The 144,179-nt window shown below is 40.7% G+C and overlaps 5 protein-coding genes and 2 long non-coding RNA genes across 17 annotated transcripts; 4 read left to right on the top strand and 3 right to left on the bottom strand.

Moving 5' to 3' along the window:
• The first annotated feature begins 165 nt into the window (after positions 1-165).
• Positions 166-4,470, top strand: olig3 (oligodendrocyte transcription factor 3). The gene is given in 5 exon segments (XM_044136885.1): positions 166-334; positions 414-625; positions 627-746; positions 748-853; positions 4,376-4,470. Coding segments are annotated over 5 exon segments (702 nt in total).
• Positions 4,471-13,242: 8,772 nt separating this feature from the next.
• On the bottom strand, positions 13,243-34,570 carry LOC122842092. 2 transcript variants are annotated; one of them, XR_006372480.1, is made up of 5 exons: positions 34,485-34,570; positions 25,458-25,843; positions 22,442-22,600; positions 16,260-16,416; positions 13,243-13,743 (listed from the first exon to the last, which is right to left on the bottom strand). It is a non-coding gene; the product is annotated as an uncharacterized LOC122842092 (long non-coding RNA). The 2 variants fall into 2 exon arrangements; XR_006372481.1 differs by lacking the exon at positions 13,243-13,743 and adding an exon at positions 14,889-15,709.
• Positions 34,571-42,367: 7,797 nt separating this feature from the next.
• On the top strand, positions 42,368-46,578 carry LOC122842091. Of its 2 annotated transcripts, XR_006372479.1 has the most exons (5): positions 42,368-42,562; positions 43,618-44,197; positions 44,305-44,460; positions 44,676-44,769; positions 44,962-46,578. It is a non-coding gene; the product is annotated as an uncharacterized LOC122842091 (long non-coding RNA). The 2 variants fall into 2 exon arrangements; XR_006372478.1 differs by lacking the exon at positions 42,368-42,562 and having other exon boundaries at positions 43,295-44,197.
• A 3,576-nt stretch (positions 46,579-50,154) lies between these two features.
• Positions 50,155-72,562, top strand: LOC122842090 (atlastin-2-like). 5 transcript variants are annotated; one of them, XM_044135635.1, is made up of 17 exons: positions 50,155-50,239; positions 50,363-50,593; positions 61,953-62,113; positions 62,384-62,587; positions 64,015-64,032; positions 64,437-64,571; positions 64,688-64,792; positions 64,905-64,955; positions 65,037-65,093; positions 66,176-66,268; positions 66,419-66,557; positions 66,653-66,780; positions 67,034-67,090; positions 67,498-67,569; positions 68,724-69,155; positions 70,218-70,232; positions 70,460-70,760. In XM_044135635.1, exons 3-17 carry the CDS (start codon positions 61,964-61,966, stop codon positions 70,595-70,597), a joined length of 1,794 nt encoding a protein of 597 aa, XP_043991570.1. In that variant the 5' UTR covers positions 50,155-50,239; positions 50,363-50,593; positions 61,953-61,963; the 3' UTR covers positions 70,598-70,760. The 5 variants fall into 5 exon arrangements, with proteins under 5 accessions (XP_043991570.1, XP_043991566.1, XP_043991568.1 ...); XM_044135632.1 differs by lacking the exons at positions 50,155-50,239; positions 50,363-50,593 and adding an exon at positions 56,721-56,807; XM_044135631.1 differs by lacking the exons at positions 50,155-50,239; positions 50,363-50,593; positions 64,015-64,032 and adding an exon at positions 56,683-56,807.
• A 1,280-nt stretch (positions 72,563-73,842) lies between these two features.
• Positions 73,843-108,767, bottom strand: LOC122842089 (equilibrative nucleoside transporter 1-like). Of its 4 annotated transcripts, none has more exons than XM_044135627.1 (13): positions 108,464-108,767; positions 84,614-84,697; positions 84,375-84,456; positions 83,020-83,174; positions 82,422-82,561; positions 81,084-81,218; positions 80,331-80,428; positions 80,167-80,248; positions 79,340-79,425; positions 78,969-79,077; positions 77,820-77,905; positions 75,444-75,643; positions 73,843-74,533 (listed from the first exon to the last, which is right to left on the bottom strand). In XM_044135627.1, the coding sequence occupies exons 2-13, from the start codon at positions 84,640-84,642 to the stop codon at positions 74,422-74,424; spliced, it is 1,314 nt and encodes a 437-aa protein (XP_043991562.1). In that variant the 5' UTR covers positions 84,643-84,697; positions 108,464-108,767; the 3' UTR covers positions 73,843-74,421. The 4 variants fall into 4 exon arrangements, with proteins under 4 accessions (XP_043991562.1, XP_043991561.1, XP_043991565.1 ...); XM_044135626.1 differs by lacking the exon at positions 108,464-108,767 and adding an exon at positions 92,749-92,873; XM_044135630.1 differs by lacking the exon at positions 108,464-108,767 and adding an exon at positions 91,394-91,412.
• A 3,650-nt stretch (positions 108,768-112,417) lies between these two features.
• LOC122842088 (zinc finger protein 16-like) lies at positions 112,418-116,038 on the bottom strand. The gene is made up of 2 exons (XM_044135625.1): positions 115,733-116,038; positions 112,418-114,329 (listed from the first exon to the last, which is right to left on the bottom strand). The coding sequence occupies exons 1-2, from the start codon at positions 116,031-116,033 to the stop codon at positions 113,416-113,418; spliced, it is 1,215 nt and encodes a 404-aa protein (XP_043991560.1). The 5' UTR covers positions 116,034-116,038; the 3' UTR covers positions 112,418-113,415.
• Positions 116,039-118,913: 2,875 nt separating this feature from the next.
• adss2 (adenylosuccinate synthase 2) lies at positions 118,914-141,716 on the top strand. Of its 2 annotated transcripts, XM_044135623.1 has the most exons (13): positions 118,914-119,252; positions 127,623-127,725; positions 129,553-129,621; positions 129,736-129,786; positions 129,946-130,012; positions 134,454-134,561; positions 135,374-135,455; positions 135,558-135,684; positions 137,217-137,371; positions 137,950-138,074; positions 138,192-138,289; positions 138,791-138,940; positions 140,758-141,716. In XM_044135623.1, the coding sequence occupies exons 1-13, from the start codon at positions 119,067-119,069 to the stop codon at positions 140,808-140,810; spliced, it is 1,374 nt and encodes a 457-aa protein (XP_043991558.1). In that variant the 5' UTR covers positions 118,914-119,066; the 3' UTR covers positions 140,811-141,716. The 2 variants fall into 2 exon arrangements, with proteins under 2 accessions (XP_043991558.1, XP_043991559.1); XM_044135624.1 differs by lacking the exons at positions 118,914-119,252; positions 127,623-127,725 and adding an exon at positions 129,407-129,440.
• Positions 141,717-144,179: the final 2,463 nt, after the last annotated feature.

Raw genomic sequence — 144,179 nt, 5'->3', positions numbered from 1 at the left:
TCGGGCCCCTGGCAGCGTCCTAACAATGCCAGTGGATCGCCGCGCTGCGCGGTCAGTGGGACAGTCAAAGCACGCCGCCCCTTTCACGCCGGCACGTCACTCTCTTAACCAGGCGTTATGAATGGGAAAGCCGCTTTTGTCTGTCCCAGCGTATAAATACGCGCCATGACTGTCCTCTTCGTGCGCACACGGAAAGAGAGAAAGTCGGCAGCCACCGAAGCAAAGCGGCTACTGCAGAGCGGCATGTTTCTTCGAGACCACCATCCACACCACCACCACCACCACCACCTCCACCAGCACGTCGGCTCGTCCGTCACCTCCTCCACGCAGAGCGGCGAGCAGCAGAGCCAAAAGATAACCGAGCACCTGCGCGCAGTGGACGCAAAGTCCGAATGAACATCGCTTGTTTCAAGCAAGCAGCAGTAGACGGACAGCAAAATGCAAACTGAAGAAGCAGGTCACCGAGGAGGAAATGTACCAGCTGAGACTCAAGATCAACGGCCGGGAGCGGAAGCGCATGCACGACCTCAACCTGGCCATGGACGGGCTGCGCGAGGTGATGCCGCACGGCACATGGGTGTTGCGGAAGCCTCTCTCATCTCCGCTGCTGCTGGCCAGAATGTCCTGATGTGCAGATTACAAGTTACGAGATGAAGCGGCTGGTGGGAGAAATTTACGGCGGGCAGCACTCTGCTTTCCACTGCGGGACCGTGGCGCACGCGGCAGGCGCGAGCGGACACTCGACGGTCCCGGCCGCGGCCGCCCCTCCACCCTCTCGCCGCATCCTCCACGTCCTCCACGCTGTCCAGCGCGCTTCCCGGACTCACGTCCATGAGGGCGCCCCACGCGCTGCCTGAAATGATGTCCGACACCCAGCAGAGACTGAAAGATGATCTGACGTCTTGTACATAAAGAAATCAGGGCATGGGATGCATGTTGTCGTTTAGTTTGTTTTCTTGATAAACGTATATAAGAGAAAAATAAATTTAACCTCCTTGTAACAAGGACATATAAAGACTGACTTGATTTTTCACCCCCTCGCAGGTGAAAAGGCGCAACAGGACGCCACGCTCCTCCGGTGTTTGGGTGAACTTAGTTTCACGGCACCTTGTGACGAGTGGCGGAGGCTGCTTGAACGTTTTGTTTTTGGTTTCGTATCAGGTGTCATTTTGTGAAAAAACGAAGAAAGCTTTCCGTGCCTTGTACCAAGGAGTTTATACACTTACACGAGAGTTAAGAGATTCATGGGGATTTGGCTGAAATGAGTTGGAGTGAAACTGTTTAAGATCCATTTCAGCAGTGTGGCATATAAAGGTTGTTTCTTTTTCTTGCATGTTTGTGTAATGATCTCGGCAATACTGTTTTTTGCGGAAAAGACTTTGCCCAGAGACTCTGTGTGTTTATTTTTGTACATTGTTGATGATTAATTCAAACAAATATTTATTATCACCCAACGTTCCTGAAGTTTCAATAAAACTGAAATTATGGATCATAAACGCTGTCTTTTTTTCTTCCATAGTTTAAACATTATTATTATTATTATTATTATTATTATTATTATTATTATTATTATTATTATTAGTGAATGTGCTACGAATTCGTTTACGTGTTTCCACCATATTGTACATCTAAAGTTTTACTCTAAGAAATTCAGAAGAAGGGATTTAGCCACACAAACCCCCACCCCCCCAAAAAAACAAAAAACAAAACAAAAACATTTCAAATATGTTTATGAAGATATTTTCAACCAGATTCTTTTCTCAGTAATTTCTACGCTACACACTAACATTTGTAGAAGTATTTAAAAAATATTCAAGGATAACCCAGTAAAGTATTAGTCAAACGGTTTGCAAATCCTAATAAAAAAAAATATATATAAACTTTTAGTTTTAAAGAGAAATTAAGTGAGTTTACTTCTAGCCTTTCCTTCTAACCTTTAATAAAATAATAATAATAATAATAATAATAATAATAATAAAATAATAATAATAATAATATGCCCAAAGTACAAGCTTTTTTTCCCATCATCTTGTTTTCAATAATCCCTATAAAAAGCATTTTGTTCTCAGAACAATTCGTTCTTTCTTTTTCCTCATTTTTAAAACTTTATTTTCTTTTTTCTCAGAGGCCTCACGTCGCACAATGATCTTGAATGAACATCGCTTGTTTCAATGCGCTGAGAAAGGAGAGACGGACATGAAATGACGGAGCAGCAGCACCACCACCACCACCAGCAGCAGCAGCAGCTCCATCAGACGGGACGCGCCGCGCCTGGGGAAGCGCAGAGCGGTTTGTCCGCCGGCTCCCATGGGTGTTCCCTCCCGTCTCATCTCCGCAGCCGACAGAATGTGTGTTTGTGCAGATTACAAGTTAATTGTTCATGAGGGACCGAGAGGAGCAAAATCACATCAGAGAAATGCGTCGGGATTACAGGCTGCTAAATGTAGAAGATTATACATTCACACCAACCCCCTCTCCACCTCCCCTCTCCCCCCCCTCCTCTGCCTCGCCGCATGCAAATGCCTGTGTGGATTAAGTACCGGAGGGTGGGGGTGGGGGGAGGGGAGTGCGAAAAATAATAATAAAAAAAAGACTGAATAAAAGTGAGTTAAGACGGCCTTTTGTAATTTACTCGGCCGGGAGAAAACACAAGTTGAGAAAGAGTGAAAGAGTTGGTTTTCTGCGCCTTGTTTTTGTCTTTAGGAATGAGCGCGGCCCGGCCGTCCCCTCCGCAGGCCGCCAGATGGGATGTAAATAGCTGGAAAGCCGCAATGGCCTTTTAACCGCGCAACACCGAGGAGGATGTTGTCAAGGGAAGCTGGCGGTTTGCGAGTTAATAGTCATGAGTTGGGGTAATTACTTAAGGTTTATTATGCTCGGGGTTTCAAAGGAAATGGACTCTTCAATGGGCCGAGAAATACTTCTTAATTCTGGCTAATTAGGAGCCTGAGTAAAGCGGACACAACTGCTGCCGCCGCGGCGGCGATCAGCGGCCCTTTGTGAGTAAACAGAAATAACGCAGTCATGCACGTGCAAATTGCAGGCAAAATACACATGCAAATCAGGTATTAGAAAGGAAACGGAGCAAATGCCAGATTACAGATTATCCTGGGTTTTTTTCCCTTCTCCTTAAGAGTTTGCAACAAGCATTCTCATTAATCTTTTGTTTTTAAAATCTTGCTGGTGTTTAGATCCACCTCTACTGAAGCAGACGGACCAATCAAATATTATGAAAAATTGGATATTAGGACAAATTAAATAAATGTGGCAAAAAAGGAGTAAAAGTCCAACTTTTTTGTGAGTTTAAATATTTCCCAGTTGTTTTTTAAAAAATATATATATATTATTATTATTTTATTTTTTAAACTTTGGCGGGACTTTTGATGCGTCTACTTTTATTTCTAAAATAAATACAATGCACACGTTGCATGAAAACGTACAAATTCCGGTCATCACGTTAAGAAATGCTGAAATAGGAGAAATGGAAAAAGCAGGAAAAAGGCGTTTGGGGAAAAAAAACAAGATTCTACAATTCTTACGATTGAAAACAGAAGAAACCACAACAATATGACAAAATGAAACCACAAACAAATAAATAAAGCGTCTGGGTGAAGCTGAGTGACAGAGAAGCCGCTGAGAGTCTTTTGTCGCTGGTTACTGGAGGGACTTGTGAGCATCAGCTCCTCTTTTCACAAGGCTTGACAAACGACTGGCCCTCCAAAGAGCACACACCTGTTACTGCGAGCTACTCGAGGTTTATCACTTACAGCAACACTGCTTGGTCCACGCTCTCCTCGAGCGCACACGCAGACACACGCACGCACGCGCACACACATTTGGACAAGGATGCTAACAAGGCGAGAAATGCTGTCCGACTCTTTCCCTGCACTCAAACCTCCAAACTGAAACTCTGAAAAGTTTGTTTTAATTAAGCTGTAACTGCCAGCTCATTTACAGAGACGAATTTTATTTTATTTTACTTTATTTATTTTATTTTTTTTACGGAAAGCTTTCGTGTGACGGACATATATCTTTTACCGCTGCTGTGTTCATGGCTGCGGGGTCGACGCGGTTTCAGTGTGAAGTGCTCTACTTCCGCTGGTTTGTTTGTTCACTCGGGCGGCGAACCGGAGCGGGGCCAGGGCCCGAGGGCAGCAATTGAAAATAAATTTCATCTTGAATAAGAGGCGAGACGCCGCATCAGTGGAGCGGCTGTAGAACAAAAGCAGTTGAGGGGATAAGTTATTGGAGGGGCTGACAGGCTGAACGAGGTTGATTATAACCGCCTGGTCCTGCTCTCTCTCTCTCTCGGTGTGTGTGTGTGTTAAAGTGAAGCAGGTGCAAAGGCCATTCCCTCCATGATTCTACCCCGGTGTGTCCGCCCCCTCCTCAAACCCTGCCCTCCGGGGTTGGGTGGGTCCTTGGGGTCCTTCCCCCTGTCCTCAGCTGATTCCATCGACTAATGTTTAAGCCATACTGCCAAAAACAGAAAGCATATTTCCATCATAAGAAGCGCTCTGCCGTCGCCATCAGCGGATGGACTCATTTGCATGTTAATTGCGTGGATGGAGAAGGGGTGTTGACACCTTCTTTTGTCCACGCGGGGTCGCGGGAAGTGAAAGGACGGGCCTGCAGGAGGACGTACATGTGTGTTGCTGTTTCAGGTCGCCTGTGTCATCTGTTAGCGTGGGGCGTTCAAACAAAAATAATAAAAAAAAATGTTCACGCTGATTTATTATTGGGGTGTTTATAAATCATTGAGAACAAACTGAACACTTCACTCAAGCACTTTCAATGCGCTCACTTTCTACTTTTTTGTTGTTTTTGTTTGCTGTATTTGAATTAAAGCGTCCCTTAATTCTTGTTTTCACAAAGTGTATATCTTAATCTAAACTTTAAGCAGTGAGTCTTGTTGAACTCCTTCGATTTATCTCCGATAGTTGATAAAATATCAGTCGAGTCAAGTGTATTTTTCAATATTGTGTTTTTTTAATAATTTCACTCATATTTCTAAATTGTCCCAGTGTGTAATGGGTTTAAACTCTTACAATCAAGATAATTACTGATTTACGTAAAATGGAGCTCTACTGTAAAGATAACAGTTCAGAGAGTCTATGGAAGTGTTTTAAACACGAAATAAATTACACAAAATAACTTTATTGTTGTAAATAAATGACTTTTTCAAGGGCAGGAAAACTTACAGATGAAAATAGAAACTTTGGTTTTGCAGCTCTTTGGATTACAACGTACTGGATTTGATGGAAATTTAAATTACTGGTTATAGGTGTTCCACAGGGTGCAATGTTGGGTTCAATCCTTTTCTAAATTGGAATTTTTTTATTTATTATTACATAAACAAATCTGTCACTCTCGTTACATCAGTACTGTTAAGTCTCTTATCGGCAAAACTCAATATGATGCTGACAGCGGAATCCTTCATCTACATCCTGAGGTTGTGACGAATGTGCGAGTTAAAAACCCAACGCAGTTAAGACGTACTGTGCGCTACCACCACCCACCCGCTGGCACAGCAGTTTGTTGCCATGGTGATTGAATGCAGGCTGGTGGGTAGACATTGCTGAACAAGGAGTCAAATAAATTTCCTAGCAGAGAAACATGGAGCATGAGACATGCTCATAAAGCTTCCTGAGGTCTTTTAGTCAACTTCCTGTTGTGTCGAAGAGAACTTTTGACGCTGCACATTAAGTAGCAATAGACCTGGAAAAGAATTAGCTCAGTTGTCCAAAATGATCCAAAATGATCTGAAGCATTTAAGTGTGAGCAAAAGGTAAAAACAGAAAGATAGAAAGCAATTCTGTGAGCAGAAGATTGTTTTCTTTCCACACTTCCATTTATGTGAAGATGCAATAAATTAAGGGTTAATTGTTAGCGTTCCAACTCTTGAGAATAAGAATGACAAGAGTTTTCAGTTCAATTTTGTAAATGTTGCACCATTCCTTCAAATTCTCCCGTAATGTTTTTCTACTAAACTCAGAAAAACATGTTGAAAATTAGACGTATGGACCCTAATCCAAAACTCAGCCCATGATATTTATAATAATGCTTGGTAGCACTGATCAGTCTTAACAATGTTCTTTTTTTATTTCTCTCTTTTAAAAAAAAAAAAAAAATCACCGTTTAGTGAACAACTTTTCTGTTTTAAATAAAAATAAGTGACAGTGACATGTTGCGGTTTTGTATACACACACACACTTGTTCACACACAGGCCTGTTAAAGAGTCAGTTTTGTGTATTAAATACAGATCCAGTCAAACAGAAAGCCCCTGCATGTGTGCGTACGCGTGTGCAGCATGGGTGTGTGTGTGTGTGTGTGCTAGCATTAATATCCTCCTACAGTGACTGACAGATGGCGTTCAGTGTTTGGCCGTAAATGTGCTCTCTGAGTGTTTGTCTGTGTGCCAGTCGCCTGTAGTTTGGAGACTCCCTGTGAGAGTCTAACTGTCCTGACACTGCTCAAAACCAACTGTCCTTGATTGTCGACCATGTACGGACCGCAGCGTAAGTGTGTGTGTGTGTGTGTGTGTGGGTGCGCGCGCGCGAACGCGAGGGTGTTTATAATGCGGTGTGTACCAGCAGCCTCCTGGAAAGAGGAGCAGAGCAGGCCGAGGGAGCAGCTGTTAATGGGAGAGATATATCTATCTGAATCTCTGGCCGCCACATGCTTTGAATCTGCCCAGAGGAACGACTCTTGCAGCATGATGACAAGAGGAAAGCTGAGCAGAAGGAGTAGTTTTTATTTTTATTTTTCTGCAATATTGACGATGGAGCGACGTGTGTGCGTGTGTGTGCGTGCGCGCGTGTCAGTGTGTGCCAGCTTCAGGCCTGGCACAGTGCTGGGTGACAGTCCCCTCACAGCGGGGGGGCAGCCGGGCGACAAAGTGAAACATGATCGCGAGGAGAGCGAGCCACGACTGAAGCCAAGAACAGACAACACAAATAGAGAGATCAGAACACGTCTTTGTGGGCTCCGGTCCGAAATGGAATTAAAAAATGTGTTTGAAAATGTCTCTCTTATTGGAGGAAAGGGACAAAAACTTTTAAAATGAAAGAATTTGGATTGTCCACCAAGTTTGCTTCTTTCTTTTAGAGAGTTTGAAACCCACACAACTTCTTCCTGTAATGGGAAGATGAAGTTTTACTTTTTTTAAGCTTTAAACTATTTTTTTAACAGAAACTGTGTTCAGAAAGCATTTCTCCTTCCAATGAAGTAAGACAAGCATTATTCAGCATCAGTACGGAGCCCAAATCCGTTGAAACGTTTTATGATAGTTTCTCCTCACAGTTTGACTTTGCTTCTGTGTCATACCTTAACTGTGGTAATAAATCTCAAAGGTGGATCACAGCTGGGTTTTCTGTGACTGAAGACACCGGGGACAGATCGCTGACATGAAAACAAATGCGACAGGTGAATAAAAATATTAAAAAAATAAAATATTAATGAGTCGGTCCGTATTGAACATGACCCAATGCGGACACTTTGGCCAGTTTTAAGTTTCACTAAAGAAAGACCCCTAAATGCACAACAGAAAAGAAATGGTAGGTAAAATGGATTATTATACGTAGATGTTTGTTGAAGGAGAAAATCTCAAATCAAAATGAAATTCATAGAGTTCTTTCACAGCCATTCGTAGTTTTAAGGGGAAAGGTCTGTCACTCATCCACACGTTGCATATAGATCATTAAGTTTAGATCTGGCCTGAACTGAAAGCATGGATATCCTTTCTTCTAACCATCCCACACTCTAAATACATCAGTATTTGTAGTTGTGATGCAACAAAATGTGAAAAAACAACAACAACCCATAAGTCTCTTCTTCAAGGTGGTTCTAGTTAGAAATAACTGCAGGAAAACGCTACAGTACAAAGTCAAAAGCAACACTTTGTCGCCATCTCACAGTTTATGATCCTTTATTAGGATGTGAACAGTTGTTATGCACTCTGAAGTGAGGCTGAGCAGGAAGAGACCTTTGTTTCAGCTTTGCGTTTATCTTTCAACTGAACTCAAAGAAGACAAGCTCCAACATCCCAGAGGGAATTGATCTAACATCTCTGTTGGCAGCTTCATGAAGACAGACATAACAACCTCCAACTGGAGGTACGTGGCTTGGCATCGGCCCACGTTTTGCCCCCTCCTTCCCCACTGTCCGTCTAACCTTCCCATCATCCGTCAGCTGGCAGAAGAAGAAACCCACTTTACACCTCTCCTCTCTCACTCTCTCTCTCTCTGAGACCAGGTGTTGTGAACATTTAAAGAAGAGGGCTCCACCTCTGAGGTTGTTAAAGCTTTTTATGACGCTAGCTCTGTGATCCAAAGGCTCTGCTACGCCAGCCGCTAGCCTGCTACCTAGCCCTCCCTATTAACTGGGGCTGATGTTAAGGCAGACGTTGTTCTCGAGCCTTTGGCCTGGATTCAGCTGGCGCAGTCAGGCCTCAGTGTCGGCGCTGCCAGGCCGACTCCCGTCACAGTTGTTGGTTTTGATCAATGTCAACATTATCAACACCCAGACAGCTTGTTGGAGAACAAACAAACAAGCAAATGATGCATCAGCACCTCATGACGATCTGGATCAGGAACGTGTCGGTCAGGAGCGCAAAGACAGACACAAAGACGGCTGCGCAGAACTTTGCAGATGTTCGTCATCAGCATGTATAAACTTTTTTGGTTTATTTCAATTGCTCCTTTGTCACAGTGGAAGGATGGAATAGTATAAACGTGTTCTATTTGGTTTATTGTGTAAAGTTGACCTTTTTTTGCACTTTTCATCCTGTCACAATGTTATTCTCCCATGAAAAACAGCTGATTCTTTCATGCATGTTTGATAAATCCTTTACTCTCCCATGGCAACCATTCTGGGGCGCCTTTTCCACAAGGCTCCTCCGAGGAGCTTCAGTCTCTAGCCACACAGAGCAACCCTCGCTCTGCGCTCCTTCAGACTAGTGGCAGCAATTAGCAAACACCCGCTGGAACTCAGCCGATTATACAAAGTGAAATGCAGTTGACTTAATAGGGAGACTTTGTTGCAATGACCTGCTGAAGGCAGAGTGCCGAAAAAAGCAGGAGCTTCTTAAAGAGACAGTAGCCATTTTCAAGGTGTCAAATTACAAAGTCAAATTTCTTTTAGGTAATGTTTGATATATACGTTGTTATTACAATAATTGAAGGCAATATAAATATTTGATTGGGCTATAAACTGATACTATGTGCCTCAAAAGTACATTAACCACCCTCTTTACTGCAGCACTGTCACGAGGAGTTAAACCCCAACCCTGATTCTACTATCACCATGCTTGACCACTGGGGCCATGCCGTTAAGATTTAAAATCTTTAACGTTATTGCTAAAAAGATTTGTATTGTCACACTGGACAATGCAAAACCTGCAGGCCATTTTTGTCCTCATATCACTATACTATTTTTTTTTCTTCACTCAGAAGCCCTGAGGTATGGATGCATTGCCGGGTGGGGAAGAGTGAAAACGCACAGGGAAGGAACAGCTCTAATAACAGACACGCATTACCATGGGCGTGAAACCATAAGTAACAGCACCGTTGGGCAGCCTTTAAAACACACACACACACATGCACACACACACAATCAGTGGATGTATAGGCCAGAGTAATCATATGGACAAATCACAACTGTTCTGGCTCAGTAATGTCTGGCAGATGTTAACGCTTTGGACTTAATGACTCCCCTGAGAGCTCACCCAATCAGACAGGACACAGTCATACGCCGGGGGAAGTGTGTCCACTGTGTGTGTGTGTGTGTGTGTGCGTGTGTGTGTGGGTGTGTGTGGGGGGGTGCACATGCATGTGCAGCAGAGATCTGAAAATTGACACACATCATTACATGCTGTTCATCTGTAAAATTTCTCGGCTTAATCAAGTTCAAGTAAGTAGTTTGAATTATTTTTGCGTGTCACACCGTTCAGCTCCTCCAGTTAAAATATGCCAACACATTTTATCACAGTGTGTGATGATGATCTACTGTACAGTGATAACAATGGAGTTATGTTTACAAAATTTACCCTTCATATTTTTTCTAAAAATGTACTTTATTTGTTTTACAACAGGGTGAAATGTTGTCGCATTTTGGAATGTGGCATTATTTTGGGCCTGATAATAATGAAAAGTTTGATGAGTCTTATTAATGTCTTACCTGCTAAATATGACATATTAGCAGAAGCTCTCTGTTCCTGTGGAGTCCAAATACAGTGAGCAAAAAATTGAGAGAGCAAAGCTCTTGTTTCAGCATTCACCCTAAACTAGAAAGCTTGACTTTATAAAATCTAATTTGGAAAATTAAATAAAAAGTCTAAAAGTTAGAGGTGCAAGAGCCTCCCTGTGTTTGTCATTCAGTATGGTCTCCCACATATATTAACCGTTGTCAAAACTGCAGAAACAGTTTATATTTACTTTGGAGGGTTTGCACTGCATTAAGCTAGAGGCAGGTACATTAAAGTACAACCTCTAATTCATTATCCTGAAATTGTTGTCATTGTTTCTGGTTTATTTTTCCTGATGGCTGTTAGCTTGATCACTGACAGCAATACACAAATAGTTTCTTGAAAGCACCAAACCGGGATGTGACATCATTCTCAGATTTAACTTCTTCCTAAAGCTAAAAAGAAAAAGAGTGCAACTAGATTGCAAGTCTCAACTGATTGACCTGGTGACGAACATTAGCCAAGACGTCCTTGGTAACTCTGGAGGATCCACAGCTCAGGTTGGAGAAAATATAAATCAGACAACTGTAAGTCAAGCGGGCTGTACAGTGGCGCAGTTGGTAGAGTTGTTGCCTTGCAGCAAGAAGGTCCTGGGTTCGATTCCCGGCCCGGGGTCTTTCTGCATGGAGTTTGCATGTTCTCCCTGTGCATGGTGGGTTCTCTCCGGGTTCTCCGGCTTCCTCCCACAGTCCAAAAACATGACTGTCAGGTTAATTGGTTTCTCTAAATTCTCCCTAGGTGTGAGTGTGCGTGTGCATGGTTGTTTGTCTTGTATGTCTTTGTGTTGCCCTGCGACAGACTGGCGACCTGTCCAGGGTGAACTCGCCCGGGACGCAGCTGGAGATAGGCACCAGCAACCCTCCCGACCCCATTAGGGAAGAAGGGTGTTCAGATAATGGATGGATGGATGTAAGTCAAGCAAGGTAAATAAACTGTAAACTTCCTCAGGTTGCCATCGGCCATATTGGAGACACATCATGCATGTGGAAGAAAGTGCTCCACTCAGATGAGGACAAAAAGAAACGTTTGGATCTATATGAATACACTTGGTGGAAAACGAACATCGGACTACAAAAAGGAACGAGCAAAAATCTCTTACTAATGTCTAAACATGGTAAAGACATCCCGAGAAGATTTGGTTAATTGTACAAAAAAAAATTAGCAAGTTGGAAACAATTACCAAGTTGCTCCTTCAGTATTTTCCCACCATGTTTTTCCCAAATACGTTATTACAAACAATATCCAGTTCCCTTCCCGAGAAGTCCCACCAAATTCAGTTTGTTTGATCAGAAAAAATGTTTTATCTTTGGAGCAAAAATGTACAAAAAAGGACCACTGACCTCTGTTCATCCCAGAAAAAAGTATCATTTAACACAGATGTACAGCGGATCTTTTGTTTTTGAAAAAACATTTTGAAATATATGCGTTCTTCACAATCATGCGGTCCTTGTGCAGGTCTGTCGCGCAAAATGCCAGTAAAACTTACTTAAGTCTTTGGTTGCATCAGGAGCAAACAGAAACCCCAGCTGAGACACAAAGTCCCAGTTCATAAACACGCCGTTCTCCAGAGCACAGTCACTTTCTGACACCTCACCAGAGCTGTCACTCATCCCCGTTGTCTGTCGAACAGGAAGAGCGCCCTCCTTCCCCAGTCCCTCCATCTGTTATCATCTCCCTTTCTCAATGAATCCTGGGGGCCGGCAGGGGCCGAGCGCAGGCCGGTCATCCCGTTAGAGGCCTATTAACGGCCCCCTGCTCTCTGCTGGGGCCGACCAGAGAGAAATCCATATCAATACCTGCCTATTTTGCCTCCAGCTGCTAGACACAGTCGAGCCGCCAGCCTGGCAGAGGCAGCACTACATGGGGCTCCTGTGGAAACACGCAGGGAAAAGGGTTTCAGTGGGAGCCTCCTCTCGGTCCTCCTGTTGCACCGACGGACAATGCAGAGTTTGAAAAGGCACACTTCCTAGTCCTGTCGGTTCCTTTAATAGTGGTGGTTGTGTCTTTCAATCACATCTGGCCAGCAGAGCTTAAAGTGCGCCACTTCCTCTAACGAGACAACAGACAGGACAGTGAAGGCGAGAAGAATGGACAGGAAAGAGTTAGCGGAGTAACCATCCTCAATTCTTTGGGTCCGTCTTATTTTCTGCTGCACTCATAACAGGTGAAACTAGAAGTTTACGTACAACAAGTAAAGGGTTTTCGTTTTTCAACAAGCTTCCCCCAGTAGTTTGCTGGATGTCCGACCTGTTCTCCCTAACAGAGCTCATTTGCACATGGCTTTTTTGATTTACCCCAAACTTCTCCAGAGGTCTGAGATCAGGGGTTTATGATGACCATGCTATAAGATGAACTTTACTGTCCTGAAGTAACTGCTTTGCTCTGGGTCATTGGAAGACCAACCTGCACCTGAGCTTTATCTGTCTGTCGGATTTCTTTAGTTGTTCCTCCAGCTTTTCTAAGTAAGGTTCTTTATTTAAGGTGCCATCTATTTGGCGACAATTGTATTGTATTTTCCTCCTACAACAATGCAGCCCCACACCATGATGCTGCCGCCGCCACACCTCACCGTTGGGATGGTACAAGCATTCCCGTTATTTCTCCAAACGTAAGAGTGGTCAGTGCGGCCGATCCAAACTGACCTAAAGCGACAGAAGAGGTCCGATTTGACTGCAGAGTGGGGAAATAAAAGGTATGTGTCAGTTTATTTGTTAACAAATGTCTGGTTTCAACTGGACATATACTGGTTGCATGCTGTCCCACTAAGCCTCCTCCATTTTAACAATGAAATTAATTTCTGTTTCTTTCGTAAATTATGGTATTGACTGGATGGCATTTCAAAGCAGTCAGCAGTTTTCTTGGGTTTTTTTTAAACCAGATTTTAGTCTAGCGCTGTCTATGAATCATAATAATGTTTGTCAAGCTCTTTTTATTCTACGACTGTGCAGTGACTTGGGTTAGAGTTACGTTACAGCTGCTATAATAATCTTCCATGAGTACAATTTAAATAAAACTCAACCTTCTGTCTTTGATTTTCTGACCGTCTACGACCAATCACATGCCTTTTAACGTTCCGACCAGCACCAACCAGGTACTTTCTCCTTCTCATCCATCACAGCAGTAAGGAGTTTAAAACAAACACGCCTTGAGCATCCATCTGTCTTGATGTTAGCAGAGCACAGAGGTCTATTTCCTCATTAGCAGCCTATTAACAGCCCCGGCTCAGCAGAGAGCACTTTCCCTGGAGGGCTGGAGCCCCAGGAAGATGGGTGGGCATCCGAACGGCAGAGAGAGAGTGGTGCTTTGTTCCTGGACCAGCCCCCCATCCGGAACCAGCCCCCCGTCCGGGCCAGCCCAGGGGACGCTGTGTTATGCATGTAAGTGACGAAGGGGAGCCAGAGGAGAGGGACGGACAGAGGAGGAGAAGGAAGGATGGAGCTGACGGAGGGATAGTCGACCTGAGGTCATCCGTCACACTCGCTGTCAATTTCCCCACCTCCTGTCGAGACGCAGAAAGAGAGAGTTTAAATCTTGCCGCCTCCAAAACAAACTGATGAATCACAAAATGTCAGCGACTTTACCGAGGCAACAACTCGCACTGTGATGTCTCTGTGTTCAAAGCGGGACATCACGATTCTCATCTTTGACATCAGCTTAGCACGCTGTCATGTTTCACTTTGAATGAGTGCTGTGGTCTGTATGAAGAAGCATGAGGGCTGCGAGGAGAGTTAGTGACTGAGTGATGGTGCTAAAAGAGTGGAGAATAACGTGATGCCGTGTGTAAAATGTGAATGCAATAGATTTAGCAGACAGCTTTTTGGTATTCATCGTACTTTTCCCACATGTGGCACATGTTTGTGCTGAGAAAGGGAGAGCTAGGTAAAGGACGGAAGGCCGTTCTGTTTTTGCACCGCCACAATAAAACTGGTGAGGGAGAAATGTCTGATGTTTGCGTTACACTACTGATCCGTTGGTATTAGTCAGAGAGGTTTTTATTTGATTGTTTTTGAGAGATTTATTATTTATAAGTGCTAAGCACCAGGTCACTTTTAATCACGTGGTATTCAAGATTATTGTGTGTTTATGTCAAACTTTCTGTTTGGGGCTACTTTGATAATCAGAAAAGGGTGGCAGATGTACTGTTTATGAGAGATATTGTGGTAATATAATTTGCAGATATGGTAAGTTGTGAAACTGTCCTGGTTGCTATTTATGGGGGTGATGCCATCCCCCCTTATTAACCCGCCACCCCAGTGCTCCCAGTGGGCCATAATGGGGCCATTAGAATATGGAAATCCCCGACTCTGTTCTGCATGTTTTACTGCAGAGAGGTCTGTGCAGGCGTAAAGAAAAAAAATATAAAAAAATACGTTCAGTTTGCAAAAAGCTCTATACTCATTCAAAGACAAAAAAAAAAACAGATTTGGATTTCAAACAAACAAACAAAATCAAATATTCAAACGGGACAGATGTTTAAACTTGCCCTGGGCTTTCACCCTACAGCACCTTTACAAATAACATATTTATTCCTAATTATGTCAAATAAGACGAGCAATGAACTGAATTAAGCTTGCAAAAGTTGTTGTTTCTTGTACCTTTTCCCACATCTAACAGTTCATATTTAAAGCTCTTTGCTTTCGGCTTGTGTGTTCTCCTACAGGAAACTGGGAATGTTTGTTTCGGTTTTTACTTGTTGAATGCAGCTTTGCCGTCTTAACAAGAAAGCGAAGGACATATCGGAGCTGCTGTCTGTCTCCCGATTTGAAAAACACATCTGTTCACTGGGCGCTTGTGCCAGCACAGACATGTGTTGACCCCCGACCAAAGCTGGGCCGCGCAGCCCTCGAGATATCCGCCAGGTTTGTGCCGCCAATCAGGGCCGCCGAGTTCAGGTCTCTGCTGATCAGCGACCATCTGTCCAGCCGCTGATATGTATACTCTACATGTAAGAGGACCGGCGGATGCAATCGGTGTGATTGCAGACACACACACACGCAAGCAGGCACGCAGGAGCGCACATGCTCACACACACCAGCACATTCAAGCTTAGCAACAGACATGGGCGTCGTCCCAAAGCACACGCGTTTTAACAAGGAAAACACCATATTCCACTAGTTAACCGTCTAATTATACAGTTATCCTCGTATTTACAGTACTGTAGGAGGCAAAGGCAGATGACACAAGCTGGCAGTTCCTCGCTGTGCTTTACTGGACTCTGCAAGGCAGCTGGTTAGCAGAGGGTCTGAGTAGGAGGAGGGAGCTGGCAACAGCTGCTGGAACGAATGCGAGCAGTTAAACACAAGTTCTCCAGAGGCTCCGAGCTTGGAAGGATCACCTGAAGCTTTTTATATCCCCACCATCGACGGAGGATGGAAGATGGAAACTCACATTGTGGGCGGGCGGGGAGGGACGGAGGGAGACTGGACTGTTGGGTGTTAAAAGTAGCAAATTGTTGGAGATGAAACCTAAAAAAGAAAAAAAAAAAAGAAAAAGATGGATGGTTGGAATTTAAGTAACAAAATTGCCTCAACGCAAAATCAAAACATCAGATATTTCTGAAAAATAAAAAAAAAAGTTTTATGAAAGGCAAAGTTTTAATATTTTGAAGCTCTTTGTGATCCCCCCGCCGCCTGCCCTCTCCTCCTCTCCTTACCCAGCCTGCCTTGCGGTCCCGGAGGCGCCAGCCGCACCCTGTCCCGTGCAGCCTCCCGCCAGCCCACTGAAGACCGTGAAATCGGCATGATTAATAATTATAATTATTGGCAAACGTGCCAGCTGCTCGGTGGCGATGGGCACCTCTGATTTATGGTTCTGTAAACGCAAACAGTCATTGTCCACATTCAGGCAGAGAAAGGCGGGAGGGGAGACCGAGGCAGACTGGGAGTGCTGGACGCCCGCCCTCAGAATATGATGCTATCTTTGGAAGTCGGAAGCCATGTCCTGCGGTCTTTGTCCCCGCGTCCCGCCCTTCTCGCTTCCCAACCATTCGTCTCTTATTCTGCTCATACTCCTCACCTAGTCTGGGATTCATTGAGTGTCGCTTTTTGATCTCAGTGGGCTTCAAAGGGGCCCGGGGCCTCGGGGTTTCCAGCATTGTGCCTGCAGGCTGCCGCTTTATGCAGAGCCTGGTAGCGTTAGCGGCGTCAGCGCGGAGGTGTCCATTCTGCTCACACTGCAAACAACACAAAATCTCACTAAGTCTTTTGGGTTAGTTTATTGTGCAAATATCTTAGTACACTTGAAATAAGACAAAACTAGCTTACATGTAACTTTTTATTAAGATATAGGAGCTTGTTTTTGAGTTAATACTTGATCAATATTGACTGAAAAGCACTTGCTCCACTGGCAGAAAAATTCACTTATAACAAGACATTATTCTTATGCTGTAAGTGAAATAATCTCCCAGTGGATCTAATGCTTTGTCATCAATCTTAAGGAATTGATTGATGACAAGCTGCAATATCTTGCTAAAAATCTACTTGTAAGTTCTATCTGTCTTATTTAAAGTGTGCTGTTTGCAATAGAAAGTAGATCAAAGATACTTGGCACGATGTCGCATTTTCGCAGTGATTCTGAAAGTATTGCATGATTACTAATTTGTAAGAAAATCGTACATCTTGAAAGCAAAAACAATCTTAAAAGCACACCTTTACTCTCATCTCTAACTAAAACTGATTTCCAAACCAATTGCCCTGAGATGTTATTTGAGACACAATCGAACGAAACCATGGATACCAAGAAACGCATCAGACAGGCCAAGGAAGAGGAAGAGCGTTAACCAGAGAAGCAGCCTGGCGGCCCATGTTGACTTTGGAAGAGCTGCAGAGATCCACAGCTCTGGAGGGGGGAAAACCCGTCGCCATGGCAACCGTTAGCTATGCACCACAAATCTGACCTTCATAGAAGAGCGGAAAGCGAATGTTGCAAGCAGTACGATGCAACATGTAGGTGGCACAGAAAACAAGCGGAGGGATGGGCTCTGACTGAGACCCCACTGGATCTTTTGACCCTCGTGCCAAATGCCATTAATGGTGGGAAACACGGTGAAAACGCCGCAGTGAAACATGGGGTGGCGGTAGTGTTGTGCCACAGCTTGGTGGCACCATCATGCTGTGGGGAAGCTTTCATTTCAGCAGGCTTTCTACCATGCTCTGCAATAAATCAAATAGTTGACTTTTCCAAAGAATCCTGTTGAGAATCAGTGGGAAGATTTGAAAGTTGATGTTTGCAGACATATGTAAACATCAAATTTCACCTGCAGGGCCAAATTACACCCATGTGAAAAATTGCTAGATGTTGCTTAATCTTAAGTAGTGGAAATTAACGTTTCAACAGTTTGTTAATAGGTGGTTTTACTTTTGTATTTTGCCACAATCGGCCCTTCAAAGACATTCGTGATCTTTAAAAATGCGACTGATGAGATTGACACTCCTGCACTTAGGCTACCCTACTCTACTTTTTTTCTTTTTCGTTTTCTGTTGCAGTTCTTGAAAAGCTGGCTTGAACATTTCCAACATGTTTATTTCTAGCCAGATCCGCCCTGACGGCCCCGCACACTCGGAGTGCCGCTGAAGCTCGTCCTTCTGTACAAACATAACGACACTTTGGCAAATAAAGAAGATGAATGTGTACAAATCTGAAGGCAAACAGCCGAGATTGTCAGCACCGCCGGTGCGCGATCGGGGCCAAGTGAATGATGATGTCGCTTAAAGCTCGTTGACAGATGACTTAGTGGGCTCGACGAAGCTTCTTTCAGATACTCGTCTACTCCTCGCCTCGCTCTCCCTTCCTCTCCAGGGACGGAGCACTTCGTCCGGAGCCATTTTTCAGCCAATTTATTTCTTGATGTGGCCTAACCTGGGGCATCTCCCGCTGGGAGGGCTTTATGTGGTGATTAATGACGGGCATTTAGCGCAGGTACCTGGGGGAAAACCGGAGCCCATCTGTACACACACTGACAGGTACAACGCTGCGCTCCAGGATGGGGCAGGACTGCGGCCGACCGGAGAGTGGCAGATGGGTGTGCGCTGAGTGTCATCGTGACACCACCAACCACGCTACTTCTCCTTCGGACTTTTTCTTCTCCTCTTTGTTGTTACAGCTTCCAAATTTCTCGTCCAAACCATTAAAGCGACGGAAGCCGCGCGATTTAGACATCCATTATACGCTTGAACGGCTTGTCTTCTTCACTCCATCACGGAGCATCTCTCAGCAGGGCAGACCCAGATGCCGGGACCCTAATGAGATTAGGCCGCGGGCAGGTTGGTGGCCAGTTACCTGTCACAACCGCTCTGTCCGCGTGTGGAGAGATTTATGAGTGTGCGCGTTTGCGCGGAGGCATACTTTGCGAGCTCTCTCGGCGCTATAGCGTGTCTGGTGCGAGTCTGCTGCCATGTTGATGGTGATTAATGAGCGAGGTAATCCATAGTCTCGTTCTGTCAGTGATAGACACATCAGCGGACCCCAGAGCCCGATGGGCAGGCGGACCCACACGCAGGTACCGCAAAGCAGGCGGAAAAGTCGCTGCTGACAGATTCTTGATTGTTTTCCAGTTTGTTATTGTCTCGGAGGCTTTCGGACATTATCCCTTTAAAAGAAATCTCACCGGAGCAAATTTTCATACCGAGGCTGATTTTGTTAGGATCTCGGGTTGTTTGCCCTAGTGAAAAAAAGTATAGCTACTTTACATACTGTAGCCTAAGTATATTTCAAACATAGCCTACTTACATTTGTGAAAGCACATTTTAAGTATACTAAGTATTAAGTGTAAAAATATATATGAAGTGTACAACAAGTATGCTCGTACCAATTTCGACATTATAACTTTAAACACACTTAAATGTAATTGTACCAAAATACACTTTTAAGAAATATATTAAATAAAAGTATACTTTCAGGGAACAAAATATGTATTTGCCCAAGTGTAAATATACACTTGCTCGAGTGTATATGTAAATATATTTAAATTAAATATATTTAAATATAGATCACCAAATATCTGTCAAAGATGTATATATATATATATATATATATATATATATATATATATATATATATATATATATATATATATATGTATATTTTAAAAATATATACTCAAAATAGAATTATTTAAAATTCACTTGACGCTTACTTTAAATGATTAATTTCAGTATGTTTTAAATTACATCTCATTACTTTAGGTTAGTAAAGTATGCCTTTTTAGGTGCCTTGAAAATCTTTTACTATTTTTGTTAAAATGTCAAAGAATAAAAAATAAATAACCCTTATATGGAACTTGATGTAATGTTGTTTAACAAAGTAACTATTCATGCCAAAATATTAAACATTGACACTTTAGTGACGGAGGTGCTACAACAAAACAGTACTTGTCCTTAACAATAAGTGTAGCAGGTATCTTCAGTTTTACGTCGCTCCGAATATGATCTGTTGTTTTCAGTTTTTTAACTAAAACACGGAATCTGTCTTTACCCAATCCATTTTCAGATGTATGATGTAAGATCTATTATTGAAAGGCATCACACTCCAGACCAGATGGTGGCGGTATTGGACACTTTCATTTTTTTTTTAAAGCGCCATAAAAAGAAGGAAAGCCATGTAGCCATAGAAGATAAAAGACGCTATTCAAACTCGTCATTTTTACTCGCATAATATTTTCTTAAAAGTACAGAGGGCCTTGATACGGAAGAGGATTAGGGCCACCGAAATAAAATAATTCTGACTTTAAAGTCAGAATTTTGACTTTATTCTGAATTCTGTCAGAATTCTGACTCAGAATTCTGACTCAGAATTCTTTGCAGTCAGAATTCTGAGATTAAAGTCAGAATTCTGAGATTAAAGTCAGGAAGTCTGAATTCTGACTTTGAAAGTGTCACGTCAGTTTTATGCACACCCCATCAAATGAAGCCTATAGGCGCAAATTCAATCTGGAAGACTCTTTTAGCCCCACCTGCATCATCCAGCCGGAACTTCCGGCTCATCACCGTTGATTGCTCAACGCGAGTCCAAGACTCGTCACGTCCAATCAAGCCCCAGCTGATAAGGACCGCCATCCATGGCGTCGTGCGCTTTCCAGCAGAGCTCAACCCACCTCCACCCCTTCACCTCCACTCGCACAGCATCAGGCCACATCCTTCATCGCCTCCACCACCAGTGCCGGGTCCTGGGGGGATGACGTTCCTCTCAGCATACGGAGTGCTCATCCAAGCCCATTGCAATGTTTGCGATGATCAATGTCCTTAGCCGGGGCGAGCGCCAAACATTTAAATCATACTGTCATTAAACTTTTCTAATGGTTACCCTTTTGTCTGTCTGAGTCTCTACAGATTGAAATAAAGTGTTCCCAAAATAGTAACATATTGAAAGCACAATGTAATTAATTTCATCTGGAAAGTGTGTTGTAATTGATCCTTCTGTGTTCTGGTAGCCTGATGTGTTTGCAGTACGGTAGTGTGTATGAAGCATGTAATGTTTCACACATTACAATCATTCTGCTTGTAATGTATGAAACAAAGCAGAATAATTAAAGACATTAACGATTATAATAAACCAAAAGTGTAATTGTAGCATACTGTGATCACACTACTAATATATAAAATATGTAATGCCAATATACTTAAAATACATTCTAAGTATATTTTAAGTGTAATTCAATCACAAAAATAGTACACTCAAAATATAGTAATCAAGCACGTTTTTATTACATAAAAAGCGATATACTTAAAGTACACTAAGTTCAACTTCAGTTGTCCAAAAAAAGTATGTTGAAGTACACTTAGTACACTTTAAATTGTACTTTAATACAATTTAAATATTATTAAAGTACACTAAGCACAAAATTAGTTGTTCCAAAATGTCACACTTTAAGTTTAAGTTAACTAATCCTAAGTGAACTTGAAGTAAACTCATGATTAGTCTGACTTAAAGTATGCTCAAGTATGTTAAAATTTCGCATACTACATTAATTTTCCACCAGGGTAGTTTGGTGTAGTTCCTTTTCTTTCATTAGATCATCTGTGTTTCTGTTTTGCTTTGGTTCAGTTGCTACTTAGCAATTCTACTTATGTTTACTTCTTATGTCTAGTCCATTCTTTGCTTCCCTAGTTTCATTACGTGTCTTTACTCTAGTTATTCTTAGTGGTAGATCTATTTACTGTTCCCCTGTGTACATTCCCTCACCCCTGAGCCACTCTCTCTCCCCTCACACCTGCAATCAGTTAGCTCATCAGCTAAGTTTTGTTCAGCATTCATCCTCTCCAGTATTTAAGCACCTTGTCATCAGTCCCTCCTTGCTGGTCCCTCTCGTCTACTCCTGTTAGTTACTCATTTCGTAACATGTTCTCCTTGCTAGTTTCTTTCCTTTAGATTTTTGGTTTTTCTTGTGCTTTGTAAGTTTTAGTTCTTATATTTTCATTAAATCTTCACCATCAACTCAAAGCCTCCGTCAATCGGCATTTTGGTCCATCTACAAACTACTCTTCATGACAAATTTATTCTAGCTGCTGTTCAAAATGGAAATTTCCTATTCTTGTGAATTAAGGCAACTACCGTATGACATATTCAAAAATTACATAGCTGCTGAATAGAAATCTTTAATCTTCATTCTCTATGAAGGACATGATGAAACACCACTGATTCAGAATTAAGGCAAACGGGTCGAGTTCTCACTAAAACCTTGTAGAGTTTGCTTTGGAAAATAAAATAAATTAAGGTGCAAAACTTAATAATATACTGTTTTTATCAGGAATTTTAATTGAATGACATCTTTTTTTTACAGACTTTCGTCGAACCAAAGCATCCGGAAACCAACATGAGACAAAGTCACAAGAAGTTTGAAAGTAGAGAGTCAAATTAAACTGATGAGCTTGCCATCTTTTACATACATTAAATAGTTTAATTTAACTCTGTGGTATGTCTTAGTGATGTAATGTTATCACCCAAGTATGAAACAATACTCTCTCACTAGCAGGGAGGAGACAATAACAAACTGAAAGGAGAAATGGAAAGGCTGCCTTTGGTCAAGGATCGTGTTATTTAATCAATCTTTGAAAATGAAACAAAATATAATTGATCTACAAAGATGTGTTGTACTTTAAGAAATTACGATTGGTAATCTTAAATAAGAAAGAAGTCACTATAGTGAAACTGAAAGAAGGACAGATAAGGTCAAGGACAGGTTGCGATCCAGTTGCACAGACCTGTCCAGTCCAGAGAAGCTTGTCTGTGGCTGTCCAGTCCGATGATTAATGACCGAAGGGATCCGCTGGTCCACCGCAAACCTCTGCCCCAGTGACACCGGTCCATCTTGCGCCGTATTCTCCAGCGCCTCCGGGCGGCACCGAGCCTTCAGGTGTCAGCTGCAACCCATCAAACATAATGAGGATGATGACATCTTAAACGGACACAAATCAAAACCTGTAGAAGACGGATTCAAATTGCTTCTTAGTAGAGTATCTCCAATACTGAACCTAATTTTCAATGTTTACTCACAGCAACAGGGAGCATTGTTCCTACGTTATAGAAAATTTCTTTAAGGGCTTTTATGTTTGTGTTACACTCAGTGCTTTAAAATGTTGTACAGTAGAACAATAAAGATTGAAATTCTTTGGTAAGTCTGTAGAAATGCTCTTTATTCAAAACGAAATGTATCAAACAGGTTATTAACGGTGAGGATATTTGATGTGGGCGATATGGGTCACTGCCAGAGCAGATTCCTTAATTACTGGCAAATCCTGTTATATTCATAAACTGAGGATTACTAATGAAGATAAAGCTGGTATTTGATCTGCTCCTTTCTCTTTCACTCTAAAATAAAGAGGAATTTTTCTTTCTTCTTTAATGATGAGTTCTTTTACATCTTTTACTTAGCCAGTAAAGTGTCATTTTGTTGAATAAGCAGCTGAAAGTTTGATCATCATTCTGACCAAAGCTTCTTTAAATTCTGATCAGTAGGAGTCAGAGATCTTTGTGAATCACAAACGTAATGACTTTATACTCAACTTAAAAGCATAAAGCCTTTGGAGCAGACTTTTGAAACACCAGATTGCAGAAACGCCGAGCTGATTTGTTTAGTCAGTCAGCCTCCTACCTGACCACAACTGAAAATAAAATAAGCAAATATAAGATTGTGCTATAAAATTACAATTTGCAAATAGTTAGCACTGGGTTTCCATGAAAACCCAAATCGACATTACTCTCTGACACTTTGGACATTGTGTCGATAATAAATATCTACATGATAATTGAGATTTTTAAAATGATTTAAAACAAAAAAAAACTAAAGAAAAACAATAAAACAAACAGAAATTTATGAACACAGTTTGATTCAAGCCATATTTAAATTGACAGAGGGTTCGCTTCGGTGAATGGTTTCAAATGTTTGACAATAATCTCTGCAGACGGTCCACGTTTGATCAAGTCTCTCAGTGCAGTATCTCTGCACGTCGTTTCTCAGAAACGCACATTTAAAAGGACGGCAGGCCATTACGCACTTTAAAAGGAGAGGCATGGTGAGCAGCCAGGTTATGCTCTTCTATTCTCCGTATTCTTTCTTCAGCAGAGCGGTCGGTGTCAGTAGGAGACGGCAGAACAATGGAGGTGAGCTCTCTGATCTCAGTGCTCCTATTGTGGCTCGTCATATTATTAATGTTCGTCTCTGAGAAAAGTCACGGCCTCTGCCTCGCAGCTCCTGCGTCGCTCTGTCATCTCCGCTCTGCTGGACTTCCTATCTTCTCTCTGATGTCCTTCATCCACATGCGGCTCTGCATCCTCTGTGTCGGATCGCGCAATAAATTTCCAAGAATTAAACTGCACTAAGAGAAATTTGTGACAATCTCGCAAATCCTCTTGAAAAGTTTGGGCTTTTTAGACCAAAGTGATTGAGATAAAAGCGAACCTGTTTAGTCTTTAATGGGCTTAATAACTGTGGGAAAACAATATTAAGTTAAAAGAACAATCCTGAAAAACTACTTTTTGTTCTTTTACAGTTCTAATGGGGGGATATTTTATGAGTATGTCATCTGAATTGCTTTTGAAATACAGCAGGAGGAGCTGCTGTTCATTTATCAGTGCTGCTATGGACTGCCTGTGCCTTGCTGAGCTCCAGGTCAGGACATTGTCCTTCACTGAGGACTCAAAGTAATTATTAACCTTATGGGATTGTCCCAAAGCCCATAGGTCAATCACTGCCAAGAGTCAGTCATCAAAGGTCATGACATGGCAACACCGTAGCGGAGAAAAAGACTCAGGTTGAAAAACCCAAGTAAAACCAGCAACTTACACAAGCTGATGAATGGCCGCAGTTGAAAATATTAACTGATGGCAGTTTAAAATAAGATATCTCGAAGTGTAGCAGCGAGGAGAGAGGTTAGGCTTTCAGCAGACGTCACAATGATACCTGAGGAATTTTTTTCATTATTTTATGTCATTTTGATGTTTTCAGCATTACAAATAAAGGTTAAGTTAGTCTTTGAAAAAGAAAAACTTAAAAAAGCACAAGTTTAGCAGATTCAACAGAGTTCCCAGCACGTCCATCCCTCTCTGGTCTCCCTAAGTTGGTTTACAGGTGTTTGTGTTTGTGTGTGTGTGTGTGCATGGTTGTTTGTGATTTGTGTGTTTCTGTGGTGGACTGGCAGCCTGACCCATCAAGCTTCGTCCTGAAACACTGTAAGAATAAGCAGCACAACCAATGCATAAGAATACTATGTCCAATAATTCAATAGATTATTTACAGGCAGCCTAGTGACAGCTAATAAAAATGACAATTAATATTAGAATATTACATCAGAGCAATGAAAAAACGAAAAAAGAAACGTGGATTAAATGAAATATAAAAAGGCAAAACAGTGATTATAATCTGACAAATAAAATGTTCAACATTCAAAGTAATTTAAATCAGAACTACTAAAACCGAAAAATGCTGTTCTTTACTTAATTTAAGGTGTGGATAAATATAGCAATAAATGTGTTATTGAGAAAACATTTCCCAGATTCATTGCCAAGCAACACATATCTCGTTTCCGTCCAGGTGTAACATAAAAGATTTTTGTGATGCTGCAACTTTCAAACGGAAGAACGTCAAACATGACAGACATCCTGCTGTGGTTCCTGCAGCCTCTAGAGTGTGACACAACTTGGGGAAAAGTTAATTTTTTATTTTTTTTTCTAATCATGGGAAGAGAAGACTGTGAATGTTCTCTCCATAAAACTCCCTACCTCAAACTGAAGGTAATTTATGCTGCTGCGGCATTTGTTGCCCACGGAGTCTTTGTGATGCGGCCAACAACAACTCTTCCAGAGATGTTTGGGTTTCGAGGAGAATAAAGCGCCCGGTTCCTCCGGTCCAGCTCTATATCATATTCGGCTAGCTTGTTGGTGCCTCTGGGACGGTGAATGGGACGCCAGAGGCCCAGCCACTGGCGGGTGGTCTGACACCGAAAGGTTAAATATGGTTCAGCCGTGGACTCTCTCAAAAGATGTTGCTGTTGAAAAATAAGTTATATGGGTTGTATGTCTTCTCGCAGTCAGGAAATTGACAATACTGCCGCGGCGAGGCAGAGGGCTGTCCTGGAGCTGAACTCCATGGTTGACCATCCAGTTGGCTAAAAAAAAAAAAGAGAGAGAGAATCCCAAGATCACTTTCACTTTGGAGTGGATTTATTGACGGCTCATCAAAGCCCCGGCTAGCCGAGAGGTATAAAATCGGCACAATTGACCAAGCCTCTAAAATTGTTATATGGTTATATTCAGTGAACTCCTTGGCAGCTGAAACTATGACAACATATTTGAACTCTGTGACATGATGCAATTTAACAAAATGAATAGCTAAAATCCCAGAAAAGTACAAGCATTTGGTGCCTCCACTTACATTTATTTACGTTACTTGTATAGTTGTCATTATTTTATCATCAAAGCATCATTAACATGTCACCAACAAGAAACAGCATTTGTTTCTTCATAAGTTTTTTCTTTTATCTTTTCCCCTGTGATGGATGTAAAGTCTTATAAACTTGTCAATTCCTCACTTGTGATAAAGTAAAATTTTTCCAATCCACAGTTTAAAATCAAAGGTACCTAGCACTGGTCCTTGAGGAACGCCCAGCATTTCTCTTCCTGTTCAGTATGTTATGTTCTACAATGGTTTGTTAATGACCCAATTATTTAATTTGGGCGTTTTTAAAGCAAGGAAACCTTGAGGATCAGATACGGTTCACCTAGTTTAAATTTAACCCATAGTTACTAAACTGACTCGTCCACAAAGATATTTACATATTAAAATTAAATAAATGATGATCTTGACCTTGACAGGATTATGTTCATAGATTAAGTAAACAAAAACCTGATAAAACTCAGAGTTTGCAGCGGAAACATGTGTTGCCAACATGGTATGATGGAAATATTTGGTGTTTCTGAAGTGAGGTTTTGTCAAAGAGTTATAAGCTATTAATAATATACCAGGAGTGTGTCCTCAATCAGTGAAAATCCAGATTAGTTGGTCGAAGAGACTTGTGCAAGAGAGTCCAAAACCAACGCAAACCACCTTAAAATGGTGCAAGTCTTGGGGTGCTGTGATGGCACAGGGGTTAAGCACAACCCACATAAGGAGGCTTTAGTCCTCAACGTGGCCGTCACAGGTTCGATTCCTGGCCTGGTGACCTTTAAATCTCATGTTTTCCCTCTCCCTTATGCACCACCACCTTACAGAGAAGTAATGATCACTAAAATACAGTTAAATTGGTGAACAGCTGTACTTTTCTACTTCCCATGTAAATTATGACGGGCTTCAGAGTAAATAATCACTCAATGCACACATGATGATGTTTAAAAAGGACATAAAACATAGTTCCTTTGAACCATTCTGACATTTATCTTGACCCCTGTTGGACTAGCCGTTGGCTTCAGTTTCTGGGAACAACGACTCTGGATTCATACCAAAAGGAACATTGAATTTACCTCGGACATCCAAACTCTGCTGTGAGTAATGCCCCACCTCCATGTTACAAGCCCGGTGGAATTTGTTAACTTTGCAAATAAACAGCTTATTCAACAAATGTTGTCTATATGTTGTATTTGTGGGAAACAGATACAACATACCTGTTGTATCTGAACAGCTTTGACAAATAACTAATGAATCGGGAGAGATTATACATTCTTCAAATACTACTCTAGTCTACACACGTTAAAATAATCTGAAAATAAAGGTGCGCTTAAAAGGTTGGAAGAAGAGGTGTGTGTGTTTGTGCAGAATGGTTCACAGGATGGGAAGGAGCTTCAAAGTCTGGGGAAGGGGTCTCTTGCCCCCTACTGCAGCCTTGTTCACATGAGAATCAATCTGGTCCCAGTGTTTGATGTGAACCGCAGATAAAAGAAATGCAACAAAGAGGGACAGCGGGAAGATGTGGAAAGATGGGGAACAAGCAGACAGAAAGATTAATGGGACACGCAAATAAAATTCGAAAGGTTATGAGGAGGGCCAGAGGTCACATTTTACTACTTGGTTAGAGTTTAAGAAAGAAAAAAAAAAGACTGGGGTTATAATATTGGTGAGAATCCAAACAGGGATGATCAAACCAGCTGATTGACAGAAGCATACAGGCCGACTGATGAATGTCAGTCGGACACAACCCATCAGTCAGAGAGACATCAGAGGTTCAAAGCCAGCGTAGTGGACCCTAACGCAGAGTCTCCTCACACAGTGTCCCCTGAGACGCCAGGAACTCAAATTATCATCACAATACAAACTGCTTATCATCATCGCCATCACCATTATCATGAAAAATGAAAATCAGATTGAGCTTGCCGCAAAGCTTTCAAAAAAAAAAGGACTCGTCCGTTTAAATCGCTATCTGTCTCGCCCACGATGGCTTTCTCTGTAGCTCGTCTTTCCCCCTCATGGACCTGTGAAGGAATGTTGTTTTATTTGTTCTCACCTGAATAAGACACCATTGGACTACATGGGGACAATGAGAGTCGAAGAGAGCATATTTATTTATTTTTTTGGTCTTTCCTTGTTTTTATCTCATCTAAAACCAGCTCCAACAATGTTGTTCTTTCTGCTAATTAAGATGTTAGAGAGAGGGGCTGGTCTGACAGGGCCCTGCTTGGCAGGGAGGCAAAGAGTCAATGGTCCAGAGCTGAACAGGAGACATTTATGGGCTGCCTCGAGCCTTTGTCTCACACCCCCCAACACCACCGCCACGGATCTTTTCAGGCCGGCTGCCTCTGTCTCGGTGACCTGTACAATGGGAAGAATGACACACCGAGATCTCAGAGTTGACCACAAAGAGCAGTCCCGCCGAACGAAGATTTCACGGCACTGAGACGAATCCGGACGCTGCCAAGATTCCACGGATGGTTATCACTTTTTCTCGGCTACTCCGTCCCTCTGCAAATGTGTCCCTACATGAAGACGGAACAATATTATGTGTGCAACTATGCACTCACTGGCCATTTTAGTTCGTACACCAATACAATTGTTTGCTGACACAAATCAGTCAGTGGCATGGCAATGACTGACTGGATTTAGGCATCTAGACATGGTGAAGATGACTTACGAAAGTTCAGTCAGAAGGAGGGAGAAAGCGCTTTTACACCTGAAAGTCCAGTAGACATGGTTCAATTTGGGACAAAAAATTTTAACATTTGTTACATTTTATGGTACTGCAGTTCACATTCACACATCACTGTGTCAAACGATCCAAACCCTGTGGAAAACCTGCTTACCCCCTCGCCCCTGGTGGCACCTCGCCAAGAACCACTACAGGAAATGACAAAAAAGTCCTAAGAAGAGGACACTGAATGCAGTTTCTTACGTCACAAAATGTAATAAAAAACTGAGTGGCATCAGAGTTTGGCTGATGTAGAATTTCGCTGATATTTTTGGCAAAAGGGCACAAGCCATTTCTCAGCTAGCGCTAGATTCACGCGTTTGTTTTAGTTGTATTTACTACAACTAAAACGCCAAGTTCATATATGAACTTGGCGTTCATATATGCATTCATACCATTTCAGCTGAATGTATACTTTTGGGTGGGCCAGAGTTTGCTTTTTTTGGTCCACGTCAGAGTCCAATAGCACACTTTCACCTCTCCAAATGAACCAGACTTTCTAGGCAAATGGACAAGAGTTCAACTAAAGTGGACTAAACAAAGCTGGTGTGAATGCACCCTAATTGACTTTGGATGTGGCATAGTTGTTGGTCCCAAGTGAGCATTTCAGATACTGTTGATCCTCTGAGTTTTTTATGCCTAAACGTCTCTCAGATTTATAGAAAATAAGTCAAGAAAAGCAACAAAATGCAGCCGACAAATCTGTAGGGACTGTGTGATGGAATAATGTCAATGTGGACCAAAATCTCTGAGAAATCTTTTGGATACCGTCTTGAATTTGTGCCATGAAAAATTAAAGCAAGTCTGAACACAAAGGATATCTAACTGTGTATTTGCAAGTTGTACCTCAAACGCAGTACATCTAAGACAAGATCACACCACTTCTGTTGTTAAAGGTAATGCAAAATGAATTAGAAAATACAGACCAGCAACCCTAAAATACTAACCCTGACCAGCAAATCTGAAAAAGTTAATATTAAAATATATCCTTCCAGAAGGGATTAAAAAAATAGACTTTCAACATAGTTTTCTCTTTTGCTGCAAGTGTTTGAGCCAGCTGTCTTGTTACAGAAGCCTCAGATCACCCCAGCAGGTTAAACAGGTGAGACTACGGCAAAGCTCTGCATGGGCAGCTTGCAGAACATCCCTGTGCATGGGTTATGCACATTCCTTCTGTGATTGCGTGTGTTTTATGTGTGCATTAGAGCAGAATCCAGTCCATTTGATGGTCATCCAAGCATCTCAGTGTGTCAATTTGGACTTAGAGGCCGATCGTTTTTCTCTCTTCAAGTCACTCGGCTCTGTTGCTGGCTCAAAGATGAAACTGTGTTCTGCTCAAGAAGACTTTTTTTCTTTCTTTCTTTAAATTGAAGCTTTCTGTCGACTTAAAACAAATCATTTCCATGTCAACACCACCTGTTCCTGTCTTATCTGCTTGCCAGTTTCGGCTCCTTTAGTAACGGCCATGTGTTGTCGTAATGTAACTCCATTTACCACAAAGTGTTGAACAGCACTTTCAGACGAGCCCGCGCCTCGCACAACAAAGCGGCCCAATTATAGAGCCATTTATGTGTTTGTCAGGGGCTTCAAATGGGCACTGGTTTCTCAGGGTAGACATATTGGCGAGGTCAGGCGCAGCATCTAAAAAGGCAGCTTTATTACAAAACGACCCGTCCCTCTCTTAGATGAACACCCAAGAAGAAGAAGAAGAAGGAGAAGAAAACCCCACAAAAAATAGGAAGAAATAATAATAATTAAAAAAAAAGACAACTTTGTTCTTTACAACGGTTTGGCTCAGGCTGTCTGTCTGGCTGCTCTGCGGAGCGCAGCAGCATGTGTTTCAGGGATTGTTCTGGAAGGGGGAGAACAGAAACAGCAGGGAGCAGAAGACAAACAGGCAATTCGTGACTCATTAAACACTGCTACTGTGGCCAGCACGGCGTAGGGGTGTGAGGACCACGTTCCAACCGGGCGATAAACCCCACCCCCCAGCACCAGCTGGAGCAAGCATCTGTCTGCCGCACGCCGCACAACGCCTCGCCGCCGATTACCAGCAACAAGCCACGTCCGCCGCCGTTTTCAAAAGCCCTTACATAACCCGCCTGATTGCCTCACATGGGACCTTCAGGTCCACCGACCTGACTCGATTGTTGAAGCAATCCCTTTGACGATGGAGGAGTAAGAATGCCTTTCTATTGTGTAGGTGGTGCACAAAATAGCCACTTGTTATCATCTGTCTGACTTTCTTTCCGGCTACGAAGTAAAGTCCAGAATACACTCTTAATGTCTTCCAAACCCATTAGCTGTTATTACCAATTAAGTGAAAGCCATGTGAAACCCCAACAGGCATGCTGAGGAGAACTGGGATAGTGACTTGCAAAAATTATTTTTACACCACTTGAATATTTTCACATTTTCTTCACTCTATAGCCACTAACCTCAGTGTGTTTTATTGGAATTTATGTGATGGATAAAACAAGATCTAATGCATCATTGTCAGGTGAAAACAAAACGATGAATAGCTTTATATTTTCACATAAAAAAATTTAAAAAATCCTGAAAAGTCCATCTTTTACGTCAATACACTAAAATAAATTTCAGTATGACCAATTGCCATCAGGAGCCACCTAATTAGTACACAAACAGAATCGACCGCTGTGTGATTTAAGCTCAGTAAAAATCCAGCTGCTCTACGAAAGCCTCAACAGCATCATGAAGACGAAGGAACCCTGCAGACAAGTCAGGAAGGAAGTTGTCTGCCGCACGCAGTGATAGCAACAATATCCCAAGCTTTGAGCAGCTCCAGGATCACAATTTAATCCAGTCATCCAGAAACGAAGAGTGTGGTAAAACTTCAAACTCAAGAGCTGAGCGAGGAGAGTACAGGGATCCACAGCAACATGCCATACTGGCTAAATAACTATATGTTTTTAGCCAATAACTGTTTTTCCCATCATGCAGGTATCAACTGTTACTGGTGAACATTTTGTTTAGTTTAGTTGTTTGGTTTTACACAAAACTCATCTATCAAGTGATGTCCATAATTTAATGTCACAATATGTCATGCCTGTGAAAGGCACAGGCATGACACCAAGTGCTTAGTTTACCTTTTTTCTTTTTCTCTCTCTCTCTGATTTTATTACCCAAACAACAATAGGCTTTTAAAAGTATCCGTTCCGCAAGTGGAAGTTTTTCATTTAAGAACTCTCCATTAGACCGTCTGTCTCAGCAAGAAGAAACAGAAATCAGAGCAGAATATTAAAAGAGTCGTGCTAAAGCACAAAGACATCATTAATCGACAATAACTTATGGACGCAAGGTAATTAAAAGCGTCCCTCAACTGGAAAAGCTCAATATCAGCACAACTTTGCAACGCTTTAAAAGTTTGGTCCCAGTAGAATTTAATGAGCTGCTAACTGCCTAATTAAACGCTGAGAGCAGATAAAAGCATGAAATATAGATAAGCTGGAAATGCTGCCTATGGCTTTGTGGTCCTTGTAGAGAAAGACTGTGATGTCTCCTGAAGCCAAAATCAGCACAAACACTAAACAGCGCGTCACCCTCCTCCCAGCTGTGAATGTTTTAATAAATAAGAGACGCTAAGCAAGCTGAATCACCCTCCTATGGAATAGCGTGTTTAAAAAAGTCCGACTATGAGCGAAAAGCTGGCGTTGATGTGCCGCTCCAGAAGCTCGTGCCACTTTCTGGGACTGAGGGATTGGGGAGGTAATGGCGCTCGCGGCGTGACAGAAGGGGCCTCTCCTCGGCAGCGGTAGCCGGGGCTGTAATTCTGACTTTTTTGAGGTCTTTACGACTCCCTCTCCGCGTTTCTCTGGAATATGAAAACATCAGCATATGGCTGCTGACAGCACCGAGGCTAAGGAGTCAATTTCCCCTACGTAACATTGGGACAGCGGTGACATTCGCTTTCACTACTGCCCACCCCCCCTGGCCCAGGCAGAGGGACAGAAGACAGCCAGGAAGAGAGGCCGAGACAGAGAGGAGACAGATGGTGAGCCGTGCAAGGACAGAGAAACTCAGATGGAAAGAAGGAGTGAGGCTGACATGGTTTGCCTGTATTTCTTCTTTTTTTTTTTTTTTTGCAACAGCAGGTCTTCACTGCCACTCTGTTCACTGAGTTTCATGTGGCTACCAGGAGCAGAAAATCTGTCCGTCAGCTGCCAAAGGTTCCAGCTCTGCTCCGTTCCTCTGAGCGCCCTTAAAAACCTGCTGTTTCACACCCATGAATTACACTGTTTATGGCAATGGCTGGAATGGGCGCTTTCTGGGCACCGTGCATATGTGCGCCTCTATTTCTGCATGGATGCGAGGGTTGCCGTGTGGCAGATGGGAAGCAATATGGCCCACCTCTGCCCGGACAGATGTGTCACGGCGCATCACAGCGAGCCAGAAGAGAGACGGAAAAAGCTCAAGAACATCTGGACCAGGGTGGCAGCCTTCACCCCCCTACCAGCAAGCAAGCTTTTCTGAGGTGCCGAGAACCAGAACAGAGAGAAGGAAACACGGGGACGGGCTCGTTAGATGGCTCTTATGCCACATCATTAACTCCAGCGCCATCATGACTGACAGACGAGGTGTCCCACCTCCCTCAGTGAGTGCCGTCAATCACTGCTCCGTGGAGCTCCTCGCTGAGGCCGGTCCCTACATGGGCCGGTCATGGCCTGCTGCACAGCAGAACATTCCCACCACTCAGGGGGCAGCCGGGATAGGAAAAACCGGGAATTCTGCAAAGGCCGACCAGGGGAGTGTGTAATGACGAGACCAGATCAGCGACCGGAGGATCTCTGATTATGTTTGGGGTGAACAAAAAGTGAGAGATTCTTGAAACTCCTGTCGTTTCTTATTTAATATAGATGGTTTAAGATCTAGTTAAGCAATCCGTGTTTTCACCAACACCTTTCGTTTGCCATCTATAAAAGCTCCCAAATGAGGGATTGCTCATTTCGAACTGGAATAAAATCCACACAATTACTAGAATGCCTTTTTATGTACATATTATGTTTACTTCTCCAGCTCTGACACCCAATATATTCAGGGCCAGAATCAAGAGCATGTGTGCCGGTTTTAATGTCCTATAACATATTGTAGGCTATAGTGGATTTACAATCAGATTCACACGAACGTTGTTCACATGAAAAGAGTTATGTGTAACAATCCCTGTTTGCCCTTTCCAAAAAAGTTATTTAGCAACTGTAAAATTTCTACAAATGTCTTCCTTAAGTTATTCCTACAGAAAATAAATTCTCAAAAACTGCTGTCATTGCATCTAATTTTCAAGCCCGGATTATTTGAGCACACAGAACTTCAAATAAAACGGGTTATTTTCCTCAAAAAGAACAATTTTCTCTGAGTAGCAAAAATGACAAATATAATGTTCAAAATATTGAGCGAAAATAGTCTTTTGTTATTTGAATGGTCTGTGTAATAATACAATTATAAAGCTACTAACTAGCATCGGCTTCAGCAAAATGGCGCGTTAGCAGCACTATTAGCATTCAGCACTTGTAACAAACGGCAGCGACACTTCTAAAAGAGGACAAACAGACAAACATGACGTCAGCAACAACACTTCAGCTTCGCACATGGAAAATAACACAGTTCAGACATTAATTACCAAACACCTGGATTCTTCACCCATATTTCCATAAAGTCGTCTTCTCCGACAGGTCTCGGCTCAAAGTGCCAGAGTACGTAAACAAGAGGTTTTTTCAACTTCCGGTACTTTTAGACCTTTCTGTAAGCACAGAAAGCTGAGCTGCTGCTCAGCGAATTTATGATTTCACTGAGATTTTAACCAAGAATTACAACCAGTACGTGAAATAAAAGCAAAACGGGGTTTACGAAATATATATTTACAGGTACCCAGTTTTCTCCTGGTTACATAATATTCTTGGAAAAGTTAGGATATAATATGCTATAAAATTTTTAGCCTGGTTATTTAAAGCAAGGTCTGAAAACTTAGTAAAAGACCTCCATTCGGGTGTGCTGTGGTGGCGTAGGGGATAGCGCGACCCACATTTGTATGTCTCGAGTCCTCGACGCGGCAGTCGCGGGTTCGATTCCCGGACTCGGCTGACGTTTGCCGCATGTCTTCCCCTTTCCTGTCAGCCTACTTTCAAATAAGGGACACAAGAACCCACAAAAAAAAAAAAAGATCTCCATTCATTTTGTTTGACTTCATATTTATGCAATTGGCAGATACTTTTGCGTGAGTCCATTTACAAATGAGGATGTAGCAACGTAGTTATCACCAGACTTAGCAATAAGGTAAGGTCATTGGTCAGGCTATGTGGTTTTGGTGCAGATATTTAAGGTAAGAAAAAAAAATGCAGAAAAAAAAAAGAAAAAACTTTTTGGAAACAAATGAAAATTCCCCATATATTTTAGGCTCAAATATGCAAAAACTGCTAAGTCGGGTAAGGATTAAGAGTGCTGATGAGAGCAGATCAGATATGATTTTAGGATTCAGAAACAACAAATGACTTGCAGTGAACCCCAAGTATTTGTAGAGTTATGGACCACCACCACTCGCAGTCAGCAACAAGGAATTATCACTTTCAAATAGTCAATACACAGCTGAGGTATTTTCAGCAGATCTTACAGCGCAGAAAACTCCAAATAAATACACAGCTGACTTAAAAAGCCAGATCAATTTGAATTTTCACATGACTTTAAATACATTTGAGCCTTTGTGACATTTACTGAATCTGAATTTGAAAAATGTAAAAAAAAAAAAAAAAAACATGCAGGTTTTGTTTGTTAGTTTTTGTCAGAAACTTCCCCTCCTGCCAAGCCTGTGAGGTGCTGTTCAACTGATGACGTTCAGTTCAAACTGCACCATACTAATAATAATAATAATAATAATAATGATAATGATAATAATACGCTGGAGCAGGCAGTGAAGCTCAATTAAACAATCCCAGAACAATTTCACAGCAGAGCAGTCAACAGGTAATTAGCTGACTTTCTTCAGTGAATATGAAGCCTGCAAATTAGCAATGATTTGGTTTACGTGGAAACAGACAGGACTGTGGTGGAAAACTCAAATCTGTCTGTTGCCGTTTGATCACTGACTCGTCCGTTGGCACCAAATTCTCTATTTGCTCTCAAAGGATTTGCGAAAAACGGAGGTGTGAAACGAGAACAGCCTTTTATTTCATTATTTACATAAAGTTACTTATCAGAAAGATGTCAGAAAAGAGTGAAGCCTTGACTGTCTTCTTAATAGAAAAGTAAGAGAAGAATGTATCATGAAATGTATTTGTTCTCAGAATCACAGCATTAACGTTTCAATTGAAATTAGTAACTATCGTATTTGGATTCTAAATATCTGATTGAGGTTTGAGGGAACGCTTAAAATGGGGGGAAAAAAGAGGTAAATCAAAGGGAGGAACATAAACACTCTCTACATTACTCATTTATCTTGGTTTTAATCAGCGGATCAATTTGACCCAGAACAGTATGTGTGTCTCAAGTTCAATTATAAAGATCACCCATTGAAAAAAAATAAAAATCCAAATGTAATTTAAAATTTTTTACAAAAGATCATTTTCAAGGAAATTATTGTTTGTTTGCTTTTTGTTTGTAGGTTTTTTTCAGTGGACTAAAAAAATTTTAATTCCATTTTTCGTGTCCAAATAAGTAAATGTGTAAATTGTCGTCATTGATCCTTTATTTGTGAGAAATAAATAAACACCATTGCACAAATGTTGATTGACATGATTAGTAATAGAGCTAATAATCAGACACAAAAACGTCTTGGAGGATTTTTTTGGTTTCTGACACTATTGCAGGATTAAACACGCCACGGGTCAAATTGACCCACAAACATTATTGCTGTACCCAAGAAACAAACACAACAGGAGGGTTAGTCAAGTCAAACTTGTTTTGACTTGACCGTTTTCCACTGAAACAGCTTGTATCTCGCATTTTACATGGAAAAAGTCTCTGTTTTATTTGCGTTTCAAACATCTGGCAAACAAAGCTGAGTATGCACTTTTGAGGGCCACTTTTTTTATGCAAACTGGATTTGTTAAGAGGGGAAAAACTGAACATTGAAATACAAGTAATTGGAAAATGCTGCAAAAATCTAAGTGAATGATTTATTTTAATAAAGTAAGGAAGGAGGTCAAAAAGTCATTTAAGGCTGCTGTTTACTGGAACTGGGGAACGATGGCGTCCTTTTACACTGCTTTCAGCTGAATCAGAAAACATTTCTCTGTAAACATTTTTGCCTATTCAAGTCACAGACCGGCTCCCTTTGCAGCATGTTTCACTTACAATTAGGTAACATTTGCTTCTGATGAAGAGAGAAGTGAAGGAAACCAGATGTGAACGAAGGTGTGGGACATCCAAGCAGCATCTCCCTCATTCAACACAGACAGAGCCACTTTGCGTAAACAGCTTATTAAACTTTAAGCAACCTAAATGTTAGATGTTATGTAAGGCTTTTAAAAGAAGTGTTTGGTCTTTTCGGTCGTCCTGAGCGTTTGAAGATGTCCCTGTGTGATCTATGCACATTAAACAGTGGGAAAAATGACCAGGAGCCTTCTCTCCTTCCCTTCTCCAGCCCTCCTTCAGGTTCCCTTGGCTCTTTGAATAATTAGTGATGTGTGTCAATATTGTGGCCCATAGTAACCATATGGTGGGTGCAGGCAGACAGGCCATTGTTGCGAGCTGTGAAATATTGTGTATCCCTGCGAGGGCTGGAGCCAGCAGAGGCAGGAAGTGTTGTCGGGACTGACAGGGACATTGTGCGCCTGAATGGGCGAGTCCTCCGTGGCAGTGAGCGCCACGGACCCAGACAGAAAGTCTTGACCCTGGCGAGAAAGGCTGATTAGGCATGGTGCTGCAGGCCGCTCCTTCATCCACCCCCGCCGCTCCTCCACCGCTCCCCCCGCTGGACGCTGCTGGGCCGATGCAACAAGGCCACTTAACTCAGCGCCGCCTTTTCTGCGCGCACATAAAAACACTCATATATTCATGTCAGGGGTGGAGAGGAGAGAGCAGGACGGGGACTGGGACCGGAGGCTTTGCTCTTGGAGAGAGTTCACTCTGAAGAGATCTGTGGGAATGCTGACTGAATTTGCTTAAAATCTCAGCCATTTTCTTTTGTTGTTGTTGTTGTTGTTGGGGGTTTTTTCACAGCCTTCCAGCCCTTAAAGAGAAATGTAATGAGTATGCTAAGGAGACAGCAGATTGGGAATGATGCTTTTTGTTTGTCGTTTACAACTGCTGCATGTCGCCAGAGTGTAATCACACAAACACATTAGTCCAGATGTAAGAGAAGGAGGCCAGCATTCATTTTTTGTCATTAACAAGCTGTGTGCTGCAGTCCCCATATTAAAAAGCCTTAAAATGGCACCAAAAAAAAGAAGAAATCTGATGAATATTACACAGTTAACTCTGCAAACATTTAATTTCGGGATACACTTCTGTTTGGAATTTGAACACCATGAAAGAAACTTTTTATTTGGTTTAAATTTTTTAAAAAAAGCAACCCATTGAAAGAGGATGTCATTTTAGATAAAACTGGATAATAATTTGTTTTTGGATGTAAAACCAACTATCTACTTTGTGCATATTGCAGGAACTAAACTTCTTTCTTGGCAAACAATCTGGACAGCTTGAGGCAAAGGAGCAACTTCATCTGCTTGAGTTTTTACTTCTACTGATTCGGCTGACATCTCCCCCCACCTCCTCCTCGTCTCTTTCGCTTCTTTCATTCCATCAGCCTTTCCACTCTCTGCCAATTATCTCTCTGTAACTCTGTCACACTTTGTAGTGTCATAAAGGCAGCCCAAACGGCTGCCCGGCCCACCTTTATTCCCCCGATAAAGCGCGACAATTAAGGCTCATGTCTCTTTGCTCAGGGCCTTTGAGGAAACACAAAGCTGCACTGGGAAAGAAAAAAGGAAGAGGTGATTTAGCAGACATGTCTCTGCCAGCTGAGGGACGCGGGCGTGAAGATGCAAAACAAATCAGATCGCATTAAGCTGAGGCCGGAGAAACTCTTCACGACACAAACTCATTACTTCACTTGAACTTTAACCTTTTGAAATGGAATCTTACCTTTGCTTGGATGTTTTTTTTTTTTTTCCTCATTTCAAGGTAAAAATTATTATTTACAAGACCGATCTAAAGAGAAAAGCAATGTACATTTGGGTATTTTCCTGCCTACCTTTAATTTCTCATTCCATATTCATAACTTAAATCATATTTTAAGGTTTTTGATATGAAGCATTCAGGTTTTGCACAAATAAATTAAATTAAATCTTGTTTTTGGTACCAGTGCAAAGCAGAATTTTGTCAAATAAGGGCCACTTTGTGCCATACCACCCCTCCCCCCAAAAAAAACAAAGAAACAAAAAAAACTAACTTTTATGCAAATCACAGAACATTAGCAGGTAGGTCTGCACATTTGCAGGTACAAACTGAAGGAAAACGTCTGGGGGTTGATTCCATGTTGGTCCCAAAGAGATTATAATTCTCAAATATTTTAGTGTTGTAAATCCAACAATATTTTAATGTAAGACCACATGCAAAATGAGCCCATGATGCATATGCATATGCAAAATACTTTGTTGTATCAGTCCCATGTTTGCAAAACATTAACAGTATGCAGAAAATACTAGTTTTCTGCTGTGGCCATCCTCCCAAAACTCGCAGCCCTGGGCGTCTGCCCAAACATTTTTTAAAGTCTGGCCCATTCCTTGTGAACCACCTGCTATTTTTCTCCCCTTTCTAATAATGAAAGATAAAAAAGTTGAAATGTCTAAACAGATGTAAAAAAACAACAACAACAACAAAAAATTATGTTTTTTAAGGCATTTCTTAAATGAAATGGAGTTGTAAAATCATTCATCTGACCTGTAGTAAGATTTTAGATCAGTTAAACCAGAACCAAAATGAATGCAGTTTGGACCTGCAGCAGAGAAGAGGTTATATAACATACATCACTGGTACTATTATGCACTGAAGTGCTTTTCAGTCGTTAGATCAGTAATGGCCAAGAGTGTCTGCTCGTTTCCTCATTCAAACACTAATATTTGTGTTAATGTAATGTTCTTAATCTTAGGTTGCAGAATGCTGACTCGGACTCAGAAACACACGGTGCCGCCTTTTAATCAAAGCATCGTCTTCGACTTTCACAGGATCCTGAGCTGGTTTATTTTTTTCCTGAATTTTATTCCTCATTTCAACATGTAGCAACAAAGTAAAAATTGGATGTGTAAATAAAGACCAGAAGTCCAATTGTCAATTTCCAGAGAGTATAAAATAATAATAATAAAAAACACATCATGTTTGTACCTGATTGCTGAGTGCAATTTAGTAAACGTAAAAAAAAAAGAAAAAAAAAAAAAAAGAAAAGGTTTTCTACTTACCGAGGCCTGGAAGTTAAAAATGAAAGAAAAGTCTTGAAAGAACAGGCAATCGTGTTCGCAGAGAGAGCATTTCAATTTCTGGTGATGACAATTAAAGCAGAGATAATTACTGAGCGAACGCCACAACATTTAAAACAAACGGGAAAAAAAATTGAGAAACATTTAAAAAACACAGCATGAGTCCCTGCAGAAATGTCCAACGTGCTATTTTTCTGTTTATTGAGCTTTTTCTCCCCCCCTATATGCCAGGACTCCGGGGGGTAAGCTGAAAATGTGACTAGTCAGTGAAGGCAAATTGAAACGTGTGAAGGAAAGCAGAAGACACAACGTTGTTAAAATCCATATTCGGTCTGTGGAGGATTCAGGAACGCAACCTGTTATTATGCAGCATCTTTTCAGCAGAGAAGATCGGAGGAGGTGTAAACACAAACTTTTCCACTTTAACTTTCGCAAATTGATTCAGGAACAGAAAGGAACGACTTAAATACAAAGTTTATTTAACCCACTCCTATGGGCTCTGTCGCTGCTTATACCATACAGCTAAAAGGATATATACATATATATATATATATATATATATATATATATATATATATATCTTCATTTCATACATCTGCTTAGGGCTGCAGGGAGATAATGACAAACCATGTGAGAGACTGGATGGACCCCAGACAAACTGCCCGTACATATCAGGGCCATCACAGACAGGCAAGCAGTCAGTCCTAAGGGACACTAGAGAGTCATCAGTCCAACACGCATGAGGGAAGGAAAGGAAGGCAAAGTAACCAAAGAAAAAGCCACAAATCGGAGGAGACAGCATCAAATATCCAAAATGGAGACCCTCACAGCTGTGAGGGAAACCACTCTACTGTACAGCTTATGAAAAATGAATTGGTCCACTAAATGAAAGTGATTCAGATCCTAAATTGTGTGTTAAACGGTTTGGATGTTTTTTGCAGTCTGGAGCACTAAGTAAGGTACTAAGGTAAGGCAATGAGGTGTGTCTGTCAGGCAGCAAATCCATTTTACTTGTGCAGCTCCATGTATTTCTGCATCTTAATGTGGTGAAGACAGTTTTCTAAAGTTCAGGTTGAGCATCAGCGTGCTGAAGGAAGAGGCTGCAGGAGACTTTAAACTTAACATGGCTGATAGTGCTGGGATGTTAATGCATGATCACCTCTCAGGTTTATCTAAAAGAAAGTGTAAATATCCAGAAATATCCAGCAGTTCTGTGCATTCATGCCATTTCCACTGACAAGGTCCATCTCTTTGTGACCAGACAGGACCCGTCTTCTACTAGTACTGCACCATGTAATGTTTAGATCAAGCTGGTTTATTAAACTGCACTCCAACAGACCTAAATCTACCTGAACACCTTTTTGGGATGTGGCCTACATGAGCGATTTGCTTACTACATCTGCTGCCGACCGGCTGCAGGTACTGTGTGATTAAATGGACCAAAAAACAGCAAAGGTATAGAAAAACAAAAGTGGGTCCATACCCGACACTAGCAAGATGTACCTACACAAACGGCTGGTTAGTGTAGCCCTATCACATATTATTTAAAATACACACTAAAAAAAAAAACCCTGAACTTTCTCACAACTTTTTTTTATTTTACCCGATATAAAACATAAACATGCACTTAAAATGTTGAGTATTTTGCAGGGGAAGATGACACGTTTTACGTTTTAATGATCTCTTACGTATGGAGCTGTGGCAGGTACCAAACCGACCTCTGTCAGCACAGATCTTTGATCCAGCAGTATCGTGCTGTGCCGCCTCTTCGCTGCATCAGACTTGTTTTCCCGTCTCATCAGAGGTTATTTGGAAGTGGGTGAGCTTTATGATCCTGGAAAAAATCCCCCCCCTCCCCCCCAAATAAAACCCACAAGAAAAGATTCAAAAATTGGCAAATTATTACAGGAAGGTGTTCCTGATGCCTGAAATCTAGATTTGCATTAGATAACCTAATTTTCATTATACCTGTTTCGATTGTATGAAGTCTTTTCTAGAGCCGCTTTCTTCACTGAAAAAAGTGATTTTGGAGAGTGGTAAATATGATCTATACAAATCATATGAAATTTAATTAATTTTTTCAGTGAGCCAAGGAATTACAAAATAATGGGTAAATTCTACACATGCTACCCATTCGTTAACATTAAAAACCACTACATAGGAAAATACAGTAAAATATACCCCCGAATCTTAAGTCCGGTGCTCCAACGTTGCGCATGCGTCAAACCGCGTTTTTGAATGAGCGGGACAGGAAACTCTGCATCCTTTACCAACGAACCGTGAGCTGAAGGTAAGCTATTTGTGAATAATACCGCGAAGGCAAATTGTAATATTTGAAATGATGAGATATTACACTTCACTTATATTCGATGTGCATCTGTGTAACATGCCATTACTTGAAATCAAAGTTTGAATCTGTCCCTGGCGCCACCATGGCTGTTAACTGTCTGGACAACTGCAGGTATGTTGCAATGAAATGTGTTCGCGGTGTGCTTTTTACAAGATTAGCCAGCATGCATGACTGTGTCTGACCGCTGGTTTTAAGGTTATAGTCAACGCATGTTTTTTGTAATATATTGAATGGGCGGATGTTTAGGCAACACATAGACTGTAGAGGGGATAGTTCAGCTTTTGCCGAGTGTGGTTAAGGTATAATGGTCATTAAGTATCTGCAGGTCTCTGCTCCCACATCACGCTGCACCGAGACACAGGCGGTTGTTGTTTACCCGTTAGCACCGTTAGCTCCCTCAACATGGCTGCTAGAGTCGGTCTCCGCCGCGGTCTGTTTAAAAACATAATAATTCGCTCTCCAGATTACCTGCATGCATGTGTACTTGTGTCTCTGTTGTTAAAGTTTAGCGTTACCTCTCAGAGTTTTATTTTTGCAATCGGGACTCATGTAAATATGACGTGTCGCACGTCTTTTCCGGTCAGTCGTCATGGAAACAGGACGCTCATCCAGCGTGCTGGATGTGGACCAGAGTGGAAACAAACATGGTGTAAAATGAAAACAAAGTACCACTGTATCCCGCCTTTATGTGTGTAAACACCCACTGTTGCTGCACCAAAATTTTTTAAAGGAATTGTGTGTTCAAGTAAAACATTTTAGAATTGATTTTATATTATAAATGTTTTCAGAATCTTGTAATATTGTTTATGAAGCATATTACATCTATAAATATGACATCTATAATAATGACAATCAAAGATTACTTATTCAAATCTCTACTGAACTAAATCTCCTTTTATTTCTTTGGCAGAAGAATATTGAAGCAAACCTATTCAAATAATCTGATAAACTATTAACAACCTGTCTCAACTTATTTTCTTTCTCTGTCTCTGCAGCTGAGGAAGCACACACCAAACAGCAATGGCAGTCCAGTTAAGAGTCATTTTACAAGAACACAGCATTAAGAAGTTGACACTTCCAACAGGAATTCCCAATACAGTAGACGATCTTGACTTTGACAATCAGTTTTTCAGTGTCACCTCAACTGCTGACTTGTATGACAAGGCCACTGTTAAAATGATCCTAAAAGAGCCTAACATCACCCTTGACCTACACCCAATATTTGAATCAGGACCATCATCTACATTGAGCTCTTTGAGTTCTGTGAGCACCCATCCTGCAAGTACTCCTGAAACAAACATCTGCCCTGAAGATCATGATGCATCCTCACAGGTGTCCGACTCCACATCGTCAGATTCCAGCGACACCATTATTCTGCCTGATTCATGTCGCCTTGCTGCATGGCCAGTGCCATTTCAAGTACCTGAGTTTTCCAGAGACATACAACTAATCCTTGCAGAGGCAAACAACTCATATCATGCCACTGGAAGACACTTCATGGATGCCAGCGTTAAATCAGCAATAATGCAAGAAATGTTTAAAGAAAGGTGGCCAGCATTATTCATTGAAGCTCAGGTGAGAATGTATTTATAATTTTTCCTTCCCATCAAGAAAAATGTATGTGATTACTATGAGATCTGGTCTGTCATTTAAAATTTTATTTTTGTCCTTTTATTTCCTAGATCAAGGAAGAGTTCAGACGTATCACAACAGTTTCTTTGGAGGAGACATTCATGCTAAAGCTTGATGAGTACACACCAGGTCTTATGCAGCTTATGTGTGCTAAAGGAGGGGCTGCTGGTTCCAAGATGCACCCTCTGTTGGACACTTTAAATGACGTATGTTATTTTACTTTTTTTCACAAATATGTCATTATTGATATACGTGAATTAAAAGTGAATTAATTTGTAAAGAATTGCTTTGTTGTGCACAAAGTTGAGCTCCTTACCAACTTAAACTACCCTTTGGTTTTTAAGCAATTCGGTCTTAGTGTATGCAATTCTCTCCCCACTCTCCACTAACAGTCTTTTCACTACATTGTATCTCCCTACAGACACAGAGCATTGAGGAAAAAAAGGGATGCAGTTGTCTGCTGCCTCATTAACTACCTTGGTGAAAGACAAGAAGATCTTTTCCATGACTGCCAGGTATGTCATTGATAACAGATGATTGATTAACTCAAGGGATCCTCTCCCCTCCTTTCCTCTTTCTCCCCTTTTCCTATTATCTTCTGATCATTCCCCTCTGCTCTCCTTTAGATAAGTTGAAATGTATTGAAACAGCATCTTCAATAAAATTAAAAATGTGTATCTTTTTTGTTTCTTTCTTTTAACATGTAGGAATGTGAGGACTACACAGACAAAACAATGAAGGTGATCGTGATGCACAACATCATGGCTGAGGAGGATCCATCAGATGTGTCGATTGTGATTGAGGGAAACCAAGTGATGGAAGGATGTGGAAGGCGAACAAAGGCATGTGTACTGCTGATGGGACTGATATATGCCCTCAACCTTGACTATCCAAAGCAGCTCAAGAACACATTTGAAGCTTTTCAAAAACTCTTTTTGGAATTTGATGGGGAAAAACTACTGAAGAAGGACCACAGCCTCAAAAACAAGCTCATGCAATAGACATACATTTCCCCTCTTGTTCCAAGAGGAACTTTTGTCTGGACAGAGAGTTTTAATGGAGTATAGTTTTATATTTTTGTTCTCTTCCCTCCTCTGCTCCACACACAGACACAGAAATATATGTACAGATGGATACACAAGTATGTTGCAGCCTCTCTCAGCCCACTCCATTGTTCTCTGATTTCTCCACATTGACAGAAATGGAAAAGCAATAGAAACTGGCCAGTCTGGTCAATACCACTGACTGAATCCTGAAGAATTTTGAACTCACCCTCTTTCCCTCCCCATTTGTTTGTTTCTTTTATTCTCATCCTGTCTCTGAGAGTGAGAGCAAGCACAGAAACTAAAGGATGTTGATTTTCTGATCTGTCTTTATCCAGATGTTTGATACTGTACACACAGAAACAATCTTGTAGTTTGTGTGTGGGTTTTGTGGCTTTTAAAATAGAGTAAGGGGCCTCTGAAAGTGTTGTTTGCATTGACCAATTATCCAGAAAGAACATTTGAAGCCATTAGCTTAGTGAGTTATAAAACGGGTTTATTCATTGAAATGTTGTGTGAAGGTGTGTACTGCACTTTATTCATTTTTGGATAATTTAGTGTATTATTGCTGCATATAAACAAGGCAGTTCAGTTATTTGTTGTGTATAAATACACCTGCAGATTGCAGATTTGCTCAGTCACTGTTGTGTGAGGCTGAAGAAACACAAGTAAGAGTTTAGATACAAGAAAATCTTCATGTGATTGGACATCCCTTGCACCTCTGCTCTGATCACCTCACTTCTCCTTTTCTCTGATCTACTCCTTTATTATTGAGCAGTCTGGATGTCCTAAAACAAGGATATGTTTTATTGCCCAACATTACTGAAACAGCATTTGAAGTTGTTAGATTATAACACAGGTTCATTATTTGAAATGTTGTGTGACACTGTTGTGCTGCAGTTTATTCTGTGTTTTTGTTTTTGATGACTTTATGTATTAAAAACATTGAGAAGGTGTATGATCTGAATGTCTTTTTTGGGGGTACATCTTACCTTCTCTGAATAAGTAATGGTTATTAACTGATTTTAATTAACTTTGATTTGTAATTATCAGGTATTACCTACTAGCAAACAAGAAATAGTTTTACCTAATTTAACTGAGTAAGTAGCTGTTGAATATATACATAAATATGAGGTAAATTTTACCCAATTTCTTTAAGTATTTCATATATTTTTTGTTCAGTTAATTTATACTCAATATATGGAATTGAATCTACCCCAACAGAGTAGATGCAAATTGTTACCTCACATTTATTAGGTAAATTCTATAGGTTACTTTTTTCAGTGTTCTAGGTGATCCACGTTTGCTTTTTTTTTTTGTTTGCTTTCTTCCCGTCCGTGTTCAGACCGTGTTTTTTTGCTCAGAAGAGCCAGCTCAGCGGGTTCACAGTTACCTGGGAAGCGGGACCTTGCGGCCGAGCAATGCGGCTGAAACAAAAGCTATGACAGCAGAAGTGTGGAGAGAGTGATGAGACCCCATGCTGGTGAGTGAGCCAGCCTGGCCTCTGAGCCTCCTCTCCGGCTTTCCCTTTCACATCGCTGCCCCAGAGGGCTTCGCGCCACAGCCGCAGGAGCTCCCCGGGTTAACGGCAGTCACCTCGCAAGCTTCCTATGGCCTGTGCAGCATCTGAAATATCTTAGAAGGCCTGCTTCATTTATCACGAAGCAAAATCAAATGCACTTCAAATTGTAAGGATAGTCTTCTACTTTTTGACGTAGGTTATATTTAACAGACGGTTTGAGAGTGTTCTATGTAATGAATATCATATAGGACACAATGTCAAAATACTTAATATTTTAAGTATTAATATGCCTCATAGTCATGTCATGTGCAACAACTTTATCTCCGTTGTTGTTTTAATGAGGCACATCCTGATGAATACTGCCTTCTGTTGATGCTAATGAGTGTTTTCTTCTTCCTCTGAATTAATCCATTCATTCCTGTGTCAAAACTGTTGCCAAGGTCCTGGCAACGGGAAATGAAGGTTTTTCTGATTTCATAATTTTTCCTCTTGCTATTTTTGCAGAAGAATAATTCATTTAGGAACCCTCACACGGGATATTTCAATGTGTTTTAAATAACTTATCAATCACCTGATCGCACTGCTTCCGAATAATCTCGTCACCGTGGAGACCTGGCTTTCACCCCTGCATATGCTTAAGCTGCAACGATATGAGGAGCCACGGCGACACCAGCTTCCACCGCCTTTGCCAGCGTCTTGTTGTTGCTGCGCTGAATGTCAAAACAAGCACTCGACTGGCTGTACGGATGGAGCAGGGGGACGTCTGGCTGCGACGGGGCGTGTGACATGATACGGGACAATCAGACGCCATGACAACCTGGCTGCAATGCTGTTGCTTCGGCAAACTGGCCGGACTGTGTAAAGAGCCCGAGAGGGGAGACGATAAATCAGATGCAGGGCTGACATGGGATGTTTTCATTCATGCTGAGGATTAGCAGAAGTTTGAAATAGAAACGTTATCCCAACTCTTGCTTTCTGTCAGCTTCCTTATGTCACTTTACAGATGATTAAAAAGTTATGTTGAAGAGGATTAACATAAGCGTAGCATGTGAAAACTATAATCCTAGTGGACTTGATTCTTCTTTTTTTTTTGGGTTTGTTTCTTATTCTTCCAAGATGACAAACAAATTTTTTTTAACAACTCTGGAGTTATTTTGAGGCTAATCCATCTACGACCCTCTGTGTAATCCTCCTAATATACAGACCAGAAACTAAAGACTCTGCAAGCAACGGATTTAGATTTCAAGACTTGAAATGAGTCAAAACCTCACCCTCCCAGAATGTAGTTTTTATCCTGAAGAAAAGTTTGTTTTGTTTGAAAAACATAAACTTAAGACAAGGTCAAATAAACAGGATGAGACTTTAAATTCAGAAATAAGCCCAGTTTGTCAATGCCATTAGTTACAGTCAGTCTGCTTAAACTGGAATAAACATCAGCTTTGCTGGCAACACTTTACTGCCAATTACTCATTTACATAACTAGAGTTTAGAAAAGTTAATGTAGAACTGTGTCAGAAGAGTACTGCTTTATTTTATAGTTGGATATTTAATTTAAATATACTTTTCTCAGTTCATTTATTTGGTTTACCAGAAACATTGATGCACACCAGAAAATCCCAATGATGCCCCTTCAAAAATGAAGTAAATTATGTATTAAATGACAAGGGATTAAGGATCATATTATATTGCTTGGCTTGCTGGATCAAGTTAATTTTTTTCCTGCTCCTGTAGAAGATGGTGGTTTCAAGAATGTGACTAAAATCAACTCTCTTAGTAGAAAGAGAGATGATTTTTATTCTTCCAAATCCTTTTCAGTTTTCTGGAGAATCAAATAAAATTGTAAAGAGAAGCCAAAATTCCAGGTCTGACACATTATACACTCTAAGACTTTGATTAACCTGTCAAGACAAAATCCCAGAAATTTAGTTTAGCACAAAAGAACCCCGCGACCCCGAAAGTTTTGGACATCAAGACGTGCTTCAGTAGAGTACCAGTTTAAGGGCATACGCGCTTTCTGAAACAGATTTAATGCAGATTTATTATCCTTTATCTGCCTCAACAGATTTGTGTCATTAGTGAACCAACGAGGCTACATTTGATTGCAATGAACCAACTATAAAATCTAGCCAGCAGGTAATTAAAGGAGAACTTTTTGAAGGGCCTATCTTGACTGCAGTGCAGTGGTTGTCCATAGTTTAATTTTTAGAGCAACTAACCAATAGTTTAACAGCTTATAACAATTATTTGGTTCCAAAATTCCCAGTTTGTCCGCGTGGATAGGCTGCGTTTAATAAAAGTAGCTTTAATAACCTTTATGAACTTTAAACGACGACAGCAGACAAAGGACAAAGCTACTCCTACATTGCCACCTAGTGGTAGCAATTTGAAGTTTTTCATCACTACTATTATTATCCTCAGCTTCATAGACCTAACTTCTTTCCTGAGACTACAGAGTACATAAAATGCCAAAAAAAAAAGAAGTGTGAAAAGAAATTAAAAATTGCTGCAACGCTGACTTAATTTAAGAGGTGACATTCCTGGAGATTACTGTTAATTTTGTACTGGAAGGTCACTGCGAGTAAAGTAAAGAAATATTATACATAAGGACCAAAAATAAGAGCATGGGAGAAATAGTATCATACAGAGAGACGTGATTATACAGTAAACCGTATCTGTTATCCCTGGATGTTGCTTGCACTGTTCTAACATATAAGTTACCTACGGTATGCATTGGTTCAGAAAGTTTTCTGTTGTGGAAAAAAAAATAAAATAGGATATTTAGGCTTAATCTTTGATTCAGACATGTTTACTTTATATTTAGTCTATAGAAGCCCAGAAATGGCTCTCAGAAATGAGGATATTTTCACTCTGGTGTTTTCTTTTGTTGTTGCTGTTTTTCGCAAATTGAATCAGATGTCACGATTGGTCACTCAGTTTGGTACTCTGTCATGACTCTGTCCACCTTTTGTAAAAACCCACTGATTGAACTCTCGGTAGAAACAGATTGAAGACTACAAGTAAAGCGTACCGGCTGGGGACACCAGAGGGAGCCTTTTGCTCAGTTTCTTAATTTAACAAGAGTGGAAAATGTCCGCAGAAAAGGTAACGTGTATTGAAAACAGACCATCAGTTTGACTTGTACTCCAGTTTTTAATCAGTGGCAATGACATGAATACACTTTAGAAAAGAAAATGAAACTTACTCTTCAAACAATGTCCAGGTGGATAGGATTGTCAGACAGCTTCCTGGACACACATCTCCTGTAAAACGCATGCTGTTTACACATCTGGTGACGCTCCGTCACTTGCTCCTCTGAACCGCCATCTAAATTTATCAAGGCCGGTTGTCACGTGTGTTTCTCGTGTTTCCGTGGCCGGTGGGAACAGCTAAATTTAGCTCTGCCGCGGATTAGCACAACAGGTTTGCCCTCCTACTTACTCTTTAACAAAACCAATTATGATTCATGCGTTGCTCTCGGGGTGCTGAACCTTCATCTTCTATGTGCCCACTTTGACCTTTATGTATTAACTCTTCCTGCTCCAGAGTGAGAACGTGATTGGAAGAGACCAGATAATCAGATAAGGACGCAGTGTTTAACAATCAGATGCGTACATCGTGTCTAGAATGTACCGATAAAACTGAATATGTTTTACCATCGCCTGCCCTTAATTTCCTACAGGAATGACTAGAGAGGGACTCCTAAATGTCACATCTAATCCGGGGATGAAGACGGATCTCCTGGTGGGCTCATCCAGCATCTGTTATGTACCCCATGTAAGTAAAGAAACTAAAACACAACCTACTCTACCACAGGATTCCTCACATTGAGCTCCAGTGTTCCGTTGTTTTTAAATGTTGTGAAACTCTTATGAGCTCAGATGATATCAAGCGTAGCTGAAAGTGCATTTTTCACAAAACGTAACCTAAACACACATGTAGAAAGGCCAGTGTAAACACACCTGGCAGTTTCTGCTAATAGAAACAGCCTGGACCAAGGCTACTGAGAACCAGCTAAAAACAAATAACTGTAGAAAGCAAACTTCATTCTGCTGCCATTTCCAGTTCAGTCGCCTTTATGAAGGACTTGTTTGACTCCAGAAATGAGTCAAACAAACAAACAAACAAACAAAAGTCAAGATCAAATTTTTGATCGGCACAAATGAAAATGCACTTGTACGTGTTGCCAATATAGAAGATGACGAATTAATTAAAGTCATTAATGATTTCAAATGGCACTATTAAACTAAACCGCCTGCCCAATAGTGGCACGAAATTCAGCATTATAAAGCCCGAAGAACAGCTGCCCTCCTTTTTCTGCATCTGTGTCAGCACTGAGGCTTTATGGGTATTTATTTGAGAGTCATCACAACTGAGAGCAATGAAAAACACTGTAAACTGCAATAAAACGTGGCAGCATTTCCCTCTCTGCTGCTGAACAGACGTGGAACTTATCTTTAGCTTATCTCACCTGGCTGGACAGAATCAGCCCGTGATAATAAACATAACCTTTGTGAGACAAAGGCTGGAAGATGAGATCATAAGTAAAGCATAAAGTAAGGAATAAATGTCCTGAGTTTTTGCATTTAGGTTTATTCATCTGGCATTCTTAGAGAGTTGGGTTATAGTAGAAAGAGAGTTGATTTTGTGCTTCCAAATCCTTTTCAGTTTTCTGCCAGAGGCCGACACGTTTTTGTTTACATCTTTCTGAAACACGAACTCTAACAAGCGCACAACACGCTGCAGACAGGGTCATGGCGACAGGGAATTTTAATGGAGAATGAGAGGAACAAACTTAACGTGCAAACAAAAGGATTCTGAGAAGGAGCACAAGACCAGAGGTTGCATTAACCGAACAATTGACCGTTTTTTTTTTTTTTTTTTTTAAACGACGGGAAAATTTCAAGCTCGTCGGTCATTTTGGCAGGTTATACTTAACACCCTTGACTGGTGCGCATGCGCAGAGTTCATCGCAGAGGCAACAAAAATCAATTAACAAAAAAATCCTTTCTGAATATAATCTCATGGACACTGAACTAAATGCGTCTTTTTGACTGCGATCTGACACCAGTCCCTTCTGCAGCGAAACATAACGCTGAAAGCTAAAAGCCCTGGTTTTCAGTTGGTATTGTTTCCCAGCCTTGCATTAGCATTTTCAAGCTGTAATTTGATTTTATCTTGCTTTTAGAATAATGGCTTCTTCATCTCTGAGTGACCTATCACTGCATGTCATGTACACTTATGCTCCGCTGTGGATAATTACACTTTCTGACCCTTCTCAGCTATCACCTTCACAAGCTCTTGCTTTTGCTATGGGACTGATTTTTGCACCAAACAGTTAGAACAAGTCTCCTTCCTGGAAAGCACGACGACTGAACATTCCTGTGCTGTTTATACTTGCATGTATTTGTTTTTGTAGATGAACGTGTCCCCTTCACGTGTTGCTCTGTCTCCAAGGATGAACCAGACTCACACAGCTCCACAATTCTCTCTTACATGTCAAGTTTGGTTTCTGTAGACTTTTTTTCATGGTGTCATACAAGGAATCAGTGTTTAAGGTGCTGCTTAAAGGGTTTGTTTGGAAGTTATTAGTGGTAACTAATTCTTTAACCTTCAGGAGTAGAAAGATGTCTTGTCACTTTGGAAAGGTAAATACACCTACCAAATGGTGGAAAGCTAACACATACTCCTATCAGTCAGCTGATTGGCCAAGATAGTGATCATTTTTCAAAACAAAACTATGAGAGCAGAAAAGCACATGTACAGTCTGACGTAATAGCTAAAAGTTTTATCCATTCTTGATGGAGATGGATTGGACGGAGTCGCAGCTGATCTGGTGGAGTGACAATACCAGAAGGTTCAACTAGGGCTAGCTTGACATGGGAACATGAAAACTGTTAGCACAAATTGTAGCAAAGTGTCTTGTGACGTTGTCGTTTTGTCAGACTTTTACTACTCCCTTACATACCACTCTGTTTCACTGATATGAACGGTTTCAGAGTAAGTTGTTTCAAATTTAAAGTCAGTGAAAACAGAAGGCCTACATCTGACTCGCTTGTTAGCCTTCTATCACTCCGAGGATTTTATTTTATTTTTTTGCATTACAACAAGCCCAAAGTGACATGACGTCTTCTTCAACAGGTAAGGGAACTGTTACTTAGAATAACTTGACAACAGCTAACTTCAAAATATTTCAACAAACTCTTTTGGCACATCCACAGGTGAGCAGTTTCCCAATCAGAAGATTTCAAAGTTATGACATCATTGTCTGGGCTTTCCAACCCTTCTAAAAGTATGCATCCTCATGAAAATGACAATGAATGTCATTTAGATGACACAACATTGTATGTGAATTTCTGACTTTCATTTAAAAAAAAAATCGAAAATAATACCTCACTAAAAAGCAAAACAAAATACAGAAATCCTTTCAAGCACAAAAAGAAGAACAAACCAGACAAAACTGAACTCAGACGTTTAATATCATGACAACAAGGATCTTTGGGAGACAAACAGGCACACGTCATCATCATCCTCTACCGTACCTACAAGTGGGTGTGAGACATTTTTCCCTGCATATTTTCGTTTTTCCACCAGGAGTGGATTGTTTTTGCCAAAAAAACACCAAAAATCACAGCTCAAGTAAAATATTTGTAGCATTTAGAGAAGTCTACATAGCTACACTTGTAATGGAAAAATATAAATACTTTCTTACTTGCCTCCAAAATAACCAGTCAGCATGAAGATATGGGCAATTATTATGGAGATTTGGTGATCCCAATCTCCCATTCTTCACTGCAGTTCTCTGACTGATGTTTGAATTTGTCCCCGACCCAACCTGCTAACTCACTGAGTTTGCTCCAGTAGAGAAAAAAAAAATACTATATAGAAATCAAGCTAAACAGGTCCTCAGCCAAAACGTATTTCTCTCACTTCCAGCTGTTTAAATCTTTTTTACATTTTGCTCTCACCATAGATATGGGCAGGTTTGGGCAAGTAATTTTTTTCGTCCCATACACACATCTGCCTTTCTTGAATGGCCTGTTTCTCTTTCCGTGGAAACAGAAGTTGTGGATTACTATTTCAAGGTTCCTGGAAATGGTGATTGACTTAAAAACAAAGTTTATATGAAGAACAAGCTTAAATTACATTATAAGGGTTTTATTAGGTGCAGATAAATGTGGCACATGTGATATCATAAACATATATTTCTTAATAAAGGAAGCTTTTTACCACTGTATAAGTGTACTCAAACGAAAGACAGGGTTTCTCTATAGCTGTGAGAGTATGCTACTGCAGTAAAATTTTAATGATCTTAAAACGACACATCCTGACCAAAGTTGCCAAAAATGTAAGGTGAGTGCTATAAGTAGATCATTCAGACAAACAAGTGATCTGTTGTGTAAGAGGCAAAATATTGAGGAGCTCCATTTAATCTGAATCAGTTTACAGTCTTGGAAAAAATACCAAAGTTTGGCTGTTTCATGCAACACTTCTTCACTGAAGACTTACTTTTGGTTATGTAGTAAGTAGACAAACAAGCATTGAAGTATTCAAGAACAAAAGTGGGACTGAGACTGAACAGACTGCTGAGACCTTCTGAGGAAATGATGCTAATTTCCTCAGTGATAATAGCTCAGATATCTCAGTGGAATGAGATAAATTAATCTGAATGGGATCCTGCCAAGACAAAACATGAACAAAACCAAAGTTTAGTTGGAAACATTGCCGTGAGATTCTAAAGAAGTGGTGAAAATGTGATTTCAGTGATACACTTCTATTATATTTTAAATATTAGAAATTCTATAGTTCATTCTGAACGAAACTGAAGGCTGTCTTGGTAGATGGCACCAACCTTCAAAGAGGAAATTTTGCTGTAAAACTGAACCATTCAGATAAACCTAGAAATGTAATGTGACATTTGATTCAAATTTAATCAATAATAATCTTAATAAAAATGTTACAAAAAAATATGTTTTGTTGCGTTGATAATGCTGCTAGAGTTAAATTGCAGACAGATGTTTGGTTATGGTTTTGAACATTATTGACATTATAAGGCTACATCTTGTGGTTTTGAAATTTACCTTTTTTTCTTTCTGTTTTTAAATGTTTCTGGTATTTCCTCATTTCACTTCTTATTGTTTCCTTAGATCATTAGCCTCTATAGTTATTTTTTAATAGTAGTGGTTGTTGTTTAATTATGTATATATTATATATTTAGATTTTCAATAATACATTCAAATATACTATCAAAAATACAGACCATATAAAAATCAATAGTCTAGTGGTGTACTTCCATAACATTTTCAGCGTACTTTGAAACAAGGGACATTTATATATGGATAAGTGTATTCCAGTGACGTGCGGTGAGGTTCATAACTGGTGAGGCACTGACGTCATCAGAATCAGATTTGCAAATAGATGCATAGATTGACAGCAGTTTACAGGTTATGTTTCACTTCTGCATCCTTACACATACAAACTGTAGCTCACAAAACACACATTTCCTTAAAAAACAAAACAAAATAAAATAATCCATGTCGAAAGTCGGGATAAGCGAGAGGAAAAAAATCACTATCGCTATTATAATCTATCGCTGCACTTGACTTGCTTCCCGAATCGTTTAGCCTAGCTCGCTGTCACTTACTCGGCAGTTGAGGAATGAACAAGACGAACGTCTGGGATCTTGAGCGCCCCCTGCCATGAGGCAAGAGAACTGCCTGCCTCACCTCGAACCTGTTCTCTGCCGTTTATAATCGCTCATTACACGAAACACGTTACACAAACACAGTTGGTGACAAAAAGCACTGTACATTATATACATAAGCTAAATTATTGGAAATAAGTTCACATATTAAATTTGTTTAAACCATTTTATTGACGCCGTACAGCAACATGCTCTCTCCGCTTAGCAGCCAGCGCAGAGCCAGGGGTTGCGCAATCCAAGGTGAGGCAGAGCTCGCTGCTGCCTCACCGGCATCGCTTCCAAGCATTTGAATGGGAAAATAAGAAAATTCAGCGATTTTGAACAAATAAAAATCGAAATTGGTGAAGCTACATGAAAAATAAATATTTTTTAGTACAAACCACCGGATGAATATAACAATTTAAATTACTTTATGATTATATATTTTCTTTCTTTCCATGATGGCTGGTGAGGCACTGCCTCACCTGCCTCCCCTGACCGCACGTCACTGGTGTATTCAATTTACAGTTTTCGTAATATATATTTCTAATCATTGAAAAAAAAAGTCACTTTAATTAAACATTTTGACCCCTTACTACAAGCAAATTTGTGAGATATAAATACATTTTAAATTGTTTTAAGCATAGTGTTTGCAAATTATGTATATTTAATTTTAGTAGGATAAGTATTACCGAAAGCCCAGAACGTCTCGAGAAGTTCAACAAACATCATAATCCAGTATCATTAATTCTCTGTTTCATATCAAGACCAACAGGATCCTCTGTCTTGGTGCCAGATCCTGCTCCGTCCAGGCCCTGATGTGTAAATATGGTGGCAGAAGGCGCAGCATAGGCAGGATGTTCTATCTTTGTAAATCATCAGTGGAGCTCTTTCCAAACACATTTTGTGTTTTTGCTTTAACACCGTATTTACAGTAGCAATAGCACATTTGTTTCGAGGCTGGTGTACTCTTGTAGAGGTACATAGCTCTTCACCAGGGCCAAAGAAATCAAATTTAACATCTGCGAAAGATTTTTATTTATTTTTTATTTTTAAAAATAAGCTATAAAACGTGAATAACCAACCAGTTTAACGATAGAAAATGAGCAGATTAAAAAAAAAAACAGTGCAGCTTTACAACTGCTGCAGCCTGGGGGCGGAGCCTTTTCCAGCAAGCAGCGCGAGAAGAATTAAAAATGTTTGACGTCAGCCACGTCAGAATTCAGTTGTCCAAGATGGCGAAGGCGAGCGGGCCGAGGAACAGAAATCACTTCGGTTACAACTCCAAAAGCCGACTCGAAGACGAAGGTACCCTCCCGCTGAATTATTTAGTCGACATTTTCGAGAAAGAAAATAGAGGTGCTACATTTAAACGGGATTGTAAGAGAAAGCGTTTTATTAAGGTGGTCTTTGTTCCTCTCGCTTTTCCGTTAGTCGGACGTCTCTGTTTTCAGTTGGAGACCCGCGGTGTTGTGCCAATCTGGGTTCAACACCCCGGCCAGAATACGTTCCTCTCTCCCTCTGAAACCCAAGCATCAGCGATAGGCGGATGCAAATAAGCTCTGGTTCGGCATATTCGGTCTAACCTTGTTTTGGCTGAGCATGTGTTGTTTGAATCAGATACTGACCCGGATGCAAAACTCAACCCCGACACCTGTCGCCTCATTTATCCCAGCATTAACTTTCACCTGGATGCTCCCTGATAACAGCCAGTTTCCTGCTGTTTTAATCTTTAAGTTAGCCTGTTTTGCTATTTGTCGCTCAAAAATGCCTAAAAACCATTGTCATTCCGCAGGGTATATACTCTGTATACGCTAATCTTATCCCAGTACTTACTCGGATATTTTTAAATGCGCTATAAGCGGGCTGGAGAGTTTGCCAGCAAGTTTATCCCCTTAACTGTGAAGGAGCCCAAACAGTGGCATGCAGTCCCTGGCTCCCTTGTTATCATGAAAATAATATCAGACTGGTAAATAGTGAAATTACAACTATCAGTGTTTGTTTCATATTTATTTGGTGCAGTCATATTTACAATAAAATCTCATATTTTCAACTTAAAAAATATGGCAAAGTACAGCTGAGTCTGACACCCCAGAGGACGGATCCACTCATCAGTCCAGTCAATCTGGTTCATTTTCTTTTCTCAGTCTATGACACATCTGTAGTTCAAAGGAGAGATTAAAAAGACATGAATGCACCTGTATTTCCTGTTAACTATTTCAACTGAATAGATTGTATTTTACTTGTTTTTATTATTTGTATATATATATATATGTATGTAAATTCATACATTACTTAGCCGCAATAAAAAAGGACTTTTAAACAGAAATGTCGATATACTAAAAAGTATGTGCGTATATGTACACTTAGTAGTACTTGGTCGGTTTCTGTTTTGCATGATTCACTGGATCAGATCGAGGTGGCATGAAAGAGGTCATCTTAGGTCAGTCAGCTGAGGAGGTAATGTAACAAATGTCTGCATTGTTGGATCTGGTGTCCCTCATGTTCTTCTTAGCATTACAGCTCTACAATACTGGGGAAATATATAATTTGACTATTAAATATTCGGATGAAAATATCAACTAGGACTGGATGATTTCTTGTAAATATGTAATTTGTCATTTTCATGACACTACTTCCTTTTCAGTTATTACATATCTGTCCCACCCCAGATATGGAGCTTTAGGACCAAACTATTGGCTTTGCCTTGCAGTCCTCTCAAAGCTATGGCTAATTCTGCTGCATCTTTTTCTAACATGTTGTCCTTCCACTAAACTTTGCATTAAGTCCCTGTAGTGGCAATCTTCTGCTACATGTGATACCATTATTCTCTTTGGATTTCAAAATTTAGGATTAACAGTTTTAAAGACTTGATTTTAGGGAAACTGTAAGAAAGTATCTTTTTTTGTGTTTGGATGCAACATAGTTTGAACAGTTTCTGTAACTTGACTGGAGAAACCAAGCAAGCAGTCTTGACCATGATTGTGTGCACAACAACGCAGCCACTGTATCAGCTGCAACCCATAAGCACCTAAACGAGCAAACTGTTTGTCAATGATCACATTAACAACACAGCGCGTTGTTAATGAAAACACGCTGCTTAGAGTAATTTCCTCTTTATAATAAAATGTCCAATTGGAATTGAAGTAATGAAATAAAATAATTTTTCAATTATAACTAATCTCACTTGTAACTGGACGTTAGTCGCAGCTGCCTTTTTTAAAACCTCGAGGTGGCACTTACTCAAAATAATGACAAAATTAATTTGAAGATTTTTAAGCATATGTTTTTCAATGTGAAAATTAGGATCTTTTGGAGAGAAGTGGCATTTGGTGAAATTTTCAGTGATTTTTCAGAGGCTGGCATACACTATGAGTGTGAATCCGTTATCATATTGACCTTTATGTCTGATTTCATACTGGCTGACTCCATCTTAATCTGCACTTTGTCCTTGTTGGTCAGCCTGAAGCAGCCATACATGTGTCCTCCCTGTAGCCAGGATCATATGGTTTGATACTTTAAATGTAAAAATGTTGAAGAGTCCGTGTTTGATACATCAGATTGCTTTTACTCTCGGCTTTAGGCCCGAGTTTTTTTGATTACTTAGATAAAAGAGTAATCAAGAATATTTCTAAATCGAATTTTAGTAGCTTGCAATTCTTACTCAATAATTGTCATTACTTCATCTTGTTTTAAGTCTAGATTAATGATTTAGAGCTTTGCTGTAGCTGGTGGACCTTGGTGTCATCAAAAGCTATGTCAGATGTAGAGCAGGAGTCATGGGAGTTGAAACTGATTTTTGTATTCAGTGTGGTAATATGGGTTAGACTGCACAGATGCAGAGTGAACGATGGAAGCTTATGAAAATTGCAGAAGGCAATATAGTTATAGAGGTGCTTTCCTGTTGACACACAACGAACCAGTGGCATCCTTTGTTAAATTTGTGACACTGTGTATTTATTGGGTCAGGTACAGGACACAGTGTGTGTTGTAAAGTAACTGATGCCCTGCATTAGTCCTTCTAGCCACGGGGGAGTTAATCAAGACTGTCCCTGCTCGGACTTTTCCTGGTAAAACCTACAACAAATTGTACTAGTAAGATGTTAATCAAAAGCTCTACATTAAAAACAAATTTGATTCTTTCAAGCTATTGATAAACTAAACATGAAGGGATACTTTCAATAAGTCTCCCAACTGGATAAATAAACACTAGAAAAAAAAGCCAAGCACTTCAGATTAGATATGACTGTACATTTTGTTTCTGAACTAGCAAATTTTAAACCTGCTTCCCAAAAATAATACAAATTTACAAGAGTTCAACTGAGCAGCTGGGGTTTAACAGTTTTCCTCCTTTGATGACTCTGGGCAAAAGATACTTTACAGAATTGGATTTGAACATAATCACTTATTCTGGGGTAGTTCTGTAGTTTCCTAGCGTAATTCTAAAACAGTAGTGGTGCCAGTGCATTTAAATACAAACCTTTCATAACAAGGGGAAAAAAAAGACAATGAAGTTTGCAACATGATGTCTACACATTATATCAGATTGCAATCACCTCTTTAGTTTCAGAGTGTGCAATATTGTAAACACAAAAGACTGTTTGGGTGCAATATTATTGCAGCCTATAATAGTTCAGGTCTGTTCAGTTCTTAAAGAGTCTCTATAGATTTGGTTATTTACTGGTTGGTTTGCTAAATGTGATATTAAAAGAAGACATTCACACACCTGTTACTTATAATCATAAAACAGTTCAGAATCAAAATCAGAAATCCTTTTCTTCCAACTTTTACATTTCTTAGAGTGCAGTGCAGTAATTGTTGGGTGATAATGTATTCCTAGTGTTATGAACTTGCATTTATCATGCTAATGTAACACTTTGCCAGTTACAGTCTGAAACCAGCAGATGTTCACAGCGGTAATGAAGGACGTTGCTCAAAACGCTAGAGGTCACAGAGTCACAGGCGTACATTAGAACTAGAAAAAAAACAGATATCTGATATCTTCATGGCAATATTATCAATATTATTCCTGTTGCAAGATTTTCTAATATTGTGCAACCCAATGATCTGATATTATCTCTGTTGCTTAAGAAGCATCAAAGTATGATGGCAGATTATATTTTTTTTTTTGTTAGGTTCTTTTATTCTTGCTCTAACCTCTTTATTATAAAGTTCCAGTCGTGGTATTTGAGCCATGCTGTGCTTCCTTGTGCACTTTCTCTCCTCCTCCACATGTTCTCTGTTGCAGTGCAATGCTGTCTCCTTGCAGTCCCTGCAGAATGCCGTCTTTGTGTCAGTCCACTTCTCTCTACGGCTCCAGTCTGCTCCACTTTATTTCGCTAAGTGCTTCTCTGGGCTGGATGGGAACCTGCAGTGCCACAAACTGAGGAAGTGTTCAGGGCTCATTTGTGTGCAGAGCAGATTACAGTAACCGACTTGTGCTTTTAACCTTGCAGCAAGTCCAGGTTGATTATTGAATGTTAAATTTACTTTTGTTTTCCTGGTATGAGAGTGTTGCTTAATGTTTTTTAAATATGCCCCTTAACCAGCTTCCAGAGTTATGGATATTTTAGTATGGAATTAATTATCTTATGATCTTTACTATTAGAAAATGGGGAAAATCAATCAAACTGAAAGTTAAAGATTTTATTTCTTTGTCAGCAAGTTTGACTTTGAGGAAGCGCGTCTCAAACCTTTAAACAGACTGAAAGTGATGAGTCTTGATGGGAATTATTTGAGATGCTCAACTCCTCAGGTAACACGGGACAGAAAGGTGACTGAGATGAGTAATGTTTAAAATTTGTGGCTCAACCTGTCTGATGCATTTTTGTCTGAGTTCAGGAAGTTTTACTCAAACCTTTAATCTGAAAGAGTTTCCGACTGAAAAGAAGGAAGGGAGGTTGAAATGTTTTGCTTTCAAGAGACTAAACTTAAATTGGCAACAGATTTACATCTTGAAGAAGGAGGAACTTTTCAATTGTGCACATTTAAGTGCCTGAATGACTGCCACCAATATAAGCTAAAATATTGTGACACAGGAGGAGATGTGCAGCCTGATTTATATTTAATTGGACGGTTATCCCTGAAAATTCAACGTGACAGACAGCAAATATAAAAATGCTGTCCTGGTGACATACTTGCTTCGTGTCCTTTTTTTTTTTTTTCCCCAGCCCTTTGTGTATTTCACCAAAAGGCTATTTTCAGTTTGACCTAGATGAGAAGTTCAGAGTGAAAAACGGTGTTCGGTGCAGCACAGAAAGCAAGAAGAAAGCATCCTCTCTCCAGTTTGATGTAGTTTATTATTTTTCCTCACAATCAAATGTTACATCTTGACTATAAAAATAATTGTATGTGTTAGTTTCGGTCTGGTTTACCTTCTGATTCTAATATTGACCTGTCACGACGAGGTGACTTTTGCTTCTATGTTTACCTTTCTCTTTTTGCTTTCCAAAGGGTTTAAAGACATGGAAGATGGCCCGATCATTCGCCGCAGTCAGAGGGCTCCTCTAGCGCGGCCAGAAGACCTGATGGACGGGTTAAACATTAGGACCATTACCCCAGAGTCCTATCAGACCGACAGCATCAGTCCTTCACCAGATGAAGGGATTGGGGAGGTAATATTTTAAGATGGGTTTTTCTTTTTTTCTTTCAAGCAGATTTTTTTTTTCCTCCTAAGAAATGTTTTTAAGGTAAAATTGTATCTGGAAGACAAAAAGATGATCATTAAAAAAAAAAAATGGAATTTAGAATTATAAATGTGTATTTATGGTGCAGCTGGTCGGCAGGGAGAGTTGTCTTAATTTTCATCTTCTTGCTGAGAAGATGAAAATCTTCATGAGCTCGTTTGGATGCCAGTAAAATCTCTCTTTGAAACTCCCCTTTAGCCTGTGGAGAGGCCGGGACCCGTCCAGATCGTCCGAGCCAGCGAGAGCAATTGCATCTTTGAGCTGGACGCTGCTGCGCTCGAGAAGATCCTGCTGCAGGATCACGTGAAGGACCTGAACGTGGTGGTCGTGTCTGTGGCTGGAGCGTTTAGGAAGGGCAAGTCCTTCCTGCTGGATTTTATGCTGCGCTACATGTACAATCAGGTATGGTTTAGCATTGGTTTAGGTTTTTAACATTACAAGGGCACATATGCCGTGCCAGGCAGAAGGTCGCATACACTCACTGTTGCATGAAAGTCATTAATTTTAGACTTTTGGTGTTGCTTTGAACTCCTCTTTTTCAGAGTGGAACGTGTATACAACCGACTTTTGTTTTTGGTGTTATTGTGTTGTGACCAGGTTGTCGGTAGAGTACCCAAAAAATACTCAAGTAAAAGTAAAAAGTAACTGTCCAAAAAATTACTCAAGTAAGAATAAGAAAGTATTTGGTAAAAAGTCTACTCCAGTACTGCGTAACTGATCAAATTATCAATCATTTAATATTTAAAAATGACATCATCGGATGGACCAAAGTATAAAGTTGTAATTGTAAGAAACAAAATGACAATTTAAATAAGTAACAATAAATAATATCAGGCTAAATACATTTTTTCTAAACTAACCAGATCTGCTGCAGGTGTGTGTCTTTGGTGAATTTTTGTTTAAAACATGTTTGTTTTTCATTTAGTGGGTAGAGAATTCAGACATTTTAATCAAATAAGAGTGGCGGTACTTCATAATAAAATTACTCAAGTAAAAGTAGAAAGTACAGTAAAAACACTCCTAAAAGTCCTTTTTTATTTTCAAGAAAGTTACTGGAGTAAATGTAGATAGTTGTGTGTTGTAACTTTGGTTGCAACACACAACAGGGTTCAAGACTGAACTATTTTCTTGACAAGTGTGTTTTGGAATAAGCTTTAATGTAAGTTGTGGCAAAGGTTAATACGAAATCCACCATTAAAATCCACACATTAATATAAGTTTTGTAATGAGTGTATGGGAATTTTTTGTTGGCACAGTATATGTTGGGATTAACTAAATTCAGAATTAATTCTTATAAATGTTTAACATCCCAGGAGTAACTAACATAACAAGGTATTGGTGGAACTTAACGGTGTGGATCAAATTTTTTATTTTATTTTATTTTTTTCCTGCCTCCTCAGTAACCTGGGTAATTTCTTTATCTTTCTCCCTGCTCCATTTCTGCTGCATCTTTTTCATTTTAACACTCCTGCAAAAGAAAGATCTGCAGCAGAGCACTGGCTCTGTGTTGGACCCCATGGTGAAAAGTTCATGTCTCATAGTCTGAATGTGCCTTATTTAAATGCTGAACCTTTTTTTTCTTTGTAGTATAAAAGGGAAACTTTCCAAAAGGTCATGCTTTTGAGTCATGTTTCTAAATGCTTGTTTAAAGTTCTGCTTCCTTTGACACAGTGATCGTTGCCATGGATGAGGATTTTCTTTTCTTCTGTTGGATGGGACTGCAGTGGTGTTCCTTTGTGACAAATTATTTTGTGTAGAAGTGGATGACGCTAATTTTTTTTTTATTACAGCTATCTTTTGCCTAATGTTTTTTTTTGTTCGTTTTGCAGACACCAATCTCATCCACGGTAAGTTTAAACCACTGTTTTTGGAATAACGTCTGCTCTTGTATGACTGACTCTAAACAACTGCTGCTTGTTTTCATTTGTGACATTCTGGGTTGCACAGTCAAAAGGAGCCTTAAGAGACATGGAGACATCACCTGCTGCTAATTAGGAGGATGTTTTCTGCTCACGCAATCCTTTTAAGATCTCAAGATCTCTAGAATGTTTTTAAAAAGTAAGCTTCCTGTAGCTTTTATAGGATTTGCCGCAGGGGGATAAATGCTGCAATCCCACAACTTATTAGAGCGTTTGAGAGTGCTAAAACACAAAATGTACTGCAGGTGTTCTGTGCCAAGTTCTGTTTAACTTGGGTCGCTTAAGCATTTCCTTTTTTGTCCCTTCCATGCTTTTTCCCCTCCATCTTGCAGCACAGCGACACGTGGATAGGAGGAGACCATGAGCCCCTGATTGGGTTCAAATGGAGGGGAGGCTGCGAGAGGGAAACCACAGGAATTCAGGTGTGGAGTGACGTGTTTGTGGTGGATAAGCCTGATGGCAACAAGGTACTGTTTTTTTTTTTTTTTTTTTTGTTTTTTTTTTTTTACTTCCTTGATGCAATTGGAAATTATTAACTTCCTTATTTAGAGTGAATTTTTCCACACTGTCTTGTGTTTCGTAGGTCGCTGTACTCCTCGTCGACACTCAGGGAGCATTTGACAGCCAGTCCACCATAAAGGACTCTGCTACTGTGTTCGCTCTCAGCACCATGACCAGCTCTGTCCAGGTAACAGAAAACATGTCATTTGTTTTAATGTTCACGTTTTGTTTCTGCTAAAGACATAAACGTGTAATTTTTATTTTATTTTATTTTTTTTCCTCCATTTGCTTGTCGTCAGGTGTACAACCTGTCCCATAACATCCAGGAAGACGATCTGCAGCATCTGCAGGTTTGTGTTACTTCTTTCTTCAAAAACTAAATGGTTATTTTGACTTTTTATTCTGATTTTCTGCTTTTCTTCTTCATGAAGCTCTTCACTGAATACGGACGACTGGCAATGGAAGAAACTGAATCGAAACCTTTCCAGGTGCTCACTGTTTGTCTTAATCCAGAATATATAAGCATCTAAAACTAATTAAACCCAATTAAATATCACCATAAAAATACCTATAAGTTATATTTACCAGCTAAACATATAATATAAAATGGGTGCAAAATTTTGTTTTTGCGCTGCATAAAAATTACCAAGAAATTTTTTTTAATGAGTCTCTTACTCTTTTTATTTTAATTAACAAAGTGTTATTGGTGCTGCTGCCAGGCACTGGCCAGAATCAGACTTATGCTTTAATATGCAGATTTTTAATGTTTAACATGATGTAGTGGGTTTTTTTTCTTGTGCGTGGGGAAATATTCCAAAACAATTCCATGAGCCGTAATACAGGTGCAGCTCACTCCTTCAATTCAACAACCAAAACTATTCGATTGATTACACTCACAGCTATTTGATCGTAGTTAAGATGACTGTCTGGATCTTTGTCCAGCTGAAGGTCATTGAAGCCCTTTACATGGAGACGGAGCTGCAACATGTCTGTGTTGTCTTCAGCATGCGGTATCCAATCAAATGAATTGGATCACTTGAATGTGGTGGCTGGAACAACTTGTTGCAAAATAACAAGTGGTGGCTGGAGTCACCACAGACATACTGTCCTATCTGAAACATATGGGCTAAATTTGTCACATTCCTTGAGTTAAAAACTCTCCTCAGCCAGAAACACTAAAAGTTGTTTTTATTTTTGACCCAGAGGAAGGAAAAATGACAAGATTGTGGTTCAAGGGCACAAAGCTTTCTTTTCAAAACAACATTTAGTTGAATTTTAGAGCATTACGTTGTTACAGGATGCTGCATAGATGCTGATTCAAGGTTTTTGATTCCAAGAATATCCATTTTTAATTTTGTATTATCTCTTGAGATGTACCTTTGTGTATAGTTGCTGAATAGCAGGGTGTCCACTTTTTAACCTTTGTTCATTTCTACTCATTAAACAATTCTCATCAAAATTCTTTGTGAGCACAACATCGGAAAAAACAAAACGTTAATCTATGTGTGTTCATTATGAACGCCAAAGTTTTTTTTTTTCTAACCGTGTTTCTCTTCTTTTTTCTTTTCAGTCCTTAATGTTCTTGATTCGGGATTGGAGTTCTCCGTATGAATACGTTTATGGACTGGAAGGAGGACAGGCTTTTCTACAAAAAAGACTGCAGGTGACATTTGTTGGAAATGTTTGCTTGTTCCTAAAAAGCATGGATTTGATCTGAATAAGAAAACTTACTTCTAAGACATTTCTCCAGAATCCCTTTTTCTAAAAGATGTAAACGAATCTGCGCTCTAAACCGGACCCTTTGCTCTTACAGGTTAAAACCTGCCAACACGAGGAGCTGCAGAACGTCAGGAAGCACATCGACTCCTGCTTCAGCAAGATCAGCTGCTTCCTGCTGCCACATCCAGGCCTCAAGGTGGCCACCAACCCAGAGTTTGACGGGAGGCTAAAAGGTGGGACTGAAACGACACTAGCTTGATTTAGAATGCAGATTAATATCCACGTGATGCTTGGATGAAACGGGTTTTTTTTCGTGTGTTCGTCTCAGACATCGAAGACGATTTCAAGACGCAGCTGGCTGAGCTGATGCCTTTGCTGCTGGCCCCAGATCATCTGGTGGAGAAGCAGATTGGTGGAAGCAAAATCACCTGCAGGGATCTGGTGGAGTACTTCAAGGTGCTGCAGCGATTTCTGAGTAGCTTCAGTGTCGGTTTTGCTCTCAAATTGTACTAATAAGTACACAAATTCAAAAATTTTATTGATTCTAAGAAATATGTCAGCTACCACCGAACAGACACGACGTTCTGGATGGCGAGTTCGGTTTGAAACTTTCTGCTTTGTTTCGTCGGCGCATCTGGAGATTTTGTGTGATCATAGATGTAAAAGTTTTAAAATAATGTTTGATTTTGGGGGTTTTTTTTCCCTGCAGGCCTACATAAGGATTTACCAAGGTGACGAGCTTCCTCATCCAAAGTCCATGCTGCAGGTCAGTCGCCGTGTCTTCAAACAGAATAAACCGATTATTGTAGTCTGTTGAAAGCTTTGAAATAAATGATTAGTTTTTAATATTTTCGCCTCTCAAAAGCTCAATGATTTCTGCTGCTGTCTTGTCCTGTACTTAACGGTGCGTTAATGGGCTCATGAAGTTATTTCACAATGACGAGCACAATCAACTTTCAACATCGGCAGAGCAGCAAATTGTGCAAACATTCAGAGTATAAAGGGTGAGACTAGAAACCTCTGGATGTTTGGAAAATACTTCTAAAAACCCGAGGTCTGAATGAATTAACAAGTGGAGCATTTTATGATTGTCATATTTGTAAAGCCTTTACACTTTTCTTGGTCTGTTAATGAATTTTACATGTCTTTTCTAACTGTTTTATTTGTGGTCAGGCTACAGCAGAGGCCAATAACCTGACTGCTGTGGCTGGAGCCAAAGACTTGTACAGCAAGAGCATGGAGAAGGTGCGTACATTATGATAAAAAAAAAAAAAAAAAAACTCCCCAAAGCAGAAAATCATCCAATATTATGAGAAAAAAGAGCACAGAGCATTTATTATCAGACTGTTTAATGTTAAAGCAGCCGTTCACACATTCAGGTGTGGCTGCAGAAGTGACAAAGCCTCAAGGCTTGTAGTATTTGCTGCTTGATTTGAGCTTTAAAGGTCAAACTGAGAAAAGTCATTGAAGTTCTCATAGGATGTTTGATGATGATAATAAGCTTTTAAATGTTTTTTTATTTTTATTTTAAGACGTTTCCACAAGAATGGAAGCAGCAGGAAATGCCACTGTGTTGTTGAGGAATTTAACGCCACGCACAAAGCAGTAAAATTGTTTTTGCTTAAACTGGGAACATGTTTTTGTTTTATTTATTTATTTTTTTAGAATCACAACCAAAAACATCCAAAATGAGACTACATCTATTTATGAAGTAACTTATGGGATTTAAGGAAATGCCTGAAGACAAAATGCTTGGTTCCATTTTGACCATGTGACTTTGCTGCTCTGAACTTCTAGTCAAGTGGATGCTGCAGCTCCCCCTAGTGGCTGGTGACGGATGATTTGAAAAATCAATGGATACGTTGGCTTATAATAAAAAATCTGAGCACTGCTGCAGTATGATTTGGAAATGGATGTTATTTCATCAGTCTGACATTTTCCAGGCCTGGAGTAAAAAAATAAAAAAAAAATAATAAATTTAAGCAAAATGTACTGAATCAGAATCATTCAGTGTTGGAGCAGTCTGCTCCTCTTGCTCTGTACATCAGAGCTTCTGCAGCAGCAATAACATAATATCATAACATCATTTTTCTTGTGTCTATCAGTGTCTCAACAAAATAAGCTCCTAAAACTACAGATGTATAATAATAATAATAATGAATTTTTTATTATTTTTGTCTTTATAACAATCTACTAATGTGAAATGGGGGATAGGAGAAGACGACATGAAGTTACAGAAAAGTTCACTACTGCACTTATTGATGGGAGCCTCTATACTGAGCATCACCAGAGTCATGTTGAAGAAAACGGTTTAAGATGATTTGAGCGGTCGTGGACTTGGTCAGGAATAACTCTGGTCATTTTTCTTTTGTTGTTTCTTTGTTCCCTCCCCCCGACAGGTTTGCGGAGGGGACCGGCCCTACATGGCCCCGGCCGACCTGGAGAAGCGCCACGAAGCTTTCTGCAAAGACTCTGTCACGTTTTTCCGCTCCGTCAAGAAAATGGGTGGCGAGGAGTTCTGCCAGCGCTACCAGGACCGCCTGGAGTCGGAGCTGAAGGAGGCCTACACCAACTTCTCCAAGCACAACGAGGGCAAAAACATCTTCTATGCAGCCCGCACGCCCGCCACGCTCTTCGTGGTCATGTTTTTCACCTACGTGTTGTCGGGGGTGACCGGCTTCATCGGCCTGAGCGTCTTCGCGGCGCTGGCCAACCTGGTCCTGGGCGTGGCGCTGCTGCTCCTCTGCATCTGGGCGTACGTGAAGTATTCGGGAGAGTTTCGGGAGGCGGGAATGTTGATAGACCAGTTGGCCGAAGCGCTCTGGGAACAGGTGAGCGGTCAGAGTGGAAGCTGGACGGAGTGTGTGTGTTTCCTTTCATGTTGTTTGAGTATATATGGATTTCTGTGGGATGTTGGAGTGTAATTTTGTTTACAACAAAGTCATGTTGGTCAGTAGAGAAGAGATATTCTGAAACATTTGACCAAATGGAGACTCTTGACCAATGAAGTGGAACATTTTATGGTTTTTAAGTCGGGACACACCAACAGGAAAAATTAAGAAGTGAACAATCTGTTTGATTGGTCCAGTTGTAGCAAAATCCAGTGAAGGCGCTTAATTCTCAAGTAATTTTAGGATAAATGTCAGGTGATTTTTGTGTAGTTCTTGGCCTTCTTTCTCTAGTCTCTCCATTTTATGTCTTTTTTTACATCGTGTAAAGTCTTTTGTTCTTATTTGGAGGTATTTTGTCTTCTAAGAAAAATATACTGCATGGAGTCTTCCGAAACAGATAAACACTTGAGCAATGTTCCTTAAATCTTAACATCTTCAATCTTTGGCAACGCAGGACTAAATGAAATGTATTTTTAAAGACCTTTGGCCTTAATTCTGAGCATCGTTGCAGCATTTACCTGCAGTACTATCTTAGTATCTGCTTGTGGGGGGTGTCCATCTGTGTGTCGTCATGCTCTTGTTGTTTAACATGATTCCGTTTCCACTAAGTGGAAGACTGCAGAGGAAGCTCTGAGTGGTCAGACTGGACGCTGACGTTGATCCTGGGTTCATTAATCACTGAGCAAAATGCAGGTGTAAACAAACCCAGAGCGTTTCTCTGACCTCATAAACTGACAGGTGAACTGATGCAGAAACCACCTTCATTAGACTGAATGTCTTCAGACTCAGTATCAGTTTTATTAGTGCCAGTCTGGGTCGGTGATGTTCCTCGATGTTTGTTTTAATGCAGGGCTGTGGTGTCTAGAGCTCACGTTGGAGTTTTTCTTTCCTCCCTAAACTCCGCTGTTAGCCAGGAGAAGCAGCTCTGTTTTCTGTCCCTCACGTCTCCTGTTGCTTCTCCTTCCTTCCTGTTTTTCTCTGCTTGCCTCCCCTGCTTTTCAGAGGACAGTCAGAAAGGTGAGACGTATCGGCTCCCGTTTCTCGATCTTCCGCCTGTCCACCTTTCAAAGCATCCCACCTGATTTCCTTTCCTTCTCCTCCTCTTTCTTTTTTTATTTATGTGCTTGAATCCTAAACGATATCCCTTTTTCTTTTTCTCGTCCCACGTCCCTCTCTCCCGCCGTCCATCTTCACGCCAGTCCTCCTCATTTAACTCTGCTGTTCCTCCTTGCTTTTCCTTCCAGGTGGTTTCCAAACTCTTGGAGCCCGTCAGGAGCCACCTGGCGTGGCCCCTCTCTCTGCTCCCTTCCCTCCCATCAGGAGCCACGCTTGGACTCAAAGCTCTGGTTCCTCTCAACAACAACTACAAGAAGACCAACTAGCTGCTGGCCAGCTGCTGGACTCAGACTCTTTGCCTCTCACGTAGAAATGTCCTCTTTTTGCTGCCGTCTCCTTTAATCGTCTTTCAGTCCTTTTTTTGTGTCGGATTCTTGAACTTTTTTTGCTCAGTGCGGAAACCTGCAGCCGTCTGTGGATCTTAAAAAGGCAAACCGTTTATAATCTTATTTAGATCAAAGTAGAAACGTGGTTTTTGTTTGAGCACCTTTGGAGCATGTTGGGGTCTGCTTCCTGTTTTCCTTCAGTTTCCCTTTCAGCATGAAGAAATGCTGATTGTTTTCTTTTCCCCCTCTCCATTAGGTTTTGAAGCCACTTGTTGAAAATTACATGGAGGACAACGTACGACAGACGGTCTTCAACTCCATCAGAGCCAGTTTGACAGAACAGGGCTCCCAGCCCACCAGGTTAAAGACTGACTGACCGCTCCCGCCCTTTGTCTCCCCCATCATCGTCTTCTTCCTCCCAACGCCGTCTGTCCACTGCTAGAGCTGTGGGACTAGTTCAACACCAAAGCTGACCCTCTTTCTACGTTTTGTTTTTGTCGGCGCCCCGTCTCTCTGTTTTGTAGCCTTGCAGCGTGACCTGCTCTTCATCGCCCCCTAGTGCCTCACTCAACATGCTGCACAGTCAACGGACCGGGCAGAGCGTCATCTGCCGTGCTACATGTTTTTTTTTGTTTTGTTTTCTGGAGTCAGACTGCACTCTGTTCAAGATGAAGGAAACTGACAGCTGTGGGCAGCTGCTAATGAAGGATGCACCACCCTTCAAAGTGCGCGTTTTCTTTTCTGTTTCCCTGACATCTTCTCAGCACTACTGACTCATCCGCTCAGAAAACCAATACCTGGTCGATTCCTTGAATTCTGTCGAAATGAAAAACACAAGCTACGGAAATAAAGCAAAGCTGTATTTCTTTCCAAACACTAGGAGGCGACGTTTTTAATGATCAAACTCTCTGGAGTCGAGGCTGCCTTCACCTTTTCCCCTTGTCCCTTTAATACTTCTTATAGATAAGTGAAGAGCTGCAGGTAGCACCAAGTGTTTCCCTACTGTTGTTTCTTTAAGGGGGTCTGTTGTTTTTTTGATTGTTTTTAGATAGCAAAGTGTGCTTTGAAGCAGCCTTTGGTGTCTCATAGCAGACGTGCCAGTACTGAGCTCTGTGCATGCTGTAAAGAGCTTTTAGAGCCCAGCTATAGACGAGAGGATAAGTTTTAAAGAGTAAATTAATTTTTTCTTTTCTCATCCATGCCTTCCATTAAAGCTGCACCAGCACACACTGGTTGCAGCCTCAGAAGCTGTGGGAGGTCCAGCTCAGACCGTCGGGTCTCGTTCACAGTTTGATTTGATGTTCTGTGAAGTTAGTTTTTCATCGTTTTGAATTTTTTTGAATTGTTCCCTTTTTTTAAAAAAAAAAAGAAAAAAGAAAGAGCTGAACTTGAATCTCTTGCCGGCTGTTTCTCGGCCGGGGCTGGAACCTCCCAGACGTAGAACGAAATGGATTTTTAATGCACAACGCGAACCTCCCTGAGGAACTCCGCCATGTTTTTTGTTTCTTTTAGCCTTTCACACCAACAGCTGCACGTGTCTTTTACACCGATTCCATCCTCACCTCGATCAGCAGTCTCGTAATGTACAGTTTCTCTTTTTCTGTGCTCGTATATTAAATCAGGCATGTATGTTGATTTAAATAAACAATGTACACATTTTTATAGATGATCAGTTTTCCACGGCTGTTTCCTTCCAGCCTGGTCTGGTAAAGGAGAAGCTCCTGCTGTAGGTTTCCATAAGCTGCTCATGGTCACCAGGACGGACTGGACGGCTGCATGTTGTGGATACTTGTATCCAGACTGGACCGTTTGCTGGGCCGGAGACATTAGCCTGACTTTTAAAGATATCTGGTAATTTATTTTTGTTTAAAATGTTCATTTTAAGAATAAATCATACACACAGTGCTCTTGGCTCCTATTATTTTTTCTGGAATCCCTTTTAAGATTTAAAAGTATTTTTGACACTTTATGGCAATGTCGATAAATCAAACATTTGAACAGATGCTTTTCAGATTGTAGCTATTACAAACCCAGATTTCATAGGAACAATCGGCGTGCTTTTGCAATCTCAATTCTTATGAAATCAATTAAAAGGTTTATTAATCACTTTAGCAAATGTTTTCTGAAGCAGTTGCATAATTTGAAGACGAAATCCGTTTTGAAAAGTGTTCTCGCAATGGTTTAATTTGACCACATGATGGCGCTAAGTGCAAAGAAGTGGTAAAGAATCTAAAGACAACCAATCGCTAACGTGTAATGATAGAAAAATTTAAAGCCACAAATTAAAGACCATGATCACCTGTTGCCATAGTTATAGGAATAAATGACCAAGTATGAAACAAGCGGCTTAAAATGAATGCTCCGAACATATCACTGCTTACGGTAAAATCTCGGCATAAAACGGAAATTTGTTTCTTCCAACGACATGAAATTCAATATTTTCCTAGCTTACAGGATTGTTTACACTTTATCTTAAATGCAAGATATTGAGCCAGCTTTAAAGGGAAGTGGTGGGTTATTTGCTGGAGTTTAGTGTTCAACAGGATCTATCATGTAATTGAAAAGTTGTCAGGAATTCAGTCCACAAAGTGAAGCTCATAGATTCATTTTACAAAGTGATACGGAGTTCCACAAATGACCACCAGGAGGAGTCAATGTTTTAAAAAAAGATTTATTCTTCCATTAAATACTGTAAAGAAGCTCATAACGCCTACACTGCTTTTAAAGCATTTGTTGGTTACGATGTGTACAACTCGGTGGTCTATATCTGGTCAGTACTGGACATCTAAAGCAGACTTACAAAAGCACACTAATAAATGTAAACAAACAAAAATACACACACATAATCTAGTTCTGAAGTGAGAGCTTGGAAGACTTTATAAACTATTGCTTGTATAAAAACCTAATTTTAAAAGAAACATAAAAAATGGCACTCCTCCTGATTTAATCACTTTTCACATTACTCTGCATGTTATGTTGCAGTCATTCGTATTTTCAAAAACGCATGCTTGGTGTAACAAAACAAAACACTAAAATGAAATGTGGGGTAAAAAATCTGAACAGACAATACATTCCATTCAAGTCAAAATGTTATCTGATCTAAAACCAACACTGAATCCAGATCACTGCTGACAGAGAAAAACAATCTTCAGGATAAAATTGATCTTTACACCGTTTCTGTTTTGGTGGTTTGTCAGAAGGGATCCAGTTCTTTGTGTTCCCGTCTCTCTTTGTGTATTTGGTTTCTTCACATGAGCCTGCCGTGCAGCACTGAGTGGCACTTTTACATCTGTTATAACTATTAATGATCACAGCTTATAAATCGTACCTGCTGGTTATAAATACTGGTGCGCATCTCTCACCGCTGCGTACGCAGCTGTGATCAGATGTCATCTGAACGCATCTAACGAGGTTTCTCTCACCTCTGAAAGCTGATCAAGAAGAACAGTAAAGTTTTATAAAAGCATTATTGCATTATTTCAGTTCTTATGATTTACATGAGAACTGCTGCTTAAACATTTGTCTGTACCATCTAACACATTTGGCTTAAAGTAAACACATTTCCTGAATCTGGAGTAAAAAATAAAAATAAAAACATTAAGTTAACACTTTTTAGCTTTTGGCAGGATGAGTTCCTGCTGAACACGTGAAGGACTGAGGGTTTTCAGTCCTCCCTGGTTTCTGCTCCTCCACCCCAGACAGGCTCGTGTCGGGTGGAGGTGATGAGGGTGAGGCGGTCTTATGTACAATACAAACTCAGGCTTTTAGATCACGACCCGGATACCAAAAGAGACCGCAGCGCCCAGCGCCAAGCCGAGGGACAGGAAGAAGGCCATGATGGCGCCTGCTGTCTCCGCCTGATGCTGCGGTACCTTCCTGCAGAAAAACAAATCACACAAGAGTTTACTAGGAGAGTACCTGATATAACTACGCCTAACTCTACATCTACACCTAACTCTACATCTATGTCTATGTCTACGTTTCTGAGGGTTAACAGACATACTGCACCTCGATTTGATCTGTTTCTCATGATGTCATCCACCGACCTCCAACCGCAGTTATGTATTTACTTATTTACTTACGTTGTAGGTGTGTTACGCTGAGATGTGTGGTGTGGAAAGAGCAAACAAAGCCGGTTCGACACAGCAGATTTAAAAAATGGCAGCTGTCCTGCCACATCGTTAAACCCCGCCTTCTCAATTTACATCGGCCAATCAGCTCAGCCTTCCAGGGTGTGAACGGAAACAAAGTCAACTTTCACATGCAGAAATGCAAACACTAACAATTACTGATCAGTAATAAAATATCAGGCAGACATTTTATGTTTATAAAACAACTTTAAGCTTCAGCCAATGAAACTCCAGCTCTTATCACTGCACTTTCTATAAAAGAGCTGGTTTGAAGAGGGGCCTCCTCCCCAAAATGGCTGCCACAAAAGACACACCCGTAAGGTAACAAACATTTCAATCACACACACGTTTATTTAGAACTAATGTTCTTAACTACGTCATAGATCAACCCAGAAAAATTGATATAAGTGTACAGTGTTAGTTATTTTAAAACGCCTGAGCTCATAGCAAAGAACAGAATTAGCATTTGTGCTCTTGGAAACATCTAAACACATCATAGTTTGTGTATTTCGTTAAATGTAGACGTGACTCAGTCCAGACTTCAGCTCAAGAAGGTTCAAACATTCCAACATTAAACCAATCAACCTTTGACGGCTTTCCCTCTGATAATGGCTGACAAACACCACCGGAGGTCAGAGCGGCTCCGAAAGCCTTACTTGGGTCCGAAGCACATGCAGAGGCTGGCCAGGTATCCGTTGGAGAAGGAGAAGAGGATCATGAAGAAGATGTACCAGGCGTCGTGAGCGAACGCCACGGGGAGGTTTTTCCGAGGATGGACGTTGCACAGCATGAAGAGCGGGATGAAGACGACTCTGACGCCACACAGGACAGGAAGCCAGATGCTGTCCTTACCCGGCTGGACACACACAGAGACGGACAACATGGGACGGGTCAGGACTTCAAATATACCGAGTATTGAGTAGTTACTGAGGGATAGACAAAGTAAGAGCAACTAGCTACACTTGGGCGTAGGATATCACGTGATATTTTGTAGGCAATGGTAGAAATGGTGATAAAAGAGCCTTTATGTTGCTTCTTCTTTAGGTAAGTGTGTGTCTGCGGCTGCATGGCGGTGTGATCATGATAAATAACCCACAAACCCACAAATCTTCAGGACGTCGCTTCCTTAAAGAAGTGGGATTGATATCAGCAGTCACTGCGTCTACTCATACAATTGGAATTTACTGTTATTTATCAATGCTCTCTAGGAACAGAAAGTGGAGAAAATAACAAAAATATCATTTTATAAATATTTTTTTATCTATCGAGGGAACGCTGCATAAAAACACTTATGAAAAAATGGCTGTGATAAATGAGAAAGAGAATTCAATAAATGCTCGAAATCAGAGCTTAAATGATTAACTCTGACATTTTATACAAATGTAGAGGAAGTTTTCAGATTTTTACCCTTAAGTGAAGTTTTTCTTCAGGTTATTTTGGGTCTTTGAATGACTTTTTCAAAGCCTCATCCTGATGTGAGATGAACAGTTTCACTAATTTTACCAGCGAAAGACAGGATAACCTCATCCGCATCCCCGTCGGAGACATTATCTGCCGCCATCATTCCCTGACGCCATCGTCTTCGTGTTCATCACGGGACGAAGAGATCTCACAGAGCGGTCAACTGCAGGACCAGGAAAATCCAATCAGACCCGACCGTCTCCATCCGACGACGATAAACGAGCTCACATGCTCCTGCAGCAGCTGACCGTCACCGAGCCGCATTCCTCTGCGGCGAGTTTGTGCCGCGACTGAACTCCGTCTGTTCTTGATTCCTTTACATCCGCTCGGCTCGTTCACAGGAAATTAAAACTTCTATGTTTTTTTTTGTTTGTTTGTTTTTTAACGTTCGGAATAGTAACCTCCTTGTTGTCTTGGGACAGAAGCCAACATTTCTGGTTGAATTCGTCAAAGATTTTGCTTTGCAGCAAAAAAAGAGAACAAAACACAAATCAGAGAAAACGTGACAATACTTTCTCTATCTAGCTTTGCAAAAGCACGCCTATAAAATAAAATATGTCGTTTTCAGATCAAGCGTCGCTCCCTCCTGCTTTTGTTTCCCCAGCCGCATTAAGATCTGGACTGAACGCCATTCAGCCGAACCGACCTGTGTAGATCTGGAGAGATTTAAGAGCCGGTTAGGAAATGAGGGGAAACGTCCAGGAAAATGACTTTCATCATCAAACATAACGCGCCGCTAAATAAAGGGAAAAGGTCTCGAGACGCGACGTTTTCCTTTTGCAAACTTCCCACTTTGTTTGGTTTTGACTGAAGACGTCACATCATTTTTTTTCCGTCATGTCAGCTGACGGCTCTCTTATTGACACAGTGTGCAGATAAAATTTGCAGAGTTTGCAAGTGTTTGTCCTACAAATGCAAATAATAAGTTGACTTATTGTTTTATACATCAGATATTAACCTGTTAAATATATATTTTTGTGTGTTTTTAAATTAGTTTACAGAACATCTGCCCAGTAATGTAGACAAAGGATCAGTGGGTAAGAGTAAGATGAGTTGCAATCTGATTGGATGAATCAGGCTGCAGTCATCAGTGCTAGAAAATGGATGTATAAATTCATCCATTTACCATAAAAATTTCAAATTAAAGTTTCTGCACTATAAATGTTTTTTTTATTTTATTGCTGCTGAGAAATGGTCTATAAATGTCTGAATGACTAAGAGTCACTGAGTTCAGTGTCTGTGACTCCTCCGCCATTATTCTGTTAGGATCCCCCATCGTCTTTTTTCTTCTGACCTTTATAGAGACTTCCTTCATTCAGAAAGAAAAGACAAAGACTGCTCTCCAAAGCAAACCTCTGATCTCAGCAAATAACCTCGCCTTCTGGACTTTCAACAGGAAGCGACTTTTGTTTTTCCAGCGTTCCTCACGAGGCATGGATTTAAACATCTGACGCAGCGAGAGAAACCTCTCTGCTGTTCCTGCAGATCCATGGACGGTTTAAAGAGGCAGACGTACAGGTGGGCTTGTTGGTGTGTTGCGGTCAAATCAGCGTATCGGCGCTGCTACTGACCCACATGCAGACGGCCGTCAGGCTCCTGCCGGCCCAGTCCATCATGTTGAAGAGGAGGAAACACGACACGGGGATGAAGTACGTTTCTGGAGAGAGATCAGAGCAAAGAGGCTTTCAAAACGGAGACATGACTTGAAAGGGCAGGCGATAAATCGACTTTATCGATTTTTGGCTTTCATTTTTTTAGAGGTGTGCCTGTGGTCACCTGTCTGCTGAAAAACATTCAGAGTGATGTCAGCACGCCCACGGCAGCCATCTTTTATTTGTCTTTTATTAAGGGCTTATTTTTTTAATTCCAATAACAAAGTTGTAATATTACAAGAATGCAGCTGTAATAACAAGAAAATAAAGGTGAATGACAATAAAGTTGAGAAAATACCAGGACAGCGTTTCAATATTGCCAGTGCAAAGTCGCACCATCATGAGAACTCCGACACGCTAAATGAAATAAAACGAGGCGTGTTCAGCGTCTTGTGAAATTATACACTGGTATCAGTTTTAGAGATAAGGACATACTTAATCTTTCAGCATGTCACTATCAAAATATTATCAGCAGCAGGACTTTGAAACGAGCTCCGCAAGCAGATTTAGATAACACTACAGAAGCTATTTTCCCATTAAAACGCCTTTTTACTTGTTATTTTAAGACGTTCTTCTTGATTAAAATTGAAAACAGGAAACCCACGAGATTTCAAGCTTAAATTATTACGGCATTTCACGCAGCCCTACTTATACTAGCACTGGAAATCAAACCTGTGTGTATAAATGGAGGCCGAGGTGAAGGTGATGTGAAAACACAGCTTTCTCCTCGTTTAGTGCCATCCATTAAATTCATTTCAGTTTTCGAGCAGCAGCAGCAGCACGATTTCGTGCTAAAAACCAAAGTTTTCAACCTTTAAGTTTGACTAAAATTACTCAGAAATGATCCACTTTATTTTTCACAAATTTACTCACAATAACTTCCAAACTTAAAGTCAATTTTAGACAAAACATCACTGATGTTACTTGAAGGACCATCTCAATAAATTAGGATAAAATTGAAAAATCATTTCAATTTGAAGGAGAAATTATTTCTCCCAAAATCCTGAAATATTGCAGGAACTTTTATTTTATTGCGTTATTGGTTGCAATCTCCCTTCCCAGACTCACCCCAGGCGTTGCCGTTCGCCACCGTTGACTCGACGTCTACGGTCACCGACGGGAACGTTCCTATGGTGACGGTGAAGATGAAGCACACAGACAGAGCCGTCACCCAGATCTGATCAGAGAGCAGAAGGACGATATTATCAATATTACGCTTCATCTCTGTCGCTTGTCGTACATCTGGTCGCCTCTCTGCTGAGGGCAGCGACGACGCAACATATGGAAACATGCGAATCTAAAAACACCGGAATGTCTGATCACATGTTTTACTACATTTACTGGAAGCTAAGAGGTTAAAAGAGACACTTTAAGCTTAAATTATCAATATTTCTGCAGGTTTTTCACCTTAAGTCATAACTAGTAAGATGTGAGCAGACCTGTTTGAAGATGTTGAACACAGACGTGCCGCCGCCGGTTTCCTCCTCCATCAGGTCCGTCCCCGGTCGCTTCTCGTCCAGATTGTCTGAGCAGCAAAAAATAAACAAACCAAGATAAGGCTTTAGTTTGAGGACATCGCTGCCGTAGCCAACCCAAACATCACCAACCCAACACACACAAAGTCAGTCACAAACAAAATACGATTACATTTTCCCACTGCAGACGGTTTCTGCCCGGACAAGTCACATGCATTTACTGTCTCCAAACAGGAAGTTGGAGAAGCGTCTCTCTTTCTGATCTCTGCCGGATCAAATGTGATTTCAGAAGTTTCCAGTTGCTTCCAGTCGAGCAACAATCAGAGTCTGAAAAGACAATATTCGCCCAAAGCAGAGTGGAGCACATTTTTTTGTGAAGTCTGGTAGAAAATACACCTGTTTGTTTTGCCTTTAGGAGGAAAACAGGCACCTGGTTTGCAGCGATTTGGATGGAAATGATGTTTTTTTTTTGTAGTTGAAAGCCAGATGAGCAGCAGGATTTTAAATTTAACTCCAGATCGCAGAAAGAACCGAAAACTCTGCATTCAGTAAAAATAAACAAACAACAACTGCTGAACATCGCAAAAATACTTGGATGTTTCTCATGACGTAAAAGTTAAAACCGCATACAGACTTCCTGGCATTTCTCAGACGGAAAGCTGAAATCCTCTAGAGGCTAATAGGTTGAAGAAATTTTTTTTTGTTCGCAGATATTGCAGCATATTTCTGCTGAGAAACTCAGCTTAACATTCTCGTTTTAAATAGAGCAGACGTGATAATGTTTCCTGTACCTTTCTTCAGTAAGTCCATCTTGTTCTCCTCGTCAGCAGACGGTGCTGATCTGTTACTCTCCATGTAATACTGGAAGAACTCCTGGTGATGAAAACACAACCACCGCCAAGTTAACGAAGAGGACGAGAAAAGCAGCGTTAGCGTCAGAGTTGGTGAGTTTTACCATCTTGGGCAGCATGAAGTAGGACATAATGGCCAGAAGAATAACGACACAGGCCGTGACGAAGTAGCCAAAAGCACTGTCCTGCAGTTCTGATCCGCCTGAAGTCAGAAGCAACATACAAAATCACTAAATTATAATGACTTTTTAACGTCTATGTTCAGAAAAAACTGAATATCCAGTGGTGTAATTAGTGTCAAATCCATGCTTCAATGTGGAAATGTGTCCAAATTAGAAAAATGTCACGTGGATGATTCAAATTTTTAAATAAACAATATTTTGCTCTTGGTGAAGCTGGTTAATACCAGTGATAATGGAGAAATCAGGGCACTTTATATGAGGCGGTGGGATGGGCTCAGTCAGTGTAAAACCCTTTAGAGAAGTAAAACGTGAAGGTGAGTGGCAACTAAACTGACCGAAAAAAGTCCCAACAATTTTTAATCATTATGTTCATCAGCAATGAATTCATATAAGACAAAGTTAAATATCTGGACTTATTTGAGTCCATCAGAACCAGAACCTCAGGAAAACATCAGCAGAGAGTTGATTCATCTGCTGATGCTGCTGCTCGCGTCCCGCCAACAATACGGGGAACAGAGCGCGCGATGGAAAAGCTCACTCCCCGGTGCAGAACCGAACCGCACATCAACCGGTTAGCGCGTGAAGTGCCAGTGGAAATGCGCCTTGCGTAAACCAGAACCACCGCTAGTGTGAGCAGCTGTCCTTTGACTGGACCAGAGCTTTGCAGATACGTACTGGCCAGGGCGCAGATCATGGAGAAGGCAGCGAAGGTGCCAGCCAGACCCTGTCCGCTCATGATGGGAGTGGTGTAGGAGGCGGGCAGAATCCCTGCGAGTCCAAACAGACTGCCCTGCAGAACGGCGCCGAACGCTGGTGAGACACGAACATCAAACAGCTTGAAACACAGAGGAACACATACAAAGACCAGAGGGAGAGAGACTGACCCATTAGTAGCTGAGGAAGAAATGACTTCCTCAGCTACAGCTAATGTCTGAGCTGCAGGCAGAAATTATGAGCTGAACATCAAAGCTCTAGGGGTCGCCATGTTCTCCTTTAAAGAAAAAATGAAAACACATCGGGCTCCTCGTGCATGAGAACATGCAAGTCAGAGCTGACCCAATGGGGAGGAGGAAGAGGGTGAGCTTATCCCCGCTGTGCTGTGACTTGTTACAAATAAACAAACACAGCGAGAAGAGAGACTGTGTTGAGAATCTCAGCGTGAAGCTATGGGAGGGTTAAGGCTTGGAGGTTTTCCCATCGCTATAAAATTCCTAACGTGAAACGGACATGGAAGAAGACAAGTCTCATTCAGTCCGACAGAGGAGCTTCACCATTTATACAAGGTTGTGTTGTGCTTTGACTAGGCCACGGTTTAATGCTGTGCTCCACTGGCTGGAAGTCATGCTGCCCTCAGTTTAACAGTGTCTGCTAATGTTGTGCATATTATCCATTGGAAACCTAAAGGAACATATTAAAAAAACATATTTTGTACATTAATATCCATAAACACTGTGCTAATGAGATACAAATAGGCAGCACTGAAAATAATCTGTTCATTACAGCAGCTTTTACTGCATTTAACGGAAGCCATATTGGATCATGAGGTCAAAGTTGAGTTCTCAACCTTCTCAAATCCCATTTATATATTTTTGTCTTAAAACTAAATGTAAGTTCCAAAACGTTTTAAGCAATGATAGTTAAGTAATCTAGACATGAAAATGTGTCTGTGAGCTAAAACTCAAAACACCCGACCTTCCTGTTTGTCTTTACCTATAACCTGATTATTGAGCTCCAGTAGTTAGGTATTTATTTTAGTCTTTGCCTTTCATTTTAGTGGCATAAATAAATCAAATCAGATAAATACAAGATTATGAGCAACAAAGATGGAGGAAGGCTGTAGAGCCACACTATCGATCCCGGTGTTCATGCACTATTCAGACGAGGATTGTGCTAAAAGTTAAACTCAGTCTTTTTTTCTTTTGTTTTCCTCCAGGGGGTCTTTTAGTGGGCTCTAGTGTCCCTTATATGACAGTAGGCTGACAGGAAAACTTCAGATGCAGCAAAAGCACTCACAGTTGATGCAGACAATCTTAATCATAGTGAGGGTGAAGAAGGGAACAGGCTCTATGTCCACTTTGACCATGATAGCCGTCACCATGAAGACTAGGAAGATGACAGCCAAGCTGCCTGAGATGCGCAGCTTCTGAGGGATTCTGAAACAAAACAAAACAGGGCGATACAGAAAGTGAGAGAAAATCATTCACCTGTTTTCTGACCATGGTTCTAACAAAATAAGTTTTAGAATAAATGTAGAAAGTCACAGTGTCCTGGCTTTTCTTCTGTGGCGGTAAGCGGAAGGAAACCAAAATAAAGCAGGTGTAAAAAAAAAAGAAAAAAAGACAATAGAAAATCCAAGACGAGAAGAGGGAAGTGGGAAACATAAAAAGGGTTCCTGCCTGTGTTTGTTCAAGGAAAACATTCACTGAAGTTGAATTAAAGCAAACATGACACACATCCCTTCTGAGAGGATGAAACCGATGCTCATCTCTCCTTCGGTAAATATAGCAAAGGAGCAGCCACTTTAAAAAGTAAAAAACAAACATCCTGTAGATCTAAAACAGTTGTCACAGATATTTGTTTGACCTCGTGTGGTGAAGAAGACGAGCGTTACCTTTGGTGTATGAAGGAGTTGAGGCAGGTGAAAATGAGCAGAGGCACCATGGCGCACAGCGTCATGACGTTGTTGAACTTTGACTCCAGCATGTTGCGTTCTGAAGTCGCGTTGTTGTGTTCTGTTATTGGATCTTTCAGTCGGCTTGTGAAGTACTGAAGGAGAGCAGAGAGGAGTGCAGAGGCTTTAGTTTAGTTCTTCACTGCCACAGAGCCGAACGGAGTCACAGGTTGGTGCCGTGTGGAGGGAAATGACAGGGACGCTTTTCATTCACAAAACTACATAAATCTCACTGATGCGTCTAGCAAAACTACTTACATCCCCGAAACTTCCTCAACGCAAACCACTAAAATGTTGTTTTGGAGTTTGTCTCTACCTGCTTTGCACATCTAGACTGACTTTTTCAGCCGTTCTTCTTTGCTAGAGCAGCTAAAAACTCAGTCAGATTAAGTGGAGAGAATCTGTAAACTTCAGTTTTCAAACTCTTCAATCTCTTAAATCAAAGATGCTGCAAGATAAACCATTTCCCCATTAACTCTGACCAGCCCGTGTATCGCAGCCGAAGAAAATGATTCCCACAGCATGATGCTTCTTCCACCATGTTTCACTAAAATCCATTTCATCCACGAAAATTAAAATTATAAAATTATGAACGCAGTTTGTGTCAGCGAAGGCAGTTTTTCCTTTCTTTTATCAGCTTCCTTTGTCATTATTGATCCTGAATAACTTTACAATCGGTCCAAAAACGCCTCCATCAATTTATTTCTCCTGTAGCAGAGCAACGTTGTGCAACACCAATAATCAATTACCAGTATAAATGAATGCTCAATTGGGGGTGGTTTGTTCGGGGTGATGCCCAGTGGTATTTTTCCGCCAGATGTAGAGTTTAGAAATGGGGAAAAAATTAAAATGCGATCCTTGTGTTCAATACTTAACTTGGAGAAAACTATCAACTGGTCTTGTGTTTTTCTCACAAGATTTACAGAGAGAACAACTGAATGATGCACTGCTTCCTGTTGGTCTCTTGCACATAACTGCATTAAATCACATTCATGTATGTGAACTGAACATGGAGAAATGTGGAAGTACTGAAAAGAAATATTATGTGAGACAATCAGGCTGCCATAAGGAGAAAGTATTTCAATATAAAATTCCATTTTCTTAAATTAGTCTTATTTTTAGCAAAGTCAGCATTTCTTATTGCTCATAAAAATAATTTACATGTTTAAGGTATCAAGATAAATCCACCTAGCTGGATTATTTCAGATGCGCTGATTAATAAAGGTAGTTTAGGTTGTGGAGTAAAACTTTTATTATTACAATAGGCTCTTTGGTAAGATGAAGAAACATCTTACCACTGTTGCTGTCATGAAGAAATTCCACGGTAGAAGTGTTCCCAAGCCCAGGATGAAGAAAATAATCCATACTGCGTGGTATCTGGAAATCCACACAAGAGTTCATCAGTGAAGACATTCATCTTTAGACCAACAAACTGATTTCATCCAGACTGATGTCAAACTGATGTCATGCTGAAGACAGGAGCGTTTTGTTCAACACAGAGATGTTACCTCTGGTTTGCAGTAACGCGTCTCACCTGTCCTGAGGTGCGTTGATGGCCGTCATGGTTTTCAATCTGCGTCTGGTTTGTGTTCAGTCTTTGATTTGGGGGGCACCGGGTCTGAAATGGACAGAAAAAATAGAGATTTTTCACAATCAGCAGAATCTATTCCTTCTTCGTGTAAATAGATGTTCTAAAATGTGGAAGGGAAAAAATCTGACCCTGTTACAATAACAGGGTTTCCCTCAGTGTTTTATAAGCCTGGCGGGCCACCAGGCTTCACTTGTGCCCCCACCAGGCTAAGCATTGCTTATTCATTTAAGTGTTTTTAAATGTTTGCATTTCTTAAGACTATATAACAATAACACATAACTATTGAGTGATCTTTCAAACTTCCTGTCAACGTTTTAACTCAAAAACATGACGATCCGCTGGATTTTTAGCGAGTTTTCTGGGGGAAACCTTGAATAAGTAACAAAATTCTGATCTTTGCATGTTTGTAATATCTCCATTTGTTTAGATTTTGTGTTTTGGTGGCAGTGCTTAGTTACCAACTGGTAACTAATTATATTTACATACTGCCTCCCAAGCCTCTGCTGTAAGTAAATTAATTCACAAATTATTATTTTCCAGGCAGCGACATTATTTATCAAAGCAAGAACTAAAACTTGGCAGCAAGCTGGCACAGGCTGCTCAAGTAGACATCAGGAGAAAGAAGAAGTGCTGATCTCAGCCTAACAAACGATCGTGGAGTCTTGTTTTTAGACGGAACCGGCAGATTAACTTTTCAGCAGAAATTGCTGTGGCTTCTGGCCAGCTGAGTTGGCAGAGCATCACGAATCTTAAGAAACAGATGTGGCAACAACTCTACTTCCTAACTGGAAACATTTCAGTCATTACAGGGTGAAAAATGCAGCCGCGACAGCAGAAGGTGGCCAAACACAGTCGACAGTTCACAGAAACCTTACCGCTTGTGGATAAAGTTAGGGAACGATTGTAAAAGTCACACTTCAGGATGCCGCAATAACTCAACACATTTCTCTACACTCTCTGAATAACAAAACATGACAAAGTACCCTGAAACAAAAGAGACTTACTGTCCAGCAGCCTTTAACCACAGACTGGATCCCTCAGCTTCCTCTCATCAACTAACACAACGGCGGAACAAGCCCCGCTCGCCTCATTTATACCGTAGAGAGGCTCTCTAGGTTAACACCCAACTAAACTCTAGACCTGGCCCACTCTGCATCTCCTCCTCCAGCCTCTCGGACCCTGTGGTCCTCAACCCAACCCTTGTTGTGCAGCTTTACATTCACATTCCACTCACGGGCATGAACCCATCCCTGGCATGTCGCCGTAAACTCCTGAGCACTTATGGAGCGGATGTCTGGTCCTGCATGTGATTTCTGTCTGTTTCTTCCTCAGCGATATGACCACAAACTCCTCATGAAGCACCCCACCCTGCTTGCTTTTTACTGTTTTTATCCTGTTTGCACCATCCCAGCTAAAACAGCACTCAACGTGGCGGGGGCGCATGATTGTTTTAACCTCACTTCCACACAGTCATCTACAATTTTGCAATTGCGAAGAACTACATGAAGCTAAATTTGGTTTATAAATATGTTTCTAGCAGAGTGAACTGAATGCTGTTGCTCAATGTTTGGCTCTGGGAATGCAGAGAAGACCAGAACCAGAACATTTGCCAGCAGCATCGTTCTGGATCAGCTGCGGCTGGATGACTGATTTGTCAGTCAGACTTGTGAAGACACAGTTGGAGTAATCGATGTGACTAAAGACAAACGCATGGATGAGTTTCTCTAGATCCCGCTGAGACATAAGCGGGATCTAGAGTTATTGCGGTTCTTCAAATGTTATCTGAAGAACATTTCTATTCCTAGAAATGTTCTTCAGATAATAGAAGGCCGACTTTGTGACTGTCTTTATGTGACTTAGAAGGTTCTGGTCTGAGTCCATCACCACACCCAGATTTTGGGTCTTGATTATTCTTCCTCAGGTTCGAAAACCATTTTGTTTTATTGATCTGAAGAACTTTGTGGCTCATCCACACATTGACTTGTTCTAAGCATCTGTTCGATGCTTGAATGGGTTCAGAGTCACCTGGCGACATAATGTAGAGCTGAGTATCACCTGCAGAGCTATAACAGCTAATTTTATTACTTATTATAATCTGAGCTAGAAGGAGATTGTAAATATAAAGAGGGGCTCCAAGATGGAGCCCTGGGGAACGCCGCATGTGATTCTTCTCAGCTCCAATGAGAAGTCACCTACTAACACAAAGAAGTTCCTGTTCTTCAGGTCAAATCACAGTTATGGACTGTACCAGAGACAAACATTGTATTATTGTTGTAATTCACAATCCTTTGAGCATTTTTGTGTGCGGAACATCAAGGGGGACAAAAACTGAACCGGAGTGATGGTACAAAAAAAAAATTTTTTTAAAAATGCATCAGTCTTCAACTAAAAACACAAACACTGCAAGATTCATGAATATAGATACATAAGCAAACTCAAACCTCATTAATGTCAAATGCTCATGTAGTTTACTGGTGTAACAAATCACATGGTGCATCTGACTGGTCCTGACTACACACACAGAGTCCTACATATGAAGGCAGCTAACGCACGATTAACCCATTAGGAATCAGGCATCGCAGCAACAGGACTGAGGAACCACTGTCTGGGAAAGGCAGACACAGAATGTGGGATGGGAAAACAGCTTTACTTCTGCAAAAAAGACATTTCTGGAGAACCCAGGAGCTATCTTGGGTTCGTCCCATGATGTTAGTCATCTTAACATCCGTCTCCAAAATGTCTTAAAACAACCGAAAGAGTCATTGTGTTTGTGTGTAGGCTCAGTTTTAAATCCTAAACACCCGTAGGAGATTCTTTTACAAAGAAGCAGAAAACATCTTTCAGCAGAATTGGAAGAGAAGCTATGGCTGACATTATGTAACGGTTAATTACAGACCTGCTTCTGTCATGTCTACTGGTAACTGAACAGAACCAAGAAGAGATGTCAAATTTACATATCCATTGTCAAATTTACCAATAATTACATTTCTACCCAACAGTAACGGCTGTTCAGTCAGCTTCGAAACACACACACTTCTATTTCTGACATGGTGGGAGAGCAATTTTGTTTCATGTTTCTCCTTTAAAATCTTCATAAAATGCAGTAATTTGTGTGAAAACAAACTCAATTAAGTTCGGCTCCACCTAGCTCTGGTATAGGTGTGGTTGCTTTGACCCAAACTTTGTGGTTTGGAAAAATCCTACACAGTCTGAAACAACTGGGAAAATGTGAAATCTGATTCAAACATTTTCCAAATAAAGAAAAAAAAAGGCTATAAAGAACAAATTGTATTCTCAAGAGTTTGTTCTTGGTATACTGTTAACATAATAAACGTGATGTAAAGTACATTAAAATAAAGAATCTCAAAAACCATCCATCCATCACTAATCCAACAGTCTGACCGTCCATGCATCATCCATCGATCCGTCAATCCTTCGGTTCAGATGCTCCTCCATACATCCCTCAATGACTCAAATCGTTGTATCAAATGTGCATAAACTCTGCACCAACCCACGCTCTGCGCTCTCGTCTAAACTGTTCCTGGACTGAAGAAATCACGTAAAAATGTATCATGTAATATTTTGTGTTACTCCAATAATGGTCCAGAATTTGACTTAGGGCTCTGGAGACTTCAGTCTAGAAAAGTCTGTCAAGGAAAAGCTTCTTTATGTTTATGAAATAAAACCTGCATCGCTCACTCTGGTTGTCACCACAAGCGTCTAATCTCTCTGCTCCGCTCAGCCAGCCAAACCTTATCATAGCCAGCAGCATCATAGACAACAACAACGACAACAGAGCCCAGTTTAAAACATACCGCTAAGGCCATGCTCCTGCAGACTATGTCTCTCTCACAGTGCACCACGCTCATGAGCCAATTGGCAAAGGTTGCCCAGTTCTGGAGCGGTGCCCAGCAGAAACGCAGCACTTTGCAGTCTGTGCAGTGGTGCACTTTCCACATTTACTGGTTGTCCTCTCTGTGACATTCAGAACTGGCACAGAAATGCACCAGGTCAAAACTGAAGCTCTGTTCTTGTTTACAATTTTAATATTCAGTCAGATCACGGTGATATAAAAAAAATGCAATTAGAGGAAAACCCAACGCTGAAGTCTAGGAGCCGTAGATGTTGAAGGAGTTTAAAAGGACGAAAGTTCATGTTCCTCACTGTATGCCATCTCTAACAGAGTCACCTTTATTACCAGACTGAGGAATAGTTTGATGCTAGTCATATGATCAGGGTAATAGAACATCCTTCTGGAGGTCATGTCCTAAACACACACACACAGACGTGCAGAAACACACTCTCACACACATGCGCGTAGCTATGCCATTTCATCAGGACAGATTTAAACCTGAATGGTTTTCTCAGACGTAATAGGAGGAAATGAATCTCAGTAGTCAGTAACACAACAAAACTTTATGACAAGAACAGTCTTAGAAATAGGTTTAAAGAATGTTTAATCTGTATAATCCCAGCAGAGTCCAAATAAGTATGAGAATAAATACTACAACAATACCTTGGACAAAACGTTGAGCTTTCCTGATTGGTCCTCAGACGACCAATCAGAAAAGAGCAACAAACTGCTTCGTGCTTATTCTGTTTCTTAAGAGTTCAGCTATCTGCAACCAAATCAAAGGTTTCATATCAGGACAATAAAGAAAAGAAAGCATTGTTCTCCTTATCAGGTCATAAAACATCAATTACAGCCTCAAAAGAACAACAAACACACGTGATATTTGTACACATCCAGCTGCCCTTTAAAACAGGATTAATTCAGTTTATCTATAAAATGGTCTTCACACATTACTCACTGAAACAGGATTAAAGTAAACCATAGACCCTCCTGATAACGATGCATGAAGAGCTTTACAGAAGGACAACGAAACCCACTGGTGAAAAGAATCAGAACCAGCCGTGTGGATCCTGTTGAGGGGTTGGAAATATCCCTAATTATTACCGTCTGACCAGCGAAAAAGTGCAACCAGGTCACATTGATAACCACATTCTTCTGGGTGGATGTAACTGCTGAGTGGAAAAGACTTCAAAACAGTTATTAGCCCCAGTAAACTCACTGGCTTTCAAAATTGATTGAGGCACAAATGTCTCTCTGGAAGCAGCTCCTCTCCGACACACAACACGACATTTCCTTCACTTCTATTAAATATAAATAATAACCTCTCGAAGCAGGAAGACTTAAAAATACATATTAGACCATCTCCTTGTATCTTCTAATAACTTTCTCCTAATATCAAACTAAGCTTTAAAATGTGGATATCAAGTGCCACAAAAGCTTATTTCTCTTAACTAACAGGAAAAACAAGAGAACATTTTGATTGCAGTAAAGGCTCCCGAATACTGAGGCGCACTGTGAGCTGCACACACTTTGCACGCTCTATCCACAGACGGTTGAGATTTCATACTTGCATGCTTACTAGCAAGTCTGATGAGTTACTGAAACATATCAGCACTTTCATCTTGAGAATACCAGTTCTCCAAGTATCTACAGTTCAGCTGGCGGATTTAGAGATCCTACGGCTTGCTAAACAGTAAACAGACCGAAACTGGAAATGTGTTCTGAGCAGATGAGATTAGGATTGAGCTATCAGGAAAACAGATAAATGCCGACAGTCAGGTACGCTTGGAGGGACTCATGATGCTGCGGGTCTCTACTCAAGCTTGAACCCTGGGCAAAGCGCGGTTAAAAGTTACCCAACATTACAGAGTTGAGACGAGCTTGAGAAACCGCAAATGTTCATCTGCTTTGGTTCTCGTTTTGAGCAATAATGAGGGGAAAAAAAGCAGCAAAATGGCTCAAGTTTTGTCATTTCTGCAGCTTCAAAACAAGCATCATCCAACTGGAAACCACCAGTCTGATATTTTTTATTTGTTGTGGATATGCAACAATTAACTTATTAATATTTAAATCCTTTTTGAGATGGCAGACAATGTTCGTGCTGAGTGTCGCTTTCATTGGGCCATAAAGAATGAATCAGTCTTGGGAGAGAACCATGGGAGTGTGACGTTGAAATGAAGCGCGATCAAACGCTGAATCAACTGTGTTTTAGGCTACAAGTGGCATCGCTTCTGTTTAAACTGTAAGAAAAAAACCTGAAAAACATTGGAAACCATTGTGACAGCAATAAAGTTTCATTAATTCACTAGAAGGAAAGGAAGAAAAGAGTCAAGACGATGTACGTTTTCTAACACGGCATTGCAAGTTTACTGACAAAGCTCTAGCAGATGTACGCCAACCAACTGGACAGAGATTAAAATTAATCTGTTTTCTGTGGTTTGGCTCTAACCGAACATCAGCCGGAAGCGAATGTGTTGTTCATGAAGTGCATCACACATCGGCATCTCTTTTGATGCACTTTGTGTTCAGTTTTCTGAAGAAGCAAATAAAAGTTATGGACGCGTGTGTAGGCCTGTCACGATAAACGATAAATCGATTAATCGTATGATAAATTAAAAATATCGCCTCTTCCGGCCTTTTTGTCTTTCTGTTGATGTAAAAAGGTCTTCAAACAATACTATCGTCTGTCGCAATAGTTTTTGAGACAATTAATTGCTCAGCAAAATTTGCTATCGTGACAGGCCTAGACGTGTGCTTTAAAGCATCACATGTGATCATTGTAACCCCTTTTTCAAAACCATTAAACCCAAAGCATCTGCAACACAACATCTTCTTGTTCACATGCCTAAACAACTTGAAATAAAACTTACTTGTCCTCCTGAGATTTTCACATGTGGCACATTACAGTCATCTCAAATGGTAACGATGGTAATCTTGTTCCAGAAGACAATATTCAGGTCAGACTAAATTATTCTTGTGTGCTGTCGTTTGTAGGAACCAGATAAAAATCTTTGTAGCTCAAGGAAATGACACCTAAACCTACATTAAAACATAGTGGTGGCAGCATCATAATCTGAGGTCACATGTATGAGTAATCAGGAGGAAGTATTCACTTTGTTAGCTTCCTGAATCATTTCCTGTGTCTTAAGTTCAAGAAAGTTTCCTCTTAGCTTTTCTTAGTGATATAGCTGTCAGCCTTTTATTTGCGGATACTAATTTCCACTTTTTTTTAAGGTTTGTGATAAATACAGACTCGTTTGTGTAAACTCTTGCTTTATAGGAACAATTGATAACAAGCTGTGGCCATAGAAGACAAATGAATATTTGTCCAAGGCCTGCGAATTTAAGCCACCAGGTTATAGAAGTTTTTTTGTTTCTTTGTTTTTTCAGCTAAATTGTACTGGACATATTCCACATTTAACACCGGGAATGCTTTTTACTTGATGTACTATGATCAAAATGTTCATATCACCAAAAGTAAGCAATCAAGTATAGACCTCTGAGACTCACTTAACATATAAGATCATACATAAAGGCTTTCTGTTTTCGTTTAGAAGGGAACAAACATGTTTGCCTTTCAGGACATCGACCAGCTGATAAAATCTTCATTTCTTATCTCTGCTCCTGTCCTGTGATGCAGCAGCGAGGACCACGTGTTCCCACTCAAGACCTCGTTTATTACAGCGGTCCACGTCTTTTTCTACGCTGTGTGCTGCCACAAGTTTACGCAGAGATTTTTTTTTAAGTCTCGAGCAAAAATTATTCGGCCAGCCTCCGGTACTCTAAACAAAGACGCTGTTTTAAAACATTTCGCCCAAAAGAACAGAGTCTGAGCCCGGCATGGTTCACGGTTTCCACCGCTTCAGGACGCGCAACACGTTTCTTTACTCTTTTACTACTATGGAGCGGATGGGGGTAAATTTAAGCCAGACAGAGAAATGAGGCTGAAAACAGTTATTTAATAATAATATTTAAAAAAAAAAATCACACATATTCAACCTCCGTCTATCTACGACTTCTGAAACAGCAAAATAAGATTTAAAAAAAAGAGTCTTACAACCACTAAATTATGTCCGCTGGCGCTATTTTATCATTCCGTCCCGTTATTTTCATGAGTTTTTGAAGCTGAAAGCAAACTCCAGACCGGTCCGAGCCAAAATGATGAACACGCCGCGGCGTGTTCATCATTTTGTTCACATGAAGTGGCAGCAGAGAAACGTCTTACCGTGTTAAAGTCAATGTTGTCCCTCTGAGTCCGTTTAGATACAGCGACAGCTTCAATGTCTCTCCTCCCACCCCCGACTTTTCAGTTTTGCAGCTCTCTACACACACGCTGTGAATGGATGACCACCGATATGGGCGTGTATCAGAGACAGTTCAGGCTCATACGGTTTGAAACATTTATATGTCTGATGGCTGCTTGAGGGATCCTGTAACCTACTCTTCAAATTATCTTTTTCTATAAATCCCCCCGCCCCCCAAAAATACCTACGTTTATATGTAGGAAAACAGTTTCATTGTTGTACCATCATAACTTTCCAACTTTCATAACTCGAAAAACTGAACGGAAATCAAATGTTATATGTTGTAAATGTACCAAAAGTATCTTAATGTAATTTGTGTAGGAGGGGGTTTGCGACCTAAATTTTTCTGGGTGCTCTTTTCAAATGCGTTTTGTGATAAACGTTTCACTTCATCATAAAAAAATATATATATATATACAGGGTCAGGGTGGGCCATACGTTTCCAAATGTAAAATGTATATATTTTTTTTTATATATTTCAGATTCCCAAGAAGATGAGTTTGACAAAAGAGCCAGTTTTTTTATTTGCAAGTTTCAGAAAACTGGAAATATTGCAGATCAACCACAAAGTGGTCCACGTATCAATATGTGTATTCAAAATAACGGTAATCATTTAGAAAACTTTATACAAATAAAAAAAACTGTTGTCCCGTAGAAATGTTTATTTTTTTCTATGTATGGAAACTTATGGCCCACCTTTTACTAAGGACCTTCAGACGCAACAATTCATTCAGCATTTTGAGTCTTTAAGTCAAAATTATGTTCTTAAAAGCACATTAATGTGCAAAGTACAAAGCATTAGTGCAGTTTATCATTGAGTTTGAGTCAATAAACCTGCAAAACAGAAGAGCACAGTTGTAAAGAAGAAAAGGGATTTTAAACTGTGAGGCACATTTCTGTTTAATCTTCCTCATGCCAATACTGCAAATTAAAATCAATTGAAATCAGTTACATTTAGACGTGACCTAAAAATAGAGTCCAGCTGTTTGCAGATGTAGAATAATCATCTACTATACAACACAGCGAATAAACAATATCATAAGGACAGAGGAGCACAAGCACACAAAGTGTTATGTGAGGCGTATAACTAGTAGCTAGATGACAGGAAAACATATTCTTAAAAAAAAAAAAAAGGAAAATATAGCTACACCTCACAGTTTGGACACTTTCTCACTCAGTGTTTTATTTCTAAATGCAGAACTAACCAGTCAGTAAAGATTATTCCCAGTTGCCTTTCTTGGTAAGACTTTCCAAATCACCATCTGTAGGTGTTTTTTTCTTACATCCCCGCAGGACTTTCTGCACACACTGAACATTTGCTTGCTGCTTTTCCCTCCCTTCTCGAGTCCAACTTATCTCATCTGATTTGAGTTTCGTTTGGGTGTGGAGGCCGGCGGTGTCTTGTGGCCGACTGGCCTGCTGGACGCTCACAGTAAACTTAATCCAGATGGGATGGCGGCACTGCTTGGAGATGATAGCATCCCTTAAATTATTTATTTATTTTTTTTACTAATCTAACCAGGTTGTTGTGCCTAACTTTAAATGAGTGCTGAACTTCGCTTCCTGCTGTGAGTTGAACTTCACAACAATGAATAAGTTTGACATTATGCAATGATGTGATGCAAGATCAAACTGGAAACCACAGATGCAGCAGCAGATAGCATAAATATCTGCAGCCCAAATGCACAGCTCACACGTGAACACCTCAAGGCTGCGCAGTAATTGACGGGTGGAGGATTGATTTGACGTGAAACGAGGCGAAAAACGATGGTTTGTGTGAAAGTATCAAAAAAAAGAAGGACAGAGCAAAGGCGTGGGAGAAACCTTCGAGGGAGCGACTAACGAAAGCCTTCCTTTGTTCAAGAAATACAATGTCTGAAGAAATGCATGGGAATCCAGGCTGAAGGTTCAGGCCGACCTCAGTCTAATGCAAATGAGAACAAAATAATCAAAAGCAGAAGATAATGGCGTAACTGGGAGGAGTGCATGTGACAGGGCGGAAGGGGGGTCAGCGCAGAAACGTACCAACATCCAATCATCGTCCTTTATGTAACGGAGCACAAAGAAAGACAAATATTGCAGTCACTTGATGCTATGAACTCATAAAGGAACAGCTTGGCTTCCCTGCAAAACATCACAGCCATTTTCATCCGTCTGAACCGACGTGAAGAGGCGTTCGGTCCTGAATATGAGCCTGCACACGCTGTTTACCCCTGCAGATCCAAGTCATCCACACCCTGTCTCTCCCCCCTGGCTAAAAAAAGCTCTCTGTGGTTAAAAACCCCATCTGTGACGAAGAGCTCAGGCAGTTTGGCTCTTTTTTCCTCCAACCAAAAACCCCAGCGAGGAGGAGTTTGAGCTGCACAGAACCGAGCCGCTTCTGTCTTGTGTGAGAGCCCAAAATTGCTCTCATTTTCCAGAAGGGGTGCATTTAAATATGTTTACGCCGCAAAGGTGAAAACGGCTGTCTGGGTTCCTTTGAGCCTTGCTCACTTGTTTCTCTGTGACCAACGGAGAGACAGACAGTAAGGAGACACTGTGGAGCTCCACCTCGACTGAGTTTTTCCTGAGAAAAGAGACCGTGGAGAAGAACAGTAACGAGTAAAGCAGTAAAGCAGTAAAGCAAGGCAGCAGCAAAAGTTGGACTCTATCAAAATAAAAGGCACAAAGCATGAAATTTTTTTTTTTTAAATGACAGGAAATGTGAAAATAGTTGATAAAATGTACACAAACTAATTGAATATTTTAAAATAAATACATAATCAATCCTTCACCTCAACAGCAAACTTCCATGTGTCGTATTTGGATTTTATCCAATCTTAGAAGTGCGGCACGCAAATGACTTCAGCAAGTTTCGCAGTAAAAACATCAGAGCAAAGCCCGGTGTGGCCAACCACCTTCTAGTTTGTTAATAGAGTCCATGTGTGTGTTGTGTAATCTCGATGTGAATCCAGCTGTTCCGTGAAAGCTTCACAGAAAACTAGTGGAGAAACGGCATCATGGAGGACAAGCAGAGCAGGGAGCAGACGGACCAGGGAGAAACTCGTTTTCCGGCAGAGTTAGGGCAACCAAACAATATCACAAAATTTAAGAATCTCACTGAGAAGGGGCAGAACTGCAAACTGATTTGACAAGCCGAGCAAGTTTTAATAAAAGAAGCAGAGAAGGGGTCTAAGCCAGCACTGCGGTAGCCGAAGAGTGAGAAATCACAAAAGAGTGAAAAAGTCTGTTTTAAAGCTTTGGGATCCCGGCAGCACAAGAACGCAGTGGCAGCATCATGGTCTGGGATCCCATTCTTCAATGAGCGTATTGGATTTTTCCAATCATCAGAAATCCAGTTAAGAGCATAAAAAAATGCAATTAGAGCTGGTCTGTTTGCAGCAACTTTTAATTGTTGCAGGATACATATTGCGAGCACATCAAATTCCATCCATCCATTTTCTGTTCACCCTTTGTCCCTAGTGGGGTCGGGAGGGTTGCTGGTTCCTATCCCCAGCTAACGTTCCGGGTGAGAGGCGGGTTCATCCTGGACAGGTCGCCAGTCTGTCGCAGGGCAACACAGAGACAGACAGAACACACACACACACACACACTCACACCTACAGAGAATTTAGAGAGACCAATTAACCTGACAGTCATGTTTTTGGACCGTGGGAGGAAGCCAGAGAACCCGGAGAGAACCCACCATGCACAGGGAGAACATGCAAACTCCATGCAGAAAGACCCCGGGCCGGGAATCGAACCCAGGACCTTCTTGCTGCAAGGCAACAGCTCTACCAACTGCGCCACTGTGCAGCTCACATCAAATTCAACTGGGAATTTGTGGCAAAATGTAAAATATATTATGTTCACATATGCTTTCCATCCAACCTCACAGGGTTAAGAGAAGAAGCAAAATGCCAGTAATCAGATGTGGATATCAGGCAGAAACATACAAGAACAAGACCTGCTACAGAAATGAAAAGTATTGACTCTGCGATTGATACAATTATGCATCGCTTTATCTGTAACATAAAACCCTAGAAAAAACACATATAGTTAGTAGTTTAGACGTGACAAGATTTGCAAAGGTTTAAGAGTTAAAAATATTTTTATAAGTTCTTGTATTTGGAATATTATCCTTAAAAGTTATAAAGAAAAAAAAAAATCAATTATCCATTATTGTCTTTAGCTCGAATCACAGATTTAATTCTGCACCACTTCAAATGTTTAATTACGAGGAAACGTGTCAGTCAAACTTTAAAACAAAATCTTTCAACAGTATGAATACTTTTGGGCTTCTTCTGCGAGCGTTCTGACCCAGAGACTAATTCCTTTCTTCCTATAGATCTACTTTGTTATTTGCATCGCAGATGTTGCACTCGCTGTCATGAAGCGGTGTGTTGGTGGCGGTGAGGCAAACGCAGTAGACCCAGATGAGGTGAGAGGAGTTTTAATGAATGATATAAATAAACAGAAAACACAGTCCACAGACCTGGCAGCACTGCTGAGCGGGAGGCTGAAGCTCACTACAGGTAGCAACAGGCGATAAGAGGACTCGACATACACAGACTGAAAACGGACGAAGCAAGACGTACACTGACTGACACTGACGTAGACAAGGATCCGACGAACACAGACACACACAGGTGACGCTAAATACACAAGAGGGTAATCAGGGAACGAGACACACCTGGGGCTAATCAAGGGGAGACAGGACAACACGGAGACTCAGACACACAGGAAACTTCAAAAATAAACACAGGAAAACACAGAACACGACAGTACCCCCCCCTTAACGGGCGGCTCCCAGACGCCCAAAAACGGGAAACCCAACGAGGGTGGGCGGAGGGGAGCTGGATGGGGGGTCCAGAGTCCATAAACAACAAAAAACCAACCCAACCGGGTGGGCGGAGGCACAGGGAGGCCAAGAGTCCAAAACAAAAAGAAACTAACCCAACGGAGTGGGCGGAGGCACAGGAAGGCAGGAACACAGAGGCGGTCCGGCGGCCGTCCGCGGCGCAGGAGGCGGGAACCACGGAGGCGGTCCGGCGGCTCAAGGCGCAGGGAGGCGGGAACCACGGAGGCGGTCTGCGGCTGCCTGGCGCAGGGAGGCGGGAACCACGGAGGCGGTCCGCGGCCGTCGCGCGCAGGAGGCGGGAACCACGGAGGTTGTCCGGCGGCCGCCCAGGGGCAGGAGCGGGCACGGGGCGGCGACGAGAGCACAAGGAGTCTGGGCCGCAGGGCGGCGACGAGGAGCACAAGGAGTCTCTGGGGCCGCACGGAGGCGGCGACGAGGAGCACAAGGAGTCTCTGGGGCCGCGACGAGGAGCACAAGGAGTCTCTGGGGCCGCGGGGAGCGGCGAGGAGCACAAGGAGTCTCTGGGCCGCACGGGCGGGACGAGGAGCAAGGAGTCTCGGGAAGCACTAGGAGTCTCGGGGAAGCACTAGGAGTCTCGGGAAGCACTAGGAGTCTCGGGAGTCTAAGCACTAGGAGTCTCGGGAAGCACTAGGAGTCTCGGGGAAGCACTAGGAGTCTCGGGAAGCACTAGGAGTCTCGGGGAAGCACTAGGAGTCTCGGGAAGCACTAGGAGTCTCGGGGAAGCACTAGGAGTCTCGGGAAGCACTAGGAGTCTCGGGAAGCACTAGGAGTCTCGGGAAGCACTAGGAGTCTCGGGGAAGCACTAGGAGTCTCGGGGAAGCACTAGGAGTCTCGGGGAAGCACTAGGAGTCTCGGGAAGCACTAGGAGTCTCGGGGAAGCACTAGGAGGCTGGAGCGGGCGGCAGGAATGGCGCCGGCTGGAGCGCGGCAGGACTGGAGCTGGTGCGCCGCTGGAGCGCGGCAGGAACGGGCTCCGGGGTGCGCCCGGCTGGAGCGGGCGGCAGGAACGGGGTGCGCGCCGGCTGGAGCGGCGGCAGGAACGGCTGGTGCGCGCCGGCTGGAGGCGGCAGGAACGGGCTGGGTGCGCCGGCTGGAGCGGCAGGAACGGAACGGCTGCGCCGGCTGGAGCGTCTGCTGGCGGCTCCGGCCGCGGAAGCGCTGCTGGCGGCTCCGGCCGCGGAAGCGCTGCTGGCGGCTCCGCCGCGAAGCGCTGCTGGCGGCTCCGCCGCGGAGGGTCTGCTGCTGGCTCTTCAGGCGACGGGGGTGGTGGATCGGGAGGACAGAGTCTTGGGTCTGGGAGGCAGCGGTTCTCCAGCCATGACAGCATACGCTGCCTCACGCTCCCACTCTGCCTCCCTCTGCAATGCCACCAGCTCAGGAAGCGGAAAACGTGGAACCCAGAAGTCCAGCAGCAGACCCAAACGGATGGCGAATCCAAGCCGTCTTGTAGCAGCGTACGGCTTGGACATGGCAGCCTCATACTCGCGTATGGTCTCCGTTAATTCTTTTATTTCCTCTGGGTCCATGATGGTAATTGCGTGCCTCACCGTTCAGCTTGGTCGGGTCCTTCTGTCATGAAGCGGTGTGTGGTGGTGAGGCAAACGCAGTAGACCCAGATGAGGTGAGAGGAGTTTTAATGAATGATATAAATAAACAGAAAACACAGTCCACAGACCTGGCAGCACTGCTGAGCGGGAGGCTGAAGCTCACTACAGGTAGCAACAGGCGATAAGAGGACTCGACATACACAGACTGAAAACGGACGAAGCAAGACGTACACTGACTGACACTGACGTAGACAAGGATCCGACGAACACAGACACACACAGGTGACGCTAAATACACAAGAGGGTAATCAGGGAACGAGACACACCTGGGGCTAATCAAGGGGAGACAGGACAACACGGAGACTCAGACACACAGGAAACTTCAAAAATAAACACAGGAAAACACAGAACACGACACTCGCACTTCATTTGTTCAACATATGTAAAAAGTTTGAGCAAATTAGTTAACAGCTAATGCATCGTGTTTACTTTGTATTACTTCTTTTCTTTTTTCTTTTAGTTTGACAAGTCTTCCTTTGTGTTAGTCGCTCATACTTCACAAAGCGTCCCAACCGTTCAGGAAGGACGGTTTAAAACTAACAGCTGTGGTAAAAACACACACAACCACAACATAACAGACACGCATCACACCTGTGAGTGACGCGGTTTCAAAATGCAGATAATATGCAAGCCACCATTAGGGCGCCGATGGGAAACCGCAGCACATTGTTAGAGGGAGCGTGCAAAACAATCAGAAGGCCTCCTTCATTTGAGCGCACTTCCATCGTTGGGTGACAATCTTAACCCCTTCGCTTCCTGACGGATCCAGACGGTTCCTCAACAGGCAACTTTTGAGGACAGAAGAGGGACGAATGAACACCGCACAAGTCCAAGTCGGGAACAAATTTGTGCCATCAGAGGCGTGCTTGGAGGGTGAAGAGGAGGAGGGCACGGCAGGAAAAGACTGGAACTGGATTTCCGACCACATACTGAGGTTTTAGGAAGACCGTGACGGGAGAGGAATTCCAAAAGAACCATTACTTTAACCCGGAATGACTCGCACACAATGGAGCTATAAACTCTTCTGGGATTGGGGATTTATGGCCTCTGTTTGGCAGATTATTGTTTATCCCAAGGTGATGACAGGCAGAGGAAAGGGATCTGCTGGAGACGCTTAAAAACCACCGGTGAACAGCTCCAACTTTATAATAGTTTCTCTGTTCTGCTGCTGTCTCACACGTTCCTCCATGAAACCTCCCAAAAATAATAATTAGGCTCTTGTCTTCAGTTACCCTCCATTCCCTCCTCCAACATATACAAACTCTATTTATCACAGAGTTGGTCTCTGCTTTTCGTTGAGTTAGATTATGGGTGTAGGCATCTCTGAAAAATGAAATAGTTCTGCCAAAAACATTCCGCCTTCGGATCGGCAGCCAACGAAAGAGCCGAAATGTTTGTTGCTCTTGATTACCCCAACCTGTTTTACCATTATTCCCAAGTAATTAAGGCCAAACAACATTTATTTGCTTTGTTGTGTTTCTCTTGGAAAGGACAAACTGTTTTACTCAGAAATAAATAATGTTGAAAAGGCAAACAAACTCTTGGCTTGATTCTTGACTCTCCATCCCTTGTGACTCATCATAAAATTTGAAATACACAAAATAAAAAATCTGCTCTCTCTGTTTCACGGACGTTCCTGTGAATTTTTGCTCGACTGCTGTTACATTTGTAGCAAGCATGCAGAAACATTTGAGGCACACAGGGCAGCGAAAAAAAACATTAGAAACCATGAAAACCAGGAGAAAACATGAGGGCCAGCTGATTGTAGTTATATCAAAAAACAGCACATTTTACAGTTTTACAGTTTGAGCAGAAATTTCAGCCGTTCGTCTCTGGAAAATGTCAGGAAAAGGGAGGCAAGTAAAGCTTTGAAGGAGCAGTGTTAGAATTTAAGTTGTGGAACATTTCAAGACTTTAAGATCCAGGTCAACAACCCAAAAGTAAAAATAAGATCTAAAACAACACTTCTAAACTATGACACGTGAAGGCAGATCTGGAGAACCTCAGGTCATTTTTTTTTTTTACTGCACCTGTTCCAAACTGTCACCAGTGTCATAATGAATACGAGTTCCTGTAATCTGACCAGCTGAAATGAAACAGTGGTATTTGACTTTTCTGCATATCAAAGTTAAGACAAACTTGCGAGTCAAGTAACGTGACAGCGAGGGGTCCCATGCACGTGTCTGTGTGTGATAAGGAAGCTGGGTTGCCCGGTTGTTTATCATGCTAACAGCATGCGCGTTGCAGACGGCTCCAATGTTTCAGCCCTTTCCTTCACTGAACACATAATTTGCGCAAAGCTACGTCTGTCTCCGCTTGCAAAACATCACGATTCCAGGAAAGCTGAACTCCCTCCTGACGACCCTGGCCGGAGGCATCTTGAACTCTGCTGCCAGCTCGTCGTCATCTCTAGATTTCGCCTCAGGGATACTGGACACTTTAAATGGGAACCCCATCAGCCATCACTTCTCTATAAGCCTTTATCTTATCAGAGCCTGACAACCATCCTGTTGGCCTGTCCTGATGGAGTTTAGCACCCGACCACAGGCGACTAAGGGCGAGGATGTTTGGCCATTTGAAGCCCATTAGTCAATTGTTCCCCGTCTCTTGCTGCGTGAGACACACGTTGTGTTTTCCAGGCTTCGCCGTACCAACTCATCGAGCTGCGATTGTTTTCAACCAACTCAAACGAACCTGAAGACCATCTGTGAAAGCCATTGGATCCGCAAAAACATGCGCAGTTGGTTTTTCCCGTTGTCGCCATCAGCAGAGTGAAGAGAATAAAGTGACTCGAATGCCAGAAACAGTCAAAGGAGAGAAGAGGCTGGAAGAAAAATGACTTTTATCAAACAACTCCATTATTTTACTTGTTGGATCATCCAGAAAGAACCTGAATATTTCACTGAAACCATTAGTTCAATCAATATTAACAGTAAAGTCTGTTTTAACTATAGAGCAGGGGTGCCAAACTCATTTTTGTTTTGGGCCCAGTCAACATCATGAAAGCTCTTAAAGGGCCGGCTGTGAAGAATGTATTGATAACACCGGTTCACAAACTGTTAATATATGAATGAGTTCCTAAAATTAAATATTATTGAACATATTTTCAGTCCCTCCAGGATTGCGTATTTCGTTTTGTGATTTTTTTGCAATAAAAAAACAAAGTGTTTGTGACACTAATTTGGAAATACTTGAATTATATCTATGGCAGAAAATGCGACCTTCATTCATTAGTCAGTGAACTGTTTTTGGTCCTTTGCCATTATATTTTAAAAATGTAAAATTAAATGACCCATTATGTGACCCACTTATAGCTCCAAATCTGCAGCAAAATAATGACAATCAAAAAAATATGGAGATTTTTGTCCTATAAAAATACTATTGTTATTACTGAGGTATGTGCCTGATTTAACACTGAGCATGTCTCCTGTTTAGCTGACTACTACATCACAACGAAATTAGTTGATAATATGTTAGAGTCATACGTCGTTTAGTAACACGGCCGTCTAGTCTTGTTGCGCAAAGAAGCCGCAAACCAGCTTGTGTTCCTCAAAACTTGTCTCTCTCACACGTCTTCCTTCGCAGCAAAAATAACAAGAAAAGCTGTAGTAAAAGGCGGCATTAACTCCTTTACATATGTCTTCTGGTTTTAATAAGTTGTCAGATCATTAATTATAAGCAAAAAAAATCAAACAGCAGTCTTAAATGGTGACTTTATTTGTTAAAGGGAACAAATCTATTCCAAGCAGCCTGGTATTTTGTTGAACTAATCTGGGTGATGATAAAAGCCACCAGCATCTGCTTTAAACTCGTATTCAGACTATTACCCCAAGTGTTGGGGAGATTAAGTCCACTCCTCCTTGCAGTATTGCAGCGATTTCAAGCATTTATTTTACTACTAAACTTAAAAGTGTTTAACTGGAACTGACAGCTGAGCATTGGTTCTCCTTCAGGGCGTTCTTCATGGCTGTATGTTTTCACAAGTTGTCTTGTGTTTTATCAAAGCAAAACCAAAAGCTTTGCACTCTGTTGTCTGCAGTGCGATCTGCCACTCACCACACAACTTATGACAGGTATGGTCTGGGAATAACATTGAAGCTTAAGTGAAAATTAGCCATGTTTACCTGCATATTGTAAACAATTTGTGGATTTCTCTGGTTGATATGTTCACTGACCAGGTTAAATCTGGCCGATAAGTCCTCCACCTGCATTTTGTGCACAACAGCAACATGTTCTGTAAATGCATTTAGATTGTACCCATCACATGCGATTGATTTAAAGAGATTTAAATCATGTTTATTTATTTTAATTACCGTTGCCACTGTGTTTCATATCTAAAGCAGCCATGGTGGACTTTTATCTCAATTTTTCCAGTTTCAAACATGGACGTTTTCACTTTTCAATAGAAAAGGAGCACATAATTAAACCACATATTTCCACCACTCGTGCGCCATGCGAGGCCTTTTTCTTTTCTTTCACTTGTTAAAAAATAAATTTATTTAAAGAAGAAAGTTTCTGCCCAGGGTTTGAAATGAGGATGTTTTTACTGCAAGGCAAGCGCTTCATCCAGAGCGGCGTACCGCCCTGACGTTTGCAAAATGTACAACTTCTTCTGAACTGGATTCACATGCAACATGTCTTATAAAATGAGGAGAAAGACGTTCCACCTTTTCCCCTGGTTTCTCTCATTCCAACCAACAACTTTGTTTTACAAATAATGAGATTCCCTTTTGTTTTTAACAACACTTAAGATGTTTCTAATGCCAAACACACGTGATTATTTCCAGGAGTTTCCCTTCAGGCACGATGGAAGAAGTCAGCTTTAATCTCTCGATGATCATGGGTTTTCATCAGTGGACGGATTCCTCACAGTCTTTTCACACAAACATTATAAGAATACCTCCTTTTCAAGACATTACAAACTACATTCAAGTGAGGTTAGTACAAATATGTGTGGATATTTGTTGACAAAAGGCCGTCAGAGCCCAGCTCTCCTCCCGCTGAACTCAACATCCTCATCAGTGTTTGTGTATAAGATACTTCAACAAAACAAACCTGAGCTTATCTACTTATGAAAACTAATGAGACCACATTCCAGCGGCTCTAAACTAAACTGATTTGTTTTCTGGATAAATACGGTGAAGCATTTAAACTATAGACATTATCAAACCAATCATATTCTCGCAGATGAATACGGAAGCCCTCTATGCTCTTGATTCTTTGTTTTCCACTAAATAAACACTTCTGCTGTGGAGATGTCTCCACTGCTTTCTGAATCTTAGGAATTTCGACGATCTGCTCAACATTTGGTACCAATTAGAGCAGCTGTTGTCCATCACTTAAAATGTAAAACAGGAGACGGCTTGCAAAACACGAAGGAAAGACAGGAGATAAGCAAAGACAGGAGTATCCATCTGGAAGGCTTTGTGAAAGTCCAGGAAGATTAATTTGTTTCAGGGAAATACAATATTCTGTTCAGCACAACAGGTATATCAACGAAAATAAGAGCAACAACCAGATTTTAAAAAATAAATAAATAAAATCTAAAATCAAAATCAGCTGTAACCAAATAGAATATGGCGCTAAGCGTCGTATATGTGTTATTCCTTAAATTGGGTTTAGCTGTATCTGTCTAACATATAGAGACGATGAATATGCCAGGATATGATGGATATGTTTAAATTAGAAAATAATTTAAACCAAAAGGTATTTTTACACAAAAAATACCCATAAACAGATAACTGACGCCTTTTGAAAGTACATCTGCACTTAACGTCTCCCAGCTTTTCGCAGCTCCTTAAGTGTCAATAACTTTATGCAGCAGCAGACATCCGGCTGAAACCGCAGTGGCAACGACCCGGTCCGGATCAGCTGGCTCCTCTCCCCCCTCCGGCATCATATTACTCTGGTGCTTTGCCCATATGCTGTATACTTTTGTCCTTGCCTGGTCTTCAGACCACAGCTTCTAATTTTAGTCGTGTAATTGTCCTGCCGCACCAGGTGCTGGTGGGAGATCAAGTGTTTGGTCAGAGCCGCAGAAAAGGACGACGGTGAAACTGGGTCATTTCAGGACCGGAGCAGTCCATGCGTACACCTTATGGAGCGTGTTCTACAGGATGTCCGCTGAAATCTACGATGAATTTGGTTTCAGTGTTTAGACGATATTTATTCAAATTACAAATTTTACCAACTCGATTTCAGGAGTTCACTAAATGACACATTTTGCATAAATTCCTATTGCTTGCGCTTTGAGGAGCTTTAAAGCACAGAGATAAGCTTTACTTTGACTATACCTATGTCTTCTAGTGCATGACAAGAGAAGTTATAAGAACCTCACCTTCCTCTTGAAATTTGTCAGCTGAATCAAGGTTATTGGAGATGTTGCATCTACTAAAAGACTTTGACAAACAATTCAGGCAAGGCATAAATTTAAGCACAAACCTTTTAAGAACAACAAAAAACCAAAAAACCAAAATGCATTTATTAAGTATCTGTAAAAAAACAAAACAAAAAGGAGATGTGTATGAAGGAGCTGCAGTCATTCAAGAGCTGCGTCAAAAAAACAAAACAATACGCAACAACAAAAACACTTGGAAAAAGCCTACAGAAGAGAAAATCATGAAGGATGGCTTCATTTCTTGTATCTTTTTGAATGACTGACTGAAGATGGTGATTCTATTGATTTTTATTGTTTAATCTTGTTATAAATATGTCTAAGACGAAAGTAAGTCTATCAAAAACAACCAATTAACTGATAGGGGTGTCATCACAGGAATGTTATTAGGGACATTTTGGACCAATCAATACAACTGCGAGTTAAAATATGTATAGACTTTTACCATTAGTCTTCCAATAAAATGTAAAAAAAAAAAATCTGTTTTAGTTATGTTAATCTAAAACTGTGTTCTTATCCAGAAAGATAAATTGCATCACATATAGGATCACAACAGGAGACAAATATTTTAAGTTATAACTTGTGCTGATTAAACACCTGATAATTATCGCAACACTGCAAAAACACAAATATTACCAATTATTTTTGGTCCAGTTTCTAACCTCAGTAAACTTGAAATAAGACAAAACTTACTTAAGAGTAGCTTTTTAGTAAGATATAGAAGCTTGTTTTATGTAAATAATTCCTGAATATTGATAGAAAAAAGTGCTAGCTTCATTGGCAGTTAAATTAACTTCTAACATGGGAAAATATCTTGTTATAAGTGAAATAATCTGCCAATGGAACAATAACTTTTTTTGTCATTGTTTAGGAATTATGTGCTTAAAACAAGCCTCTATATCTTACTAAAAAGTTACTTGTCAATTAGTTCTGTCTTATTTCTAGTGTACTAGAAACTAGACCAAAAGCACTTGGTAGGATTTGTTTTTTTTTTTGCAGTGAACAGTGTTACAACAGAAGCGTAAAACTGTCAGGGGCCAGATTTAGATGGGACCCGAACTCCAAAGGCTCAAGCAGTTTAATTATGTCACCCTGCTGCCACCATATTCTGCTAATGACCTATTCATCGAAGCGAATGTATTCAAGCAGGAAACCACTTCCCACCTCTCCAGGAACAGAACTGCTTTCTGAAGAAGAGACATCTCCTTTCTTCATTTTAGCTCATTTAAACGAAGAGCCATTAGAGGTCTTGGACTAGGTCAGACCACAAAATAATGGCTCATTTAATCAAATGGTTTTGAACAGCAAACATCTCGAAACATGCAGGACGTTATGTTCTTAGGACTCTTATCTGCTTTTCCTTGCTACTTTCCATTTATGCGGTGTTTGCAGTTATTGCCCCCCTTAGCTTTTTTGTTATCTGTTTTTTCCTTCTATGATAGTGTTTATCTGATTATTTATAGAATATCTCGTTCCTGAATGAAGCCACTGAATGGAACTATTGATCCCATCACCACTGTATTCTCCCCTCATTTAACTTTCCTATAGAAAGTGTTCCTGGCCCTGCTTCATTGTTTAACAGTGTCGAAAACTAACCCCCAATAAAACAACTTATCCCCGCTGAGCGTCGCGGCTTTCTCTAAGCCCAACGAGTGACTTCAAAAGTTATTGCGCTCCACCGGCAACTGCATAAAACCCACTGAGGAAGGAGTTGCTGACATGTGGTCAAGGATTTGCATGGTGCAGGAGTAGTTTTTAGCCCAGTGGGGTCTATTCTTGGAGCCCTTTCATGTTATCTGCTGCTGCGGGGGAGCTGTGTGCAAGGTTTCTACATTCTCACACTGACACCTGCTGCGGAGGTTCAAATGCAACTGTGTTCAAGTCCCAACCTCTGCTCCAGTGGTTCAGGAGTCCTCTTTCAACTTCCTGTCCAGCTATCAAAACACGCACATCGATGCAGGGGATAATATTAACACGGAAAATGATAGATAGATAGATAGATAGATAGATAGATAGATAGATAGATAGATAGATAGATAGATAGATAGATAGATAGATAGATAGATAGATAGATAGATAGATAGATAGATAGATAGATAGATAGATAGATAGATAGATAGATAGATAGATAGATAGATAGATAGATAGATAGATGTCATTTTTGAATACTGCAGATTATGTCTGGCTATAGTCTCATGGTCAAATGCAGTGCAAACTCCTTAATGGAAACATATGCAGCCCTTAACTTTAGCATTATTGAATCAAAATCTGTGAATTACTGACCGATTTCAGAGTCACCAGCCCCTTACACGGCAATGTTTCTTGTGTTGCTTGCTTGGACCTCTGCCTAACACAGGGGGGTTTATTCCACATTGCTTACAGATGCAAATAATCAAAAGAAACAACTACAATAACTTTTTTTTTCTTTTTTTGCCTTTAGGCGCCCTGCCTCCCTGGGCAGAGAGCCCCTGTCAAAAAGACCCACCGCTTACAGCTGACGTCACTGCTCATCCCCCGTACACTGATGCGCCAGTTGCGTCCCATTTGACCTTGTCAGCGTTTTTCGCTCCACCTACTGCTGCACAGAGGCTCGTTTAAACTAAACATTAGCATTTGTGGATTTGCGGGCCAAAAATCACCACTTTGTTGGCATCCCACCCCACGCACTCCACACCCTCCAGTGCCTCCACGCTGGGACTCTATTTGGCCGCCTGAGTCGGCAGTCTGCAGCACATTACATTGGACGTCGCATGAGAGGCGTAACACATACTTACCCTCATGAAGATGCCGTCACATGCGTCAGGGACCAGTGGCAGTAAAAACAAAACAAAACAAAACAAAAACAACGTGGATGCATGCGGTCGCCAGCTCCTCCGTCTCCCCCTCGATGCGCTGCAGAAACTCGGCGCTCCGTTGTCACGCAGCTGGCAGCGAGTTCTGACTGGCCCAGATTCCGACAAGAATAAGAAGTAAAAAAGGGAGAGAGAGAGACAAAAGCACGGGGATTATATTTGTTGTAACCAGCCCGAGCAGGTGGTGGTGAAATAACGTCACAAGGTTATTTTCTCTCTCTCTGTCTCTCTCTTTGCTTCCAGAGAAAGTCACTCCGTTCAGTCTGAAATCCCAAACCGGTTAAAAGGGGAACACTGGCCACTCTTTCGAGCATTGATTTTTATTGATCAGCTGTCAAGAACTATAGCGCTCAGAGAGAGGGCCCAGTCTGTCGCCAATAAAACTCACCACAGAGACAGCTGACGTTGACGCGCAAAACTCTAAAACAGCAGCTTTTCTGCTAAATTTAAGATAAGGGGATGACGTCAGGCAATTAAAAAAAAAAACAATAATGAGGAGTGTTTTTTATGTTGGTCTTTTAAACGGGCATTGCTAAATCCGTGTTATCAGTTGAATCTCATCACATTGGCAGAATGAGGGCTGATAAATTTAGCAGTTTTTACTCTCCCTGAAGTGCTCAAAGACCTGAAGTCAAGCAGAAATAGCATTCCTCTTATCTAAAGACATGCATAAGAGAATGTTGTCAGTTTTGTTGTCTCTGTAAATGTAACAGATCAGGTGGAAACCTGCCACATATGTTCATTAATTCATTAAAAATGCCTGGAGATTTGCCAATATGTTGCATTGATTAGATGAGTCCAATACCAAACTTTCTGGTAACCTAAAAAAAAAAAAAAAAAAAAAAAAAAGCTATGCATGGAGCAAGGGGAAGCACGGTGGTGGCAGCATCATGCTGTGGGGATGTTTTCTTCAGCCGGGGCATGGAAAATGGATGAACATGTGCTGTTAGAAGAATCAGAATCGTAAACAGTCAACTGGAGCACCAGTGGTTTTGGATCAAAGCACACGCATGTGTTAGAATGGCCTAGTTAAAGGCCTGGACTAAAATCCAAAGGAGAATGTGCGGCAAGACTTGATAATTGATCTTCAGATATGGTCTCCATCCAATCTGACTGAGCTGGAGCGCAAGTGGAATGAGCTAAGATTGCTGTGCCTCCAGATGTGTAAAGGTTGGTGGAGACATTTCCCAGAAGGAAGTTCAGAGTTCAGGGTTCAGGGTCAGAGGTTAATGCAAATGTTCGCCGCAATGTTTTGATTTTATATTTCTTGTGGCTTTCATACCACATGAAAAGCTCTGTTAGATACGTTGAGGTTTGTGGGTGTAGCGTGTCAAACTACTACTGCAACGCACTGTGAGCGCTAATGCTTCTTTATGACCAATAATTATATAAAGCGTATGATGATTGCCATTTTTTTATTGGATTTTGTAACATAAATCCACAGAAAAATAGAGACTCATAGAAAATACGTAGAGGCTGTTCATTGTGGCTCTCAGTTGTCAATATTTTGCAACCTTGTAGCTCTTTCTACGTGATGTCAGATCTGTGCCCCTCTTCAATAGTACTTTGCGTTTAATAGCCTTTCACCCTGAAGGGTTCAGCGTGTGATTTATGCATGACTGGATCTGCGACAGGAAGCAAATGATCAAAGTTTTTGTTTTTTTTGTTTTTTTTACAAAACAAACTGCTTTGAAGTCTACACGTTGGATTGTATCAATCAGATTTGTCAGGGTGGAAAACAAAAGCAGAACTCTTCATCCCTGTTTGCACACCAGCGTCTCCGTCCTTCACTCCCATTTTGAAGCAGATGTGTGAAACCAGCGGCATTTACGGTTGCTCAACTCCGCCGTGTGTTTGTCTCCTGCGTCCGCCAGATGTTTGTTGTCCTCCTCCACAAGTAAAAAAAAAAATTACAAAAAAAAACAAAAACACTGAGAAAGATCCTGATAGGAAGCAGAACCTCGTCTCTCACCATCCACATCAGCATTCCACCTGGAATGCCCAGGACTCCCCCGGTCCGGTCCAGAGACAGCACCGGCTGGGTTGGTGAATTACCTCGGCGACCCAGTTATGCAACCGGAGGGATGGTGGGATTCCTGAAGTCGGCAGAGTTCCAGCTGCATTCCCCATGGGTGCAAAGTGTCACTTTTCACACGTCCCACTCACAGACACACAAAGAAAAGCTGCCAACCCAAATCTTTCCCCCTCCCCTGATGTGTTTAACACACAGTCTGACCCACATAAAGAAAATCCCTATGTGAATTAACTTTCACATAGTTGAAGTCACAGCAGATTAACCTCTTGACCCATTTTTGTCCAGAAAGATAGAGATTTTGTCAAACAGGCGTGATGACGGTACAAATGACGTCCCATGCAGAGGAACAAGATGTGACTGAACCAGATGTAAACAAATCATCTGATTAGGTCTGAGTGGCTCCTCTGTGTAACGAAGTACCATGTGAGAAACTGTTCCCCAGAAATAAGGCTGGTTTCCAAGTGGTCTTGGTTCTACGGGGAAGCTTGCGTAACCAGATTAGTTTTAGGCCTGAAGGTCATAGAGGGCCGGCCGGCTTTGACGCTGTATTTTTTTTGAAAGATCTGACCGGCCTGAAGCAATTTGCCAAACAGTCGAGTTCCTCATTCAAATGTTTGGGATGCTGAAACCACCTGGAAGCAATACAAGTTGTTTCCATGACCAAAATCACAAACGGCTCTTCAAGATTTGATTCCTCCTGAGGTGTAGGGGGAAAATGTATTAGTAGTAAACATAAGACATGTATAATCAGAAATAAGTGATTGAAAGTCAGATAGTGTGATTGCAGCTTCAGTAATGAATTATTTGAGGCACTATAAGTTTCATAATATGTAAAAGAAAATATGCTAACTACAAACAGCAACTTTAATTAAAAGTAAATCTTAAGTTGTCAATATTAGAATATAACACTAATTCTGACGGATTTAAAAACAGAAAATGGCTACAATGCCCCCTAGTGGTTGTGTTCACACATCAGCAATTGAGAACAAGAAATTAACTTTTGAACGTCGCAAATATTTTGACGCATTGACATGTGAGTTGTTCTCTTTGCCTATTCGCCTTTATTTTGTAAAATAAAAAAGGGCATCGTACCTCTTTCTAAGACAGAGGAACAAACATATTTAACTGAGAAAGCTAACCAAAGTATTATCTTTTTCAAAATAAATTATACAAAGATTGAAATATAACTCACAGTATTTATAGTAAATAGTCACTTTATACAGTCATGGATTAAGTGCCAGAAAGATACTGGCTCCAAATTGGGTCGGCTCTGCCAGGGCAAACGGGTTCTAGGTGAGGGATAGAACCAAGAGCAGCACAAAGATCGCTTAGAAATATAAACACATAATGTTCCTATTTAGAGATGGCGATCTGGACAGGGTTCCCTCTCACAACCAGAGCTACAGACAGAAGTCAGAGTTTCTCCCAGTGTTTTATCAGTCTGGTGAGTGACCCTTAATGATTTTCTAAGAACATTTTATTGGTTCCTCAAAAACTGTTTTTCTGTAACAAACAAAAACCTCACCAAAAAATATTTTTAATGGCATAAAGAGCATACGTGCATTAACAATATATTTGAGCTATATTGAATTAGCCCATTTTAACTCTCAATCGCATGAACCATTTCAGTTCCTTGTCAATTCTTGGACAAGGAACTATAGTACTACAAAATACAACATGTTAAAATATAATATGCCTGCAGGTTTTGCAACTGCTTTTGAAATCTGTAGCGATGTTTTTTCTTTTTCTATGGGAGTGAAACGCTGAAGCTGCAGCAGAGCACATCTACTCTCCAAAAGTGCTTGTTGGAGTGAAAAAAAACTCAAACCACAACATTCAGGGACAATTAAAAACTGTTTATTTTTGGTATTCCTCAAAATCGTACCAGAAAATAACAGGACATAACAGAAGTAAAAAGATAACACAGGAAACCCAAAATAAAACTGATGAATGTTAAAGTTGCCAAATACAACAAACCTTAACTTGCACGACAAAGTGTTACTGTGGTAATTGGGAAAGTTTGCCAATCACCACGGCGCCGTGAAAAATGATTTGTATTTATTAGAGGGAAAATATGTATTCAAACCAACCCGGCCTTCTGTGATTATGAGTTCAAATAAAGAGATTAGTTCATCGCTGAGATCGCTCTGATTGTCCAAATCCTCGCTCTCGTTTTCTCCTACCAGCATGGATGTGTGCACATTTAGTGTTTTTTTTTAATAATAAACACAGAAAACACTAGAAGGGAAGATTATTGTTTGTCTATAAAATATCTTTCAAATTACCGGTACTCATATTTTGTATTTTCATTTTGTTTGTGGGTTTTATTGGTCCTTTTGTAATGTTTGTAAAATGTAACAATGGTTGAGACGGTTGATTTGAATTTTGTACTTTGATTTTGTTTGTATCTCAAAGAATTTCATTATGCCTTTTTTTGTAATGTTTGTAAAAGTATGATTTTATTGTCATGTGTGTAGTGTGAAGAATAGACTCCACTATGATAAATACTAACAGGGACCCTTAAATAAACAACACTCTTTAAATAAGAATAAAAAATAAGGTCTCTTTGTTTTGCTAAGGACTTTTCATATCCGGGCTTATTATTAAATGTAACTAGCTATTCTGATGACATAAAAGGAATTTCACAAACTTTGTATCTGAACTGAAATAATTAAGATTAATTAAATACATTGCTAATTTTATATATATATAAATATATATAAAATCAGCAAATATAAATATCTTTATGACTGTAAAAAAAACAATAATAAAACAAAAACTTAAACTTAAATTGTCACCAAGTTGCTCCTTCAATACAGTCTTCATAAAACACGCCCCTTCACTTTTTCTGAGCGTGGGTGCCCAGGTGGGATTTGAGGTGGCCGCTCTGCAGGAAGCCCCTCCCACAGACGTCACACCTGTACGGTCTCTCTCCCGTGTGGCTCCTCATGTGCTTCTTCAGGTGGCCGCTGTGGGTGAAGCTCTTGCAGCACAGCGAGCAGCGGAAGGGCTTCTCGCCCGTGTGGATCCTCATGTGGATCTTCAGGTCCCCCTTGCGCCGGCACTCTTTGCCGCAGACGTGGCAGCGGTGCAGCTTCAGCCCCGCGTGGCCCGCCATGTGCTCCTTCAGCGAGGTCGTGCTCCTGAACAGCTTTCCGCACAGGGGGCAGCACTTGGAGTTCTCGTGGGACCTGCGGTGCACGTCGAGGCTCTCGGCGGACTCGAAGGTCCCGCCGCACACGGCGCACAGGACGCCGACGTCCCTGGAGTGGGCTTGGTAGGCGTGGTTCATCAGGAGGTGGCTGGAGGGGAAGGAGTTGCCGCACAGAGAGCACCGGTAGTCGGCTCCGGGTGAGTTCAGGTGGGATGAATCCGAGTCTCTAGGCGAGACGAAGCTAGACTGGCCCTGTTCTGTTAGGTCAGGTGGAAAAACGGCCGCAGCGTCGTCTTGTGGATGAGGTTTGACCTCTGCCGGCTTCACTTCCTGGGGCTCCTGAAACTCGTCGGGTTCGGAGTTTCGAGTCCAACGATGCCCGGGTGGTTTTGCATCTTCCTGCTCAAGCTCCTCCCCGACAGAAGCTTGAGGAAGATTTAAGGCGTCTTCATCGACGCCTGGCTGGTGTTGCTCCTCCTGATCAGCAGCCCAGAGCTCGTCGCGGTCTTCCTCTTTAATGTGGTGAAGCTCCGGGATCCACTGGGTTCCCTCACGGAGCTGGGACTCACAAGGCGTTTGGTCTTTGGTCTGAGGAAGGTCTGAAAGAGAAGAGGAACCTTTCAGTTTCAAGCCCTCAATTTACAATCAACAAGATCACACTTCTTGAAAATATCAACCAGAAAACAAGGAATGTGGCAGCATATTCACATCCGCTGACGCGTTTGTTCATTTCCTGGTAAAACTTTATAAATGTAAGTAATGACCTTCACAATAAACATATGGCAGCTATTTTTACACTAATGCACATCCATGGACAGGTAAATGAATGGACTGATGGTGATTTATAGGGAATCTCTGGCTCAATAGGGTTGAGAAGTTGTCTTTCAATCAAAGTTTTGCATTTGATTCGTCTTGCCGTGTGTTGCTGTTACCCTGAGAAATGCATTTGTCACCAGGTTGCCAACTGATCTGGGTGGCTAGATGGATGTGTAAAACCTTTAAGCAATGGACTCGAGCCTGGAATTACAAAAACCTTTCTTTGTTTTTTTTTGGGTCCAGGTACAGATTTGGCCAATCTGTTTTTACCTTCAGTTGTTATGAAAATGTTGTACATAAACAGCTTAAAAGAAACGTGGCTTCGCATCATATCCATATCTGATGCCTTGAAACTGGAATCCATTTCTTTAAGAACCTCCTAATCTTTCCTAAACTCCGCCTTCAGCGCGTCATCACAACAATTTGGTTGAGGTGGAAAATACCTCAACCAAATTCCACAGTTTCCGACCTGCACCAAAACCCTGCAAATAAAACAGGTGAACCAGAATTTGAGAATAAAACGTCAGAGTAGATATAAAGAAAAAGAAAGAGTAACAGCAGTCCCAGAGGTCGACCAAAGCACTTTCTCACGCAGCAGGAAACCCGATGGCTGTTCTAACAGCTGGTCATGATGTGAAACAGGAGGCTTCACAACCTGAGCTACAGATAAGAGGAAACCATCAGGATCTGTGATCCATCGGCTCTTAAATACTTTCTCCCTCTGTCATTCCATTGTGTCACATATAACCTAATATACAGGCACTTGCATGATGATGAAAATATTTATATATTTCTTATTTAAAACTAAACACTTTAGAAAATAACTCTAAAATCTCATCACAGTAGCCAGTTTATTTCCACAGCTACAAGGAGAGACATGCATGTACTGCTACTGTCAAGATATGGTAGAATTGTCCTGGATAATGATAAATATAATATTTTAAACATTAGGAGTTAAAGAGACAGTGTTGTACTATTAGTTTGGTTTTATAAGTGGACTGAAGGGCTGGAATGATATCAGTAAAAGTCTAGAATCGTGGAATAAGCAACATTTTGATGCAGAAGCTGAAAGTAGTGATACGCTGAGAAACCAGGAAGACGGTGCTGGTTCTTTCGCATCTGGACAGTGGTGCTGTTCGTGTTTTGGACCCAGTCCGCCCCGTGGGGTCAGCAGCGGTGAACACACCTGTCCTCTGGCTCTGCAGCTCCAGCAGCAAAGCTTGTAGCCGATCGATTTCCTGCTTGGAGTTGGACGCTTCTTCTTCGTATTTGGCGATCGCTCCTTCGAAAACCTCCAGGATTTCTCCGAGCACCGCCGTGAGCCGCTCGTTCACGAAGGCCCTGAGCAGCAGCGGAGACATTTTCATAAAGGGATTTGTTAAATGAATTTTAAAAAATAACCTAAATGACCCCGTGTGGAGGTTAATAATAAAGCTGCTAGGGAGGGGAGTAAGGGGGTCTTTTCTTCGTTGATGTTTGAATTGCATCTACAGCGTGTCGCTATCGCCCTCTTCTGGATAAAATAGAAATTGACACCGTTTCCTCTCGAGTCGCTTTGAGTGAACAGATCAGACTAGAGGCAACAAAATAGCAGACTGAACAGTCTGTGCAGTTTATAAATCAATTTTTTTGCTGGCATATGATTTATACCATTTTTCTGGCCTTCTGATCATTGGTTATACCTCACTTGTTTTCATTTTCGACCCAAATATCTCAACAAATTATTCATTTAATGGCACATCTTCAGATGTTTATCGGTTTATCTATTTTGCATTGATATGAATTTTATATTTTTTTATTTCTATATTCAAAAATATAGAAAAAAATATAGATATCAGTAATTTGATAATGATATCAGTATCAAAGTACTCATATCCCCTGAACTTTTTCTCATTTTGTAACATTACAAATAGAAACCTCAATGTATTTATCAAGGTTGTTTTTTTTTTGATATACTTAAAGAAAGTAGTGCACAGATGTGTAATTGAGTGGAAAATTAAACATGAGTATATTTTTATTACTAACATCTTAAAAGTGTGGAATACATTTTCATTTAAAGCCATATAGTCCATTTAGACCAACAGTTGGTACTTGTAGAAACCACATTTGCTTTAATAACAACTCCAAACTCTGTACCAGCTTTGCAATTCTAAAACTATGTAAAATTCACGCAAAATAGCTAAACAGTTAAATTAAAGGGAGATTACATAACCAGAAAATTTCAGCATTTGAACAACTCAAAGCATCCAGCTACAGCTACACAAAACTGGTTTAAAGACAACAAGATTGACTTTCTGGTTGGCCCTGTCAAAGCCCAGACCTCAATTTGATATAGAAATTTGTGACAGGACTTGAAGTTTTCCCAGCCGATCTCCTGCAGCAGGACATAACTTGAGCAGTTTTGTAAGGAAGGTCGGAGTAAAACTGCAGCGTCCAGATGTACAACCTTGACTGAGGCCTAGCCACACACACTCCAAAGATGCATCTCCAAAACGGAAGGGGGTGAATATTTATGCAACACTATATTTTATGTTAGTTTTATAATTATCATTATTTTGTAAAAAAACAAACAAAAAAAACAACAGTTTTTACTTTGACAGTAAAGTAGTTTTTCTGGTCAAAACTGAATTTTCTTAACCACAAATGACTTATAAAAGCAATGAATAGAGTTTAAGATCTGAGGGGTGGAATACGTTTTATAGAGAAAAGCAGATAATTGTACATGAGTGCTTGCATGATGTACAAAAGCATTTGCAACTTGCTGAAAGGAATGAGAGATTGATTTTTGGATGTGCAAACGTGACATTGTGATTTGCAGACTGAACAAGTAACTTTCAGAATAACAATTCTATTCTGAGAAATACCCCAAAGTAACTGAGAAAAAAAAAGTAAAACCATTTATTACTTTGATCCAGGTTCACTGCTTTGCTACTTTGTGTCGGTCTGTCACATAAAATAAAGATAAAAAAAAAAATCAAAGCAGAAAATGAAACCCTGGTCTTCAAAAGAAAAACAATTCTCACACTCTGGTTTCCTTTGATGCAAACCATTTGATGGGAACGCAAACCAGCGCAGGATCCCTGGAGTCTGCATGTTCTGACGCGGGCACATCCTTCTGACTCCCTTCACTCAGTGAGGTCACAGTGGAAATGTGACTTTAGTTTGCTGATGCAGAGCCAAGTCGTGGCCCCACTGCTCACTGCTTCCTCTCGTCTCCCCAGCAGACCATCTGTCCCACGCTGAGCTAAAGGAGATGACAGGACAGGAGTGATGTGATCCGTACAGCGTGATCTCCATCTGTAGCAGGAAACAAAAGATAGATAGATAGACATTAAAATTTTCTGCATCATTGAAATTGATGTTAAACATATATACCTTTTATATCCACTAGAGGGAGACAGATCGCCAGACTGGCAGGAAAAAACAGAACAGAAACCCTGCCAAAGAAAAACTAATGCTAAGTTATTTTAACTAAATTTATTAAGGTTGTTCAGATCTAAACACCAGTATGGAAACTTATTTAACTGTGTTACTGCAAGGAGACAACATTCTTAAATGTGATCGGTGTTTCATTTTTCCACTTTAGCAAAACTGGGTACGGCATTCAATGTAACAAACCGTAACGATGCTGTCATTTCCTCTGTAGCTAAATAAATGCAACCGTGTCATTGTTTTATATTTATGACATTGTGTAGCTTTTAATAGAACTCAACAATTGTGAACTTCTTTAACTTTTTTATGTCCTCATATCTAGTTCTTTCGTCTGCTGGTTTCGTCTAAGATTAGCATTCACGTGGGACAACAAAAACCTCCATACTCAATTTGTTTACCTGAATCTATTTTAATTCACACAAACAGGATAAAGAGGAATGTGTGGAATAAATCATTAATTTACATACTAAATTTGTGTGAGAATCAGAAACATTCGCACGTAACCAACAGAGAGCAATAAATTGCTGCAAATATCACAAAGAAACACAAAAGAAAACAAAGACTTTGTGATCAATTATGAATATTGAAAATGGGTTTAAACTTGAATCCTAAAAATGTTACTAACACATATAGTTAATCATAGACGAAAGACTTTAACTACAGTGTTTGTTCCTCCATTTGTGGTTTAATTTTAACTGAAGGGTCACAGATGCTGCTTCTCCCTGTGCCTGAACACACATCCACAAGTGGAAGTGTCACCTGAAATTGTAGAAGAGCAGTAGAACAGATGATTTACTTGGTTCATCTAACATGTTTATTTATTTTTATTTATTTTAAGACAAGCAGCTTCTTGGTTATTTCAAAATAGCAACCCAAAGGTGTTTATTTGTAGCTCTCTGTTTATATTTCAGGATTTTAAATTTTGAGATTCGAGCGGTCGCGCATGTGCAGAGAGCGTCGCTCCGCAGCTCTCAACGTCGCTGTGGGGAGAGAGCTCCCTCTCGCTTCTCTGTCTTTGGGGCGACAGAAGCAGAAGGCAGCTGCTCGTTACAGCACAGTCTCTCGGCCGGGGGAGAAACCCAGCAGAAATGTCTCAAAGTGGGAGTCAGGAAACCGTCGAGGCCTCGGACGGCAACAGCAGCCAGCGGACACTACCGAGACCGCCCGTTGGCAACCGAGTGACTGTGGTGCTCGGGGCTCAGTGGGGAGACGAGGGGAAAGGGAAAGTTGTGGATCTCCTGGCTCAAGACGCGGACATAGTGTGCAGATGTCAGGTAGGTGAGCCCTCGGGCTACAAAGCCCCAGCTGTTACCGGGTTAATGCCCCCGCAGGTAACCGTTGGGCGCTAGCTTTCTTTCCGTCACGTCGGAGTCACGCTGCTTTCATGTCACCTCGTTTAATTAGGGGGAGCCAAGCGGAAATAAAACCCCTCTTTGACAGCTTCCGACTTCCAGTGTGGGAGTTTCTGACAGTTTCTCCCGCTCAGTGATGAGAGGAGTTCCGCTACACATTTATACGTCAGGTGTATTCTCAGAGTTAGCATTAAGCTAAGCACTGAGAGTCAGAATGATATGTTGACATATTTCCACCAGTTTGGAGAAATTTCTTGAATGCAGCGTTGGTTTTAACAAGCTAAGCAATATCAGACGGAGTTGCTCTGTGTTTGCTAAAGTCACCTTGAATTCTTGCTAGCTGCTTAGCTCTTTAAATATCTGTAATTTATATGTATTATAGTCAATGATAGTTATTGGTAAATATAGCAGCCACACGGTTAATCTCTTCACTGTCTGTTTTATGTTTTAGCTACAATGAACGCTTAGTTGTTTAGTTAACTAAAGGATTGGTTTTGTTGCCAAAGCAACATCTTCTTCTGAGACTCCCAATACCATTAGGATTATAGTGGCTTATTATTACACATGATTACCATTCAAAAGTATTTTGTGTTTTAGAAATAGAGATATCTTTTGCTAAGAAATATAACCCTAACATTTTTAAATATTATAGAAGATATAATTCTAGAAGTTATGGAGTTAATTGAATAGTTTCACTTTTCATTTGCAACAGCTTTTCAGTGCCAAAAAGAGTTTCAAACCTGAATGCTATGTCAAGCTAACATTAGGTGAAAACAACTAAACGTATGATTCAAAAACCACACGATTCTGCAGAATTCGACAGCAAATTTGCTATGTCATAATAACAAATCAAAAAAGTCTTGCTTACAATTTTGCTTATATTAAAGTGACAGTATATAACTTTTACAAAAATTTTTTTACATATTAAAATGATCACAATGTTATGACAGTATAAAATAAGAGATATGTGAAAAAATTTAGCCTTTCAGTCTTCTCCTTATGGACCTGCTGTCATCTGAACAAATAGCTCTGGCAGAAACAACCAATCAGAGCCAGGAGGAGAGTCTCAACGCTGTCAATCACACTAGTGTACTCATCCTTCACACTCTTGCTCTTTGCCATGCTACAGCTTGTTTACTACAATAAAGGATGCCATGTATGCTCAATCCATTCGGAATTGCCACAAAAGATGACAGATAAACAGTTTTTCTGTAACAATAAGTTGTTTTTCCGCCATTACCACATTCCACAGACACACATCAGGTTGATTGACAGTGCTAAGACACTCCTCGTGACTCTGATTAGTTGTTTTCGGCCGGTAGTGGTGCATTTTTTTTCAGACGGCAATAGTGGCACTGGGAGGAGGTGGAGGAGAGCAATCTTGTCACAGATTATCTGTCTCATGTTATGCTGTCACAACATGGTAATAGTTCTAACACATATATATATATATATATATATATATAGATATATAAGTAAATAAACCAAACAAATTTTTCAAAACGCTACATACTTCAGCATTTATGACATCAGACCTAATGATTTGGTTTGTTCTAAAAATCACACATGGTTTTATTTATTCTTTTTGACAGGTTTTATTGGCTCTAGTGACCTTTATTCGAGAGTGGTCAGTGGAAGCTGATGAAGTTCAGTAAACTCATGCCATGTTCAAGAAAGCAGTCTTGAAAGTAATTTTAGCTTTGTGACGCAGCACTAAAAATACTCATTAGATGATGGGAACACCTTGGCCAAAAAGGGATGGATTCATTGATGTAGGCAATAATTCTCAGATTGACTGGCATCTGCACAATGTCAGGTTGTTAGTGAATGGCCCAAAGTGGACCAAGAATTACCACTACCTTGAAGTACCTCTATGGAGCTATAATGTCTTATTTTGGTGAACTTGTAATGTAGGATTCCGACTCTTGGCTGACATGGGTGGCACTCAGTTTGAACTACTACTGCCGTCTGTTTAAAGGCTAAACATGTTGAGGCTTCAGTTATCACATTCTGTTTGATTGAATGATTGATTGAATGAAATCAATCATTCATTAAATCCGTGAATGATTGATTTAATGCCACCTTTCTATCATCGTGATACAGTTTAGTTTCTTGTGTATACTGTCGTAAGCCTTTGTGTGTTCTGCTAACGATGCAGGTCAGTGTCTGTCCATTTCTGCAGAATGCAAAATATCAGCATTGCAAAGTACTGGAATGTATAACAGACCATCATGTTTCCAAGTGCCATTCATAGATAGTCTTTAGGCCAAAATATTTGGCCAATCAGATTCACCCACACTTCCCTGAAGGTCCAGGCCTGAATTAGAGACAGAGGCTGAGATGCTGAAGGATAGCTGGAGTCGTAAGCGTCTCGATTTCCGAAGGCATTTGAAGTCACATCAGCGTTTATCAGATTCAACAAGGGTATTGTGTAATGCATGTTTTAAAAATGGCAGACAGACCAGTGTAAGCTGATACGAATAATGATGCAGAAATAAGGTTCAGTGTGAACCAGAACCAGTGACTACAGAAAATGCTGCTATGTATCGTTTTCTGTTGGCTGCTTTTCATTTGCAATAAGTTCTTAAAGCCATTGCTGCCTTATCAGGAGTAACAGATTATGTGCAAGTTATTCACACACACATTGACACGAACAAACTATGAGAATGAAAGAGCAGTCTGGACAAACACAATGCCCACATGCTGTATGAACCCCAACTTGTATATAATTACTTTAAAACTGCTCCTGATGTCCAACTTTAACTGCTCATCCTGATGGTTTTCCATTGAATTTCAGGCACTTCAAAATGGAAAATCATTTCCATTTTATTTGACATTATATACACTCAAAAATGATCTCATGTGATTCAGTAAGAGCAAATTTGAATCAGATATTGGGGGTGTTGTGATAAACAGTCTTATTGTTTCGGACTGACGGGAAATGGCTGCAGCACAAATTAAGCCAACTCATTACCAACTTGTGTGTTAAGTGTTCATACATGTCTCTAGCTTGGAGCCAGATTTTCTCAAATAAATTTGCATCAGATCTGGCTTCTCCATGCAAATCAGGTGAGACCCTGACATACCTTGAGTTTTTGCTGGACTGTTTCGACACCCAGCTCTCCATCTATGATTGGGATGATTGTTTTCTTTGATCTTTAGAAAAAAAGACTAGATGTGATCGTTGGTGAAAGCAACCAGAGGTGGGATGAGGTAAAATGTATAAAAAAAACTTTTTTTTTCCTGTTAGTGGCATAGAGCCACATATTTAATCAGAGGAGAAGCCTGCAGTCTGGCTGTCCTGTTGCAGACCATACAGCATATTCAGACCACTTGTACTGCCCTGCATTGATCTATTTTCCAGGTGATAAAATAGCAACATCGATTCTTGTCTTGCCAAGCTGGGAATGTAGAGATTTCTTTGGGGCATCTGAATCTCTCAGCTAAAATGCTCTCTTTATTAGTTTTGGTTTATTGGCTTTTATTTATCCCCTATTTAGGAAGTCTCGTTCCAAGTCACTCAGCCTAATCATTTAATGTTATTATTAGCAAAGATTGTTCTATAGCCAACATTTTAAGCTCAACACAATCTTCCTCAGCCTGCTGGGGACAACAGTGGTGTTTATCTTTGGAGTGCTCCGAATATGTGCCGTGTTCAGAGAGCTATTAGTTTACTCTGTTGATAACAAGTTGACATAACAAGTTCTCCTTCTAAGTGTCTTTCCACAGACGGTCTTGCCAAGAACATAGCTGAACATAAAACGAGAAAACGGGTATTGGCTTCCTGTTCCGCTTCCTTTCCATGCCTTGTTGGATGTGTATGTTTAATAAGGGAGAGGAGATTCACTGACACGTGAGTACGCCGTGGTGAGCTGAAAGAGATAGCGTCAATCTTTTTATAAAATCGGCTCTGCAAGAAGTTTTTTTTTTCTTGGTGTTTGTTACAGCATAAGTCTCTGTGAGTAAGGGGGCATGTACACGTAGAAGAGAGAAAAAATACGTGAGAATATTTGTAGGACAAACAATTATATTTTATTTCAGAAAAGATACTGGTAATTGTTTAGCAGTTAGTACACCGGGTTCCCTAGCTGCTCACGCCCTCATTTCTTCTGCATACCATGGATCAGGTTTTTGGGTGTTGGTCAGACAAAAGCAGCACATTAATGCGTCTTGTTGCCTTGGAGTCTGGTGTTTGATTGTGAAAACACCAAGGCGACTCTGAGAGAACTGGGTGTGAAGCAGGAACTATTGCTCTGTTGACCCTTGACGTTGAGTAAACAGATGCTGACGTTCTCCATAGGTCAAACCTGAAATACGTACCCGTCCTCCAAAGCACAGCTAAGGTATTTTTTTCTTATGGCTGTTAATTAACATGTGTTATCAAGATATTTAATCAGTTTTGATTCTCCACCAAATAAGAGGTCAAACGTATTTTGGCTAACCATACAAATAAAACTACAGTGTCCTATTGTGACATTCCTAATTTCTTCTTATAGCTGCTTCCATAGGGTGCCATGTTTTCCAGACTTTAAGTCATACTTTTTCTTATAGTTTGGTGGGCCCTGCGACTTGTATACAGGTATGACTTGTATATGTTTTTTTCCCTCTTCATGTTAAATATTTATTCATACTGATGGATATCAGGATTAAACATTACCATCTGCAGCCATGAGGAAAGCTAATCGCAGGCTAAAAGCTAGACACCCAGAACTGGAAGAAGAAGTCCACTGTGGGTAAATAAAGAACGTGCATCTGATGTTCTGACGATCTGTGCTACCTCATTGGTTTTCCTACCGTAGCACATCTGGATCGCTATCTCTATCTGTCGTTGCTACCTGGCTTTGGAGATTGGTGATGACTTGGCCAACATATTTGAATTAATTAGAGGCTCACCTGTGGAAAGTATTTCAAGGTCGCATCCGGAACACGTTTGACACGCTCAGGAAGAAGACGTGTTGTGTGTTCTAGAGACGGACGTATTTTGGCCCAGCATGTGTAGATTGACTCCAAAAGTTTGCAGAAGAGCTTGTGAATATGTTTGCTGAATATGGCGACACTGAAAAGTGTCCTGTACCGACATGGATTGAAAGGCCACTCAGTGAGGAGGAAGTAATTTCTCCAAAAGAAACACATAAATGAGAAATTGCAGTTTGCAAACGCACACACGGACAAAGACCATTTTTGGAGACATGTCCTATGTTTGATGAAACTGTTTGACCGTAACGACGGGATGCTGTAGTGTGGGGAAGTTTTGCTGCAGGACGAACTGGTACGCTTCATGAAATAGATAGAATCATGAGGAAAGAACTTTATGTGGAAATATTGAAGCACCCAGGAAGATTAAGCCTTTTTTCATTATTGTTTTATTCTGCGTATGCACATGTCTGCTCTCAACAGTACATGCCTCACTTTTAAACTTTTTGTAAAAAGAAATTGGGAAACCCTGCCACATTTTTTCTCCATGATGCACTTGTCCACTTTGTTTTACTATGTTACGTAAAAAACCCTTACAGACTACCTCAAAGTTTGCAGTTGTAATATTGCACAGTACGACAAAGGAGCATGAATACTTGAATACTTCCGCAAAGACCAGAATACATTACAAATACATGTGCGATCTTAACGCGTTAAGTTAATGCTGAAGCTGAACTGTATGGATTGTTGCAGAAACAGAAGTTCTTGTTCCGTTTTTTACTTTGACACTGTGCAAGCATACCATCAACACGCACTTCATGTTCATAAAACATGAACGTATTTGTTGCTTCACGCAGCGTCAGTCTCAGTTGTGAAAGAATCCTTTCACAAGAATCCTTTGAAAAAGTATTCGCTTCAAGAATGTTGAATGTTATGTCATGCTTATGACAGTGTCATGTCAGTCTTATACACACCCCTTCACACAAAGTGTTACGAAAGTCTTTCATGAAGTGTTATTCAGATATGTAAGAAGTCTTTCAAGGAAAAATTATGTCACAACTGAAAAAATTCTTTCAAGCATTCTTCTAGTTGTGAAAGAATCCCATCACAAGAATCCTTGGAAAAAGTTTTTGAATTTTTGAAATAATTCCTTCAGTTGTGAAAGGATTATTTCTTGTAAAAAAATAAAAATAAGGAACACAACTGAAAGAATTTGGTAACACTTTGTGTGAGAGGTGTGCATAAGACTGACACGACACTGTCATAAGCTTAACATTTGTTATGAACATGAAAGAGTCTTTATGAATGTTTGACTGTTGTCAGGAAGTCTCATTCAATAAGTAATGACATTTTAATGCAAAATTGGACTAAAAGTGTTGGGTTATTTCATCATAGTTTTCTCAGTCATATCCAGGATGATGATTTCTTTATAGTACTAGTTTTTAAACTATGATGTGTATATATATATGATTTTAATTTTTCTGTACTGCCTCTCCAGCACTGTACAGCAGCAGTAAAAGTTCAGTTTGTTGTGACTGGAATGAGGTTCTGATCACGGGACCATATGAAGCAGAGCCCAGTTCTTTGGTTCTGTTGGGGAGGGATGTGTCGTAAAAGTGTTTTCTAAAAAGGAGAGGCATCTCTTCCCAAACATGTGTTGCCCTCTACACCTGCAGGGTACTGTGCCGGCCAAGAATAACTTTGTGGTAAAAGCACATGCTAGCTGTGATTTATGTACTTGCAGACTGCAGAAAGGGGAGCAAATCCTGGTCCAAGGATGAACTAAAGACAAAAGAGGCAAAGAGAAAAATGGATCCACAGTTAAATTTAGCTTATGGTTTTTTTAATGCTTTTTGTTATTATAACTGTCATAATCTAACCTCTGGTGAAGTTTATAAATAAAGTCATAATTCTAAAGCTTCTTTTTCTATTTACTTAGGTTATTATTTCACCTTAAAATTATTTTGATTTAAACATTTCAGTGTGACAAGCTTTCCAGTGCTTTACACTACAGCCACGTTCATCCATTCACACTCTCACATTTGCACACCGACACACAGATCGGTTGGTGACTTGGGGTTACGTGCCTTGCCCAGGGGCACATTGGCATGTGACTGGAGGAAGCTGGAATCAAACCTACAATTATTGAAGAAAACTACTCCACAGCCACCCCACAAATGCAAAATCTGTTGGGGGCAAATTCTTATTCACTGCATCGTGTATATAATTGTTTTGAGAAAACTTTTGGATAATTGCATGTTGTAAATTGTATAGCTGAGGGTTAATATATGTCCAAAATATGTAGAATCTCTGATTCTCTGTGTCAATTTAAAGGGTTTTCTATATTTTTGATTTTGATACCTTAAGAGTAAAATAGAGTAAGCACCCTCTACATTTGGAAGTAGTTTTTATTATATTAAGTGTTTATTATGTGGAACCTTTCTTTTTCTTAGTTTCTAGAGTGAAACAAGTATAAGAAGCTAATGTTGGCTAATCGGGACAGTTTGTGTTATTTGTGACTGGAAATGTTTCCTTTTGAGTGAAGGAAAGGTCTTTCAGCCACTTGACTGGTAGCATGCGGCAACAGGTGGGGGCAGTTGTATTACTGATGGTCTGTGCTACTTGTAGCCAGATTATCATTTAATTAGTTGTGACATTTTTATCAAACTCCCAGAGTAATCCAAGAGTTTAGTTTCATTAACCCATTTCTCAGATTGGTAATAATATCCTCACCTCTAAGCTGTCAGATGTCCCACTCTGTGATGTAACAATGTAAAAAGCTCAGTGTTAACGAGCTAAGTGACGGCGTTTCAGTAATTATGGGTTCCCTAACATGCATCGATCAATAAATCGATTTTCTATTCGGTGACTTTGGGCAGTGGGACAAGGACAGCACGGCCATTAAATGCTGCTGAAGGTGTAACTGATCTCTCTCTCTCTGTGCAGACATGACAGCCAAAATCTTGACGTTCAGGTTTTTCATTTCTTACAGCTGGTGGTGCAGACCTTTGGAGAACCAAATATTCTTCCTCCAGCTACAGTTTCTTTACCCTGAGTGTGAATAATCCTCAGCAGTTGAGCTGGGAGGTTTAGACTTCCATTTGATCATGCCAATAGGAACACCCAAGTCCTGCCTGGACATGTAGGCTTGACTTTGGGTGTGCACCATTTGGATTTTTTCACACAATAAACAACATGCCAACAATCCACTGAAGTTGTGTTATATCTGAAAGATCCTGTGGGCTCACCAATACAAACAGAAAGTGTCCTGCTTGCTGCTACTCGTCAAACGATTCAGCCTTAATGTTTCTTTTAAAAAACAGGCCTCTCTCTATTTCTGTTGCTTCCCCTCATCGGCTTTCTGCTGCTTCTCTGCAGGGCGGCAACAACGCCGGACACACGGTGGTGGTGGACTCTGTGGAGTACGACTTTCACCTCCTACCCAGCGGCATCATCAACCCCAAAGTCACCGCCTTCATTGGTGTGTAAGAGCAGCACACTCTCTTCCTCTCTCTTTCTTTTTTTTTCTTTTAATGCAAACTACGTGCATACATTCAGGCACAGTAATAAGGGCGTTTTAGACCAAATTGATCAAGAAATTACCTTTTGACTTGAAAAATCCATTTTAACGGCTGCTACAGAGGCTGTGAGCAGCTTGACTCGGCGCCAAGCTGCGGGCTGCATCACATCCACTCATCTGCACTAACTTCATTAGCTAATGGAGTCCCAACTCTTCCTTTAAGGCTCCCAAACGCTTCAACATGCAGCTTGATCGCATCTCCTTCTCCACTCCTTCTGGGTGCATGAATTAGAGACTTCATGCACTTTAGTGCTTCTCTGTATGAGAAGAGTCTCTTGTAGCGTTTCAGTTTGTCTTGTTTCCGCATTTACTTTTGGCACATCCATATTTTCTACCCATGTTTTTTGTTGGTGGAGGGAGGGATTTTATTGTATCGTTTATCATTTATTGTGATAAATTTCCTAAGATAAAAATTTTGATTTATTATTGTCACAGTTTCTTTCTAAATAAGGATGTTTAAAACCAGCCGTATTGTGGAGATTGTGAGTTTCAGTATTTTCTCCACTGTTTGTTCAGTGAGAGTATGATTACATATCGATAAATTTAAAAACATGATTAAATGCACTTACTCTGGGCAATTTGGTGGTACAAATAATTCTTCGTTATGTGAAAAGGGGTAATAAATAGTTCTTATCGTCACTTTTATTGTTATTATAATAGTACCACAAGAAATTGTGTTAAAACTTTAAGTCCAGGTTTTAAGTCCAACGTTTGTGTTTAAAACCTCATTAGTCAACATCTTCTAGCTGAGGAGAAAGTGCTGTGGTTGTGTTGGCAACATTTCTGCCTCTTTCGCCATTTCCCAGTCGTCAGATGCTGGATTGTACACTTACAGTTGCGGTGAGCCGCGTCGCCAATGGCATGATTGACACATCAGTTTTGGGCTTTTAATAATGCTTGTCGCCTGTCTTTTCTTAAGAGTGGACTGATTATACAACACACTGCTAGGAGTTTGGTTTTTTTTCCCCCGGTAACTCCAGAAACTTTATTTGACCCATTTTCCCATTCAACAACCACAAGCTCTACCGCCAGCGTTTTATTCTCAAACTGCAGTCGCAAACTGTGGCAAAACAAAGCGGGTTTTTAAAGTGAAGTCATTTCTTTTAACTTTTCCTTCTTTACTGTCATGGAGTATTTACAGGCTCTAACCTAAGCCTGCATGTTAGACACATAAACCTCAATCTCTGTTTGAGCTTATTTAAGCTGCTTCAAGCAGCACAACATTTCTGCAGATGTACTCTTTTAGTGCCTCGGTCAATGCATTAGCTATTCATTTCAGATTTTTAGCATAATGATATTGGTACTGTTAGTAAAACTGGGCCAAGGTAAATAATGTTGATTTCGAACTTGTTGCTGTTGGGGAATCCAGTCGACCATGTGCTGTTTGTTTGGGCATGTGATAGCGATGCTCTGTGGGATTGTGGGGTATTTATCTGAAACAAGGAAGCAATGTCAAGCATGTGGTCATTTTTTTCACAATCTCAAAATGGTAGAGAAAAATATATGATATTGGTAAATTTTGTGTAACGACTATAACAAGAATATTATCATTGGGTGTCAATATAGGCTGAGACTTCCAGACTGGTGCATTCCTAACAATGCTAAATATTATTCAGGTAACCAAATTTGTAATTCCCTGAATCATCCTTGCACCTTCTGGTTGTCCATTTGGTACAAAGTTATCAGAAACTGTGAACATAACCATCCTCTCATCGGTGGCTGTTTCAGGGAATGGTGTTGTGATCCACCTTCCAGGCCTGTTTGAAGAGGCTGAGAAAAACCAAGGCAAGGGGAAAGGTAAGTGAAATACCTATTTTTTACATGTTTTTGAAAGAATAAAAATTACACCGGTTTACAACAGCGTGTTTGATTAAAACCAGAGAGATGAAAGGTATTCCTCTGTATGTTTAGACCTGACGGACTGGGACAAAAGACTGATCATCTCAGACAGAGCACATATAGGTAAGCCCTGCCAGCTCCGCCTCTTCGCTGTTTTTCTGGGGTGGGGGGAATAAGGAATGTGTGTGTGAACGCTGGAAAGTGTGCATATTAGTGTATGTGTGAGTCCTGCTTTCTCTGAGGTGTGTGAGAGTGTGTGTCCCCTCTCTCCCTCCTCCACAGTGTTTGACTTCCACCAAGCTGTCGATGGCGTTCAGGAACAGCAGAGGCAAGAACAAGCAGGCAAGAAGTAAGAAACCTGTTGCTTAGAAAGATGGTTGTAACACACACACACACGCACACCCATACGTACACAAACACAGCAGCTCGTCCAAACATATCCGTACGCATGGACAATGTAAACAAACGTGTAGGGTTTTATTTTTAATTTTAACGTACATTAATCTTGTAAGTTGGTGTGGCTTGGTCTGAGATTATGAACAATAGATAGAATTTACACATAAATTTACAACTAAAATGTAGAACATGATTATGTGTTTTATTTCATACGAAAAGCTTACAATTATTCCTGTTGCTGCTCAAATCTGGACATATTGATTAATGTTCTGATAGTTTTATCTGTAACATTTTGATATTTCATACTTGCATGCAAGCAAAAATATTAAATAAACTCTCACTATATTTAGTAATAGTAGCATCTAAGTAATTGTTGTGCAGAATAGTTACTTTGTTTGCTTTTCAGCTCTTTAGATGCTCATGCTGGGTTAGCCAGCAGCTTTAGATTGATTGGGCTCTCAGCTCATGTAGCCAGCATGCAGTCCAGTCCAGGCTTATTTCTTGTTGTTGTAAATAAATGCTACATTAATAAGATTAATGTGGTGGCCTTTTGGTTTCCACACCACCACGGTTTTTGTTTCAGAAATATTTCCGAACAGTGAAATTAAGGCTAGTTGTGTTCTTTCGAAAGCAACTCGCCAGAAAAACTTGCTAAGCCCGGTGGTTGGGTGCTAGGGCAGTCATTCATCCAGCAGAGCAGCCCGTCGGGTTTTTTTTTTTATTACAAAAAGTTGACAGGAAATTTGAAAATATCACTTGATAATTATGTATTATTGAAAGATTGGGAAATGAATACCTGAATACCAACTATAAAGTTGTAAAAAATGCAAACATTTTAAAAATACTTAAGTAACTAAGCAATGCTTAGCCTGGTGTGGGCACAAGTAAAACCTGGTGGCCCACTGGGGGAGCCCTACAGAAAGTTGACTGGCAGTGCAGCCCGATAGTTTGAGAAGTTTTTAATTCCTAGGTGGAACCCTGGACTCATAAGCCCCACCATTCTCAAACACTTCTGCTTTGTGCATCAGTATCTTTAGAGACTTAAATCTACCTCTAACCCTTATGCCAGCCCCAAACTTAAACACTTACATGTCCTTCAAATGTACCGTTTGGTCCTGATATTACTTCACCCTTCTTTTTCATCATTTGACTGGTTCTGTAACTTACAGGCAGGTGCAACTTCTGTTTTCTTTTTTTCTCTCTCTCTCTCTTCACGATGCCTTTTTGACTGACGCTTTAAATGTTAATTCATACTGACTGACATGAACCAAAAAGTAAAATATTATCACCTGCAGCTGCAAAGTAATCGCAGACTGAAAGCAAGATGGCCAGAGCTGAAAGAACAAGTCCACAGATGGGTTCTTGAAGAGCATGCTGCAGTTAGAGGCTTGTCAGTGCTCCAATCATGCCTCCACATGGTAGTAGTCACAAATGACATTTGTGTCCATTTGAGATGGGATACAAATGACTTTGCGTTACCGGTTCATGCAACGCAGCCGCCTCTCTGTCTGGGGTGTGTCAGAAACTGCCAATAGGCTTCTAACCAAAGGTTCGCCGTTTCCACAAGTTTGTTGAAAAACAGGAATATCAACTTCATATCAGCAACATGGACGGCGTCCCTGTCACGTCTAACAATTTCAAAATAAATGATTCATGCAGTCATATTTGAAGAAATATCCCGACTCCCGATGACTCTTGTTTGTCAGAATAGCAGCAACTTTTGAAAATGTCACCTTTAAGGAGGTACAAAACATATTTTTTATTAAGCCGCATTTTTGTTTTTAAGAATTTTTAAAAATATATATTTTTGGTCTAGTGTAATATTCTAATTTTTAAATGTTGTGTTTCCATTAGCTGGAAGTGAAAAAAATCATCATAATAAACAGAAATAAAGGCTTTTAAACTTCCAACTGTGAAAATAATTAAACTATAAATATGTCTCACTTAGTGGTAAAGTTCCTAAAATAAATTGCCTTTTCTATAACATTATATTTCATTGAATGGGTCTGAGGTCCAGTGTGACTCATACTGTGTTTTCTTTCCTCTTCATGATGCATTTTTTGACTGATTCGTCTTTATCAGAGCAAGTTATAGTCCAGAAAATCCGGTACATTGTTTACTATCCAGTACAGAGGTCAGAACCTGAAACTTAAACAGGTTTTGTATTTCAGATCCACAGGGGGAAAAAAAGTTCCTACAGTTTTAGACAGTGAGGTTCTGGACGGGCGTTCAGAGGCTATATGTTACCGTACAGCTGATAGCATACAGCTATGCTAAAACTAAAGTTTTCCCTCTATAAAGTCATAGAAAACCTTAGTCACTGACACATTCTCCTCTTTCTCACTTAGTGATTCGAACCTTAGAAACAGTTTGTAGATTTTTATTTAGCAGATTTAGCAGTAATCCTTTAAAATTTATATATGATAATATAGCTTACTAAAGTAAAGAGACAAATATGTTGACATCTAGGATGGTGCAGTGGGAGTTTATTTAAAGCTGCCTTGAATACAATGTTTTTATTAGTGTAATATTTTCCTTTGAGCAAATTTAGATAATGATTGTTCGAACGAAAGACTTGGATAGTTTGGTTTGTTGCACCGTCTTTATGAAAAAAGCTCTGAATTCTTTAAAGGTGCAGTTATTCCCATTTTTATATAAACCTTCTCTGTTACTTGGTTTCCTACTGCTAAACAATGACTGCTTGTTAAGAGGGCTTTAAAAGCAATGATGTTAAATGAGTTGCTTTACCAGCACATTTATGTTTTTACTACTCATTTCTCCATTAAAAACTTATTGTTACACTTAATTCAGCTAGTAAACTAAATATAAGGTGCTAAATGAAATTTGTTAGCAAGAAAACTCTGATAGGTAATGAAAATGAGCTGCTGTTCTATTCTCACGTTTCTTTAAAGAAGTAATGTCTAGTTTTAGTGATCAGAGGAAACGTCTAATGAAACCAACCGTCAACTCATCTATGCTGATGAACAATAAATTCACCTCATACAGATTTTTTCTTTTGTCTTGGATAATCTTTATCGGATCCAAGAACTTAACTCCCTAATTGTATCTTGAGATTTTTTTGTTTTAGAACGAATCATAATGACTTTGCAGCTCATCGACCAAAGCACAAATGCTCCCAGCGAATCTGTGCAAGAGGCAAAGCGATCACATGCTGTAATGACACAGCCGTTACAAGCTTTCAGCTGTTTGATGCGTCAGGCTGGAGGGTTCTGCTGGAGTCGGATCACACAAACTGCATTCATCCAGAACCAAGCTGCTTAAAAGTACCAGGCTAAACATATTCCAGGAATTACAAACGGTCGGGTTCATGCAGTATTATCACATTTACCAGGTTAAAGCTGCATAACTTTTTACTTTCAGGCACATCTGTATGTATTTTCATTCAAAATACAGTTTGATGTCAACTTCCATAAAGACAAAGAAAAGCAGAAATCCAGAGTTAATAAATAAATGAACTTTTTTAGATTGGATGATAAGGTGTTATTTTTTCCCCAGCAGCCACTGTTTCAGTTTCCTAAGGTGTGTGTCTACTAACCACAACATAAGATTTCTTCAGTTTTGTGTTGCAAGTTACAATGAATGAAGCTGTACTTGGGTTATGTTTAAGGCAGCGGATATAAATATTCTATTTACCTCTACATTTTATGAGTCGCTGTTTATCAAACCATAAAAAATATATGAAATAAAAATCAATTCTTTCAGAAAATTACCAATTAGAACATTCTTTATTAGCCTCTTAATTTCATTTATGAAATAAAAAATAAGGGAATTTTTCTTTTTTTGTAGTAGTAGTAGTAGTAGTAGTTGTGGTAAATCCACAGTAGCTTTCCACTGTGGGACACATGGTGAGTGGATGTTTCACACTGAGTGGGGCTTCAAGTGAAACTCTATATTCACAGAAGATCTTTGTCTATTTCTGGTCTGTATTTTGCATGTTGGCTCAGCAAATGTCGCTGTGCTGAAGCTTCCTTTTAATAGAAGGACTTATCGGTTGTACACGTTAACATGGCAAGTTGTTGAAATGCAAATGTGCATTTTGCTTCATTTGTTTTCTAATACTCTTTGTCTGATTCTGTGCTGTGTATAAAAGGGGAACTTCTGATGATGCAATAGCTAGAGAAGGTATTTTCTGTCGCTTGGAAGTTGAAGATGTATCTGTAAAATGTTAAAATAATAAATGTCTGATCAGCTAATTGGACGCGGCTCTTTCTGTGTCTGCTCGCTTTCAGTCAGACTTGCTGATTGGTCAAATGACAAGAGTTTCACGTGTGATTGCATGACGAACTCTGTTGCTGTAAAATGGTAAGGTATGAATTAACGTGAATGTTTTTTGTTAATTATCTCCTCCCTTCTCTGCTCCCGGCCCTGCTCAGCCTTGGGACGACCAAGAAGGGGATCGGTCCGGTGTACTCGGCTAAGGCGGCACGCAGCGGTCTCAGGATATGTGATTTACTGGCCGACTTCACTCAGTTCTCCGAAAGGTCTGTTCCTGCCTTACAGGATTTCACTGTCTCTCCTCAGTTAGCTCTGTAAGAATCATTTTGGTCCCGAGATTTTAGCATCGCCCTGCTTGTTTCTGCCTAGTCGGTAAATCGGTAACATCGATATTGTCCATTCTGATCTTTTTTGTTTCATGAAATCCTTTTGAATACAATGATAGATCCTCAAAATCTGTATCTCCATTTTTGAGCAAAGAAAAAAAGTGTTGTACAACTGACTTTATTGTACGAAAGAAATAACAACTGATATCTTGTTTAGGCAGCCAAGTGGGCACGCCAGGTCAATTAAAAATAGCAAAAAAGGGGGTTGAAGGTTGGGGGAGATGACCCTCACAAAGCCACAGACAAATCAAATGACAAAGAAAGAAGATAATGCACATATATACCTATAAATACACAGCAGTCACCAAGCACTGACTGTTTTCTACTTTCAAAAGCTTTTATTTGTCCTAAAGCTTTATTGATGGAGTGCTGTCTAATGATGCCAATGAACAAATACCCTACATAGTTCATGTTTATCAGGGTGGGGTAAATCATGGTTAATTTAAAATTTCTCCAAAAGGTCAACGCCTCTCAATAACGTGTTCATGCACAGCCCCTGAATTCAGGAAATCCCAGTAAAGTACGGATAAGATTTTCTTCTACTTGTTTGGATATTGATGAAATGCATTCATTGTGGAAACTTATGACTTGATATATATATATATATATATTTATATAGTTTTTTTTATTTCTCACGATCATGAGAAAAGTGTGCCTAAATTTAACTAATCAGAGCTGACCCCCTGTTACAGATACAAAATGCTGGCTCAGCAGTACAAAGCCATGTATCCGACACTGGAGATTGACATCGAAGGAGAGCTGGATAAATTAAAGGTAATTAATAAAAGTAATCTAAACAGGATCTAAAACCCTGCTGTGTTTTTTTTTTGGTTTTTTTTTTTTAATTAAAGATTGGTTTGTATTTACCTGATTCAGGCCTATGTGGAGCGACTTAAGCCCATGGTGAGGGATGGTGTGCACTTCATGTACGAGGCTCTCCACGGCCCTCCCAGGAAGATCCTGGTGGAAGGAGCCAACGCAGCACTTCTGGACATAGACTTCGGTCAGTAAGTCAGAGCATGTGTGCCTCATCTAATGGTTGCTCTGGTTAGATAACATTAAGATGTGGATTGCTCTTCACAAAAGCCTTCCTGGAGTAATGAGTAGGGATGATGGTAAGTTTGACCGACATGCTCCTGTGTCCGGGGTTTACGTGCCGTCTCACCAGCTGTAACCACTCTGTCACCTTACTGCATGAGCACCAAGGCGACCACTGGCAGCAGTCTGTCAGTCGAGCTGAATTACAGTCATTTTCAGGGATTATCTCGCACCTGAACAGATCCTTTGTTATTGTGAGCACTGACCACACTCAGCACTATTATCAAAACAGCTAGGTTGTCATAAAGCCTGCCTTGAGTTCCTAGAATGGCTGGAGTAATTTTTTTTTGTTACCTGTGTGAATTTTAACTTGTACAGATTTCTTATTAAAGGGGCAGTATTATGCAAAATTGACTTTTTTGAGCTTTACGCCATGTTAGAATGTTACAACCTCATCAAAAAACATACTTGGAGTGTTGCCTTGATTTATTTATTTTTTTTCATACATGTTTGTCAAATCCTTTAATCTCCCATGGCAACCATTCAGCTGTGTAAAACGCCTGGCTGGATGCTGCACCATTTTCGAGGCGCAGCTTCTCCTCAGAGCCTCACAAACCAACCTTCCTCTGTTCCTCCCTTATGCAACTCCTTCAGACTAGCCAGCAGCAATTAGCAAACACATAGGATATCTGCACATCTGCTGAGCTCGTTATATGAGCTACTTCTCAGTGCAACTCTGGTAAAAATGTTGATAAAGTGTTAATAGAGGAACAATGTTGTGATGGCTTCCTGACAACTGAAAATAACATTGGTTATGTTAAAATACATAATACTGCCACTTTAAGAATCTTATTTGCAAACAGAAACCATTATTGAGGTGTGCTTTTTTTTTTTTTTTTGAAGGATCGAACGGGAAAGCGCGCGAGGATCGAACCTGGTTTGTTTTACTGACCAAATCCTCCGATTATAACCTAAAACCTGAACAAGGGGGCGTATTTAGGATTTAGAAAAATATATATATATATATTTTTCGAACGGCAGGTACCTACCGAGGATCGCAACTGCACAGATCGAACGGGGTGTGTGAGGATCGAACATGCCAGAGGATCGAACGGGTGTGACATAGGACATCTGCACATCTGCTGAGCTCGTTATATGAGCTACTTCTCAGTGCAACTCTGGTAAAAATGTTGATAAAGTGTTAATAGAGGAACAATGTTGTGATGGCTTCCTGACAACTGAAAATAACATTGGTTATGTTAAAATACATAATACTGCCACTTTAAGAATCTTATTTGCAAACAGAAACCATTATTGAGGTGAGCTTTTTTTTTTTTTTTTTTTTTTTGAAGCACATGAAAGCCGAGGGGAAACGGCGAGGTATCTGACCTGGTTTGTTTTTACTGACCAAATCCTCCGATTATAACCTAAAACCTGAACAAGACGCATATTTATGTGTGGATTTAAAAAAAATATATATATATATATTTTTCGCAGGTACCTACCCGTTTGTGACGTCGTCCAACTGCACAGTCGGCGGGGTGTGCACGGGACTCGGCATGCCTCCCCAGAACGTCGGTGAAGTTTACGGGGTGGTTAAAGCCTACACCACCAGAGTGGGCATCGGTGCCTTCCCCTCAGAGCAGAACAACGTAAGAAGATACACAGCATGACACATTCATGCTTCATGTTCGTCACAGGAGGAGCCATCACTTTTACTACCAAACCTAAAATTACCCACCTATAAAAAGACCTATCTGAGTCAAACTGCCATATTGTGCAAAGTCATTGCGATGCAACAGCTTCATAGAATTATGAAAAATATATTTCTACATGGCAAATAATTTACCGGCAGGTCTAAATAGAAAAAGCACTGCTTGCGCAGTCATGGCAAAGTTATTCTCCTTCAGTTTTTGATTTGGAATGGAAAGTGTAGTTCTTCTGTTGTAAGATTTTCCTCATTCTTTATTCATACTGATATTATTTATAACATAGTCATAGGTGTTGTTATGCTTTAAGAAACTCCAGTCCTTTAAAGAGCGGAGCATTTTGCTGTAAAACAGCACCATCTAGAGGACATGATGGCACATTGCTCCCATCTGCAGTATATTTTTCATTAAGCTAAATCAGCCTGTAAACTGAGCTTTAATAGTAGGAGCGTTCTGGCTTTTGCTGCTAGAAGAAGACCATAGAAAACCTACGAAATGTTTGTTTCTTTTTTGGTGATCAGGAAATTGGAGAGCTGCTTCAGAACCGAGGGAAGGAGATCGGCGTGACCACAGGCAGGAAACGCCGCTGCGGCTGGCTGGACCTGGTGCTCATCAAATATGCACATATGATAAATGGCTTCACTGCGTATGTTTATTTATTTTTTCTGCTTTCCTTTCAGTTTTATCTTTTTTTTCCCCCAAATATGAAAGATATAAAGAGAAATACTTGATTTATTTTTCTTTCATTCGTCTTTTCTTTCAGTTTAGCGCTTACAAAACTGGACATACTCGACGTATTTTCAGAGATCAAAGTGGGCTTAGCGTACAAAGTCGATGGTGAAATTATACCTTATTTTCCAGGTAAGTGTGCCAGTGAAGAAAGAAGTTACAAGATGGAAAATAAGTATTTAACACGTGAACATCACTGATTTATTTATACCTTTTACCTCACTGACTTGTCCAAATGTTCTTCACTAAACGTCAAATTCATCTCGGCATGCTTTTTCTTCATCAGTGGAGTGTTGCGCATTGATGGTGCATGGAGGCAATCGCAATACTTTTTCACAGTGTTTTCATGGAAAAAACTGTGCCTGCTTGTTGCTTTAAACCAAAAGAAATTTTGCGTCAGTAGGACTTTTAATTATATATCTAAGGAAACTAGTTTTTACTGCTTTTCCAGTATTTTTGGTGTTTTTTTCCTTTTGGCTCAGAATAAGACGTCTAACAAAAACAAAAATCTGATCAGATTACATTCCCGTTTCCAGTTTGCATGAATCTTGACAGAGAGCCCCAGCTTTCAACGGACGTGCTGTAAGGTGAACGTTTTCAAATTGTCCTCTCCTCTGACTGATTTTGCGCCAGCCAATCAGGAGGTGTTGCAGCGCGTCGAGGTCCACTACGAGACGCTGCCCGGCTGGACGAGCGACACCTCAGCAGCTCGAAGCTTCGAGGAGCTGCCAGAGAACGCCCAGCAGTATGTGCGCTTCGTGGAGGAGCATGTGGGAGTACCTGGTACGGAAACACACACACACACACACACACACGCACACCACGATGACTGAAGGAAAGGGCTTGTTGCTATCATTTTAACCACACAGCCTTAATGAAATAATACATTTTTAGGATTTCTACTGTAGTTATTTTGAATATTTGAACATTTTTAAGCAATCTTGCATTCCTAAGTAGTTTTTTTTTTTTTTTTTTTAATCCTGTAAAGAGCGTGTATGCTCAAACTCTCATCCTATGACTTCCCAAAACTCTGAAAAGAAAAATGGCAAACTATTACAGCAAGGTCATGCTTGTGCCAACAAAAATGATTACTAACCGATCAGTAATTGATTGATTGCGAGGTTTTACGTTGCCACATGTCATCAGGAACTAGATTTCTGTAAGAGGCAACAATCTGGGTACTTGTTTCTTATTTGGTTCTTCCACCATTTCATCTGCGGCGCTCCTTTAGGATGTACAGAGCCTTAAAGTAAATTTGTCAGCAAAATCTCACTTTGGAAAATTATTTCAACATCCAACCTCTGATGTAAATTTATTTATTCAGTAAAAGGGGGGAAAAAACATTAAGAAACTCATATCCTCCCTTTCCTATAGTCCATGATGCTTTGTGTCAATGATATGTGCAAATTCCAGGTCAGCATATTTAAAAAGAATCAATAAATGAAGATGTTTGCAACTAATGTCTCAAAATGGATCAGCCATTTTCCCATGTGGCCTACATGGTTTTTGTTGATCAGTTGAAGTCCAGTGTCTCCAGCTGCGTTTGTCCTGATTTCTTGTTTTCTGGTCATCAATAAAGCAGTGAAACTGGAGTCACTCATTACAGGAACAATCCTGTTTTACTCCGGGTTCATGTTCAGCATCTGCTTGCTGAAGTCAAGTTAGGCTTTGGGTGATCAGGGGTGAGATTGTCCAAACAGAGAAAGCTTTTTTTTTTAAATTGTACTGTACTTTAACAACTTAAAATGATAGTCTTGAAGCATGTTTCATGAGTAATGCATAATTACATTCATATTGTAGCGGTGAATAGAGCAAACTCTTTAGAAATCATCTGAAATCTCCATAAAACCCACTGCAGTCCTACTCAAAGCACATTAAATAATCTACCATTTCTCATCAGTAGGCACCAATTTTCTGCTGCTCATGCAGAAAGAAGCAATAGAAAACCTGTTCAACATGTAACTAAAAGAGTGGGGGTTTATGTGAGTTTTTTTTTGTGTTTTTTTTTTTTTTAACTGGTGTTTTTGTGTGTCCAAGTCGGCCAATGCGACATTTTCTATATGAAATGTTTAAAACCACTGGAAGATCAACAAAGAAGCCTGGGTGAGGAGCCCAGTGTTTATTTTGCCGCTGCGCACAGTGAGGAGTATGAGGAAGGAGGTCAAAGTTCACTGTTTAAGAACCAGAGCAAAGAGTGGCATCACTGAGTCTCCATTACAAAAAAACTAATTGTTTCATTGTTTTACATAGAGATGCCAATAACTTAATATGTTGCACATACCAGCAGCTTCAGGACGAAAGCTTGAATTTCAGCTCCAATGGGACGGGAGGAATAGGAACGGAAGGATTTTAGAGAAGTGCTGCTTGGTTAAATCACAGTTAATTATCTATAAAGATTTTAGTTTCTTTTGAATTTACTGCATAGACAAAAATGTTACTCAATATGCAAACCAAACGATCAGCTTCTAGCGCCACAGTTCCAGCTGGGATTGCCCACCTGCAGGTCACCATCTCCTGCTGAGCGTTATCGTTTCAAAAACAGAGACTGCTAAACCCCAGACTCCTCATGAGGTTGATAAAAATCTTTCCTTTCTCTTCAGTCAAGTGGATCGGAGTGGGAAAGTCACGGGAGTCCATGATCCAGCTGTTTTAGAGGAGCGAAGGCGACGTTCCCCTCCTTCCTTCCTTCATCTGCCCCCCGCCCCACGTCACACACAGCCGACCTACCTGTCTCAAAGACACAACCACTTCTGTTCTCACTGTTGTATCTCCACCGGGCCGGGCCGCGCCACTGGCTCTGTAGATCGGACTTCCGTCAGACTGCGCACTGTGTTTGGCAGATTTCTCACCGTTTTAACATTTTAAACTGAAAGTAAAACACTGTCTGTCCCTCGTTTTTGTCTCCTGTGGGGTTGTAGTCGATTATTTTAAAGAGCCTCCGTCCGCGAGGAGATCAGGCATCGCTCCCGCCGCAGACACAAGAACTGTTCTAATCGGTACTGGTGTTTTTATTCTGTCTTGGTTTCTTGCTGTGATTTTTTTTTATTTATTTTTTTTAAATCCCCGTGGCATTTCAGTGTCAGTCGGTTTGAACCGCAGCGCTTTAGATGCTCTGGACTCTGTCAGCTCTATATTTTATTCTTCTGTCAGATTTGCACAACATGCAGATAAAGGGATCTTTTAGACTTAAAAAAAAAACAAAAAAACCCCAGTCCTTTAGTGTTTTTGTTTTCCCTCAGAGTCTTGCAGTCGTCGTTCAACCAGAAGACGTAACTCTTAAATGTCGTGTAGCCAGCGAAGGTTTCTCCTGACTGCTGATCATAAGAAAATCCAAATGTCTGTCCATAATGTGAGAATTTTCCACGGAAAGGCTACAGAGAATCCTGAATAGGTAATCTTTTCGTAAATGAGAATAATTTCTGTCTGCCAGGGGTCTTTCTGCTCATATTCATGTGATTTCAATTGTATTGCTTTGATTTCTTTGCACTTTCGCTGCGATGCTCTGTTCATGTGTGAGAAAAGTAACTTATAAACTGATAAAAAAATAATATTTCAGATATTTTATTGTTGTTGTCTTTGTTTTATCATAGCTTCGAAAGCCGCCCAGAAAAAGAGGCCAGTTCAAATTTTAGTGGATCTGGTTTTATGTTTCAATTTTGAGAAGATAAAAAGCAAATAACTGATATATAATTGTATAAAATCATCCTCTTAGCATCTGCAGGCTTCTAAATGTTGCATTTCTTTACCACAAACCAATTTTTGTCCACATCCTGTCTGATACTTTATTTTTTTTAAAGGTTAATCAGATGATCTTTTGATTAGTAATCCATAACCTCTTGTTTTTTAAGGATAAGCTGGCCACTTTTCAAACACAGGTAACGTTATACTTCCCAATCCACTGTATGCATATGCTAAAAATAACAATTTCTAATTTCTTTGTAATGATTTGAAATGACCTATTTTAACCTCTTAAGGGATATTACAATGTTTTCATTGTTGGTTGCTGTTGGAAAGTTTCCTCTTGGGAACAGGAAGCTATTTAAAGCAAAAGATGTGGCATCGTTACCTCTTCGGTCTTATTTACAATAAATGACGTTGTAACAAGAGTCCAGAAATAAAACATGTCACGTATTAAGAAGTACGCACAACGAAACATGGATGCATGATTGAAGTCCAGTAACTAACGCAGACGAGGCACTGTTTGTGAAAAGAAAGTTTTCATCTTTACAGAATGAGATATAACTGTCATTATTGATCCGCTGTATGTCAAATTAAACTTAACTACTTTAAAGCTGCAGTAGATAACTTTTATAGCATGCTTTTTACATACTTGTTAAAACTGTCAAGCTCATAGATCACAGGAAAAGCTCAATGTTTATTTTCAGATTATCTGTGTCATGTTATAATAAATAAAACTAATGATAAAATGTACATACTGCAGCTATTTTAAGAACCTTAGTGCATTGGTGTCAGAAATGGCATATCTACTTTATTTCATTGCGATCCATTTACAGTATTCCTCATTTGGTTTATTTCCGTGTGTGTAAATATTAGTCTCCAAAATGTAATTCAAACTTCTGCTGTTGAGCTTATTAACAGCCACTAGAGGGCGCCATGAGACTGGGAAATGTTAATAGAAAACTCTTTAAACTTAGGCTTTTTTTTTTTTTCCTAATTAAAACTGCTCAGATTTCATGTTCACATAATTTTCAAAGCCAAAGAAAGCGACTCAAGCAGCTGAAACCTACATGACTCTTTCTTTACCTCTGTTTTCGTTTACTTTTGTTTACTCACTCTGACCACAGCTTGGCTCCGGTGACCTCGGCTTCACCTGCAGCTCATTTTCCTGCGTTAGCCGAGCTTCCTCTCCCTATTTGACTACATCTGAATGCACCACAACAGCCTTTAAAATCCCCCCCAAGCTACTCGCAGAATCTCCATCCGTCCGGAGTACGAAAAGCATTTTCGTCACAGCTCGTCCCAAACGGAGGCCGAGCTGTTATAAAACGCGCAAGTTGAAACTGAGACACGAGAGGCGTCTGGCGTGAAGCCTGGCCTTCCTCCGCATTGCGTGGCTGCTGCGTGTCGCAGCGGGACAGAGGCCACCGCTGTCCCAAGATCTGGGCCCGGGTTACGCCGATTTTCTGCCCCTGCTTCCTCTGTACTCTTCAGTGTCCATCAGCACCCTCCCTTTCTTTCATTGTTCGGCTCTTTCAGTCCGCGCTGCCCCTCCAAATTCAATTTCTGTACCCCACAACCAGCCCCTTCACCCCCTCCGCTGCCCCTCTCCCCCCACTTCATTTGAATCCCACAGTGAGGCCTCTTTGTGGGAGCTGCCGCCGCATTGTGCTGCGAAGGGAAGCGGAGTAAATGGACAAGCAAATGAGTTTTCTCCTACAGCTGACTGGTGCACACAGCGGGCATAAGCATACAGTATCGAGTCGCCCCTCATTTCTTCTTAACTGGGTTCCGGTTAGAGCAGCTAAGTTTCCTGTAATATTTTTCAGCTGGTCTTGATTTGTATTTCTTCTGGCTTTCTGATGGTCTGTCTTCGTTTTTCTTTGAACTTTTGCTGGTTTTCAGTCTTGCAGTACACTGAGTGTCCAGGCATGCTTAAAATGTCTTCGATTTGTGAGTCTAAAATGAAGTCCTTAAAATGTCTTAAATTTGTTCTTAAAAAGTATTAGTTTGCCTTAAATGCGCTATTCACAGGTCTTAAATGTTGCCGTGCCAGAACTATTTAATTTTGCCTTTTTTTCCTCGCAGAACTTTTCTGTCAAGCAAAAGTTTGAGTCGCACACAAGCATCTTCATTGCATTCTGTGACTTAAGTCAGTTGAGGCTAACTGCTAACTAGCTGCTAATATACTCCAGCTAGCTAGCTACCTTTGTGGGCCTCTCTGATGGGCACAGTTTCAGCTATCCTTGAATGTAATGCTGCAAGCTCCCCCAATCATCCCGTTTTTATATTTTTCCCTGTCTTAAATATTGTTTAAGGTGGCAATAAAAAGGTCTTTAAAAGT

Source organism: Gambusia affinis, linkage group LG13 (genome assembly GCF_019740435.1).
Source record: "Gambusia affinis linkage group LG13, SWU_Gaff_1.0, whole genome shotgun sequence".
NCBI classification, from domain to species: Eukaryota; Metazoa; Chordata; class Actinopteri; order Cyprinodontiformes; family Poeciliidae; genus Gambusia; species Gambusia affinis.
This window is presented reverse-complemented; position numbering and strand designations above follow the sequence as displayed.

Coding starts and splice junctions, on each gene's coding strand:
- LOC122842090 (XM_044135631.1), top strand. CDS start 56,696: ATGTTTGACGTCAGCCACGTCAGAATTCAGTTGTCCAAGATGGCGAAG. Junction 56,808..61,952: donor AAGCCGACTCGAAGACGAAG/GTACCCTCCCGC, acceptor TGCTTTCCAAAG/GGTTTAAAGACATGGAAGAT. Junction 64,956..65,036: donor ACGATCTGCAGCATCTGCAG/GTTTGTGTTACT, acceptor TTCTTCATGAAG/CTCTTCACTGAATACGGACG.
- LOC122842089 (XM_044135627.1), bottom strand. CDS start 84,642: ATGACGGCCATCAACGCACCTCAGGACAG. Junction 80,429..81,083: donor CATGATCTGCGCCCTGGCCA/GTACGTATCTGC, acceptor TTCTGACTTCAG/GCGGATCAGAACTGCAGGAC. Junction 77,906..78,968: donor GGCGAACGGCAACGCCTGGG/GTGAGTCTGGGA, acceptor ATCTCTCTCCAG/AAACGTACTTCATCCCCGTG.
- LOC122842088 (XM_044135625.1), bottom strand. CDS start 116,033: ATGCAATTCAAACATCAACGAAGAAAAGACCCCCTTACTCCCCTCCCT. Junction 114,330..115,732: donor GCTGCAGAGCCAGAGGACAG/GTGTGTTCACCG, acceptor CTTCTCTTTCAG/ACCTTCCTCAGACCAAAGAC.
- adss2 (XM_044135623.1), top strand. CDS start 119,067: ATGTCTCAAAGTGGGAGTCAGGAAACCGTCGAGGCCTCGGACGGCAAC. Junction 134,562..135,373: donor TTCACTCAGTTCTCCGAAAG/GTCTGTTCCTGC, acceptor CCCCTGTTACAG/ATACAAAATGCTGGCTCAGC. Junction 138,290..138,790: donor AATTATACCTTATTTTCCAG/GTAAGTGTGCCA, acceptor ATTTTGCGCCAG/CCAATCAGGAGGTGTTGCAG.